This window comes from Pecten maximus, chromosome 17 (genome assembly GCF_902652985.1).
Source record: "Pecten maximus chromosome 17, xPecMax1.1, whole genome shotgun sequence".
In the NCBI taxonomy this organism is placed as follows: Eukaryota; Metazoa; Mollusca; class Bivalvia; order Pectinida; family Pectinidae; genus Pecten; species Pecten maximus.
This window is the reverse complement of record NC_047031.1, coordinates 3067202-3211380: the sequence shown is the minus strand read 5'-3', so window position 1 is coordinate 3211380 and position 144179 is coordinate 3067202. Positions and strand designations below refer to the sequence as shown.

General features: G+C 34.3%; 7 protein-coding genes and 1 long non-coding RNA gene across 16 annotated transcripts; 4 read left to right on the top strand and 4 right to left on the bottom strand.

Annotated features, from left to right (window-relative positions):
• Positions 1-26189: 26189 nt before the first annotated feature.
• On the top strand, positions 26190-31216 carry LOC117314979. The gene is made up of 4 exons (XR_004529651.1): positions 26190-26306; positions 29312-29329; positions 30296-30416; positions 31083-31216. It is a non-coding gene; the product is annotated as an uncharacterized LOC117314979 (long non-coding RNA).
• An 11395-nt stretch (positions 31217-42611) lies between these two features.
• Positions 42612-64090, bottom strand: LOC117314978 (sodium-coupled monocarboxylate transporter 1-like). The gene is given in 17 exon segments (XM_033869102.1): positions 42612-42992; positions 46061-46185; positions 46922-47022; positions 47231-47325; positions 47327-47419; positions 47971-48057; positions 48409-48479; positions 48975-49087; positions 49462-49547; positions 50632-50767; positions 51888-52028; positions 53183-53256; positions 53676-53756; positions 54503-54570; positions 54910-54961; positions 55980-56048; positions 63444-64090. Coding segments are annotated over 17 exon segments (1959 nt in total). The 5' UTR covers positions 63786-64090; the 3' UTR covers positions 42612-42767.
• Positions 64091-67734: 3644 nt separating this feature from the next.
• Positions 67735-72260, bottom strand: LOC117314977 (leucine-rich repeat neuronal protein 2-like). 2 transcript variants are annotated; one of them, XM_033869099.1, is made up of 5 exons: positions 72065-72260; positions 71075-71164; positions 70579-70630; positions 68757-68834; positions 67735-67985 (listed from the first exon to the last, which is right to left on the bottom strand). In XM_033869099.1, exons 2-5 carry the CDS (start codon positions 71132-71134, stop codon positions 67753-67755), a joined length of 423 nt encoding a protein of 140 aa, XP_033724990.1. In that variant the 5' UTR covers positions 71135-71164; positions 72065-72260; the 3' UTR covers positions 67735-67752. The 2 variants fall into 2 exon arrangements, with proteins under 2 accessions (XP_033724990.1, XP_033724991.1); XM_033869100.1 differs by lacking the exon at positions 72065-72260 and adding an exon at positions 71339-71528.
• LOC117314975 lies at positions 71580-77820 on the top strand. Of its 2 annotated transcripts, none has more exons than XM_033869097.1 (8): positions 71580-71642; positions 73822-73862; positions 74223-74311; positions 74898-74972; positions 75339-75489; positions 76612-76700; positions 77352-77423; positions 77687-77820. In XM_033869097.1, exons 1-8 carry the CDS (start codon positions 71629-71631, stop codon positions 77789-77791), a joined length of 636 nt encoding a protein of 211 aa, XP_033724988.1. In that variant the 5' UTR covers positions 71580-71628; the 3' UTR covers positions 77792-77820. The 2 variants fall into 2 exon arrangements, with proteins under 2 accessions (XP_033724988.1, XP_033724989.1); XM_033869098.1 differs by lacking the exon at positions 71580-71642 and adding an exon at positions 73081-73169.
• Positions 77821-87433: 9613 nt separating this feature from the next.
• Positions 87434-90232, top strand: LOC117315838. Its single transcript, XM_033870241.1, has 3 exons — positions 87434-87521; positions 88099-88209; positions 89658-90232. The coding sequence occupies exons 1-3, from the start codon at positions 87434-87436 to the stop codon at positions 90230-90232; spliced, it is 774 nt and encodes a 257-aa protein (XP_033726132.1).
• Positions 90233-95881: 5649 nt separating this feature from the next.
• LOC117314974 lies at positions 95882-105643 on the top strand. Its single transcript, XM_033869096.1, has 11 exons — positions 95882-95951; positions 97516-97562; positions 98057-98145; positions 99316-99387; positions 99667-99814; positions 100583-100671; positions 100769-100843; positions 102618-102729; positions 103578-103696; positions 104398-104554; positions 105538-105643. The coding sequence occupies exons 2-11, from the start codon at positions 97526-97528 to the stop codon at positions 105558-105560; spliced, it is 921 nt and encodes a 306-aa protein (XP_033724987.1). The 5' UTR covers positions 95882-95951; positions 97516-97525; the 3' UTR covers positions 105561-105643.
• Positions 105644-109224: 3581 nt separating this feature from the next.
• On the bottom strand, positions 109225-120011 carry LOC117314973 (immunoglobulin superfamily member 10-like). Its single transcript, XM_033869095.1, has 16 exons — positions 119930-120011; positions 118524-118598; positions 118134-118224; positions 117720-117934; positions 116829-116988; positions 116429-116550; positions 115628-115796; positions 115031-115209; positions 114387-114531; positions 114030-114148; positions 112964-113141; positions 112127-112254; positions 110958-111105; positions 110318-110436; positions 110029-110185; positions 109225-109306 (listed from the first exon to the last, which is right to left on the bottom strand). The coding sequence occupies exons 1-16, from the start codon at positions 119948-119950 to the stop codon at positions 109290-109292; spliced, it is 2043 nt and encodes a 680-aa protein (XP_033724986.1). The 5' UTR covers positions 119951-120011; the 3' UTR covers positions 109225-109289.
• A 6980-nt stretch (positions 120012-126991) lies between these two features.
• On the bottom strand, positions 126992-143979 carry LOC117314972 (glycine-rich cell wall structural protein-like). 7 transcript variants are annotated; one of them, XM_033869087.1, is made up of 20 exons: positions 143836-143979; positions 143260-143274; positions 141568-141591; positions 140191-140205; positions 139803-139871; positions 139415-139498; positions 136661-136678; positions 136294-136311; positions 135977-136006; positions 135530-135655; positions 134908-134949; positions 134554-134568; positions 131829-132473; positions 131293-131307; positions 130943-130957; positions 130626-130685; positions 130250-130264; positions 129695-129754; positions 127508-128172; positions 126992-127117 (listed from the first exon to the last, which is right to left on the bottom strand). In XM_033869087.1, exons 1-19 carry the CDS (start codon positions 143882-143884, stop codon positions 127586-127588), a joined length of 1902 nt encoding a protein of 633 aa, XP_033724978.1. In that variant the 5' UTR covers positions 143885-143979; the 3' UTR covers positions 126992-127117; positions 127508-127585. The 7 variants fall into 7 exon arrangements, with proteins under 7 accessions (XP_033724978.1, XP_033724980.1, XP_033724981.1 ...); XM_033869089.1 differs by lacking the exon at positions 129695-129754; XM_033869090.1 differs by lacking the exon at positions 139803-139871.
• Between the last annotated feature and the right edge of the window lie 200 nt (positions 143980-144179).

The window sequence follows — 144179 nt, the reverse complement described above, 5'->3', positions numbered from 1 at the left end:
CCATGAAAGAATAATTAACTCATTTCATGTCAGAACAACCAAATATTATCATTTAGTGACCTAGCTAGTGCTTGTTGACCTATTTCGCTTAACTTCTAACCTGAATTTTAGTTTCAAATGTTTACGTCCTAGACTTTCAAGATATTCTTCCTAAATTATCTTAAGCTATCTTAGGTCCGAGTGCCTGTTACAAGTCCAGTGTCATTCTAGCTGATGCACATTTAGTTTAGTCCAATGAAGTGCATTCAAGTCCAGTTAATGTGTTGGTCCCTTCCCCGGCTAGTCCATAACGGCGGGTTGACTTCGAAAATATAATGGCAAAACCGATTTGACCAACACTTTACAAATCCAATTTCTGATTGTGTTCTCGACATTCTGGCACCAAAAGTTTGAAATTTAAATATAGGATATGTAATTTGGCTATTGATACTTGTGTTGGATTCAACATTGTAAGCAAGACCCATCAGTAAATTCAGTCACATTAACATTTGTCAGTGAATTTTGCGTTGCTCAGTTGACTATAATGTTTTAACTATATAAACTCAGCAGCAAAACATCACATCATTACACAACGCTAAATAGAAACGATAACTAATATATTTAAAACTAAAAAAGTATATTCCCTAAAATATCAATGATGCAATATTTCAAAATATGTTTCGATAATGACACTTGATTTTCATCAATCCGTATAGAGATACAATTTCCTATAATATATACGTAAACGAATAAAACATATAGATAATAGTAATAAAGTTAGCTACCTAACTACCTCGCTCTTTACTCTTGTCTCAAACAGGAAAACAACATAGTTTTAATAATTAATTCAGACCCACTTCTGCTATAGTTTAAAATATATACAACTAAACTGAATGGAGAAAAAAAGTAACCTTGTTGGTAAGATGTACCCTTCCTCATCACAAAGTCAGTTGAAAGAAAATTCGCACTGTGTCAATTGTTCCAGCTCAGGTTCGTCATCAGTGCATATGACACGACAACTGAAAACATTTCACAAGTATTGAGCTAGTTACAACCCCTGAATAAGACGGGTATGAGCATCACGGTGTTAGCAGCAGCATCATCTCAATTATTTCAATTTTCCAGAATGATGAAAATCTATTGAAATAGTACACGCACTAATCATGATGTGAGTAATATGTAGACTGTAATAAAACAGTCCAATTTGTTTCTTTGTGAAAAAAGTGATATGCATATGAATCATAAAGAAGAACACTATTGAGTTTCTGAAAGACTTCAATTGTTGTCAGTGGGTGATCAACTCGAACATAATAATCCGGGATGCAGACAGAATAACGAGGTTGGCACGTCGACAGAAGAAACTCAACGGACAGTGCATTAACATTAACAGGCAAAATGTCTCTGATTGAGAAATCATGCAAACAATTTCTAGCTTTGGAAACTTCTCTTTAAAGGCAACTGTTATTTTCAACGACAGTCACTAAAAAATGTTATGCTCTTTACTGTGGGGACTGATAAGAAATATAGAAAAATACATTGTTATTAAAGTTTTCTCTCCATACGCTGTAAACGTATTCTGATGCACGGCTTTTGATAGTCTTGTTATTATTTACGTAATGTTATAATGTGTCCACTGTCTTGGCTTAATTTTGTGTTTGTTCTGTAGTTTGTTCACGGATCTGAACAGAGTGATAATGTCAGGGATAGTGATAACTCCGACAACTGTCGCAAGGATGGCACTAGCCACACTTCCCATGGCTACACTACTGGACCGGGGATCATACACGCTGATTCGTGTACGGGTATAAACGGACAAGCTAGATTTGTTCACGGTCAACTGAGCTATTAGCATGCGTTTGATCTCGTCGCGTTTTTGTTGGCTCAGAGGTCCTGTAGCGTGTGTTGATCGACAGCATCGATCACACCCTTTAATTTCTTTAGAAGTGACTGAGGTCGTCTCCTCGATAACATCTTGTGCCCTCATTGTCGAGTTTGGAACATAAGATGACACGTCAGTTTGTGATGCATTAGTTGTATTACAAGGACCTGTAGTTGGCTTATCAGCAGGGTCTGCCGGACTAGCAGGCAATGATGTAGTGTGTGTTGCAGAGGAAATGGCTGCCTTATTTTCTGTTGTCGTGGTATACGGATCAGAGGATGTTGTACCTTGTATAGTTGTGGTTGGTTCGCTCGATCCTGTTAAAGAGATTGTGTTTGATATATTCAAGCTTCATTATTTCAAACTCTGCTAACTCATCTATGTCTAAAGGACGACAAAATTGTTTCAGACGCATTACAACAATACAGCACCGTTTTGAATGGGATGTGAAAGTAGTTTCAGCGTTTTTTGGTGTTACCTGAAACATTGTTCTTACTAACCTGTGAAATAGATGTCATATCAAACACTGCCAGGTAAACGTGTATATTTTCTTGGTTAAATTACATTATTAAAATAACATTATTCGGATATATAAAACACGATTTTTTTTAAATTTCAATTTATACTTCTTTGGTTAAGCAACAGTCATATCCAAATTCTCAGAGAAATAGCCTTGTTCAAATTACACATTGTGCAGTATTTCAAGATATATTCCTTTGATAAAATCACTTAATTCTATTGTCCCAAACAATTTTTAACAATTGCAAGTCGCCTTTGTGTAATACTTTGAGATTTTAAGAAGAAGACACTGCTGGTAGACTTTTAATCAGTAAAGTTTGCGCAATGTGTATGCCATTTTTTAAGCGCTTTAAATATCCATCAATAATAAACAAAAAAAACAAATAAAAAGCAAAAAAAGACACAAACACAAATTTTAAAAATTAAAAAAAAAGTACACTTGCGAAATATGATATACCTGTTCTTATAATTGATAAATTATGTTAAAAGAATATAGTTACCAGTTTCACATAGTGCTGTCACGTTCTGATCACAATTAAATGTAAGCATGTATGTCTTGTCTAATCTAATACATCGTTGTTTAGGACAGCTGTTGGGCTCTGATCTCCAGCTCGACCATCTGGCCCATCCGCTGTAGACCCATGGCAAATACTCTCGTGTTGTGTCGCAAGCTATCGTTTCATTGAATCGCATGCCAATCCAGTACCTCCCTATGCTCCTGTATCAAAACAGACAACTTGGCGAATTACAGTTTCGTTTGAATCTAGGTCAAGGTTCATAATTTAAGTAAGAATTACCTTCCTTTGATACTTGATATACAATAACTGTTGTTAAAGGTGTTTGACTTATTCAAGAAAGTGAAATAAAGCACATTTTCTGCCGTCAACAGATGAATAAAGAGTTTTGTTAAAAAGTTATTATATATGCGCTATAAATCGTTATTATATATATGCCCTTGTGACCAGGCTGTGAGTGTTAAGTAATTACTTTTCGTAAAATATTATGAAAAAATCGAAACAATGGAAGCACCCTGGCTGTCTCCTGCCAAAGAAGGCAAAGACTGTTCCATCATCTGGCAAGGTTATGGCCTCGGTTTTCTGGGATGCATATGGTATTCTGCTAATACCTTATCTCGAACAGGGACAAACAATCGATATATCATGCTATGCTTAATTTTTAAGGCAATTATGGGAAAATATTAAACTTAAGTGCCGCGGAAAGCTCATTAAAGGTGTAATATTCCATCAGGACAATATTCCTGTTCACTGCCATTCACGACTGTGGCTTTAAAATGATTGATCATCCGCATTATTCACACGATCTCACTCCATCAGACTTTCATCCATTTCCAACAGCTATTCCAGGCATCCACTTTCAGTCTGATGATGACGTCATACATGCAGTGGATGCCGTTTTGAACGGCCAAGTAAAGGATGTCTATAAAAATGGCATTGAGGCCTTTATACATCGCTTGCAAAAGTGCATAGATACTGAAGGGGATTATGTTGAAAATTAATGAAATATGTCCGTCAAAATTTAAATCCTTCAATATGAGGCTCACAACATATTAATTAGCCCTCGTAACTCTGCAAATATATATATAGATGCTATAGAAAGAGAATCAAAAGAAAATGTTGTTTATTAATCTATTAAAACCAAGTCTTAATTCATGTAGTTCTGTGTAATTCCAAATCAATGTTACTGTAAAAACAGTTGTTTTCCATTACATAATTTCTAATTGTGTATCTTTTTATTTTGACGTCATCAATTTTGTATGTATGTGTACTTTTGATCATTGTATTTTATTACGTCATCAATCTATGTTGTTTTGACGTAACCATGACACACATTGATGACGTCACAAAAAAATTATTTCATTACACCTGAAGAGCTTGCTCTCAAAGCATGTGAAAGCGCTAGTGTGAATTTCTGGTTTGTGTTTTTTATTATTATTACTATATATACTTTGTATATATATATGTATATATATTGGAATAGAACGGTGTTTTTATTGCGTTTTTGGTGGTATGAACGCAATGGTATGTATGTATCTCATTGCGTTCATACCACCGTAAACGCAATAAAAACACCGCTCAATGCATATATTTACATCAAACAAATCATTGAAATACCGAACGAAGAAAATAAAAGTCGTGATTTGCTGCGACGTTGGTAACTACGGCAGTCGTGGTTGCTAAGATAATATAGTTCCAGTGAATCTACTCAGACATCAGTTTTGTTTTCAAAATCAAAATAAACACCTCAACATGTTTTTGTACAATACATTTTGCGTTTTCAAATCATTAATATATTCACAGTCCACAATTTCCGTCTCATATGAACTATGGTTGTCAAGGTTTTAACTTGGGCCTAACCCCATTTCTGTTTTGACAAATAAGATACGTTTAAATCAGTAGTGACATGGTCGATTGTTCTCTAGGAATTGTACGCTTCAGCCATATGTTGTTAGCTTAATTCACGGGGACATTAAATATTCACCAATTTCCGCAATCCTCGGTTTAGTTGTTTACAAACACTCACTTGACATTAGCTTTTTGTACAGAGATCATCGTGTAACAGGAGAAAACGCTAAAATTGCATAGATCAGTTCTTTGAAAATGGCGCCGTCTAGTTGACGTTCCGGTAACGTCACAAAGAGACGACGTCATGATTATGTTACCGATTCCCGCGCTTATTAGTTCGCTGAGCCTTTTTTGACTGATTTACGCTTATTTTAACGCAGTCAGAGTTTACTAAGCTGAAGAAGGGAGAGATATAAATATAAAACCATAACAAATCATATACAATACTTACAAGTTGTTTTGCCGATAATGATCATGTGCCGTGAAGTTGTTCCACTTTTCTTGACTGTCGAGTACGATAAGGCGCCCGTTATTATTCTTGCAGTAGTCTTCTGATTTGTCCCATATCATTTTTTCCGGACTCAAAACCAGGTCTGTGAACAGAGACTGTCCCGCTAAAAAATAACCACATACGAACCGCCATTAAAAGTAACTGACACGTACCTGTCAATTAAAGATGCAACATATATACAATAATCAATTTTATCATCGATTGAAAACAATGCTTTCTTAGTAAATACCAAAAGCTACTAACTTCAACATAACTTCCAAACAATTATCTTTAAGCGAATCAATAATTTTGGAACTACAACGAGTTGCCCGATTTGCAAACATAATTCAATGTTAAATGATATCTGTTTACGTGGTCGATGTTCTACCTAGCCCCGATTGCGTGAAGTATCCATAACCGCCATAATGAAAGACCAATACAATCACGTGGTTGGTAATTATTACCGGGTCCGGTGATGAAAAAAATAATTGGTTGAAGTAATTACGTAAAATTGTATGATCATACCATGAAATAATATTTCGATAACTATTTATTATGATTTTGTTTACTTATTGATTGATTTATTTCTCTATTTCTCTATTTATTTATTTTATTTTCAATATTTTCACATAAGTAATAAGTATCATTATCTGGTATTTTTTTGCAAGTGGGGTTACCGTTGATAAAATTGTTTGTCTTTTTCATCACTATTTGCTTTCATTTGTGCTGTCCAAACGATGGTGTGGGGGGGGGGGGGGGGGGGGGGGGGGGGGATTGCTATTTTGTTTATTGAATTACAAGCTATTAGGAACTAATGTTCTTTGTTACCATACATTCAACTTTAAATAATTTCTCTTATTTTGTTCCTTGAATGAAAAACAAACCCTATCCCTAACCCTATCCTTGAGAGACACAATAAATAAATAAGAAATCTCACAACTGCTACAATCCCGACAGCTGATCAATATGGGTTTTTAATGAACCCTAAGAGAAGATAAAAGAAAGTTCACGATTTGCTGCTGTCCAACATTAAGTCGCCTTCTACAAGTGATAGGAAGCTTGATATAGTGGGCTTTATTCCAGGTCTCCCAGATGTCGCCTGAGTAAATCTACTGGATCTTCTGAGTGACTATACAGAAGATCCACAATTAGTGGCCTTTCGGTACTACTTGAGACATAGCAGACGCTCCTGGATGTGCAATAGACCTGAGCAGACCGTACATTTAACACATGGCGCTTTCTCCGACAAGTGACGCCGAGAATTAATTAATGGTTAATAAACAAACGCAATATACTCGAGTTTAAATTTAAATGTTATACATAGTGACACTTGTGAATACAACTCTCCTCTGGATTCGGTTGGCAGTAAAGTCTTTAATATTAAAGTCACATGTACGTGACGAGTGTGGGGTGTTATCGGGGGCGCACAGAGAGATATTAACATTTGTGTTCTCAAAACATCGTGCAAAATGGTGCCATGATAATTTGGCATAGCGACGGATGGAATACATCAAGTTTATATTGCTTATTTTAAAGTGTTATCTCCCTATTAAACCCTGAATGATGCCGATTTGAAAACGAAAACATCATTAAAACATCAAATCGATTAAACAAAGATAAAATATAGGTATAGGTTTATATTTTAATGGGCACTGGAAACGTATACATATAGTGAGATACAGGAGGCACATTTTCCCCGCCCTGCATGGGTATCAGATCTGTACAAAATGTTACTCAATCACATGATGCCTTCTGACATTCTGGTAATTAAAATAAAACAATATCTCTAGTTTAATATATTTTGTATATTCCTCATCTCGTCTAAAAAAAGATGAAATATGAAGACATAAGCATCTCATGCCACTCTTCCCCCGTCAATAGGTAACGATTTGGTTGTGTTTTGAGAAAATATCCCATCAAACGTAATCAAATGTCTCATAACATTGTGAAATATATCCCACTTAAAATTTTCCAAAAAATGTACTCTTAATAGTTATAGCCCTTCTATACTCATTCCGTAGTTGGGAATCGGTAAAAGTAAAATTAACAGTTTTTACAAATCACTTTGTGATCTTTTTAGCTCATGTAAAAAGTGGTTATATTTCCCATGTCCATCGCCATTTCTCGATTCTTCAGACAGATCGAAAAACATGGTTTTGCGTCAGACGTTTGTAATCCTATGATTGTGATAATTAAACTAAAGTTTAAGTATTTTAGGCTAAAACTTATTTGACAAAAAAATTCTGAAGCTATAACACTCATCAGTATCTTCATGTCTGCTTATTGTGAAGAATTAACACACATGGGATTTGAAGTAAAGGAGAAGTGACTTTTTTCACTAATAACGTGTGAAGCTAATCTGCTTTTGAACAACTACCAGGTATATTAGGAGATTTTAGTATACTTCCTTGCTCTCTCTGAAACCCTAAAAACCCTAAAGACATTAGCAATATGGGCACAACAACCGACAACTCTTGAGCCTACTTAGATGCAGTACCATCTCTTCATATGATCTACAGAAACTGCGAGTACTAAATGTTTGCTTATTGTTGGATAGGTGGTTTCTCTCCCTCAACATTGAACTTCAATATCATTAAAATTTCGGTTGATTGTAAGAACAGCGACCTGCATTATTCCAGGTGGTTTTGCGTGTATTGTTCATTATCCCATCAACTGCTATGTTCAATGAAGGTCGTTTTTCTGAGTTTCTGAGCTGTATGACTGTGGAGAGTATATGCCTATTTCAGAAGGCCGTGACATTCTCATGTTCGTCATGATATGGCTCGATTACATTACAGCGCTATCTCACTGGAGTATACTGCCGTAGACCTCCAGCAGGATAACGCACTTGGTCTTTTCATGGGTAAATCAGCCGCCCACTCCCAAATACTGCGTTTTATAACAATAACTATCTTCTTCCTGTTGTTTTATTTATTTTCATCTTCTGTTGTCTTCTCTGCAGCCGTCGTCATATAACCTGATGCACAATCATTTTGAATTTGTTTTGGTTTAACGTCCCATTAACACCCTGGGTCATTAAAAGACGTGCCTGGTTTTGGAGGTGGAGGAAAACCGGAGAACCAGGAGAAAAAACAAACGACCTACAGTCAGTACAAAGCAACTGCCCCACCTCAATTTCGAACTCTAAACCAACAGGTGAAGGAATTGTCGGGATACATCAGCCACTCGGCCTCCCCGGCCCCAACAATGACTTTGAAGTGATAAAGAAAAAACAGACAGAACGACAGCAAAATATCCAGTTTCTGTCAATCCGACAGTCGCTCTATATTGGTATTTTTTGTTTCCAAAAAGAACGTCCACGATTCTGCAGCAGTCGCTATATTTAGTTTTCTTCTACGGTCAACATATACTATGATATAGCGGACTGTATTCCTTGGTCCCCTAATGTCCTCCGAGTAGAGGTCAGAGGAGAAACTATCCCGACTCTACAGAAGACCCACAATTAATCGCCATACGACATAATTTGAGACAGAGAAGACGCTATGTGTAACAGATCTGGACATTCCGTTAGCAGAACACTTGACGCTTTCTCAGAGAGAAGCGACTACGGGAAATAAACAAAAATATCTGCAATAAACAAATGCAATACAACCCCTATCCAGGCAGATCGAATCAGTGGTATGGTGTCATGCGTTTGCCATCTTATCATTCTTATAATTCAATGTTACATATTTTTGTTGCTTCTATGTTTGTTAAATTTACATTTATTTTTTCTACCACAATACCCTGTGCTATTCAGCTCTCAGACCATCAGTTAATCATTACAGCTGTTGATTAACAATCTGTTTATACCACACGTGGTATAAACTCTGTACGCATTTTGATTGGCTAACACGGTGAATTTTGACCCAGGCTGCAATTGTTATTGACGTCATCAATAATCGAATGACGTCCCATCACAGGGTCCCGGACGTCACCGGTACACTTTATTTGCATACGCGAAATTATACTTAGCCACGTTTCCCTTTGATTCAAGCCGATATTATTGTGGTAGAAACAGGTCACACGACTCGAATTGTTGGATATGGAATTTATTTCACACTCGTAAGTTATTTTTTAAAAATTGCAAAAAACACTCGCTAAAGCTCGTGTCTTTTGTAACTTTAAAAAAATAACTTACTCGTGTGAAATAAATTCCATATCCACAACCACTCGTTGTGTAACCTCTATTTATATCATAGAAGTAACGATGATGTCGGTGAACCAAGTTGCTACCAGAAGTCATCACGAAGCTTAAAGTGATGACATGCCATCAATTAATTAAAATGTCACGATTGGTGGAGACTCGATTTGATATCAAGATAGTCAATTGTGATATATTACACAAAAAAATAGCATCGATACATTAAACGCTTACGACAAATTGATATACAGTCATCTTACCTCCAAGAAGAAAAGTTAAGACCGACATCAATCCCAAAGCACCCATTGTCCCGTTCAGGTGTTTATGAATTTCCCCACTCTGATGAACAGGGTTTTAAAAATTTCGTGTTGTATACGAGTGGTAATAGCTCGGTGTATATATTTTAGGTACAACCTGTTAATCGATTTCGTAGTACGTACCCTAACATGAAGCCATCAAACCATGTATACAAGGCATGGATATATAGCATACGGCTTTTCCGTATGCACAAGGTAAACAAATCAGTCGTACGTGACTTCGCTATTTTTGGCTCGGTCACGTGAGCTGGATCTTTCTACTCAACAACCATGACTGCCAAAGAAGATATGACAAACTTCCCAACGAAGTGATGAAACATGATGGTTCTACACCAATATCCTGAATGATGACGTCGTAACGATATATGGAGACATCGCAAAATGTAAGTATAATGTCAACGGTCTTCCAATACTTGTTCCTTGTAAGAAAGGACTAAAAATTGCGTGTTATTACAATAAAAAAAATGAAAATAATGGTTTCACCAAAACTGGCAAAAATAACACTTACAGTAATAGGTTCCATGGATACGGAGTTATAAATCAGGTTTATATAAACCGGAATTCATTCATATGGATTGTAATATACCAACAAATTTATTTTGGGTTTGTTATGAAACATAAAATATTTTATTAATTAACACTGATTCATTAACATCATGCTTAATCAACAACCCTTAAAATGAGCTGATTAGCGAGTTACCTCCCCTGTTACATCAACTATAACAATTAAGGTGTTTATCAAGTTTGAGCAATATGAATGAACATGAAGCTAAATCAATCATGATTAAGTTCATTTTTTAAAGAATAATTTCGAGGTACATGTTGCAGTGTACAATACATATGCCAAATTCTGAAAAAAATACGGTGCGTGTTTTAGATATGTATGCGTAGCCTCTTAGTATATTTACTTATAATCTATACAACTTTTGCAATTTTAATACAACTCTGAAAAATCATTAAACTTATTTTTTCTGTTTTTTTGTTTGTTTTTTTTTCAGCCTTCGGCCTCGTGAAACAGTACCAATGCCTCGTGAAAACAGCTTTGACTGTTGACTGATGAGGCATGAAACAATTGTAAACTGTTTCCATGGTTATTGTTAGTGAGTAACGCCTACTATTTACAGGAATATTGTTAGTGAAAAACAGCAACTGTATCCAGGGTTGTTGTTAGTGAGTAACAGCTACTGTTTACTGGGTTATTGTTAGTTAGTAACATATACTGTTTACAGGGTTATTGTTAGTGAGGAACAGCTACTATTTACTGGGTTATTGTTAGTGAGTAACGCCTACTGTTTACTGGGTTATTGTTAGTGAGGAACAGCTACTATTTACTGGGTTATTGTTAGTTAGTAACAGCTACTGTTTACTGGGTTATTGTTAGTGAGTTACAGCTACTATTTACTGGGTTATTGTTATTGAGTTACAGCTACTGTTTACTGGGTTATTGTTAGTGAGTTACAGCTACTGTTTACTAGGTTATTGTTAGTGAGTTACAGCTACTGTTTACTGGGTTATTGTTAGTTAGTAACAGCTACTGTTTACTGGGTTATTGTTAGTTAGTAACAGCTACTGTTTACAGGGTTATTGTTAGTGAGTTACAGATACTGTTTACTGGGTTATTGTTAGTTAGTAACAGCTACTGTTTACTGGGTTATTGTTAGTTAGTAACAGCTACTGTTTACTGGGTTATTGTTAGTGAGTTACAGCTACTGTTTACTGGGTTATTATTAGTTAGTAACAGCTACTGTTTACTGGATTATTGTTAGTGAGTTACAGCTACTGCTTACTGGGTTATTGTTAGTGAGTTACAGCTACTGTTTACTGGTTTATTGTTAGTGAGTTACAGCTACTGTTTACTGGGTTATTGTTAGTGAGTAACAGCTACTGTTTACTGGGTTATTGTTAGTGAGTTACAGCTACTGTTTACAGGGTTATTGTTAGTGAGTAACAGCTACTGTTTACTGGGTTATTGTTAGTTAGTAACAGCTACTGTTTACTGGGTTATTGTTAGTTAGTAACATATACTGTTTACAGGGTTATTGTTAGTGAGTTACAGCTACTGTTTACTGGGTTATTATTAGTTAGTAACAGCTACTGTTTACTTGGTTATTGTTAGTGAGGAACAGCTACTGTTTACTGGGTTATTGTTAGTTAGTAACAGCTACTGTTTACTGGGTTATTGTTAGTGAGGAACAGCTACTGCTTACTGGGTTATTGTTAGTGAGTTACAGCTACTGTTTACTGGTTTATTGTTAGTGAGTTACAGCTACTGTTTACTGGGTTATTGTTAGTGTGTAACAGCTACTGTTTACTGGGTTATTGTTAGTGAGTTACAGCTACTGTTTACAGGGTTATTGTTAGTGAGTAACAGCTACTGTTTACTGGGTTATTGTTAGTTAGTAACAGCTACTGTTTACTGGGTTATTGTTAGTTAGTAACATATACTGTTTACAGGGTTATTGTTAGTGAGTTACAGCTACTGTTTACTGGGTTATTGTTAGTTAGTAACAGCTACTGTTTACTTGGTTATTGTTAGTGAGGAACAGCTACTGTTTACTGGGTTATTGTTAGTTAGTAACAGCTACTGTTTACTGGGTTATTGTTAGTGAGGAACAGCTACTGTTTACTGGGTTATTGTTAGTGAGTTACAGCTACTGTTTACTGGTTTATTGTTATTGAGTAACAGCTACTGTTTACTGGGTTATTGTTAGTTAGTAACATCTACTGTTTACAGGGTTATTGTTAGTGAGTTACAGCTACTGTTTACCTGGTTATTGTTAGTTAGTAACAGCTACTGTTTACCTGGTTATTGTTAGTTAGTAACAGCTACTGTTTACAGGGTTATTGTTATTGAGTAACAGCTACTGTTTACTGGGTTATTGTTAGTTAGTAGCAGCTACTGTTTAAAGGGTTATTGTTAGTGAGTTAAAGCTACTGTTTCCATCGTTATTGTTTGTTAGTAACAGCTGCTGTTTCCATCGTTATTGTTTGTTAGTAACAGCTTCTGTTTGAAAGATTATTGTTAGTGAGTTACAGCTACTGTTTACTGGGTTATTGTTAGTGAGCTACAGCTACTGTTTACTGGATTATTGTTAGTGAGCTACAGCTACTGTTTACTGGGTTATTGTTAGTTAGTAACAGCTACTGTTTACTGGGTTATTGTTAGTTAGTTACCGCTACTGTTTTCCTGGGTTATTGTTAGTTACAGCTACTGTTTACTGGGTTATTGTTAGTGAGGAACAGCTACTGTTTACTGGGTTATTGTTAGTGAGCTACAGCTACTGTTTACTGGATTATTGTTAGTGACCTACAGCTACTGTTTACTGGATTATTGTTAGTTAGAAACAGCTACTGTTTACCTGGTTATTGTTAGTTAGTAACAGCTACTGTTTACAGGGTTATTGTTAGTTAGTAACAGCTGATGTTTACTGGGTTATTGTTAGTGAGTTACAGCTACTGTTTACAGGGTTATTCTTAGTGAGTAACACCTACTGTTTACAGGGTTATTGTTATTGAGTAACAGCTACTCTTTACTGGGTTATTGTTAGTTAGTAACAGCTACTGTTTAAATGGTTATTGTTAGTTAGTAACAGCTACTGTTTACAGGGTTATTGTTAGTGAGTTACACCTACTGTTTACTGGATTATTGTTAGTTAGTAACAGCTACTGTTTACTGGGTTATTGTTAGTTAGTAACAGCTACTATTTACTGGGTTATTGTTAGTTAGTAACAGCTACTGTTTACTTGGTTATTGTTAGTGAGTTACAGCTACTGTTTACAGGGTTATTGTTAGTTAGTAACAGCTACTATTTACTGGGTTATTGTTAGTTAGTAACAGCTACTGTTTACTGGGTTATTGTTAGTGAGTTACACCTACTGTTTACTGGGTTATTGTTAGTTAGTAACAGCTACTGTTTCCATGGTTATTGTTAGTTAGTAACATCTACTGTTTACAGGGTTATTGTTAGTGAGTTACAGCTACTGTTTACTGGATTATTGTTAGTTAGTAACAGCTACTGTTTACTGCGTTATTGTTAGTTAGTAACAGCTACTGTTTCCATCATTATTGTTAGTTAGTAACAGCTGCTGTTTCCATCGTTATTGTTAGTTAGTAACAGCTGCTGTTTCCATCGTTATTGTTAGTTAGTAACGCCTACTATTTACAGGAATATTGTTAGTGAAAAACAGCAACTGTCTCCAGGGTTGTTGTTAGTGAGTTACAGCTACTGTTTACTGGGTTATTGTTAGTTAGTTACAGCTACTGTTTACTGGGTTATTGTTAGTTACAGCTACTATTTACTGGGTTATTGTTAGTGAGGAACAGCTACTGTTTACTGGGTTATTGTTAGTGAGTAACACCTACTGTTTACTGGGTTATTGTTATTGAGTTACAGCTACTATTTACTGGGTTATTGTTAGTTACAGCTACTGTTTACAGGGTTATTGTTAGTTACAGCTTCTGTTTACTGTGTTATTGTTAGTTAGTAACAGCTACTGTTTACTGGCTTATTGTTAGTGAGTTACAGCTTCTGTTTACTCGGTTATTGTTAGTGAGTTACAGCTACTGTTTACTGGGTTATTGTTAGTTAGTAACAGCTACTGTTTACAGGGTTATTGTTAGTTAGTAACAACTACTGTTTACTGGGTTATTGTTAGTGAGTTACAGCTACTGTTTACTGGGTTATTGTTAGTGAGGAACAGCTACTGTTTACAGGGTTATTGTTAGTGAGTTACAGCTACTGTTTACTGGGTTATTGTTAGTTAGTAACATCTACTGTTTACTGGGTTAATGTTAGTGAGTAACGGCTACTGTTTACAGGGTTATTGTTAGTGAGTTACAGCTACTGTTTACTGGATTATTGTTAGTTAGTAACATCTACTGTTGACAGGGTTATTGTTAGTTAGTAACAGCTACTGTTTACATAGTTATTGTTAGTGAGTTACAGCTACTGTTTACAGGGTTATTGTTATGGAGTTACAGCTACTGTTTACAGGGTTATTGTTAGTGAGTAACAGCTACTGTTTACAGGGTTATTGTTAGTGAGTTACAGCTACTGTTTACAGGGTTATTGTTAGTGAGTTACAGCTACTGTTTACAGGGTTATTGTTATTGAGGTACAGCTACTGGTTACTGGGTTATTGTTAGTGAGGAATAGCTACTGTTTACAGGGTTATTTTTAGTGAGTAACAACTACTGTTTACTCGGTTATTGTTAGTGAGAAACAGCTACTGTTTACTGGGTTATTGTTCGTGAGGAACAGCTACTGTTTACTGGGTTATTGTTAGTGAGTTACAGCTACTGTTTACAGGGTTATTGTTAGTGATGAACAGCTAATGTTTACAGGGTTATTGTTAGTGAGTAACAGTTACTGTTTATTGGGTTATTGTTAGTGAGTAACAGCTATTGTTTACAGGGTTATTGTTAGTTAGTAACAGCTACTGTTTACAGGGTTATTGTTAGTTAGTAACAGCTACTGTTTACAGGGTTATTGTTAGTGAGTTACAGCTACTATTTACAGGGTTATTGTTAGTGCGTTACAGCAACTGTTTACGGGGTTATTGTTAGTGAGTTACAGCTACTGTTTACTGGGTTATTGTTAGTGAATTACAGCTACTGTTTACAGGGTTATTGTTAGTGAGGAACAGCTACTGTTACAGGGTTATTGTTAGTGAGTAACAGCTACTGTTTACAGGGTTATTGTTAGTGAGAAGCACCTACTGTTTACTGGGTTATTGTTAGTGAGGTACAGCTACTGTTTACTGGGTTATTGTTAGTGAGAAGCAGCTACTGTTTACATAGTTATTGTTCGTGAGGAACAGCTACAGTTTACAGGGTTATTGTTAGTTAGTTGCAGCTACTATTTACAGGGTTATTGTTAGTGCGTTACAGCAACTGTTTACGGGGTTATTGTTAGTGAGGAACAGCTACTGTTTACAGGGTTATTGTTTGTGAGTTACAGCTACTGTTTACTGGGTTATTGTTAGTTAGTAACAGCTACTGTTTACTGGGTTAATGTTAGTGAGTAACGGCTACTGTTTACAGGGTTATTGTTAGTGAGTTACAGCTACTGTTTACTGGGTTATTGTTAGTTAGTAACATCTACTGTTTACTGGGTTAATGTTAGTGAGTAACAGCTACTGTTTAAAGGGTTATTGTTAGTGAGTAACAGCTACTGTTTACTGGGTTATTGTTAGTTAGTAACAGCTACTGTTTACTGGGTTATTGTTAGTTAGTAACAGCTACTGTTTACTGGGTTATTGTTAGTTTGTAACAGCTACTGTTTCCTGGGTTATTGTTAGTTAGTAACAGCTACAGTTTACAGGGATATGTTAGTTAGTAACAGCTACTGTTTACAGGGATATGTTAGTTAGTAACAGCTACTGTTTACTGGGTTATTGTTAGTGAGTTACAGCTTCTGTTTACTGGGTTATTGTTAGTGAGTTACAGCTTCTGTTTACTGGGTTATTGTTAGTTAGTTACACCTGCTGTTTACTGGGTTATTGTTAGTTAGTAACATGTACTGTTTACTGGGTTATTGTTAGTGAGTTACAGCTACTGTTTACTGGGTTATTGTTAGTTAGTTACAGCTTCTGTTTACTGGGTTATTGTTAGTTGGTAACAGCTACTGTTTACAGGGTTATTGTTAAAGAATAACGGCTACTGTTTACTGGGTTATTGTTAGTTGGTAACAGCTACTGTTTACTGGGTTATTGTTAGTTGGTAACAGCTACTGTTTACTGGGTTATTGTTAGTGAGTAACGGCTACTGTTTACTGGGTTATTGTTAGTTGGTAACAGCTACTGTTTACTGGGTTATTGTTAGTTGGTAACAGCTACTGTTTACTGGGTTATTGTTAGTTGGTAACATCTACTGTTTACTGGGTTATTGTTAGTTGGTAACAGCTACTGTTTACTGGGTTATTGTTAGTTAGTAACAGCTACTGTTTACTGGGTTATTGTTAGTTTGTAACAGCTACTGTTTACTGGGTTATTGTTAGTTAGTAACAGCTACTGTTTACAGGGATATGTTAGTTAGTAACAGCTACTGTTTACAGGGATATGTTAGTTAGTAACAGCTACTGTTTACTGGGTTATTGTTAGTGAGTTACAGCTTCTGTTTACTGGGTTATTGTTAGTGAGTTACAGCTTCTGTATACTGGGTTATTGTTAGTTAGTTACACCTGCTGTTTATTGGGTTATTGTTAGTTAGTAACATGTACTGTTTACTGGGTTATTGTTTGTGAGTTACAGCTACTGTTTACTGGGTTATTGTTAGTTAGTTACAGCTTCTGTTTACTGGGTTATTGTTAGTTGGTAACAGCTACTGTTTACAGGGTTATTGTTAATGAGAAACAGCTACTGTTTACAGGGTTATTGTTAGTAAGTAACAGCTACTGTTTCCATTGTTATTGTTAGTTAGTAACAGCTACTGTTTCCATGGTTATTGTTAGAAAATAACAGCTACTGTTTCCAGTGTTATTTGATGTATTCCCATCCAAAAATCTTCGTATTATTTATCTTTACAGAATACCTCTATAACCTTACTGGCAATACATCACATATTTACTGGCTTAACAGCGCATAATTACAGAATGTCCCAATCAGCTGCATACGTCAGCCTTATCGGGCTAACCTGTTCATAGTTACAGAATGTCCCAATCAGCTGCATACGTCAGCCTTATCGGGCTAACCTGTTCATAGTTACAGAATGTCCCAATCAGCTGCATACGTCAGCCTTATCGGGCTAACCTGTTCATAATTACAGAATGTCCCAGTCAGCCTCTATACATCAGATTCACCAGACATAACTGTTCACAATAAAAAAAATACCCCAATCATCATCCATACATCAGATTCACCAGACATAACTGTTCATAATAAAACAATATCCCAATCCTCCTTCATACATCAGATTCACCAGACATAACTGTTCATAATAAAAAAAATATCCCAATCCTCCTCCATACATCAGATTCACCAGACATAACTGTTCACAATAAAAAAAATACCCCAATCATCATCCATACATCAGATTCACCAGACATAACTGTTCACAATAAAAAAAATACCCCAATCATCATCCATACATCAGATTCACCAGACATAACTGTTCACAATAAAAAAAATACCCCAATCATCATCCATACATCAGATTCACCAGACATAACTGTTCACAATAAAAAAAATACCCCAATCATCATCCATACATCAGATTCACCAGACATAACTGTTCACAATAAAAAAAAATACCCCAATCATCATCCATACATCAGATTCACCAGACATAACTGTTCACAATAAAAAAAATACCCCAATCATCATCCATACATCAGATTCACCAGACATAACTGTTCATAATAAAACAATATCCGAATCCTCCTTCATACATCAGATTCACCAGACATAACTGTTCATAATAAAAAAAATATCCCAATCCTCCTCCATACATCAGATTCACCAGACATAACTGTTCATAATAAAAAAAATATCCCAATCCTCCTCCATACATCACATTTAACGGTATTATCTGTTCATAATTGCAGAATACCCCAATCCTCCTCCATACATCAGATTCACCAGACATAACTGTTCATAATAAAACAATATCCCAATCCTCCTCCATACATCACATTTAACGGGATTATCTGTTCATAATTGCAGAATACCCCAGTCAGCCTCCATACATCAGATTCACCAGACATAACTTTTCATAATTACAGAATGTCCCATCAGTCGCTATACGTCAGTCTTCCCAGACACCCAGCTTTACATATTTTACTTAGGGCGGTTGTTAATATGACGTTAAACAATAATAAGGTAAACAGTTACACAGGAGTTTTGGGCGTGTTTTTATTATCTGTCGCAGATACATACTATGGAAAGGTTGACAACATAAAGCTTATATATAACCTATGGACAATATCGCAGAATAATTTAATTTTGCTTGTAACAAGCATTTTCACTGGCTCAAAAAATTATGTTATCATCTCATAACATAAATAATGACTGTGACGCCAGCGGAGTAATCGTTGTTCACGGGGTTTTGTATTTATCGATGTGTTTTTAAATATCTGGAGCAAAATAAACATGTAAAAATTAATGAAAATGTTTCTTATCGTTGTTAATTAAATTATAAGGGTTAACTGTAATATATATTTTTTTGCGTTATTGAGCAATAACACAAAAAACTGGGGTGTAATCTGAATAAACCACGAAACGGTTTATGAAAAAAGTACACCCCAGTTAATTATTGTACAGCCCCTCAAAATGATGGGGGTATATAGAGGCCATGTCGCGAATTGGTCAAAATATATGGGACGTCCTGACCACCGGAATAGGTTGATAAACTGACCGACACGTTTCCAGTAAAGCATATCATAATGTATTGCTCAGTTTTCAGTTGCCGAATGTAGACATTCAGATGGTATAAAAAGGACACCTTCGTGGTGCAAGCTTAAGATGGAAGCTACCACTCGACTTGTGTCTTTTACATTAAGGTTAGACTTTATTGTGTTGTAATGTATCACATTTGTTGTTACGTGAACTTTTATATTAACTTTTTCTATGGTGAAGAATCAGTATAACCATTGGATTTTGATAAATGAACAAATACTAGTTTTCTGTATTTCAAAAGATAACGTAATTATTCATAATAATACAAATTATATATCATTTAGTATACAAACATGTTAATTATTTTAATGTTAAAAAGAAGTTTACAAATGTATTTTATTATGTTTTACCATTGAAAACTATGATTCCTGTGAAATACAAATTGTTATTTCTATAGCATGTGTGTATCTGAACTTAATAAATGAGATAAAAGTTTCCACTCTACTTGTGCATTTTACTTTCACCACTAACCGGAAACCAGAATATAAGTGGACCGTCCTGCCATATAATCTTCGGAGCAGCCTAATAAATGGTGGAGAGATCCGATGAATGATCCCCCTGCATCACACACAACAGCGAAGACCGAACATTCCAAGCAGTGACCGGTTTTCCGTTACAGCTTTTATCTCCGGCGCCGATTGTCAAGCAAACAATTTCAACGAGATTCCAAGCAAACTGCAACGACCAGTCATCAACGCTCTCATCGTCCGGAACCTCCGACACCAGGACAGGAGCAGTCGAGGCGCCACCAGAGATAAAGAACTCGTCATTCACAAGAATACAGAAAACGAGCTCCTAACCCATTGTGATTTATTACTGTTTACGCTGAAAAGTTCCTGTGCAACGCAATATCCGACTTAACGCACTATCTGTATTGATATACCAAGAACAGCACTCCCACCTTTCTACATAACATGTATCAATATTCCTACTCTCAATCCATTTTTTATCTGGAATTTCTACCACCTTCCTAGCTGAGCTTTCTGATATTTTTGAGCGCATGTACGTCCTTCCTCGGGCATTTTTGATAATCTTCCATCACTCTTGCCACAACACACTGAAGAATGTGCTCCTTCGCATTTACATTTCTTAAAACACTAACACTGCCAGATTAGTGGATCCCGGATTCACAGCTCAATGAGTGTGGTGATGCTTCAGCGACGAGACGAAGCATATTTGACAATTGTGTGCTGTACACGGTATAATTTTCTTCTTTTTTTAAAAAGCAGCCACACAGCATGAACCAATCCCAGTGGACAAAGGTGTATTGTGCGAAATAACTCGCCTACTGCCATATGTCGGTGTACCTCTTGCAAAGAGAATATTACCAATCATTTCATCCCCATTTGATGCCAAAGCATATTTGATGTACTTTCATAATTTATTAACCCTAGGTAATGACCCACTAGCAAAAGAACAAGCTTCAAACGCCCGTCTCCCTCTGAACCTTAACCGAAAATAACAGTATTTCATATCGAACATTAAAAGCAAATATCGGAGTGCAAAACGCCTGCACATTTGGCGTATGAAAATTTGCCCTCGTTTCTGCAATTGTCGTAAATGTGTCGAATACCGAGAGAAATATGTGTCCGTATCTAATATCCCTGAGGGCATGCCAGATTACGGTGTCATTTGATATAACGAGTTCTCAATGACTCAATCCCATTACAATTTTTTTTAAACCTATATTAACATAATGTGCAATGCATATTGCCGTACGTTCACGCGTGGAGAAAATTCCCTGAGAATAAAGAGTCGTTTCGGCATTATTCCAGATACATTAAATTGCCTTCTTATACCAGTGTTGTGCCATTATTAGCGACGAGGATAATCCATGCGATAATATGGTGCTACGACGTCCTCCATATCATTTGTAATTGATGCTGCCATTGCCGACTGTTTATTTTCATTACTAGTTTACGATGTCTTATCGACGTCAATAATTGTAACATTGATTACCTGTGCTATATTTTTACAAACACACATGTGTACATACCTAAAATAACGCTAATCTTACCTTTGTGTATACATTTAACACCTTTATGGCATCTTGTCTTTATTCAACGGTGTTTTCTACACGTGTACCATACTGGTTGTGTCCATCACCTTAGGGACAAGGTACCATCTCTTTAACAAAGAGGAAGATATTTTATATTATTTTAATTCATTTTTTATATGCTAAGTAACGACATAGTATGATCCATGTTCAATATTTCTTTTTAATAGATATTTCATTTATTTTTTAATTCGTTTATTGTATGTTTACTTAAGACCTATTATGCTGTATGTTCAACATTTCTTTTCTTTTCATTATATTTCGGATACGGGTATTTTACTGTTTAATATAACAATGAATAAGATGTTAATTATTCTACAAAAACCCTGTCTAAGGCATACTTATGTTCACAGTACATAATTACACTTCATTGTACATCAATTAAATATGACACGTACGGGTTGTTATTGTACATGAATTGTATAGTTTGTACATTGTTACGATCGTTATTGCATATGCTGATTAAAATGTTGTTGAAAAAAGATAGCATATCTGTAAACCTAATACTTAGTGGACATCGTCTGATATGAAGACTATGGAGAGAAATTATTACGAAGAACATTATGAACAAATTGGAAATTATTTAATTACGGTCATTAAGTAATCAAACCAGTACATGTCTAGCTAGTCTGTGTATACGTAAACAGACAAACTTTTGGTATAAATTTCTATCTGAACATTTACCATTTTTAGCGTTAAAAAGTGAGAGTACCTCTGATTTAAGAAACAAACCCAGGTACTAAGCAATAAAATACGTCAATGTTTAACCCCGGTAAATGAAGGCAATATCGCGAATTGGTCAAAATATACGGGACGTCCTGGCCAACGGAACAGGTTGAGGAACTGACCGACATGTTTCCGGTAAATCATATTGGAAAATCTATGCTCAGTTTTGGTTGACCGAAGGTAGGCGTTCAGAAGGTATAAAAAGGAAATGTTCGGAAAGTGAGCTTTAGATAGAGGCTACCACTTATGCCTTTGACTTTTAGGTAAGACTTGTCTCCACATTAAGAAAACAAAATCCAGTGATTGCTACATAATCAGACAATGTGGTGTTTTTTTAACAGCAACATGATAATCTTCGTTTACAATATTTGTCGAAACATATGCATAGGTTTTCCAAAAAAAAAAAAAAACAATTAATTTAATCTCGATTCTTATGACAAGGTGTCGCACTATTTACACTGTATATTGGACATGTATGTGATCTATGGACACAAGAGTTTATCTCTTGATAAAGTTATAGCTTTCCCGAATAACAGTTTAATTTGAATGTGTTTAACAAAGTCACGCAGCTCTTGTAAATACGCCTGTACGTGGATATTTTTTTCTCATCAACGTCAAATGGTCGACGTCATTGTGGAATGTTGACATAGGAACCACAGAACAATACATTTAAACATGAGTTAACTACATCAATGGTTTATGTGTAAGAATTGTAAGTATATCATGATTCGTCAATTTGATAGTTTATGGACGTATTGTGTCCTTATATCACTTATAACATTGATTGATAAATTGTTTCCTGCATTCGGATTGACACGAATTATTTCAATTATTAAACATCCACGTGATCTTGACGTTTATTAATCCTACTACACGTGCTATATTGTATATGACAAAAAAAAACCTTTCTGTGAGAGTAAATGTTTACTTGTATCTAGTTTAACGTTCTACCTACAGTCCAGGCCATTAAATCACGACCTCGCCAAAATGTGTGCACGAGTACTTGTCATGCGCGGCGTATTTTTATATTATTATAGACAAAATCATCATTTGTTACTATTTTTCTAATGTTTTTCCAATTTCATTGATACAAATGCAAATTGGCCACTCACACAAGTTCATCATCATCATCATCATCATAATCATCATCATCAATCAATCAATCAATTAATCAGACACATCAGCCATGTTTTACTCAAGGGTTGACAATCATGAGGTATCTATGAAAGGAATGAAGCTTCCGGTTAGCGTTAAAGATATGTTGATGATTACATGCAATTCAAAGAATATAAAATTCCAAAAATATCTGAAACAAAAAGTTGGCTTTTCATTTTAACAGAAGATCAATTTTAAAACTACAGTGACTGATTAAGGACATATACAGATTGCTTTCTGTGTTAGGGCCCTATCTTATATTGGAATCCTAGCTTTAAATGGTAGTGCCCTAAGATAGAAAATATTTAAATATATATAAATATTTATATATATATTAGGGCCAAAGGTTACTGAGTTATGTTTTCCCCGAAAGGATTTTGTTTAACCTTAGACAGGGATGTCTACAACTGTTTAATTGTGATCATTTCTGATCCTATCCTAGTGTTAAGACAAGCTACATTAATATCCAATCGGGTTGAGATTCACCTGTCTCACCGCCAAGCGGGTGACATATTTTACCAGTCTCAATCCAGGATTACCATTGACAGTAATATGTATGGACTAGCTGTAATTGCATTTCAATGTACATGTCAGCATTCCTATTCGAGGAAGTATAATGCAATGCGCTGATTTTTTTGCAAAATAACTGCACTTCAGGTAATTTTTGACGAAATGACTGCCACCAATTAAATACGTTTTCCTGATAAATCACCGCCCTAACATTTGATAATGTAAACACGTTACACATAAAAACAGACACACCCATTCCGCACAAACCACGCACAAAACCAACGACATTTTACAGATATATCACAATGATGCATCAAAGAACTTGACAGACAATTGCTATGTATGTGTTAAATAATAGTCACAATTAGTGTTCAGGGGCTAATATTGAGATACGTTACCTATATCTTTGTCACGTGTTGTCATATCAAAACCATATCAGACATATTTGATATCAAATATTCCAATATAAACTGCCTAACCATTTGCCTTAAAGGTCGAACGTACACCCCTGTAAGGAAGGTTTTTGGTTCTATATCAAAGTAGAGGCATACTGTAGTTTATTAAATGTGTAGTTACTACCTTTGGTTAGCGCTCAACTACATTGTACCCGGGTATGATGTCCTCCAACATGTCTTCGGCAGTATGCTTCATCGAATTGGCACGCTCAATTCGGCTTCAGTCTTGTCCTATAACAAAGAGACAAACACGAACGTACCACACCCTCGCAAACACACAATTATAAACATAAACACACACTTATCACACGCGTGCATCACGCACGCAAAGCGTGCCGTCATTAAATGACCATAACTGTTGATAGAACATTAAACAATACCAAAATAAACTTTGCAAAAGTTAGAATTCAGTAAAAACAAATTCCACACATTGTTTTCCCCCAGATATACATTCATACACCTTGACATGCGATGTAGTCTGCAGCTGGACAACAAACACATTTGCCTAAAAAGTGGGCAAACTTGGAACTTGGAGCTACCTTTTTCCCTCGAAGACGTTACATAATTACAGGATTCCCATGGTCATTTTCGGATGCTGTCGATTCCATTGTTTTCTCTCAATTTTTTTTGTAAGAAAACTATGTGATTCATTTCCTGCCTTTTTCCGTTCGGTCAGTTTGGGGTTTAATTTGTAGAATAGCACTCTGGAGCTAAAATCTGGACGTAACGTGGAATTCGGCTATTATATGGAATAATCTTAAAATTGTACTTGTTTTTTATTTTATTGGCAAAGTGACATTTTTTTTATATATTTTATGGAAGTGTGCAATGGAAAGTAAGGGGAACCTTGTTATTGCGAGGGATAATTGGTATGTAGTGAGCTTCGTTTTGAAGGAGACACATAAGGATATTCTTTTTAAGTCCTACTTTTTCTCTGCCAACATTCTTCAGAGAATTGTCACAATAGATGAAACATGGGTTCATCCTTTTACCTCAGAGGTCAAACAACCATCTCCTCCGCCAAAAAAGCCATAGACAGTTCCATCAGCTGGAAAGGTTATAGACTCGGTTTTCCGGGATGTAGATGGAATTCTGCTGATAGATTATCTCTAAAAGGGACAAACAATCAATGACACATACTATGCTTCACCTCTGAGACAGTTACGGGAAAATAAGTAAACTTTAGCCCCGCGAAAAGCTCACTAAAGGTGTGTTATTTCATAAGGACAATGCTCCTAATCACAAGTCTGTCATTACCATGGCTGCCATTCACGACCGAGGCTTTAAATTGATTGAACATCCGCCTTATTCAACTGATATCGCTTCATCAAACTTTCATCTATTTCCAAAACTGAAAACAGCTATTTCAGACACCCAAACCCTAACATGCAGTGGATAACTTTCTGAACAACCGAGAAAAGGAGTTCTATAAAAGTGGCTTTGAGGCCCTTAAACACCGCTGGCAAAAGTGTATAGACACTGAAGTGAATTATGTTGAAAAATAATACAATATGTCCGGCAAAATTCAAATCCTTCAATATGATGGTCGCAACATATCAATCAGTCCTAAGACAACATTAGAAAAAAAAGAGAAATTGGTTTTATTCTCGCATTAGTTTTTTTTTCTCGCCACTGACATCAAATTGCATGTTTTATGACTTCATGAATCACGCGTCTGCTACATATTATTTCACTTTTCGTTACGAGTATAGAACATTAAGGAATAAAATATAAAAAAAAAAAAAAAATAGATATAGAAGAAAAATAACCATATTCATTTTTTGTTATTTAGATAAGAATTAACATTGATGCACTGTAAACGATTTACATGTAGGGTTTGGTCACAACCACAGACAATCGTATAAATCAGCATACGCATTCAATATGAAATTCAGGGAAAACGCGTTCGTCATCGAAGAGATAAAACCACTATGCATATCAAGTGGCTGACAGGTGTAAATCACTTTTGAATATGAACATGTAAAATTCAATTTATTGTTATAGAAACGAAATGAATATGTTAAACTAACCACAATGAATCTTCTCTAATTTTATTTTTTTTATTTTTTTTTTGTCTGTTAGACATTGTAATAACCAATAGTTACAGACGTAGTTAAACCCGATTTGAATATAAATGTTTGATTAAAGTGTTTGTTCCTGGTGTTACAAAACGATTTATTGATCTCGTTTACCTGTGTGGCGTATATAAGCCTCTCTCAGACCGGTTATCTCAGTTTTCCGGGTCACGCAGATTCGTCGCCATTGACAGCGGTAATCATGCTGCAAAACACTTATCTTATAGCGGTGTTATGCATTCTTGGTAAGTAAAATATCATTTTTAATTTCAAATATTACTTTGTATCAAACCTTGCATCTTCTGTAGATTTTAAATAGAGATGACAATTAAGTTTCTAATTCGAACGACAAGTTGTGTTTCAACTGTTTATCGTTTGCAGACATACACACTATGCCAGGTTAAGTTTTACGATTATGTATGTACGCTGTTTTTGATCTAGAAGTACTGTATTGATAAGATTCATTTCGATAGGTTATGCGCTCTGCCATTTATAATTTGGACACCAGTAGGATATTCGATATGTAAAACTTATTTCTTTAGTAAAGACAACGTACGGAAACCTTAACAATAGATATTGATAAATCTAAAGAAGATAGGTATTTATAACTGACATGTATTATTCTGTTTCATTGTATGCTGCAGTGTTGTATAAATACAATTGTTTATCCGAAAATGTATTCAGAAGTATTGACATGCATAGGAGAAGGACGGTGTCATTTTTTTTAAAATAGGGAGCTGATTCAATTCAATTCAATTCAAATTTATTCCTTAAGTTTTACAACACCAAGAAAACTTCACTTTCTAAGTTAGGAAACTCGCAATACCAAGGAAAAATGACGTCACTTTAAATTAGTAAACTTGCAATACCAATGGGCGAATAGTGTAACATTTTTTCCTTAGATAACTGGCAATACCAAGGACGGATGACGTCACTTTTTAAAGATAGGAGATTTGCAATACCAAGGACAGATGCCGTAAATTTAAATGTTACGAGATTGACAATACCAAGGACGGAAAGTGTCACTTTTTAAAGCTATGTGACTGGCAATACGACATTTAGACAAAACAAATGATTTCACTTTTTTGTAATCGTTATTTTTATAAAAACTACTACATAAAACATATATAAATATCTAACATCAGGTAAACAAATAAGTATAGATGTCAGATTCAACGACTTATAGATATATAACAACGCTATCAGTGGACAGTCGCGAGTTTGAATATGTGTATGCATTTCCTTCTTTGTCATTTAACGATACTTTTTGTGACGAATGATTCTGGTCTAAATCGACATCTCGTTACCTGGTACATATGACATGTGACCTAATAAAATAAATCGTGATTTCAATACAAAATATATTGTATAGACTCTGACACAATGCTCCTATTACGTTTGTAATTCTCATTTTTAAGGAAATCAAAATCAACTTTGACAGATGCATTAACCATTTACAATTAATGTGAAGGTTAATCTGTTCACACAAATTTGTCATTCTCTCACCGTAACATCAGCAACAAGCTGCATTTCAAAACTTTTATTGATACAGTTGTAATTGATATTAATTAAGAAGCCATAGTTCAAAATTTTCTGTTCGATGTTTCTTTCTTTTTTTAATTTTTGTTTGTTTTTTAAGGGGTTTTGTTTGTTTGTTTCTTTGTCTTTTGCTTTGGTTTTATTTTTGCTATTTTTTTGTTATGATATGCTTTCTGTGTATATTTTAATTGGTTTGTTATATTTCGCGGCGAACGCTGAAATATACCTCGTATGTAAATTACAATATATGTAGTGATTAAACCCATATCTTAAATGTTTTGTTTCAGAAGACTAGTTGGCAATAAATACTTACTATTTGATTTTAATAGTTTATTTCGTATGCATGGATTAGAGGTACCGCTACGTAAGAAGTAATTATAAAATCACAACATGTGAATTTAAATCAGTCTGAAACTCTGAAAAATATATTGATGTAACTTTTATATTATCAATATACATTTGATTTTAATAACTGTTTAAAAATGCAAAATGAAACAGGTTATATGTTGATCAATTAAAGCCAGCTTAACACGATAGCCCAAGAACGAGAAAAGTAAAAAAAAAAAAAAAAAAAATCATCACTCCGGTGATATATTTGGCAATTAAAATAAATGCTTTTTACATAACACTTCGGCTAGAAGCAAATTGACAAATTTAAAATTAGCATTTACAGTTTATTGACCCTGAGTTCAAATCTCAAAGATATAGTCCCTCTACTGTATATGAGCGACAGATATTAAAAGAAAAACTTAAACAGCAAATTGAGTTAAAACCCATTGTGGTTGAAACAAGAGCGGAAGTCACGCACGAAAGGGTAATGCGTATGAACGGCTAACCTACAAAGAGAAACAGCAAGATCACCAGTATAATCTGTGTAGGCTAGACATAGTATGTGGGCGATACCATCTATCGTACTTAACAGGTAAAGATCAAACACTTAATGCGTGGTAGATACCATTAGACATGTAATAAAGGTAGAGCAGGCTTGAGACGAAAACTTTCTATGTGAAAGTGGGCGACGACATGTGTAACTATGCAATGTTGGGTCACATCCACATGAAAGTACAAGCTATTGTCTACAAACGTTTACGTGACGCAGACTTAAATCTGCTGTTGATGTCAAGGCAACTCTGAAATGAAACATAGAACGTTACATTAACAGATAGATGTTGTACGTTACTCGTCTCTCTTTACAATCAAATAAATTCAAATCACATACCTCCATTACATAATAATGTCATCATCCCAGGGGGAATGACATCAAAATGCAATCTCCAATTGTGTTACATCATCGTGTATCATATTACACACACAAAAAAAATACTGATTGCGTTCAAAGTGACACGTAATACATATAGATCGCCGTAAAACATTTAATCATTAAATAACACTCGTGCCATTGGATACAGAACTTTAAAACAATGGGGTCAATGGACATCAACATATATATTTCTATTCTGTGCTTTTTAGAGAAAACAAACGTTAAGTCTTAAAGTCCATACTCCAAGTCATTACAAGTAATGCTTTAATAAGTTGTGGTGTAAATTTTGCTTAATTGGTTAATGAATGTAAACTTGATTTGGTCGCTCTAGTATACTAATGCATATGATTAATTAATGACTGATGACTAACGTTAACATAAACCTTGAGCACCCTTCGACACCATCGGTCACCTTCACGGAAACATGAACTTATCTTTTTTTTTTTTCAGTGATCCTCTGTCTGTCTGGTAAGTTTTTGATATCTTTATTTTAATTTCCAATAATTTCTCAAGGCCACATTTAACCTGTTACATACGCCTTTAATAACAACTACATTTATTGGATAAATCACCCTCACAGATTAAAGCTACACTGTCAATAACTTCTACATTTATTAAATAAACCACTCTAAAAAATGTTAGCTACACAATCCATACCATTTACATTATTTAGAAACATCATTCTCATACATGAAAGCTACGATTTCAATACCATCTACATTTATTAGATATAAAAAAAACACAGATGCCCGCAACGCCATCAATACCATCTACATTTATTAGATTAATCCCCCCCCCCCCCCCCCCCCCCCCCCCCCCCCCCCCCCCCCCACAGATGTCAGCTTCGCCATTAATGACATATATATTTAAGATAGATTAACCTCACACATATAAGCTTCGCTATTGATAACATCTAAATTTTCCTTGGTGTTGTCAGCTACGCTATCTATAACATCTTAATTTTCCTTAATGTCAGCTTCGCTATCGATAACATCTTAATTTTCCTTAATGTCAGCTTCGCTATCGATAATATCTTAATTTTCCTTAATGTCAGCTACGCTATCTATAACATCTAAATTTTCCTTGACGTTGACAGCTACGCTATCTATAACATATATATTATACGATATGTATCGCCCCCACTGATGTAAGTTTAATTGTCCTTGATTGCTACTTAATAACAATAATAAGAATATTTAATATTTGTATGATTTTATTTCTTAATACTAATTTTGGTTAAAAAAACATTATTTGGATTTTTATCATATATATTAATATGTCGACATCATACTTATCGATAGAAAAGATCTGATCTATTCCAGTATTATACGAAAAAAACATAATACCAATTCATGTTAAATGCCAAAAATTTGATTGAATATCGCCGAAATACGTTAATGTGTTATCAAAGCGAGGAGTTATCTCCCTTTGCAGAGGTCAATGCATGGTACTTCGGACAGGACCCGCACTACTATTACCGCCGTCGCCCCATGTTATGGCAGTATCCCGAGTGGGACACTCCAGATGCCTTTGATTGGGATTAAACTGACACACAGTGAGTATAAAGAGTTCTCGGAACTAGAATAACATAATGTATTGGTTAAGTTTTAAATGTTTCATTTGTGAAATTTGTTTGCATGTAATTGTTGTCATGGAAACTGTAAAATGTGTTGTTGTTCATTTGATATCAATATAATCATCTTCCCTTTATTGTTGTTGATATTCAAGAAATATTTAAACAATTGATTTGTCTATTTACGAATCGCTAAAACATTAAAGAAAGTAGCATTGTATTTGAGAAACAGGTACATGTATTGAACAAAATTGAGTGATTTCCTTTTTTATATATGATATTGGTAAAACGATATAATGAAAGAACAATCATTTTTAGTCACGGATTTTCAGAATAACTATGATAATACCAACGTGTTTTTTTAGCCTTTACTGGTTTTCTGGTCTTTAAAAAATGTATATATATACATAAAAATAGGACAGAAATAAAGGGAAGGTTGTCTTTTATTTATACCTATAAACAGATACTATGTCTGTGTATCCACATAGTTAGCAATGCGCTTAGTCAGTCTTACCCTTACGCTAGCAATAGGTCTAACTAAAAACTATAACAGTATCTATTACTTTTGTACATAATTATATCTATAATTATTTTAATATCCATCTAATTCATTGACAAGTTACTAAGCGATATTCATTTAATTTGCAGATGAATTGTCCACATTTGTCAAGAAGAACTTAAATGGAGACATTTCGTAGGAACGGCACAGCCGAAATAAATGAAATGAAAACAACGCAATGAATTATATCACTAAAGCAGAATAAAACAAAACACAAAATGCCGTTCTTTGTTTTATTATAATCCATATTTGACAATTGATGTTTTTGTTACATATGATCTTCACATATTTTAATTAATATTAGAGTTCTTATCAAATGAGTTATATTGACAAATAGGAGAGTCAAACCGTTGTGTTTACATCCTACAAAACATTATGATGTTTATTCCTGATAATGGATATACATGGTCATAAAGGGACATATTCATCAGGCATTCTTCCCCAACATCCGGGGCCTCTTGATGTAACAAAAGGCACATTTTTTTTCTATTTGATTGTTTCCTAAAGAAGCACGACGTCATGTTCAGTTTCTAAATTGATTAAATATTTAAGGATTATCATCAATTATTTTTTCTGTTATACAGTCAAAACAGAAAAAACTGGAGTGTACTCTAAATAAACCGCGAAGCGGTTTATGAAGAGAGTACACTCGTTTTTTTTATGTTATGACTGTATAACAGAAAAAAATAATTAATGTTAATTCTTATAATTTAATTTCGTCTTATACACACCAAGATATTTCACTTTCTTTGGCGAACTCTTTTCTGTGAGAAATTATTACGCAACGTCATCAGCCAATCAAAAATGACGTTACATTTCGCAACATCAAAAATTTTGTTATGGAGTTATAACAGAATTATTTCAGCCAATGAAAATGCGTGTTTCATACAAAATTGAATTATGTATCTATATTCTAAATAATAAAACGCTAGACATTAAATGACCAGGATGATTAGATTGTCAAAAAAGACATGGCTTTCTACATTTATTACACAGTTTTAAATTCATGTATTTATTTGATATGTACCTTGGAAAGGATATCGTTTATTTGTCGTTTCTTCTTCAATGGGATTTATAATTTATCTATATGATTGTTGAGACTTGCTAAAGAATGTAAAAATTGCCGAACAAATTTAATATCCCTTAAAAATTCGCAAATTGAAATAAAACGTGTAGTTTTTTCCTATCAAAGAGGGAAATACATAATGATATGTATAAGTTAAGGTATAAATTCCAAATTTCACGGGGTAATGTCTGTATCAATTATTTTAGCCCGCGTTTTGATGAAAATACAGAATGGAGTATTTATATTCTATTTTGACTCCCTCTTTGAAAATAACGCAAAATAAAATCACCTTCCAAATGTTATTTTCCACAGAATGTAATAGTTTACTCGTAGTAAAAAAATAATAATGAAAAAAACAAGAGAACAACAAAATCAGGTAAAGCGGCAATAACATTGATTTTTATGGCAGGTTCTAAATTGATATTCGCTCGCCGTGCTTTCCAATATCGGGTTCGTACCAGTTGTACCGGCACGAATCTGTTGTATTCGTAATGGAACACAGCGTACCAGAAGAACCGAACCGGTTTACGTGGTTCGTTTCCTGAAACATGTCACTTGTATCCAAGATGGCGGATCTGTGATACCTCATTTGCCATGTGTATAATCTACATTTTGTTAAAAACGAGGCAGACATTTTCGTTTGCGATAAAATTGTATAAACGATACATGTGAATTTACGACGAAAATATTAAAGTATTAATTTTACATTCATTACATTGTAAACAGAGAGAAATAATAGCTTATTATATGTCTGAAACGGATATTTTGTAGAGACGACCGCCATCTTGGAATCTCACTAGATATTTAATTGTGTTCCATTTTATGATCTCGCACCTATTCAGTTCAACTGGTACGAACCTGATAAAGGAAGGCGTACTCTGTGTATTGGCTATATCTGTTGTCATACTGAAGACTTAACCAGGAAACTCATTAATGTACAAACCGGAAAGTAAGTTATATCTGATTGATTTTCTATGTACACATAAATCACGTATACAGGTATAGGATCAACATATATATTATACTGTTTAATTGTCATTAATGTTAATTACAAATTATGGTTTAGCTACATCTGTCACAAGTACATGTTTTGCGTTGACTTATCTTGAGTGAAATCAGAGGTAATTATAAGTCAATAAGAATAATCAAAACTCATTGACGTGATAGCATTGAGGTATAATTGTCGGTCATGTTTTTTTAATAAACAACTAACACTTTTTTTGTCGTTTAATGGGGTTAATAGGTATTATTTTACACGGTCGTGATAACATTGCAAAATATTTAATGATCGTGTTTTTAATGACTTACAAGTTTTGTAGTTGGATAGAGGTTAATGGATAGTATCTAAAATAATAAAGATTAATACTTAAATTCTTATTATATCAAAACACATCTTGCGTATTTTGAATATACATTCATGTAAATTAATACACAATCATCGAATGCCGGTACAACATTAGATATGTCACTTATAGACAATGTAATAAAGAATGTGAAAGGAAAGACGAAAAGTGTTCTCTTCAAAATTAAGATTGATAAAAATACAAATCTAAACAGAGAAATTATTACTGGATAAATTGAAGAGCTCTGACTAACGGAACGGATACTTAATTTCCGGGGAATCTAGTGTATTGTATACACTTAGAGTAAGAAATTTAGCTCAGCTGTACAGTCATAGCGTGAAACAGCCTCTATTTCAAAAGGTAGAGTTTTCTATATACTAGGAAAAGGAGATAATCAACATGTCAAAATATTACAAACCATCAAAAAATAAATAATAATAATAATAAAAACATCAGAAGCATTTTCATAGACATCCTCTCTGATAATGTAGAATTAGATAAGATAGACATTCAATCTGATAATGTAGAATTATTTAATATAGACATTCACTCTGATAATATAGAATTATATAATATAGACATCCTCTCTGATAATATAGAATTAGATAAGATAGACATTCAATCTGATAATGTAGAATTATATAATATAGACATTCACTCTGATAATATAGAATTATATAAGATAGACATTCACTCTGATAATATAGAATTATATAATATAGACATTCACTCTGATAATGTAGAATTATATAAGATAGACATTCACTCTGATAATATAGAATTATATAATATAGACATCCACTCTGATAATGTAGAATTATATAAGATATAAATCCTCTTTCATGCTATAGAATTAGAAACTTAAATCACAGAGAAAAGAGAAGCATTCCAATATGCACTTACTCTATATAGAATTACATTAGTAACGTATATATATAGAATAAAGAAGCATTCCCATAGACATCCACTCTGATAGTATATATAATTATTTCAGTATATCGCATAAAGAACAGAGAATCGACACCAGATTACAGAGGCGGACACATATATATCTATATATGTATTTATAAGGCTATATATACCTGTATATGCTAATCTAGAATAATGATTATATTAATAAAAATAACAATTCTAAATCAATAACTGCCGCTGTCAGTTATATACATAAATAAAGTCTATATACATATATGCTAATATTACAAATATCAAAATGTTTAAATTGAAATATATCAGATTCAAATATTTGCAAGGTAATCATGTTCGGCAACAATAAATGGTAGTATGTTATTGTCCAAATTTCAAGAAAAAAATACGAATACATGATATAATAATCTATATAAATACCACAGTCCTTTTCTGTCTGATTTTTTTTACACATCCGTTAATATCAAACGATAGTTTCTAATTTGTCTAAAGATGAATTGCTGGTGCTCGTAGGAAGGGAGTCATTTGTGGATACTGCGCCACCTACTTCCGCTTCCGGGCTTTCAGCTTTAACAACTACTTCCGGTTGTTGCCCCTCTTTTTGTAGATCATTTGATGTATCGGACATTTTCGTCGAAACATTACCTTCATTAGTCCATCCCATTGATGGCTCTTCAATTCCTTCCGAATTCATGGTTTGTGAAATGTTTGACAAAGCAGTTGAATTTTCTTGTGACCCTTCCTGTGTCTTGTCGCTTCCTTGTGTTGAAGTCGATGGCACTTCCGCGGACGTGACAATGACATCTGTCGATCCGCCTTTTCCCTCCGTGATTGTATCCATTTTCTGCTGCTCAGAAGACTGCCTTGACGATTTCACAGACGACAGCCTAATATTAGCATTTAACCCGGTGTTATCTACCGGTGGGGGAGACATTCTATCAAAACTTCCGATAGAAGGCTCACATCTTTGATCCAGCCCAAAGTTTTCCTTTATTGTGTCCATCTCAACCTCAGAGTTGTTCAATCGCCGTATATTAGGTTTGGATGCGATCCACCGCGACAGTAACAAGCCAGCATCGTAGAAAAGAAGGAAAATAAGACTCTCTATGAGTAGGAGATAGCAAAACCACATTGGGGTTCTTTCTTCTATTAGGTATCCTAGCAACGCAGGGTTGACCATTCCGCCAATAGACGCCATTATGATTAAGTAGGCAGTGATTTTACCTGTGATATGTATAAAGTTTTCATCCGTCCACGTATAAAGTATCGGGTAGATGATTGACAGGCCTACCCCAATTAAAGGCGAAAACAGCCAGATACCAATCACGTGCGAGTATAATCCAGCCAACGTCAAACCGACAAACGACATAATTAGCATGACACAATAAAAACATACTAGACGCACGGGGTTCAGTTGTGTTACTAGGAATATACCTATAAACCGAGATATTCCGAATGCTGCAAAGAATATAGAGGTTGCTTCGGATCCCTCTACCTTTGTCATGCCCATATGTGTGACACAAAATATAGTGAGAAATTCGGAGAATGTTTCCTCAATAGCAGTGTAAATGAAACAAAGGAATCCCATATTGATTAAAATGAGTGCCTTTTCTCTCTTAGACAAGGGCCTGCCGTGATCGACATCGTTGATGGGTAAGCTTAAACCGTGTAAGAAGATGGAGTTTTTAATACACTGATAAAAGAAGAACGCGGCTGCAATCAAAACTAGGCAAGCGTTGATGATATATACCAGGTATATCTTAGATTGTGTTCCGTCATAAAGGGTGAATATCGTTCCTGATGCAGAGCCATACTGACTTCCGGTCAGAGTAACGGTGATTTCCGGTGCCAGGAAAGGGGCGGTAACTAGTGGAGAAATCACAGCTCCTACAGCAAACATAAAATACATCCCCTGCATCCAGGACTCGATAGATTTTCCCCAAAGCGAAACCATTTCGGTATTGGCCACTGTAATCAGAAAAAAGTCATATACTATATGAATCAAGAATTAATAGAGAATGGTAACATGTATATGGAAAATCCACAAAGTAGTTTTCACTCAGATTTTATGAAACCAGGAAAAAATATAAATGAAATATAGATTAAAATGTATACAGCTGAAATAGTACAGGAACTGTAAGACCAGATAGTCCGGAAGGGTAAACGTCCTCTGCCCTATCGACGACAACACTTGAAAATTAAGGACAAACTTGGTTTATTGTATAATATGCCCAGTGCCTCAGGAATTCTAATAGTGAACTGTAAGCTTCCAAAATTCAACATGCAAAAATATGTTCATGAACGAAAATGTATGGTGGCCGGTTAGGGCCGCCTCGTAATCTCGCAACCTCGACCTAAAGTCGGGGTTGCGAGGCGAGGTCGCGAGATCGCGAGATCGCGAGGGGCGAGGTCGCGAGGTTCATCGCCTCGCCAGCTCGTGCCCCGCCTCGCCTCGCAATCTCGCGATCTCGCGACCTCGCCTTGCGTCTCGCCTCGTAGCCTTGCGACCTCACGACCTCGACTTTAGTTTGAGATTGCGAGTTCGCGAGATTACGGGGTGGCCCTAACCGGCCACCATAAATATGTGATATTTACCTGTGTCGATTACGCCCTCGCACGCGCCATTGAGGAACAGGATTATCATCATAATCCAATACTGCCTACAGTAAGGTATGCTGAACTCGAACCCAGCTAGGATCAGACAGGTAAAAAATAGGGTCAAAGGTCGACTCAATCTCTCATACACCATACCGCCTAGGAACGAGCCAAGGATGTAGCCAACTCCAATGATGATGATGTATGTGGAGGTGGCCTCTAGGCTGACGCCCGTTATTAAGGACAGATCTAATAGAATCGGCCCCAGTTGTCCAGTCGTCCATCCCTGTTGAAAAAGTAATATTGATATGAAAGGAATATGCTAAAGATTATTTATAGAATTATTTAAAATTTTGAGTATTTGATAAAATATTCTAAAAACTCATTGATATATTTCATCATACATTTTGAATGTATTTGATAAAATATTTTAATAATTCATTGATACATTTTAACATAAAATATCTCACGTTGAAAATATTTTGGAGATAAATTGAACGACCTTGGTCACGGTGGTGTTCATTAATAAAAGAGACGTGACGTCCCTATATGGCTTCTTTATCAAACTTTCCACCGTGTAATCCGATTGTGATTTATCTAGATTTTCCTTTTTTTTAATGTTTTTTTCTGATTTTCACATGTTTTCCACTTTTCTCAGCGATGGAAACTCATGTGGTCGAACATTTGACATGATACACCTTTACACGTACGATCGTGGAATCGAACCCCGGCTGCTCAAGTGAAAAGCAAATTTGCTACCTGACCATAATGGTTTTGATATTCCAATATATTTCAGTGTTTTGAGAGATATATAGGTTGACGAATACCAAGGGAACGTTTTACATTTGACATCTCGTTTTTAATCGCCTGTATGCAAAACGAGCAGGGACGGGTTGCTAGATGAGGGGGTTGGGTTTGTACAAGCGGAGCAATTTAGTGGTTTTACGCAAGTACACAAGACAATGACATCTACGACAAGGTCAAAGGTCAGGGTTGTTGCGTCAGGATGCAGCTTCACAATCCTTGCCAGCTCTTTAGCAGCTTTGTTCCTTGAGCTTTTGTGATAAAAACTCAAACAATGAATATCAAAACATCATAACATCTGAAACAAATTTTAGTTTCATGCTTGTACGGTTATGATCACCGTTATCGTTTTAAGAAAATCTCGCTTTTTTTTTCCTTTCCTGTCAGAATACTTGCATTACATTTTCTTGAATTATAATATATATATTGTTATAAATTAACGAGTAAGGGTACCTCTTTGTAAATCATTACAGTGAAGTAGCCAGCGGGCCCAGTAGGGGATGTTTACATTGTTTTTTTGTCTATCAATACACAGTATGCTAGTTTATATTGGAACATTGGACTTTTTCTGCGATTTACATACAGATTCTTATATCCATTATATTTTCTTCTCGTTTTGTCGAGCTTTAGTAGGAATTATGGTTTCGTTATTTAATTATCATATGGTATTCTTTGTTTTTTTTGTTTTTGTTTTTGTTTTTTTGTTATTTGTTTTTTTTTGTTTTTTTTTTTTTATTATTATTATTTTTTTCGGATTACTTACCAATATCATGTATACCCATACCAAACACAAGCTGTATGAGACACGGATTCTATAAGTCCGGTTGTACTGTAACTTCCTGAAAACGTTTCCACAACGGTTCCAGAACTTCGGTTTAGGCTCGTCGACGACCGGAGATGGCTTTGGTCCTTCCGCATCTATACGGAAACTTTTCCCGAATGTGCTCTTCCTTGTGAGTGACCGGATGTCTCGTTTATATCCCTGACGGTCACGCGACGTGTCTCTTAGAATTACTGATCCTTTGCTGCGGCGCCAACTCATGACTAGATTTCAGATTTATAAAATTCGAGTTCCCTGTACTGTAATCCAACAGTCCACCCTCAAGAAATAAGGTCGCAAAAAACCTCTTATCTAAATTGGTTTGTTACTTTCCCATTCCTCTGAACACATCACATGTCCGTTCCAGCATTTTTGCAGAATGGAAGAATTATAGAATAAAACAAATAAGCTATAGATAAGTATATAGTTCTTGATGAATTGTCTCTGTGCATGCGAAGCCTCATGCGGAATATCAAATACAGTTACAAATATTCCTTGCGAGTCATTTTCTAAAACGGTGATTTTTTTTTATCTATTTATTCTAGCACAAGCCGGATTTCAAACTCTAGACTTGGCACACAAATTCACACACATGTTGGAATAGCGTAACGTATCCAGTGCTAAGTCCTCAACTGCAGAATAAACATGATCCTTGTTTTCTCTTGAATTATATTAAACACTTTATACAACACCTACATCGGCTCTGAAATAGGATGACTAGTACTACAAAACCAGAAACATGATAGTTGTCTTGGCTTTACATGCTAAAAAAGGAAACGGATACCGGAAATGACGGTATTAATATCCGGACGAAGCCAGCGCCTTCAGTTTCTCGGCACATATATGGTATACATTGGACATGTGTAATACTGTAAAAATGTTATCATAAATAGAGGATTTCTAACAGTGTCTTCAGTAATACCAAACAAATTTCACGATTGTGGGTAATATTTTGATAGTTCTGCGCACTCGTGAAAAAAAATCTAAATATTTGTTACACCAATGAATTATATTTGGTACTGAAGGTACTGTTAGATATTCTGTTTATTACATTGTATAGCAAAATATTACGAGGCAGCCAAAGAATTTCACTGGTGAAAAACATTTCCTTTATAAAACAAATAATTTTCGAAAATTCTTTGGAAAAAATGTAATAAATTGATCTACTGGTATCTGTTACTACTTAAATGTTTTCAAATTCTACTACTGCATCATCTTCGATAGTAATACCTTAAACATTTCAGATAAAGGAATATCGATGTGAAACAAGGAGTCACGAAAATGTACAGTTAGTAAACTGAAATCGAATGTCTCCACTACTTACTCATTTATTTCAATTGATTCGTGCTTGTTTGTTCTTTTGTGTGTTTGTTTGTGCGTTTGTTTGTTTGTGTGTTTGTTTGTTTGTTTGTTTGTGTGTTTGTGCGTTTGTTTGTTTGTGCGTTTGTGTGTTTGTTTGTGCGTTTGTTTGTTTGTGTGTTTGTTTGTTTGTGTGTTTGTTTGTGTGTTTGTTTGTGCGTTTGTTTGTTTGTGCGTTTGTGTGTTTGTTTGTGCGTTTGTTTGTGTGTTCGTTTTTGCGTTTGTTTGTTTGTGTGTTTGTGCGTTTGTGTGTTTGTTTGTGCGTTTGTTTGTTTGTGTGTTTGTGCGTTGGTTTGTGCGTTTGTTTGTTTGTGTGTTCGTGCGTTTGTGTGTTTGTTTGTGCGTTTGTTTGTGTGTTTGTTTGTGCGTTTGTTTGTTTGTGTGTTTGTGCGTTTGTGTGTTTGTTTGTGCGTTTGTTTTTGTGTTTGTTTGTGCGTTGGTTTGTTTGTTTGTGTGTTTGTGCGTTTGTGTGTTAATTTATGCATTTGTTGGTGCGTTTGTTTGTTTGTGTGTTTGTTTGTGCGTTTGTTTGTTTGTGTGTTTGTGCGTTTGTGTGTTTGTTTGCCTGTGTGTTTGTTTGTTTGGGTCTTGTTTTTAACCCTTTCTCCCTTATCTCAGATAAAAGCTTGCAGTGCCACAAAGAACAAGATAGACAAAATCACCTTGAAAATTCTTTAATTTTCATTGTAAAATATAAGAACTGGCAAAATATAAAAAGTGGAAGTACTTTAAGCAATTGTTAAAAAAAGTGATGTCACACCACAGAAAATACAAAAATGACACTGGTTATACAGACACTTAACATCATATTTTAATGTGCATGTCAAATGAACGCAAATAGGTTACGTTCTTGCATTCATAGTTTTATGAACACTATTCCTTTTGATGATAACGGGACTTGTATTGCGAATGAGCATACTTGTTCACCCGCAAGTTCATATACATAGTACAATAATGCGTTATATTGATATGAAGGTTGACTTCACGTGAAACAAATTACAAAAAAAAAATTAAAAAAAAAAAATAATTGTCCTAGGATAAATTATAATATATAATCTTAATTTGATCTTTTAAATATTTTATTTATATACGATACACCGGATAGAAAAATGTGCATGCATTGTTATTTAAAGATTATCAAATATGAAAAAAAATGATAATAATACATTTGCAGATAGTAATTTTTGGAATATTAAAAAATGTGCTGTTGTTCATTCTATACTTTCAGTCTCCTGTACAACTGACAAGTACTAGATGTATGAAACATCTGAATGATACAAGTTTAGATTAGTTAATCATGAACTGTATTTGTCACCGTAGTGTAAAAGGATAAACACGATGTATAATGTAGGTCACACGAGGTCATCTCAAGGTCATCCATAGTTGATACAGTGCCAATATTACAGCAAACAACAAACCATTAAAACATCAATTAATTCATGATTTCAAAGCGAAGTAGCCAGGTACATGTATATACAGCCAAACTTCGTTAAGTTGAACTCGGATAACTCGAAGATCTCGCTTAACTCGAAGTATTACTCCGTTCCCGGCCAAAATCCTTCTTTTTCTTTGCAATAAAAACTCGAATAATTCGAACTCCGATAATCAGAAAACCTCGGTTATCACGAAGTAAAATGTTGGTCTCAAAATTTAAAAAAGACAAGCATCAAAATGTATTGGGTTATCTCGAAGTTGAAAACAATGATAATTATCTTACAAAATATGTCAACACAATTCTCATCTTACGTCTCGGTGAATTGTCCGGTTTTGGCTTCAGTTTGTTTTCAAATTACATTAAACATACCCGACTATTGTTACTGTAAAACCCGTTTATATTAAGACTCAGCATTATCGATTTGGTTTGAGACCTTTGCTGATTAAATGTGTACGATAATTATACCCAAGCTCGCGTACATGTCAAAGAGCGTCTATATTTACACCATTGCCCGTATTCAAAGCAACACATACACAAATTATATTTTATCTACAAGATTTAACGAGTGTGTGAAACTCCGTTAAATAACCTCTCATACACTGCTTCTCACCAAATACATAGCACTGGCAACGCAATACGTAACATGTAGCTGATTAATAATACGAAACAGTGGCTTGTAACAAGAGGTGCTAATTAACATAACGAGATAGCTTATTAGACTAAAGTAGCCGTAACTGTTGTAGTGTCGGAACAAATTAACAAATATTCGGAATGCCATTAATCGATTAATTAATTACTTAATTTTTACAGATATAATAAGAAGAACACATTTTTGGATTCTAGCAATAGTGTTGATTAGTAATCTTTATAGAAATGTATAAACATTCAATATAAGTATATATACAAGTTAAAATTGAGATTGAGAATTCAAATATATCACAAATATTATTGACAGATAGGGGTATGGATCTACATTGGTATCATATCCACTTCGCTAGCCAAGGGTGTTCAATGTGATACCCTCCCTTTGAAAGGAGAGTTCCGCATTAAACACCCGTGGCTAGCGATGTTGGTGCCATACAATGTACCTTGTCTACACTCTATACCATTACACATAACAGGTGTTGCAATTTATATTTCGACATGTTCTAACCGTTAAAGTCACGTGATCAATACAAAATTTGCTATTCTGTTTTAATGACCTAGCCATCGCCCCAACAAAAAAAGGGAACATGTTTACCCCCACTCCACCCCCACCCCCTCCTTCCCCCTGCTGAATAATGGTATACTCCCAGTGACAAACCGTGTTCAACGTAAACACAGTTCATGGGCTAGCAGAAATGATCGTCAACATGATATTATTGTTGGGTATATTATGTAAATTATTATGTAAATGAACAAATTCCATCCATGACGTCTTTTCAACACTTAATTGACGGTATATGCACTGTTAATATATTCGTAGGTGCCTCCATTACACTCCGCTAGGTGGGGGTACATGTTTCCTTTATCCGAAGTCGATGTGTACCCAACCAGGGCTATCGGAGACGGATCCGGCTTTTTATCCGGTTTCTCGTTTGTAATTGGAGTTAGCGTTACCCCGGAATCGAGTCCCTCTGATTTCTTTTCATCGTTGTCATCGCCTGTGATATCCTGTAAAGAACAATGAAAGATTATTTATTTATTTATTTATTTATTTATTTTTACCATGAAGGTCAGTTAAACATTTCCATGGTAGCCGATTCTTTTGAGGACAAATCGACAAAAAAAAAGATATATAGTGTTTCACCTCGGCAAATATCATCTTGATTGAATTACTCCTTTTGTTTTATTGATTAACAGTATAATGTTATCGGTAAATTGAATTACTTTTATTGAAAACAAAAGCTGTGGCCGGTCTTGTATTAAACATATTTGTTTCTTGACCACCTGTTTAATAGTTTTAATTGAGTTTAATTATGCATTATATGCTTAATCGTAGTTGTGTATACATGATCTGATGTTTCTCAAGTTACCCATTTCCTTGAACATGCTAATCGATTTATTGTTAATTATATTTTTCTTGTTCCCGTAAAAGAACGAAATGTTTTGTCTGTATATTGTACATATCAGTATTTCACTTAAACACTAGTGAAAGATAGTTTTGAGTATTTTTTGTTGTTGTTTTTTTATAGATTATTATAATATAATAGCATCATAAGCAATATGATATTAAAGGAAACGTATATCATTAATGTACTTATATACTATATCAGAATATCTGCATCCGGATCTATGTGTATAGGCTGACTTAGCTTTAAATTATCGGGACCGAGTTTCCGGAATTTTTTTCCCACAGATATCTGTTCAGATAAGCTGGAAGTAATACACTCTTTCATTTAGAATGTACACATTCATAGCACATATATATACTTCTTATGCCTAGTAGGTGACTGAGTGTTACAGTCTGTACAATTTAGAAAGTCGGCTATATAGACATATTGACGGGACGATTAATCAATGAATACAGGGGAACACTATATAGCTGGTGATGTTCGCGGAGATTTTACATACAGGGGAATACTATATAGCTGGTGATGTTCGCGGGGATTTTACATACAGGGGAACACTATATAGCTGGTGATGTTCGCGGGGATTTTACATACAGGGGAACACTATATAGCTGGTGATGTTCGCGGGGATTTTACATACAGGGGAACACTATATAGCTGGTGATGTTCGCGGGGATTTTACATACAGGGGAACACTATATAGCTGGTGATGTTCGCGGGGATTTTACGTACAGGGGAACACTATATAGCTGGTGATGTTCGCGAGGATTTTACATACAGGGGAACACTATATAGCTGGTGATGTTCGCGGGGATTTTACATACAGGGGAACACTATATAGCTGGTGATGTTCGCGGGGATTTTACATACAGGGGAACACTATATAGCTGGTGATATTCGCGGGCATTTTACATACAGGGGAACACTATATAGCTGGTGATTTTCGCGGGGATTTTACATACAGGGGAACACTATATAGCTGGTGATGTTCGCGGGCATTTTACATACAGGGGAACACTATATAGCTGGTGATGTTCGCGGGGATTTTACATACAGGGGAACACTATATAGCTGGTGATGTTCGCGGGGATTTTACATACAGGGGAACACTATATAGCTGGTGATGTTCGCGAGGATTTTACATACAGGGGAACACTATATAGTTGGTGATGTTCGCGGGCATTTTACATACAGGGGAACACTATATAGCTGGTGATGTTCGCGGGGATTTTACATACAGGGGAACACTATATAGCTGGTGATGTTCGCGGGGATTTTACATACAGGGGAACACTATATATCTGGTGATGTTCGCGGGCATTTTACATACAGGGGAACACTATTTAGCTGGTGATGTTCGCGGGGATTTTACATACAGGGGAACACTATATAGCTGGTGATGTTCGCGAGGGATTTTACATACAGGGGAACACTATATAGCTGGTGATGTTCGCGGGGATTTTACATACAGGGGGACACTATATAGCTGGTGATGTTCGCGGGCATTTTACTTCGCGACATCCGCGGTCATGAAATAAAACGCTAAAATAAAGGAAGTTTCAAAACAGATAATATTACATAGAAACAAATATTAAAACGGAAATATAACAACGTTTTATATACAAAAAGGTAGGGGAAAAGTCTGTGTTTTGTTTATTTATTTACCTCACAAGGAAATATTGATACGTTTTTTGATGTACAAATGTATATATGATGTTAACTGTAAAATGTTTACGAAGGGATATCGGTGAATTATCATACTCTGTTATACATATGGTATGTATATAATATCTATAACTATCCACATTGTACATGTCTCCCTTTGTGGAACTCTCCTGTAAATAAGTTAGTAAAAGTTTGCAAAGGAAAGAAAATGGTTGTCTGATATCTCACTGCCAAGCTTAGATCGAGATATTGCGATGTATTCCCCAACCGTCATGCCATAACCTACTACAACTCGCAAACTCCTTCCAATCGGGACAACAGCGAATTATCACCCATTGTGATTCTACAACCCTACCTTAATGTGTCGATCCGTTTAACTTTCATCTGTCTTATTGTTTTTAATGACCGAGGTATATTCCATTCGATAATCGAAACAAACTCGCGTGAATCAATTACACTTCATCAATAAAAATAGTAACGAATATCAAATAAGTGCTAAACACTTATTGGTGGAAGGTTACCTCCCTTTTACGAGTTCTCTATCGTTAACGCGATGTGTAGATAATTGGGGTACTCAAAACAAAAACGATAAAGAATTTCAAATTACGATTTCATGTCCATGTCTGTAAATGGCCATTGAAGTTACAGACAAGATCTAAGCAGTGCAACTTATATATTGACATGCAAACGAAATCATAATAAATTATCTCCCTTTATCGCAGACGATTCTTAAAAGGCGGAAGTAGCTGTTTGGCACAGACATTTATCAATACTTCTACTTATCCCCGATTTGTTATTTAATTGATGTTTATACGTTAAAAAATATACTTCTCTCACCTTTAATCAATTATTCGAATTAAAAAAATGATAAAGATTGTTAACTTCCAAGACATTCTACTTTTCTATTTTTATCAACAAATGTACATCACGTCAATTACTGTTCTATAAATAATAGTAGCAAGTGGTAATATGAAACTATGACAAATCAAGTGGAACAATTCCTACCTCTGGGTCCGGAAAGTCCATATTACAGCGTAGTTTCCGGAGTAGGGAGTTCGGAAGACAGCAGAATATCCGGTCAAATACCGGAATCAGATACTTCGGATCAATGTCGTGGGTACCGTTAGCACCTATAAAATAAAAATAATATAGTCAAGAAACATTGGGGACAGCATCGGATCAACATGCTTTAGGAGTGGTATAGGGTACGAGGGAAATATATCACAAGGTCAACATCAATCGGGAGTGGTATAGGGTACGAGGGAAATATATCACAAGGTCAACATCAATCGGGAGTGGTATAGGGTACGAGGGAAATATATCACAAGGTCAACATCAATCGGGAGTGGTAAAGCGTACGAGGGAAATATATCACAAGGTCAACATCAATCGGGAGTGGTAAAGGGTACGAGGGAAATATATCACAAGGTCAACATCAATCGGGAGTGGTATAGGGTACGAGGGAAATATATCACAAGGTCAACATCAATCGAAAATAGCGCAGAGTCAACATACGTTGGAAATACTACAGGGTTTACATTTAGGAACAGCACATGTCAAAGTAAAATGTGGAATTTGAAATGAGAATTGGACGATACGTATGCTGCATAACGGATGGACAAGTGTTTCAATATACACATCCAACCTCTCATATCTACATTCTACAAAAGGACAGTGAAACAAATAAATAACTTTTGGAACTCCTCGGGTTTGTTCCATGCATTACCTCGCGTGTGATATGTGAATATATAACAAATTCAAACTTTTTTTTGTAGGAGACCATTTCACTCCTAAAACAAACTAACTGGAAACCCAAGTTGTTAATGTTTCTTACTAATTATTTTTTACAATGTACGATCCACTCACCTGTACAGAAACTGACGATGAGGCCGATGATGACGACGGTGGCGGCCCCTATCGACGGATACCAGAGGTACGAAACAGTGTACAGATGACTGATCCCAGTTCTAAACCAGAAACGTATCATGAATTGGTTGTCTTACAGCTAATGATGAATACATCGAAATAACAGATGATAATAAGATAATTATTTCAGGTTGATAATTCCGTGTATTGACCTCATAAAAATTGCAATTCCATATTGTCTGGAATATCATACACATGTATATGTTATGTATACGTGCACGTGTGAAGATAAACATCACATTTACTCACATCTCATCTACGATGGGAGCTGAAATGTTTGCAGTCGTTGCCATGGTCGTCGTGACGTTGAAGGCGCCCCCTACCGTACAATTATCAGAAGGGAAACGGAAGTGTGGATTTTGTGCCGACGACACTGTAAGCTCCAATACTGATCCACATTGGTAATACTAAGCCAAAGATACTTCCGACCACCGCTCCCTGGTCCAAATATAGACGTACATGGCATTTTATCATGCTCATAAGTAATAATCACTTAAACAATTTTTCTTTTTCGTCAGCATTACTGTAAATGGACATATTTCAACGATAATCTTATTTTGGCGACAATCTTATGTAAGCGATAATCTTATTTCAGTGGTTATCTTATTTTACATTGTAGCAGTTATCTTATTTTGGCGCATTTCGTGCTAAACACATTTCGTTAGACTATGATTGTGTGAATTTAAGTTCATCTACAATGGTTTCTATGGCAATCCTTATTGATGCACTAGTTAACTAATGCGCTAATCTATTTTAATTTGGTTCTGTGATAAAATTTGAGTGCGTCAAAATATGTACATTTACAGTAACAGAGAGAACAAAAAGCAAACATATTTAACTTTTGATTTAGTGTGTTATCTCAGAGTTATAGGTCTACGTCTGTTTACAAAACATCCGAGTCTGATTTCTATTTCGATCTGTATATATTTTTTTTTTACTTCGATGGCTAGAAGACCATGTCATGAGACGAAGTCATGACTTCCACTTACAATCCAGTTTGCCCAGGGGAAGAAGGCACCAAGCAGAAATATCCCAAGAAGTGGTCCGGACGCAGCCCCAGTAAAACTCAGCGAAGCCTGTGGTGAATAAGAATTATATAATTAGGAGAAGCATTATGAACCGAGTAGGACTGAAAATAAGCTTAGAACAAATATTTTCACAGCATTACACTAGAATTATAATAAAGTGATTTTTTTTTTAAAATGTGGGTTTACGAAGACTGGAGATTGGGTGAAAATTAGAGGAAAATGGAGGGAGAGAATGTATAAGTCTCCTTCATTTACAATTTATTTTACAATTTTTGAAGAATAATTAGGAAAATTTTGACAAGAAAGTTTTAAAGAACTGGTTTTAGACAGGGCGAGTGATCTTACTCGACTCAGCTGACATTTGTTAACATACAATTGTTTTCCAAATCTTTAGAATACCTGTAAGACTGTTCCACCGAGATTCATAGCCATGAAGGACATACCAATTCCACACCCTCCATAGAAAATGACTGTAAATTAAATATTATACATAGTTACTTCAGAACACGAAAAATAACAGAAGAGAACAAAAATAATACTACATTGAGCATGTAAATATTGTCGATCAGAACATTCAGGTGATATTTCAGGTAAACAAACAAGTTCAATAACAATTAGATACAAAAATAAACAAACATTGCAAAGAAAAATAATTTAATTAATAAATAAAGAAATAAATAAATAAAGCAAGCAAGAACCGAAAATAAAATATTAAGGCGCACTCCTAAATGTAGTTAGAAAACGAACACACTTCTAAGGAGGAATTTGTGTTTTAGAATCTGAAGTTAAAAGAAACTATCTGACATGTTTGATTATTTGTTTATAGATTTGTTTATATTTTGTTTGCTTATATTTATGCTACTTATTCACAAAATGTCGGATTATGAACGAAAAACTACATAATATCGATGCTGTGTCCCTATGGGAGTCGTCAAAATCATTTTGATAGACGTTGAGATATTTACCAAGAATTCTGGTGACCCAAGTCTTCTTTTGCTCCGATAAATTATATAGACAGGGTTTCAAGATGTCTTCCCAGGTCACAGCGGAGAGGGCGTTCAGACAAGATGACATGGTACTGTGTATGAGAAGTACGAGATATAAAGTATAAAACAGGTAAAATGGGAAAACATACAAGGCACAGCACGTATAAAAAAAACCCAGGTAAAATGGTAAAAAAGTACGAGACATGGAAAGTATAAAAACAGGTAAAATGGTAAAAAAAATCGAGACATTGAAAGTATGAGGAAGGAAATTTGGTAAAAAAAAACGACACATAGAAAGTAAAATGGTAAAAAGTACAGGGCAAAAAAAGTATAAAATAGGTAAAATTGGTAAAACGTATACGAGACATGGAAAGTATAAAGTAATAAGACATAAAATAACGGTGTCGATTTTATTCATTGGTATTCCTTTTAAAAATCGATTCACACATGATAAAGGAAATTATACCTAAGCGCCCCGCTGAACAGACAGGCAACGAAGAGTCCTGGTAATCCAGGGTAACCAAGCTTCTCCATGACAAAGAATGGGATGATCTGAAATAGAATAGATATGGATTCAAAAAGGTAGTGTCTTTTAAAAAGAAGGCGATTCAAAATGGAAACTTTGGTGTTAACTCCGGGAAAATCTTATTCTATAGAGGTTTCTCACAAAATAACTTATATTAAAGCTTTATGGGATCCATTTATTACTATTCGAGAAATGCGATTACTATGGATGATTCATTATGATGAGGACTAGAAACAATTATTTTGCCTTGGTTACATTAATTGCAGACGTTGTCGAACAACTTGTATTTTAAACAGTTTTCAGTCTGTTCTGCGTCTGGCAATAAAACGGTCCTGGGAAAAAGGGCCCCCACGTTTGTTTAAATGAATGAATTTGACCCACATCCAAGATCACTGAGGTCAAATAAGCTAAATCTTTCATGATCTTTTGACATCACGAGACTGTCGTGTACTGGTTACAGATTGAGACGGTGCTTAAAGTAGTTATATTTTGAGATTGTCCCCTAAAATTATTTATATTTTGAGATTGTCCCCTAAAAGTAGTTATATTTTGAGATTGTCCCCTAAAAATCAATGATTAAAGTTATGATTCTATTCAACAATGCGATGTCTTAGACCATTACGGCTTGAGACCGTTCGTCTTTTAGTCACATGTTGAGACTTTCGAGTGTCTCGTTAGTATTTAGAGACGTCTCCATATGTCCGATATGGAATGGTATTTTCAAGATGGCGGGCCATCATGATCACCGAAGATAGCCGTGCCTTTTAAGCTACCACCTCAGTTAACTACCAAAACAGTACAACTGAGAAAAGTAAAAAGTCGTTATATTTCAGCATTAACAAGATGGTGTTTATTTCTTAAACTACTTCGGATCATTCGCAATGTTGGGCGAACTGCAAAACTCGGCAGCGAGGCGTGATTTGTCGTGGGTTTTTTGCTCATATAGATGTATAAAGACAGCCTTAAGTTTATCTTTAGACTCCCTAAATATATCCGTTCTTAAGCAGTATGAAGTTTACTCTGATTGCCCTATACAATTTACAAAAATAAAGGAAAATGATCTTGTTTAAGTTGCTGAGTCACAGATGTTCTCCTAAACCTTATACATACCTGGTTTGAATTGGCGACATCCTTGTTGGAGAGGGGGTCACACCCCTTTTCAGCGTAGTAGGCGAAGACGACGATACCGGCTAGACACGTGATCGTGACGAGTACAAACACCCCTAAGATGTTTAGTAGTACAGCCCTGAAACAGAATTATCTCCCTTGTCTGATTAAGGGTAATTTCCTTTGTAACCTCAACATGATATGAAGGAATCTGTGTGACGGAGAAATCTCTTTGACGTATTGATTGATGTAGTCCTTAGCCGGGAAATCGATATATTGTCTTCATACAACACAAATATTAATTTTGGGCAAAGTAAGATTCAAATTTGTGGTTTAAAGGTGGGAACGGACTGCAAAATATCTCAGAAGCATTGTCCAGAAAAGTGTGTTGTCATCTAAATTCATCCTGGAGCAGACAGCAGAGAATCATGTATTTATTTATACATCTAATTAATCATGTGTTATGTATTTGTTTATTCATGTTTTATTTATCTTTTTATTTACTTATCAATTTATTCATTTATTTATGCATTAAAGTGAAAACTCTGTCCACTTTTATGATAATATCATGAATGTGCTTTAAGTTATATAATCAGATTCTAAAAACTATGTATGATAGAAGTTATTAAAGTTGCATTAACTGCGGTTTTGATAACACACTAAGTTACCCCCTAAAACGAGAGAAAATGTGAAACTGAAAGATGCTACCTGTACGGAAATGTTCAATTGGAAAACTTCAGTTCTGAGCTTGATTCCTTCTCGAATAAAAAAACTAAAACATAAGTGACATACCAACTTCTACTTATAACTCATATTGGCCCGGATGGAAGTGCATCGGGGTTTTAATATGAGAGGAGACGTGAGTACTAGGAGAAATCCTGCGTTGCAAAAATAACCCTAGTCGACGTGTTATATATTATATTATAGATGTGAATCTTGGAACAACATTTTGACAATCTATTTTCGTCAAGAGTTATGTCCCTTGCATTGCCGATTAGTTCCGGATAATTAATCCGCCTTGATTCTAATTTTACAAACTTAATTTTACTGTTGTCTTGATCATGTACACTGATATGTCTGTTGTGCGAAGAATAAAAAACGACATGAAACAAACAACATATGTTTTTTTTTTTTTTTTTTTTTTGTCAGGGCCGTAATATGTTATAGACAAGGCGGAAGGCGAGTGCGTTAAACATTCGCGAACTGAGTACTATTCGAGTCGGGATGGTGATTTCCGGAAAAGTGGTTTGCGTACTTACGTTTTGGCTTTCTTAAGAGATGGCAGGGCACAATACCTCTGTACCGAGGCTTGGTTGACACCATACGTAGCCGTCCATCCTACCATACCGCCAATTACCAGCGACCAGAACGAATGCCTCTGAGTCGGGTCAGGATTGAAACTGAAAGTAGAATAAATAAGTCACTTTGGTCGACTACAGTTACTTCCCCTTCGTTTCACTCAATCAGATTGTATAGAAATAAACTTCATAGAATACGAAACACTCATAAAATGCGTTCCCCAGAGGAAAAGATTTCCAAATGACCGAAAAACCGACATTCGAATATAGTTTGTAAGAGTTATCCCCCTTCGAGTGCTGATGGGCTGTAACACCAGGAAAACGACTGAGCAATGGCACAGGGGAGAAAACTCCCACTTATGTGCCAATAATTTATATGGCAAGGCCATGTTTGTATTCCCATATAATCTAGTATTTATCTTACTGCATGAAAGGTTATATGATTTCATTATCTTTTTTTTAAATAGTGATAAAATTACCCTCGAAACTAAATTATGTTTTCTAAGTAAGTGTTGTTTTTTTCTTTCTATGTAAGCACTAAAAATTAAAAGACTTTTTAGATTTTCGTATCTTTTTTTTTTTTAATCTTTTTTTTTTAAATATCTAGATATAGCACAATTGATCATTTTTAAACAAGTAATCATCCCAATTTTTATAACAGCTAGTCCGTTATTTCCGGACCATGTTTTATCCCGTTTGTTTGTTTGTTGCCTTGGTTTATCGTCCCGTGAACAACCAGTGTCATTTTGTGACGGAGTCTCTTTAAAGTAGCTGGTGACTACCACACTGAACAACATGCGTCACATGCCATTCAGAGCAATTTGGGTAAAGTGTTGACACAGCCACGATAACACAGACCAGCCCGTTTCTCAACCTCTCAAGAAACACAAACCGACAGTGGTAGGGAGAGTGTAGGGACGAAAATGAAATAAATGGGTAACAATGTAGTAAAAACCGAGTCGAACATTTTGGATTTCAGTCCCAATTTTGTGTACGAAACCGTTATGATCACTTTGAAAGACGGCTTGGGGACAAAAAAAAAAAAAAAAAAAAAAAAAAACTATAAAATAACTGTCACATTTAAACCCACTCAAACGTGCTACATTTCTGCAAAGTATTTTTTATTGAATGATACATATAGGCTGATATTCAGAGACCGTGGTAATTTATTATTATTATTATTTTTTTTTTTTTAGCATAGAAGGGGTTTTGAGTTACGTACTATTTCATAACTTTGTTTTCTCAATTATACTTACTCAAAAAATTCGATCCTGTCCCATTCATCATTGATCTTCCAGACCTTGTCTAAGCCCCCAACAGATATCGTTCCCTGGTGGTAGTAAAATATATGTACAGTTTATAATACAATGCATTACCCCTTTAGCAGTTATACTTCCATATTGCGTAGGTGATAATTGGCACGTGAAAAAAACAACAACAACAACAACAACAACAACTGTGTGTATTTAAAGATGTTCAAGAATAATATATTTTCCAAAATTTTAAAGCGACAGAGCCAGCTTGTTAGTTTTGACACTATCTAACAAAACAAAAAACAAAAAACAAGTCTGTAATGATTATATATATAAAAAAAAAAAATCATTTTTTTTTTAACTGAATGTTGTTAAAAACAATTCTTTTGAATAAGGAACGCAAGAAAAATCAACCGTTGGCATTATGACTTAAATATAATAATGAACCTTATTCAGAAAATCACGGCTATATGGTCATCCTACGACGTTCGGTTACCTGTATGACGATGGCTAGTATCCCGGAAACCATGACAAGTGACTGAAACACATCCGTCCAAACAACCGCCTTCATTCCACCCTGTCAAGGACGAGGAGTACCGAATGTTTATCAAATGACTCAATAGACATATATATCATATGGTGTGACATTACAAACTAAACAGAAGAGGGGTCACGAACGTACATGTATATCAAATGGCTCAATAGACATATATATCATATGGTGTGGCATTACAAACTAAACAGAAGAGGGGTCACGAACGTACATGTATATCAAATGGCTCAATAGACATATATATCATATCGTGTGGCATTACAAACCTAAAAAGAAGAGGGGTTACGAACGTACGTGTAAACCAATTATCGGTAAATGATATCGCCAACGGAAAGTACAATATTTTCAAGGCCACTGACATTTCTTCAGCTGTTTAAGCTTTGGTCGTTTGTAAAAGATATTGATCTATTTAATGACACGACCATGGAGTTTTTTTTTCTTTCTTTCGTGTTATGGATACATAAATAAGAAACTGACATGTAGGTTTGGCAAATTGTAGTCGAGAATATGATAAAAAAGGAACGAGAACTGAAAAAAATAATATTGAAATAGATAAGAAATAGAAATAAAAAAAACAACAATGATTTTAACACTATTGATAAGAAAATATATATAAATGTTTAAGGATGATGAAGATGATGATGATGACGACGACGACGACGACGATGATGATGATGATGATGATGATGATCATGATGTTATGAAAAACAAATTACCTAAATACAAAAAATTAAATACCGAGAAATATCTTAAACCAGGTTAAAACTTACAAGAAATGTGTAGAAGGTTGATACACAGCCGACGGTGATAACTGTAGCCCAGGTAGGAAAACCCGTCACTGAAACAAAGTATAATATATCAAACATAGGCATGCGTTTAAATCAAGTACCCTTATAGTTATGGAATAAAACAAACACATGTTTGATAGTAAAGCCAATAGCGTTAATATAGCCAAGATGTAGTCACTTAAGGATTTTAGACACAAAAAGGTTAAAGTTGTCTATAGGTTGGTGTTCTGAAAAGCCAGTCAAATTACCCCCACACTCCTGGGGTTGTGTATATACAAGCTGAGATACAGGTCATAGCATGGGTCCATCTGGACAACTGACCTATATGCAAAATTTCATTCTGATAACGAGAAATTCCTCAACGTAAATTGCTCAATATTAATACTTACCCGCCTCCAGAGCTGTGGATGGGGCATAAGAAGCTATCCCCATATAAATAACCTGTAACAGAAAAAAAATGAATAAATAAATAAATAAAAATAAATAACGAATTGAATATTTGAAGCCAACTTAAACATGTGAAAGTTTTGCTATCACGGGAAACATTTTGTGTTACGGGCGTATGACGTGTGTTTACGGACGGATAGTAACCACTAAGACGGATGAAGATCAGCAATATAAAGAGGATATATAACATCGCGAAAGTTTTCAGAACGGAAAAAAACAGACATGCTACAGGGAAAAAATGTGTAATATTTAGTATCTTACTAGAATTCATTCGATTCATTCATTCATTCATTCATTCATTCGTTCGTTCGAATTCATTCATTCATTCATTCATTCATTCATTCATTCGTTCGTTCGTTCATTCGTTCGCTCATTCATTCATCTATTAATTAATTAATTCATTCATTCATTCATATTGATTTATTAATTCCAAAGATCACCGATCGAGAATCTCCATGACAGCCGATATTAGATACCGGTGACACCTGGAGCCAGATTGCATAGGATGAGAAAATCTGAGACTTACCCTCATAAACACAAGAGCCAGATTTATAATAAAATTTATGACCTGTTTATCTAATTAAGATATACGATGTCCCTGGTATATAGCACCCTAAATAAGCACTTGACTAAAGTAGCCATCGTAAAGGTATCTGTTTATAACAGATTGTGACATCTCGCCGATCTCCGGTACTGAGTACACACAGACACCGTGACAGCCTCGCCTTGAACTTCTAAATAAAATATATTAACAACTTGGAACGACAAATTTTGACAGAAACCGTAATTTTCGCAGAACAAACGCACGCGCATATCACAACGTACTCGTACAGTATATACATTTTTTTTCTATAAGCCGTATTAGAACAAGCCTGTAAATTGGAGTTGAGAGAGGAATTAAATGTATTTCGAATCTCAAAGAAATCCAATCCAGAAAGAAAAAAAATACAGAGAAAATAAAAAAAAAAAATAAATAAATAAATAAATAAAAAATAAATAAAAAAATACATACCTGTTGTAATATCATCATGACCGTGCCGGTGAGTTTGGCTGCCTTGGAGTCGAACCTCTTTTCCAGGTACTGTTGAAACAAATGTATAGTTAGCTAATCACAAATGGATTAAAACTGTTTGTGTATAAGTACGCGAAAAGTTTCGAACCCGGGTTTCCAAATCTACTTGACGAAGGCCCCTATCGAAGTCAAACGTCTTGATAACTTTACAATAATTACGTACAGTAAGTACGTGTGATCGACTTTGAGATTCTGCTTCGTGACGTTGATTTCCAGCTCCCATTTTCAAAACAAAACCTGTTTGCGCATGTTAGCACGACATATTTTCAGTGTCTCATTTACAGGGGCTTTCATGTCACCGATACGCCGCTTCAGAAAAGTTGTCAATGTTGACAGGTTATTATGATCATTAATACAGTTTCCCAAAGGAAGTCAACATATACAGTTACGTTTTATCGAACTGCCGTTTTCTGCAAGTTGTCAATATTGACAGGTAATGATGAGTATGACCGAACTGTCGTTTCCCAAGGGGTGTCGGTTTAGACAGGTAAGTATGACAGAAATATCGTTTTTCACAGGATGTCAGTTTATTTACTATCTGTCCTTATTACGTATTGTATGTGAGGTTTTCACCGTTCGCATTTTTCGGCATAGCCGTATAATTTTCTTTTGGCCTCGGATATGACGCGACAGGTGGCGTTACTGGTCAAGATGAAGTATGTGATTGGTCAATGTAGCGGTAAGTGCAAAATGCAGATATGCAGTTAAAGACGAAACAAAAGTGGATGTATCTATTCAAATGACACATTAATAAAATAATATTCCTGATTCAAATGTAGTCTTATTATCACCAAACATGTTTCAAACTGATATAATTTTGTTATCCGTGCTGAAACGCATTAATTGATTAGTTCGTTAATGTATTTCACCAGCCGGTTTACATTATAACCACTAGCATTAAAACTATGCCGTTTATCTTTTTTAAAGATATTTCTTGTTACTAATATTACCCGTTATATGTTTTACAAAGCATGTGTTTCTGTGTACAATAGAATACAATACAATACAATACGATACGATACGCTATGATACAATACAACACAACTCAACATCACAATGCAATACAGTACGTTTTATACAATACTGTGTATCAAAGCAAACTATGCAGTGTTAAAATGCACATTTGTAGTCAGTGACGTAAAAGTGCCTGAATTAACCTGTAAATTCGCCCTGTCTAAGAACAGAAAACTTAAAACAATATTAAAAAGAAAATAAGATAGAAATAGAAAGTCGAAACCCGTTATCCCAATGTTGGTGTGGTCGTTAGGAAACGTCCCGACATAACAATATTCGGGGTTATTATGTATATTTTAAATGCCTATTGTTTATCTCATTTTCATTGTCGGAACTCATATTTATTTACAGTAACATTGTAAGCAGAGTCTATAAATTATGAAAATCCCAGGCAACGAAGTATCACTCTAACAATAAAACAAATCGAAGATACAACATGATATCAAACTTAATCCCATAACTAGGACTGAGATTCCGAAGAAAATGTATTATTATCGTCCAGAACCCTTGGATTGTGGAGGTTTGAAGCTTACATGATAGATTCTGAGTTGATTAAGCAGACATACATTTATTATATCGTTTATATTCCAAATCATCTCGACACGGGTTTTAATTTTCGCTTGACCCTTGGCCTCAGAAGAAAAGCTCATTGTTTACACAGACGTAACTATCGTAGTGTGACCCATTTCTGTCACTCATTATGCTGATTTATAATAACGAGGCACTGTAAGGTTTGTCAGTCAGAAGAAATTGTGTAAAACGTCATTCATTTGTGTGTACACTGTTAAAAGTGACGTGCTGCACTATTTATTTTACCATAAGTTTAAAATAAATGACTAAAATGAAATAAAATTTTAAAAATCAAACAATTGATAAATATATATACATATTTATCACAGTACAACTACCACTACATTGTGCTAATAATTAGATATATAACATAGTAACACAAATACAGTTCGAGACGCGTTCAGGGCACGAAGTTGTCTTCCTTCGTCATTTGTGTTATAGTCACACCAGAATGACCTGTCGCGTTGACCTTTTCGTTGAATAAACAAAACATATTGATTATAAATACTACTGTGTCAAGCAGGGGGCTGTTTTGGACCATTCGTTTTTGTTACAATTTTATTTTGACAACACAGGGATTGTATCATTTATGTTTGATACATAGTTTACACATATTCAAGTAACTATGTGATCAATTGTTCACATTAACAGATTTGTCGCTAAATCTAAACCAGTATAAATACAAATTATGCAGCTGATGACAAGGTTTGTTACATTATAAACAACTAACAGATATACACAGTACCTATTTCCCCTAAATGACTATAGACTTGTCTGTAATCAATATATATACTAATCAAAGTTCAAAACGACAGGTCATTTTGATGGGACTATACCATGCTGTTTGTTTGTGTTAATTTTGTTTAACGTCATATTAACAGTCGGATTACCCGGAGAAAACCACCGACCTACGGTCAGTACCCGGTAACTGCCTCACGTAGGTTTCGAACTCGCGATCCAGAGGTGAAGGGCTAGTGATAAAGTGTCGGGAAGCGTTAAAGCCCCTCAGCCACCACGTTGTATATATAATTATCTAAATATCAGCACGATGCATCATAGTTAATCCAAAGGTAAAGATTTGAATTTTCTGTCTTAGTCGTACTGTGATGAATAGGTATATGTGTACACTTTACATCCATGTATTATATATACATTGCGATCCAGGTATTCATATCACGTAATAAACAATTTGTCACTAGATGGTGCCAGGGTATCGGGCTGACAAACACTGCGCCAAATTAAAACGATGAGATGTAAAATACCTTAACAAGACCCCCCCCCCCCCCCCCCCCCCCCCCCCCCCCCCCCCCCCCCTCCCTTTGGCGCCCCTTGAATTAAAAGAACATTAATTTGGAGATATAACTTATTTCCTGATTGATAATGCACAACATTGAATATATCAAACGTAGTGTGGATTGGAAAACAGGCTGACACACCGCAAATTATATAAACCTGCTGGGCAGGTGCTTTCATCAAACCAGTAAACAAATTCATATCAAATCATATCTGTAAGAGTAGATACATTTTTTTCAAAGACCTTGGATTTTAACAAAATATACAGTTTTTAATGATAAAATCATTAATGAAGTTGAAAATTTATGAAAAAACTACAGAGGAACATTTTTGTTTTTCTCCAAACGCCAAAGAACAGTTGAGTGTAGACTAACGGTTATACCCATTTGCACTTGGAGTGCACTCCGTTTGGACACCCGTAAACTGTATACACTAAATTAGTTAAAGATGTCGTTATCAAAGAGAACTTGATAGTGTGTAACACGCTGACAGATTTCTGTCAAGTTCAATAATACAATATGATTCATCGTATGTGTTGCTAATCGTTCACAATCTTAGTCAATGACGTCACAGTCTTATCATATCTCCTTAGCAATAAAACATCTGTTTTGCTTAATACATGTTCGCGTATTCTTCAGACGTTTAGATTTTAGAAATAAATAATATGCAAGAAGAAATATTTTATACAGCGATTTAAAATGTGGCGTCATCCGGAACACAATAGCTCAGTCCGCGACGTAACTTCCGGTGAAGATCCGATGTGTGTGGTTCAAGACTCCCTACCCCTGTTGGTTTGTGTTTCTCGTAAACTGAGATGCGTCCATGGGCAAGACATTTTAACCCAATTGCTCTGGATGGTATGCGATGGACATTCCTATGTATTGTTAAGCGAAGGTAGTCACAAACTACTACAAAGAGTCCCTGCCTCAAAATGACCATGGCAGTCTAAGGGCAATTGAAACCAGAGAAAAATAAAAAAAAATAAAAAATTGAAGAAGAAGATGTTAGACATGTAATTGAAATTGTGACGTCATGGATATGACGTCATTTGATATATGAATAAGTCTTACCTCGAAGGAACTGGTGAGTTGGAGGGGATAAATCAGAGGTACAAATATATACGCCGCCAAAATGACTGCAAGTATAATCCCAGCGGTGTATATAAAATACTGAGATCCCTTCGTAAACATTTCCGCGGGCGTCCCCAGAATCAAAATGGCGGACATGAAAGACACGAGAATTGAGATTGACACAGGGATCATTTTCATGTCTCGTCCTCCGAGTAGAAATTCCTTTGTTGAATTTTCCCGATGTCCTTTTACTGCATAGAATATTCCAATACCAGCCGAAACGACTAACATTGAGGCGAACGCCACCCAGTCCCAAACATCAAATTCATCTTTGGACACCATGATTTTAATACTTCAATGCAAAAAAAATGGTCTCTTCCAACTTGATATTGTTGTAATTTTGCAACACTTTCAATTCTTCCTTATCTTTTAAAAATCAAAATATGTATCTCAATGCCCCCTGTCCATATTTTCAAAGCCGGATCGCTTCTCTCAAACAAAATGATAAATCCAATGAAAGACTGATGGATTAATCCGAATGTCGCCAAATCCAGAATAGAGAGCGATGCTGTATTTGATGCTGTCGAAAAAGAACACTTCGTATTTTCCTTATTCACAAATATCTGTGAGCGGCTGCTACAAAGACAGCTCCGCCATCTTGAAGACGATCTGTCACTTTTTCACGTTCTATCGCTGGTAAGTTCGGTTTTTTTATTATTATTTCCGTACGCGCTAGTTCAGGTATCTTGATCTAGACGACACCTGATTGACACATACGCGGACAGGTGTTACACGTGTGTACAAGAAAATGTTTATCAAGTATGAACAGTATAATTGTATACAGATTTTCATTCAAATCTTCCGATGTATATGACGAGGAACAACGCCCGAGAAAGCTGTTTAATATGGTAATTATATTGAAATATCTGCCCTGAATTGACATGATACATCACGGTACGGTATGGTGATTACAAGTGAAACTGTTGTTTAATGTTATAATTGTATCGTTAAGTCTACAGCAAATTAGACAGATTAGTCGCGTTTTTATACGATACATTGATAACACAAATGGCTTACTACGAATGAAATTATCAGACAGAAAAGAGTTGATAGAAAAGAAATAGCCGACAGACCAATATTTAAATCCAATACGAGAATACTTGACCTGAATAAAAATAATAACTTATGATAAAATATGCTGATCAGAAACACTGTTGAACCAAGTGTATAATGCGGTGACTATGTTGTATATATTGTAGTGTCTGTGTGTGATTACACAGATTCACTGTGTCGAATTATACAGCGACAGAATGACTTACTTTCTACAGTTGACAGAAAAAGGGAAGGGGGGAGGGGGGAGGGGGTCAATAATTAGATATCTCACATCAATCAAAAATGATACGTTATGATATGGTATTTTACCGAGAACGGTAATTAAACTGTAAACAAAATGTATATATAATCCATGATTATATTAACAAGACTGTGTTGAATTAATCAGATTCGTTGCGTTACAGCAAAACATGACCTATTATGATTGATAGGGGAGACGGAAAATCGAACATGTATCTGACGGAGTTTATCATAAGTATTCACCATACAGGTATAGTTACAGCGGTGTAGTGCTAGGACGCAGGGTTATGGAAACTGTTCACCCCTCGGCACGGAATGGCGAGAGTTAACACGATATCGTGCAGCAGGGCAGAAACATTTTGATGTTTCGTTATTTTGCCTTTACAGTTTCGTTATTCCGCGTTTGAAAAAGGCGCCCGGAAAGGCGTCGTTTATCGAGATTACATTTATCATTAATCCTGGGAAAAATAACAAGAAAGTGATGCGTAATGGCATATATATGCCAAAAAAATACAGAAAACATATGATTATACATATATATTACTTACATTGCTATACACGCTTTTATTTTATCTACATTTCCCACACCTATGTGTTGTTTGTGAGTTGTTATATCGCTACCGAGACACATTCTATTTACAGCTTTCGAGTGTCTACTTTGTCTACTTTGTCTAATCTTGAGTTTCTTTACAATATATGATCCTGTTTATCTCGCTGGTAAGCACTTTTTATGTTTAATTTCTAGATTTATAAAATGTATTGTGTCCTGTGCTACTTCTGGATTTATTTTTTTTTTTTAACTACATTTTCCTTTTTTTTCTTTCTTCATTTCTACATTTTGGTTCATAACCCCAATTAAGGGACAATGATATATAACTAATTTTCCATTGTTTGTACGCAGAATACGGCTTTCTGCTCGGTCGAGATTTGTTTTCATACCTCTATTAAAAAAAAAAAAAGAAAAAAAAATCTGAAAATGTGACGTCACAATTCGCCCTTTGACGTTGCGTATTGATTTGTGAAAAAAATCCCTTACACGATCTGTTAAATTGTACATAAAACATGTTTTAATTTTGACAATCAACTTCAAAGATTAATTATAAACGTTGATGTCAATTAGAATTTAGTTTCAAATGGGTTTTAATGAAAAAAGAATTTTTCACTTGTCATCTTATATTGTATAAATTACTTATTTCTTTCATGCTATTACTCTCAGGAAAAATTGTATTAATTTCATATTCATAACACCAATGCCCATTGCTGACAGACATGGTAATGCTGTATGACCAATAGCAGTGCTCGCTAAAGGAAATGGTAAAATTTCCCAAAAAAATATACAAATTATATTTTGATTATGATATAATTATATATCAGTGTATTTCAATACATTTTTTTCGCTCTCCATATCTTTGATGAAGTATTTTGTTAGAAGAACAAAAATAGCATTGCCACAATAGAACTGATGGCACCACAAAAGTCATGAAATGGATCGAGTCCCGTAATACGTATAAAATAGAGTCAAGCAAGGATCCTTGCCTGCTTCGATCCTTGCATACAAGATCGCTGGATAAAAGTGTTTTTTTTTTTCGCAATTGTTGTAAAATAGATTAAGTTTACATTTGACAAATGGCATAGTATAACTCATTAGGATACAGTAGCTTTGCTCTAGTACAGTTTAAAAATTTCAATTGATTTGTGGAAAATAAAAGATATCTAGGCCAGGCAAGTTACGGTTGTTACGGATTAATTTCATCTCAAATGATCAGTCCTAATAGATAATTCATTCTAGGAAAATCACCTCTGTATTATAATCTAACTACGGCAATAAAGGAACTCGGACATATTTCAATTTGGTGATTTGGGAGGGTGACAGGAGAAAGAAAAGTGAGTTGGGGTGAGGGTGGGGGTTGCTAGTGAAGTTTTTCTTTATCAGACTAACAAGGCGTGTAGTAAAAAAAAATAGATTTAGATTTAGATGATGATAATTAAATGTGCGTGTCCGTTGTAATATAATTTTACCATCAATGATACGTTAGAGGAAAGTTACTGATAAATATGTGTCGATCCGATTAAACATCCCAGTCCCTACCAATCCATTACTCACCTCAAATGAACTGGTGAGTTCTAGAGGGTAAAGAAGAGGTACAAAGAGCAACGCAGCCAAAATGACAGCCAACATCATCCCAAACACATACAGGAAATACTCCGTCCCTTCCATGTACATCTCCGCTGGTGTTCCCAAAATCAAAATGGCGGACATAAACGATACGAGGATGGAGACAGCGATCGGTAGGAGCTGCATGTTCCTCCCACCCATCAAAAATTCTTTTGTGGACGCTTCACGGCGCCCTTTGATGGCATAAAATATTCCAATTCCCGCCGAAATTCCCAGCATGGCGGCAAAGGCAACCCAATCCCATACGTCAAACTCATCCTTAGACGCCATCTTGCTTTTTTTTCGTAAATACTGTTAACGTGAAAAATCTCTTCTTGCTTGCACCCAAGAAAATATTAACATTTCCAAAAAAAAGATTCTATGAAACTTCACTTATCGGGAGATTTCAGTCACATTCTTTACAATATCATATAATTTTGTTGATGGTAATTTAAACGAGTCCAGACTGTAGAAACATGTATTCAGATATGGTGCACTACACTCCGATTGTATGCGGCCTAGAACAAGCTGACTTATACAATCCTCTCTACTTTTGTTTAAACACAAATTAACCTGGATTACAGTGACACGATTCCGGATAGGATTCCGTATGGACTGTGGTCGGACGGTAACGTTGTCACGTGTTATATAGGTAATGTTTACACTGTTACAAAAGTAAACAATGAGGAACTATTAAAGATCAGTCTGCCAGATATGATTGATATTTTGAATATATTTAACTGTTTAAATAGAACAGATATTACACGCACGTACATATGAACAGACACCAGCGTCCTCTATAACAAAGTCATTTAAAATTTTATCATCAATTCAAGTACTAAATAATCAAAGATTTTAGGCATTTTATTGGTTAACATTTAAAGCTAACAAGGCTCTCAATAATGTAAACAGGAGTCCTCTGATGTTAAGATGCCGCCTTTGTGACAATGATACGGATGGCTTTTTATGGTTCTCCACGCATACTGATATCGACAGCGTTAAGGGTTTTGGTATATATTATTGGCAGTATTTGCTTAAAGTTTGAACTCATTTATTTTACGCTTACAGTGTAGTTAAGGAGCACTTCATTTTATTTATTTATTAAACGCCTAAAAATAATCTTGATATTCAATCCATCTTCAAAACAAATACCACGATAATTCTTTTGCTTTTGATGCAATAATTCATAAATCTCCTCAAGTCCTCACGTGATTGTATCGCTACCGGCCAATCAAAAACAACGTTACAACCAATATCATGGCATCATTTTTGTATTTTTGTAACAAACTGCCACAAAATTGCCGTCGCATGTAATGTATTTCGGAAGAAAGTACACGTTTTATTTTCACACTACAAACATAACGAAATTAATAGGAATTTGAGATGCGAGATGCATGTCCCCGTCCCATACGCTATTCTGCACCTAGACCTGTTTACTCCCTGTCCTAACTTACGAATTCAAAAATTATGGCCGCTGGTGGGTTTGATAAGTATAAATCAGCATATTTTATAACATGTTTATTTTGCATTACTGTTTTTAGCATGCTTATAATGTATACGTCGTTTTACACATTTTAAACGGGAATGTGCTATTGAAGATATCGTCCCATTAGAGCAACAAGATGATATCTGGTGTACCAGTTTTTGCCACAAAGTGCCGTGTCCGAGATGGCACCTTGATGTAACACTACATATGATAGATTTTGGTTTCATGTTACAGGGCAATTAACTAACAATTTTGATAAAAATGTAATTCACCAGATACTAAGCTATATCATTTTGAGGTTTGCTGACTACTGAACGTAACTTCTGCAAAAAAATATACTATGATAATAGACCCTACTGAATTACAAAGAAACTGGACGAAATATCGGAGAACAAATAATGGCTGTAAGACTGAAGGATAGACAACGCCATGCCGTAACACCCTCATCAAATACTGTCATATCTGTGACTAAGAATAAGTGCACATTCGACGTTACCTGGCAGATAAAGAAAGTATCGATCTTAAATCTATACCCAATTCCTTATTCCTGAAGGTCAGTTTAGTCATATTATCATAGTCTATTATTAATGAATAAGTGTGACTTCGATAATCCAACATAGTTCTGCCTCACAAAAATGCATCGTGTTTCTTTAAACTTTCTTCAAAAATGTGGCCAACAAGGTTCAATCTCACAAATGACCTTGATTGACAAATTCATTTATGACATTTTCTGAATTCTTATCTTAGATTTTACCTAACACATATAACGATCTTTGTTGCACGATCTAATGAGACGATAAATAAATAGCTAGTATACATATCTCACTGGATAATAACTTACATATAACTCATAGTAGGAGAGTTGTTATTTGTCATTCACAATGGCTGTACATTATAATATAACTTTATATATGTAACATGAATATCATCGGGGAAGTGTACCTGTATATTTTACCTTTAACAACCACGTATATTTGTGTTGGAGGTAAAACGTTTCGTGACTCTCAATTTTTGCTTAGCGACTAGCCATGTCATAAAAATCAAAATCACGGAACTTATACCAAGACCTCAAGATGCAGCGATGAAAGTAAATATCTTTGGTTGGAGTGTTACTATCAATAAATGGAAAATTCACAATAATGATATAAGTGATATATAAATGAGAGTTTACCATTGACTTTCACATATAAATTCTCACAGAATGGTTTATATACACACTCGCCGACATTATACTCCATTAGTGTCTACTTTACCTCATATGCGCTTGTCATTTGAAGGGGGTACATCAGAGGGACGATTAAAGTTATGACGAAGAAACCACCAACCACATAGGCAAACACTATCATCAGAAACATAGTTCCCTGGGTGAACATCTCAGCCGGGTACCCGAGAAGAGAGATGGCGGACATAAATGAAACCAACATAGAAATCGAAATCGGCATTAATTCCAACTTTCGATCGCCCATGAGGAAGTTCGACGTAGTTCTTTGCCTGTCACCGGTTATTGAGAAATATATTCCTATCACAACTGAAATGGACAACATGGCGGCGAATATCACCCAGTCCAATTCTCCAAAAGCTGTTACAGTTGGCATTTTGCTGATTGTTGTTTTTTGTTGTTTTCCAAATAATTGTATTCTCTACACATCCATTTGGCAACTTTATTCCCTCCTCTGACTTAGAGGACTAAATTTAAAATGAATAGACAGGTAATCTAGTTGAAATTGACCTACATATACAATATGTCACATTTTAGCGAATTCCTGTCCAACTGTGATTTGGCCATGTACTTATGTTACATAGAAACCAAGTAATGACATATAGGGATGTTGACTTAAGGACGTATGAACCCTGTATATCCGACATTATTATCGGTATAGCAGGTCATTTGAGGTACATATATAATCGTTCATAGGCCTATACTTAGGGATGGATACCATTATCGTAACAAACATGATATTGTACAAATACAACAAATTAAAAATAAATCCAGTTCAGATTGCAAATAGCGAGTATCATTGAAATGAAACTTTTGAACTATCAAAATTTGTTAAACATTATATTTTAAACTTTTCAGATTTTCTGCTTTTAAAGATTTCACGATTTTATATTCCAATAACAAATATGCTTGTTGATTTATACATATTTATATATATATATATATCCATTGTACTATAACCTATTGTTTCATGCAATAAGTGATGCATTACAGATACTTTACCTCTGAGTGGATTGAGGTTGACTATATTTCTACATTCTTGTAAGATATATCTATGATTTGAAAATAAACAAAAGTTTAGATAGAAAATCAGCTTATTTAGAAAATATTCTATTCAAATATGCAATAACAAGACATATATGTTATAATATCTTATAAAATGCCTTTAAACGTTGTACTGCCCTTGTCTTCAAAATACCTATAAATGATACAGCGTGTCTGACAGTAGTTTGAATGTACAACGACAATGCGATCTTATAATGTCGCTCAGATGTTGATTATCTTTAATTTTAACTATATATTGTATATATACAAACAATTATCGGCGACACCATATTAAAAGCCAAATGAGAGATACTATAACGAGCAAGGTACAACTTGTGATTGACACGTTGGATATGTTGCGTGACTTTGAGATAGGGTTTGTATCACTCGATAAAACATTGTCTTTCTCCAAAACATTTTACATTGATTAATTAACCGTTGTGACATACTTTGAGTACTGATATATACACAATCTAAATAACAAAAACAGATAGGATCTGATAATTTTACTACGTCACGTGGAAGGTAAGTGTAGCTACGCCTACAATATTCTCAGCTGTACATGTATAGTTACCAGGGGTAGTAACCGTGAGGTTTTGATTGGTAATTGTACTGATTCTAACGCCATCTTTTGTCCACGTGACATAAGGGTCGGGATTTCCCGCCGTCAGACAGTGTAACACTACAGGTCGTCCTCCCGATAGGTAATGCTGTGAACCGTCACCCCTTACAGCCGGTGAAACTAGAAAATAATTAACCTTTTTCGTTTTATTTCAACTCGAAACAAGTTGCATTGCATTTATATAAATCGCAATAATTTCATGCGAGGGCTCTTAATTTGGACGACATCCGGGGAATAGGAGTAAAAACCCACGTAAACGGACATGTGACCCCATATACTGACCTTGACCAAAACAAGCATGCACCAGTAGTAAAGAAATGGTAAAAACATATATGTTTGTTATGATGAGTTCTTTGTAGTAGCTGCTGGCTACATCACTGAATAACAAATATCGTAGTTCGCATGCTTCCAAAGCCACCCTTGTTAAGTGTCCTAACCACGAAAAATATAGGGTGTTCCATTATTTCTCACACACGAACATTTATTCATGTTATCTATTTATTCATTTATTTTCCCTATTTTCCTAGAGTTAAATTAACCATCTTCGGATTTGATTGCAAACATATCTCGAATCTTCACCCGAGATTGCAAAACTCCAAAGCTCTACTGAATGCCTCTTTCTCTCAATGAAATGCATTATCAAGACCATGCTGGAGTTTTGGGAAGAAAATTTCAACACAGAAAACTGCCATTGTTTAAAGTGTTCATAATCAAAATATTACTCATTTCACAAAAAGGAACAAACATTGGATTACACGATTTTTTCTTTAAAGATTGCTTCCCAAGATTGGGAGTCAATAATGAGTCTGCTGAAATATTTTGAATTTTAAATACATTGTGTAGTGGAAATATTGAAATTAGTTGTAATTCTAACATTTTCCTGTTACTTACTGAGACAAGAACACTCGGGATCCTTGGCTTTTCCTGGTATCCCCGGATCTCCTTTTGGACCAGTTTCCCCCTTTGGTCCTAGAAAAAAAATGTATCTATGCTGTACACATCAGCGTAGATACGATGAGCTAAGATGATTGGATAACGCTAATTTTGATTTAATAAACGTATTACGGTGGCGGCATTTTAACATGTGACACCAGATGTTGCTACCACAGTCACGGTGGACAATAATGAGTGACGTTTCTTAACAGGTAAAATAGCACAATGCAATATGATATAAACATCAACTGGCAATGACTTCCTCTTTCTTTCTCCCCCCTGAACAATCTTTCTCTCTCCCCCTGAACAATCTTTTTCTCTCCCCTTGAACAATCTTTCTCTCTCCCCCTTGAACAATCTTTCTCTCTCCCCCTGAACAATCTTTCTCTCCCCCTGAACAATCTTTCTCTCTCCCTTTGAACAATCTTTCTCTCTCCCTCTGAACAATCTTTCTCTCTCTCCCTGAACAATCTTTCTCTCTCCCCCTGAACAATCTTTCTCTCTCCCCCCTGAACAATCTTTTCTCTCTCCCCCTGAACAATCTTTCTCCCCCCTCCCCCCCCGAACAATCTTTCTCTCTCCCCTGAACAATCTTTCTCTCCCCCTGAACAATCTTTCTCTCCCCCCTGAACAATCTTTCTCCCCCCTGAACAATCTTTCTTTCTCCCTTGAACAATCTTTCTCTCTCCCCTGAACAATCTTCTCCTCCTCCCCCTTGAACAATTTTTCTCCCCTAACACTTCTCTCTCCCCTGAACAATCTTTCTCTCTCCCCCTGAACAATCTTTCTCTCTCCCCTGAACAATTTTTCTCTCTCCCCCCTCAGCAATCTTTCTCTCTCCCCCTGAACAATCTTTCTCTCTCCCCTGAACAATCTTTCTCTCTCCCTGAACAATCTTTCTCTCTCCCCCCTGAACAATCTTTCTCTCTCCCCCTGAAAATCTTTCTCTCTCCCCCTGAACAATCTTTCTCTCTCCCCCTGAAAATCTTTCTCTCTCCCCCTGAGCAATCTTTCTCTCTCCCACTGAACAATCTTTCTCTCTCCCCTGAACAATCTTTATCTCTCCCCTTGAGCAATCTTTCTCTCTCTCCCTGAACAATCTTTATCTCTCCCCTGAACAATCTTTCTCTCTCCCCCCTGAACAATCTTTCTCTTCCCCCTGAACAATCTTTCTCTCTCCCCTTGAACAATCTTTCTCTCTCCCCCTGAAAAATCTTTATCTCTCCCCCTGAACAATCTTTCTCTCTCCCCCTGAACAATCTTTCTCTTTCCCCCTGAACAATCTTTCTCTCTCCCCTGAACAATCTTTCTCTCTCCCCTGAACAATCTTTCTCTCTCCCCTTGAACAATCTTTCTCTCTCCCCTGAACAATCTTTCTCTCTCCCCTGAACAATCTTTCTCTCTCCCCTTGAACAATCTTTCTCTCTCCCCCCTGAACAGTCTTTATCTCTCCCCTGAACAATCTTTCTCTCTCCCCCCTGAACAATCTTTATAGACAAACAACGTGTCCGTCAGGGTATATATTTTTTCTGTTTTCTTAAATGGTTCCCTTTATCAAGTGTGACTTTCAATTGAAACGTGTTTACCTAGACTGGCAACCAGCCACTTCGTTTTTTCTGCTTTTTTTGCTTCGGATTGCTTTGCTTAAATCTAATAAAGATATCCCCCCCCCCCCCCCCCCCCCCCCCCCCCCCTAGTTTGAAACTAGATCTAAATAATGAAGCTGAATTTTACTTATGATTTAAATGTTCCACAGACAGTAAGCCAGTTTAATGCTTACCTTGCATGCAGAGTTTACTATCATTAGTACAATGAGTCTCCAATATGTGTGCCTGCAAATAGATATTTCAAAGTAAATTTTATTTTCATCATTAGCATCAACTAGATCAAGAAACAACAGGCGATTCACTACAAAATCGAACAGGAATAAGAAATAAACATTATTTTTTTAATATATATATATTACGATATTTGTATACCGTACTTTCGCTTGGTGTTATTCCGGTTTTATTATTTATGTAATATTTGTTGAAATAGTAATCCCATAATCTATAATTCGCTTTGAAATTTAAAAGACAAAATAGTTATATTTTTCAATTAAAGCAATATATGTAACGAGCTTAATTAATTGCACTTACTGTTGTTAAGCTATATTGCATATTGCATACATCATCAAAATATTATACAAAATGATATGAATTAATACCTTTACGTAAACGAAACTCCCTAATCGGCCTTCCTTTTTTCTCAAATAAACACATTACTTTCCAACATACCTGTGCATGTAATAAGTCTGCTATCAGATTGTGTGATGTTAATTGTCTCGCCTGCCTCATAAGGGAGTTTATGGCTCCGGTATCCTTTTTCTGAAATATAGTTAATAGACGAATTTTGTTATTCGAATCTGTTATATCACAGTCGATTGTTTTGATATAAATACTGGGATTTTAATATATATTTTGAAAAATGAGCCCTTTTCTTTAATAATAAAAATATCGCAATCAATTTGAAAAAGAACATAATTGAATATATCAACTTACGGTAACAGCCTACGGCCTGGCCACTCACATAATCCAGCATACATCCACCCATCGCTTCCCCCACCCCAATCCCATTGTCAAACATACAAAATGTATGAGGCATGCTCTTTAGCACAATAATACTTAATTTGAATCCCCTAAGGAAACATCTGATTAAAGAAAAAAAACTATTTGGTACATGTACTTATCTGTTGACCAACACCAGGACCGATAACAGTAATGATGTCACTATCGAACATGTCTCAAATTGAGGGTCACAGGTCAGGAAACTAGAGCGACAGGCCAAGATAATGACAGTACAAAGGTATGAACTTTTGAGTGGATTTGATATGACATTTAGACCAGCAATTCGTCTTTATAGTCATTAAACATATCTACAGTATTCGTTCAATATGTTTCATACACAATGTTTAGCTATAATTGTTACAATTATTACATTAAGGGCTGCAACTGCTACTCTCATTGTAATCAACTCTTTTTATTACATTGATGATTGGAACTCTTAACTTATTATAATAATTATGTTTATTATTTCATAAGCGTAGTAGTTGTAACGTTTAATGTCATAATTATTACAGCATGTTCTGTTTTTACATGAATAGTTGCAATACACCATACTGAGTTTCTAACAATGTGATGTTAGTTGAAGTACTAACAATCAATATAATACCGATAGGACAATGGAGCCAGTACAAGTACAAAATTCAATAAAAAATGCATACTTACCAGTCCTTTAGTTGTAGTAAACTTCTGGATTTGGAGGAAATTATCAGCAACGTTTTGCTGTAGTTCCTCATACTGATTCCGTAAAGTCTGTAACTCTAAAAGTACATATATCGTTAGGACTACACTGAATATCAAGCATGTTAGGAATACACAAATGAAAACAACACTAGATGTTCGGGCCTGAGTCTTGTTCTCCATTTACAAAGTTAGACGGATTGTTCAATGATAAGCAGTATGTAATGATATTGAGTTCAGTACGTGTGGAGCCAGTCCTCAAAATGTTTGACCTATATTTGTATTGCAGTTATTGTCGATGAATCTGACTGAAGACGCTTTCTCTGCCGTAGCATATGTCCATGTTCTCCTAATACTTTTCACGGTGTCTTGATACAAATCTACATACTTATTTCTATTTTGTTTAATTAAAATAAATCATTTTGTCGGCAATAGTGTTGTATTTGCATCTCCGACTGAAAAGTTAAATAGAGAGGAATATATTCAAACATCTTTTGGATGGATACATCCATCACACACCAATTAACAGTATCTTAGAGGGAGAAAACAGGCTACTTTAAACGAAAAAAAAATGTTGCTAACAAAGGTTTGTATACAGCAACAAAATGGCCGAATACTCTACGTACAATAGGAAAATAGATCTTTATTTACAGTAAGTATTGGACACTACCTATATACAGGAAAAAAGCTACGCTGGTTTGTATACAGTAGAAAAAAATATGGGATTCTCTATCCTAACAACGGAATAACCCATGCTGCTCTGATACAGTAGTGAAAATGATGATTCTCTCTACTTTTGCAAGGGAATAATAAAAGACCTGCATACAAGAATAATAGAATGGAACCATTTCCCCAAGCGGGGAATGACTCACAAAGGCCATTATAAAGAAACAAAGATGATTATATTATTACTGATGGAAAATAGGCAATCGTAAATACGGTAATTCCAATTGCCCCTGTTCGATAACGTTCTCGTTTAAGAAAGATAAGATTGTTGTTGATAAGGATAGGGCATAAAATCAGTTACCACGGAATAAATTATACACATAAAGATATGTGTGTGTGTTAACAAACGATATACCAGATCACGGTGGGTATTTCAGTCCAGTTCTGTACTTTGAAAATACCTTTTTAATAACAATTAATAACATGTTTTGTCCTATTGTAATATCTTTGCTTCAGATACGATGTGCATATTTTATTTGGCCATTTTGCAACACTACTGCTACTTAAGTATGAGCTGTTGTTCCTGTACTTTTCATTTGTTTGAGAGCCATTTTGGTTCTAGCTAGATGTGTGACAATCCCTTCATATTTCCGGAATACTAGGGTATGATTAAAAATGATTCCACGGTATACATAAAATCAGACGCATTTTCTTTGCTATGAATATGGACGGTTATATACTGGATTGATTCAACAGAAAACACTCGAGCCATTAGTTAAATGATATTCACTGCAATATACATCCTTCAATGGATCGTTCATGCTGTTAAGGGGTTTTTAATTGTTTATTGGGATGGAGGGGGAATACAATATATATGTATATATCTTTCGATCTTTCGAAGTTGTTCATTTCGATAGAGGCAAATGCCGTAACACAACAGGGCAAATACGTGTTTAGAATAAAGAACAAATCCGTTAAAAATGTTGTCTATTGTTACTTTTACATTTCAATTTCAATATTTTGAACTGTGGATATAATACTAGCTAATTAATCATTATTATAATTTCTATTTTCAGTTCCATGGAACTTGTATTTTGCATAGCTGCACTTCTAGCAGGTACAGATGATATATTATAGCATATATCACTGATACATAAACCCTTAACAAGGGAGGCAATCCTCACTTCCAACGTGAACTATCAGATTATGCTTTCCTGTTATAGAACTTTAACAATTAATGAATACAAGTGTGTATGTAGGTCGTACAAGGCTCTACAAATGAAGTGCCATAGCTTCTCTGAATACTCAGAAAATGGAAGAAATATGTCTTTCTCACAATATAGAAATTAAAAAAAAAATGTAAACTTTTTTTTTATTATTATTTTTTTTTAAATCAATGTATAATGGATTATATTGCTATCACAGAAATCAAAGTACGATATTATGACCGTATCGAAAAAGAAAATCTACATTTCAGTGGCTGCAGGCAAACAGTCATGCTACTCATGTACAGGGGTGTCGAGGAAGGAGGATTGCAATAAGGTGGTTGAATGCAGCACTGACGAGGTATGTCGTGTAGTGTATATTACTCCACGATCAACACAGTGCAGCACTGACGAGGTATGTCGGTAGTGTATATTACTCCACGATCAACACAGTGCAGCACTGACGAGGTATGTCGGTAGTGTATATTACTCCACGATCAACAAAGTGTAGTTGCTAATCATTTCGTTGCATGTTATATGATGTTTTCGACGAAACGCCCGATATTTTCAAATGTGTATATCGAGTGTCAGAGAGGTAGGGTGGATTGACTTGTACTGTAAATATCACCCAGGTTTGAAATCCCGATAGAAATAATAGATAGTATTGTTGAGAGTTTATATCAATACATATCAATTCCTAAGAAATTCGACAATATACTTGTCTGTGAACTCAAATTCATATCGTTGGTTAACGCCGAAGTTTTCATCCCCCATATTTCCTGGGGAGGGCGGCCTGGTCTTTTGTAAATGTCAAAACAAGGTCAATTTGAAAATGATGAATTACGAAGTGCTTTCAAACGAATTTTTGTAAAGACAACGCTATATAACAACTAAATATATCACTATACAATCACATGTTACTGTAATGTCATTTCTGTTCTTTTCAGATTTGTTTCTCGAGGCGCACTGTCAGTACCACCGGCAATGTAACGTTTGACTATGGATGTTTATCAAACTCTGAGGTATGTGTTTACTTTCATCATTTCCGTCCATGTTTTTTTTTATTGATTTATTGATAAATTTAAACAAATATTTAGAATATGAAATATCTCCATGTGGCTATACTAAAATATATAAATCAGTAATAATAATTCAGCATTATATGTAACACTTAGTTGACAAGTAAATACTGCTTAATAAATGAAATATTTTACAATGTCACTCAAAAAAATAAATTCTACTCACGGGTAGCTTTCGATCACTATCTGGTGGCCTTCTTCAGCCCTAACTGAGGTCAGTCAGGGGCTACAGGCTAATCTGGTGTGGGAAAATACTGCTTGTTACCTTATGTGTATTGATGCAAAAATATGTTGTTTTTTCGGTGACAGTGTGGCACCCTCTCGTCTTCCCCAGTTGTTGGTCGTAAGAGGGGGATTAGAGATAGTGGCCGGTGTATCCAATGTTGTGACGCGGATGCTATGGGCTGCACGGACCAGAACAGCTCAAGTTGTGGTTGTAACCGAGACTTGTGTGGATTACGTAATTATCTAATTTAACTGCTATGTGTTTCTTACTGAACACGATGTGTATGAACGCTGGGAAATAATACATTTGTCACCTCAAATGCTATAACACTAATACTCACTGAATACATTTTAAGTCATTTCAAACGGCATAACGTAGAAGAATTTGAATACGATTTTGGCGTCTTTTTGAACATGAAAGTTAAGAACTTAAAGTGTTGAAATATTAAATATTCAAACTTCAGATCTTGACAGGCATTTCAACCCTTTTCCTCAGTCCCCTCATACGTATCAATACTTCAGGTCAAACTGGTTCTGTGATGCAGTTTGATTAATGTCGGCGCTACCGTATCTAACTACTACCAAGTGTACATTTAAATGACCCTAACAAGAACCTGGATTGAGTTTAGTATTCATTGTGTTTTTATCAAACATATCCATACTCTACAACGGTAAAATGTCCTGCCAAAAGATATATATAGAGAGGATATTTTCAAAAAAAAATCAATACATAAATAAATATATCATGACAATAATAATCAAATAAAATGAAATGAAATAATAATAATAAACATAAATAAATCACAATGCACCTACGGTATGCAAATACATATAAGTGAAAACAAATGATATTTAAGAGACAGAAGTATTCACACCAAATATAGAACAGGGACACGATATGCAATTACTTACCAATATGCAATTCATCAGATAGAATTTGAAAGACAAAAAAAAAAATGAAACTGGTAATAGTGCAAACTAACTTCAAGAACCCCGTTCTGTTTCCAATCATTGCTAGTCAGTATTGGGTGTGGGGTGGCCGAGTGGTTAAGGTGTACCGACACTTTATCACTAGTCCTCCACCTCTGGGTTGCGAGTTCGAAACCTACGTGGGGCAGTTGTCAGGTACTGACCGTAGGCCGATGGTTTTCTCTCCGGGTACTCCGGCTTTCCCCCACATTCAAAACCTGGCACGTCCTTAAATGACCACGACTGTTAATAGGACGTTAAACAAAAACAAACCAAATCACAGGGCGACGCTTTACAAAGGCCATGGCCAGGTGATGTAGCAGCAATGTAGTGTAATTAATGTTTAATTTTGAGTCCGGGGTACTAATTCGGATTATTTATTATTCAGCCGAAAACGGAGAAAAAATCTGCTTCAGCTGTGACGATGTCAGACATCCTTCAGAATGTACAACTACGAAGAGTTGTTTTGCTGATGAGGTACACAATGATATAACAAAGCCGAAGCTCAGTCATTTTATAGCCAGTAGTAGTAGTAGCAGTATTTGGCCAACACTTAAATAGTACAATATAATTTTTTTATTCAAATAGCGTGGTAAAAATAATTTGGTGATTTTTTAGTCATCTTACAGCAAATCTCCGAAAAAAATATATTATCAACATGTATCCGTTCGTAATGTTGGACGTTTGATTTCCGGAGCTCCTTCTTTTGTCTTTCTAGTCCTTGGAGAAACAAAACATAGGTCGACAATTTTGGAATTAATGAGCGCAGATATCGCAAATTCACGTTAACGAAAGAGCATCTCGCCAACATTAAGGGTCATGCGATGTTAGATGATGCTTTACTGGGGATAAAAGTGGCATTGAGGCCCTTAAACACCGCTGGAAAAGGTCTATAGATATTGAAGGGGGTTATGTTGAAAAACAATACAATATATGCGGGGAAATTCAAATCCTTCAATATGAGGCTCAAAATATATCAATCAGCCCTCGTGCATAGTTTAGCTGCTGTATATCTGTATCGCCTTTATTCATTTATTTATTTTTTATTCATAGGAATATCAATTATGTACATGTCTACCTGGTTGTACCAATAATTTCTTTTTGGTCTATATGTTCTTTTCTTATCAGATGTGCTCTACAAATCAGCAAGCTTATGATGGCCATACTATTCGTTACAATTTGGGATGCGAACGTAAGATGGTAGGTATACTGACGACAATAACTATATATAAAAGGAATGATAATAAAAAAGTGAGTTGACTACAGAGATTTTAGTATAGTAGTGAGTTTTCGATACGCACGACATTGTTTATCAATGAGTTTAATTGATCAATTGTATTTATTTTCGTAGATATCTGTAAAGCTGATAAGATATATTTCGCAATCCGTATGAGATACCATTGTATGAGAAATATTGGAGGAAAATTAGAAAACATTCATTGGTTTTATGCTTTATTTTCCAGGTGTGTTCAGTTTATGCTTCGCAAGGCGACTATCCTGGTAGATTTTGTACTAAATGCTGTGATACTAATTTCTGTAATATTGCACTATGTGGAACTCACAAATAAAATATGTAACAAAAAACATATACATCAATGCATTTATGTGCGTATTGATTCTTTTTCATTTGTTTTTTGGGTGTTTTTTTTTTCGTAGGTGAATTTTCATTTCTGTATGATAGAGGACAGTGCTAGTAGTTAAAAACAATGACATTCCAGATCTTGTATCTCTTTTGTTTTTAATCTGTAATCAATTATGTCAGATTTGAATACATTTTGATACAAGTACATAGTAATAATTATATAAAAAATGTACCAAGCTACAAATAAGCATTGCTGGTTCTTTGCATAGCACCCTAAATATAATCTTTTGGTAAGGGATGGTTTGGGGGAATTTGAATAACTGACAAAAACTCACATTGGCCGGCTTGTGACCCCACATTACCCAACATCCTCGTACATTTTACATCAGAATATTTGGTCGTATAAACAAAAGGTGAGTTAAGTTGTGATGTTAGTTAGTCTTTGTTGAAGTTTACAAATTTACAAATTTGCCACAAAATTCCCCGGATGAAGGCCAAGCTAAGTTATACTCCCCGGATGAAGGCCAAGCTAAGTTATACTCCCCGGATGAAGGCCAAGCTCAGTTATACTCCCTGGACGAAGGCCAAGCTAAGTTATACTCCCCGGACGAAGGTCAAGCTAAGTTATACTCCCCGGAGGAAGGTAGCAAAGCCGTAATGCGCAAAAGTAAAATATATTGGGAATGCTCACTTAGCTTCAATGACCCGATATATCTTTGTATTTTTATTTCAAGCATAAAACAACTCTATCCTGACTATGCTGATTTCATTATTTCCGCAATGCAGCCTAGCCGAGTGGCACGAAACCAATGTCGGCCACGAAAAGCATGATGCGAAACGCAATTCATCTGCTAACGAATTGAATTAATTAACTTCGACCTTGTGCAAAAAAATGATTTGTGGAAAAATGATATTCTCGGATCTGAACATACTCGTGACGTCAGCATTATGAGGTTTGTGATAAGTCGAGTTCATTAGCTCAAAAAAAAAGCAAAATTAAAAGTGAATGCAAGCGTTCGCTATAAAGACATCACAACTATTTCGCCAATCAACTTTTCTATAAAACATCTCGAATTAATTGTACTTCAGGTTTGAAAAGCCCATACTTAACGTTATTGCAACATATTAATTGCAATTACAACCAGAACCCAGAGAATGAGAAGCACAATATATTGGTAATTAATATTTCCATAATTATGACATTGTACATTTGATAATATCTTTAATAAATTGCAATATTTTTTTTTATTTTCACGGTTGTCTAGTGGTAGGACGAAGGGCTACGTGACCGAAGGGTCACTAGTTCGAGTCCCGGTGCTGTGTTGTATCCTTTAACAACTTTAGTCCGCTGTGTTCCAGTCGAATCAGCTGTGAATCAATATGTAGTAGAGCAGAACAAGATATGTCGCATGTTAGCCACTAAGATACACACAGGTGGAGTCGATCGCTATATAAGGACATAAACATAGATTTACGTCACCGGCCTGTTATCCATAATGCATAGCGGGGTTCAATGAGATGTGATCACATGATCTGTTTTACGACTGGATTCCTACACATCAGTCACCTGTTTCATGTGCAGTAAGTGGATGTAACACACTTTGTTCTATAATCACAACATCTAGGGGAAAATTGATTTCCGAGTGTTGCCGGAAATGTCCCCGAGATGTTGCGATTGTTTGTTCTATACATGATTTGCCTCCCTTGTGTATCTCTTTTGTTTTTAAAAGTTAAGAAAAATGAGAAGGGTATAAAGTACGGCATCCAAGATAAAGCGTTTCTATATTTTCATGCACAAAAAGCGGGACCGAAACGACTAAACCACACGATAGCATGATACTTAATGCTAATACTCCGCTCCAAAAGATGGAGCTGATAATTGTATGCTTTAAATCTAAGTTGACAAGAATTATTTGCGTCCATCGTTCTCCTTCACTACCGATCTGTCGCATCGACCCATTCGTTGGACACGCACGGTAGGCTATTCCGTGTGTGGGCAGGTACGTTACGGATCGTCAAGCACATAACGTGCATGTTCACGTTGTGGAGTAAATGGCTGTGAAATTACATACTAGCGATTTAGGACGACAACTGCGAACCATGACGGGTCTTTAAAAAAAAATAATGAGTTAATGTTGTATCATACAATAATACAAGTATATTTAACTCTGAATGTGTCTATAAAAAGAGGTAATATTGAAAAACATTTATAGTCGTAAATGAAACAAGTACATTACTTTGGTTTGATTTTTAACGTCCTATCATCAGCTAAGGTCATTTAAGGACGGTCTATGTACGTTTCATTTGTATAAGTTAACTTGCATAACTAAGTTCAACTAGTAACTGCAAGGAGTTACAATATATATATAGAGAGAGAGAGAGAGAGAGAGAGAGAGAGAGAGAGAGAGAGAGAGAGAGAGAGAGGGGGGGGCAACAAACGAGAATATGCACACACAATAAACACCCTCACCCCCGGAAAAAAACTTTTTTTTTAAACTGTTACATATATTAAACACATACCACTATCATTTGACGGCTAAAAAAGATGTGAACACAAGCAGAAGAGTTGTAAGAGTTGTCCCCCTTGAACACAGATTACTAATCGCGGATGAAATGCTATGCAAGTCTGGCTGTTTCTTACATTTATATTTCTTTCATGGACAAAGTCTGTCCAACATGGCGAGATATGAGAGAAAACACATATCCTGATATGGTTTGGGTTTTGGGATGACGTCGTGCTTAATCAGGGAAGTACTAAATAAATATTGTCTTTCAGTATGATTGTAGTAATAGGCACACTACGTGTTAAACTACCAATATTAAAGTGCTTCATACAATTTGTCTCTTTGATATTCGTAAGCGATGTCTGTAGGTAAACATATAATATGTGAGTACCCAGGTAGGAAGACAGCTTAATCAAAATAAAAAAACAAGCAACAAATAACTATTATCAAAAAAAAAAAAATTAAATCAAAATAAATAAATAAATATTTGCGTGATGTAAACTGCTTCAAATATGTAATCCTTCGCCTGTGTCCCGTCGTACAAGACCTATTTACAAATCTCTTAGCCTTAATCGTACACATGGATCCTTATTTAATATTTTATGTTTAAATCGATACAGATAATTAGAAATAATAACGCGGAGTTTATTTACAATAATCACCACATGATTGAATTTAAATGACTTTAATTGTTTATAAGTGGTGATGTATTCCCTCGGCGATAAATCCGATACATTTAAAATTAATTGACAGCATAATACACTGATAATCTAATGAACGATGCCTCAATATAGGTCGCAATATATTATAGATTCATACTTGTTTTACAAGTCTAAACAATACATTTTGAATGTATTATTTATTTGTATATAATTGCTAATTAAGTTAATTGTCTATTGATTAAAATCAATCCATCCTTGGTAAGTAGGTAAATCAAGGATTATCTTTAGTATTCCTTAATAAACTGTCACTATTGTCATTATGTATAGCTGACAACACGCTTAAACATATATTTTTCTTGTTAAGAAGTTTTGAGTTTTTAAATTATATTTGTATTCCTGTAAGTGGCTGTAATAACCAGCAGTTTGCTGTAATTACCAGTAATATGCTGTAATCACTGATGCATTATTTTCCTCAAAACATCTTGGCTATCATTTTTGTCTATTTTATAGATGGATGATTATTTAATTGTCTTCCATAGGATACTATATAAGTACGGACATATCTGACACGACTCATTCCGCTCCAGACAGACGATCAACATTTACGTTTGCTGTACATCACAACAGGTAGGCTTTTCTTCGATCTTCCCGTTTACTTTAACTTGCATGTGTTACATTTTTATAATATTCTTAGTTTGGAGACTTTCAAATTTGATCAAAACGCCCTTTACACTTATTTGAATAGTTATGTTTTAAAAACCTTGTTACGCGTTTTAAATGTCAGAAATTATCAACTTGATATATAGAGGACATCTAACATTGTCTTCAGTAATACCAAATAAATTGCACGACTGTGGTTGCTATATTGATATTTTTTTAACGAAAGCGCAGCATGAGTGAAAAGAATGTCAAAATATTAGCCGCAAGAGTGAAATGTTTTGTATTGTTTGATAAAACCTGTTTATTACATATTTATAACAACATACATCTGGTCATAATGAAAAAATATCAAATTAAGTGATTTTTTTTCAAATTTGAAAAATAACACTTTTGGAGAATAAATAATATTCAACATTTCACTATTAAACAATTAATAAAAACGTATATCGGTCTGAAACAGACATAATTAATTTCCGAATCAATGGCTCTTAGTAAGTTAATTTGTCGTTGAGTAATTGGACTAGAGATAATATGTTTAAGTTAAGTATGACAATGTATGCGTACAAATAGGTAGATTTAGTCTTTATTATATATTTAGTGTTATTATATTAATTATACTCCCTTAATTAGATATATAGTGTTATAAGATTAGGTATACTCTCCCTTAATTAGATATATAGTGTTATTAGATTAGGTACACTCTCCCTTAATTAGATATATAGTGTTATTAGATTAGGTACACTCTCCCTTAATTAGATATATAGTGTTATTAGATTAGGTATACTCTCCCTTAATTAGATATATAGTGTTATTAGATTAGGTATACTCTCCCTTAATTAGATATATAGTGTTATTAGATTAGGTATACTCTCCTTAATTAGATATATAGTGTTATTAGATTAGGTATAATCCCTTAATTAGATATATAGTGTTGTTAGATTAGGTACACTCTCCCTTAATTAGATATATAGTGTTATTAGATTAGGTACACTCTCCATTAATTAGATATATAGTGTTATTAGATTAGGTATACTCTCCCTTAATTAGATATATAGTGTTATTAGATTAGGTACTCTCCCTTAATTAGATATATAGTGTTATTAGATTAGGTATACTCTCTCTTAATTAGATATATAGTGTTATTAGATGAGGTATACTCTCCCTTAATTATATATATAGTGTTATTAGATTAGGTATAATCCCTTAATTAGATATATAGTGTTATTAGATTAGGTATACTCTCCCTTAATTAGATATATAGTGTTGTTAGATTAGGTACACTCTCCCTTAATTAGATATATAGTGTTATTAGATTAGGTACACTCTCCTTTAATTAGATATATAGTGTTATTAGATTAGGTACACTCTCCCTTAATTAGATATATAGTGTTGTTAGATTAGGTATACTCTCCCTTAATTAGATATATAGTGTTGTTAGATTAGGTACACTCTCCCTTAATTAGATATATAGTGTTATTAGATTAGGTACACTCTCCTTTAATTAGATATATAGTGTTATTAGATTAGGTACACTCTCCCTTAATTAGATATATAGTGTTGTTAGATTAGGTATACTCTCCCTTAATTAGATATATAGTGTTATTAGATTAGGTACACTCTCCCTTAATTAGATATATAGTGTTATTAGATTAGGTACACTCTCCCTTAATTAGATATATAGTGTTATTAGATTAGGTATACTCTCCCTTAATTAGATATATAGTGTTATTAGATTAGGTATACTCTCCCTTAATTAGATATATAGTGTTATTAGATTAGGTATACTCTCCCCTTAATTAGATATATAGTGTTATTAGATTAGGTATACTCTCCCTTAATTAGATATATAGTGTTATTAGATTAGGTCATACTCTACCTTAATTAGATATATAGTGGTTTATTAGATTAGGTATACTCCCTCTTAATTAGATATATAGTGTTATTGATTAGGTATACTCTCCCCTTTAATTTAGATATATAGTGTTATTAGATTAGGTATAATCCCTTAATTAGATATATAGTGTTATTAGATTAGGTACACTCTCCCTTAATTAGATATATAGTGTTATTAGATTAGGTATACTCTCCCTTAATTAGATATATAGTGTTATTAGATTAGGTACACTCTCCCTTAATTAGATATATATTGTTATTAGATTAGGTATACACTCTCCCTTAATTAGATATATAGTGTTATTAGATTAGGTATACTTTCCCTTAATTAGATATATAGTGTTATTAGATTAGGTACACTCTCCCTTAATTAGATATATAGTGTTATTAGATTAGGTATACTCTCCCTTAATTAGATATATAGTGTTATTAGATTAGGTATACTCTCCCTTAATTAGATATATAGTGTTATTAGATTAGGTATACTCTCCCTTAATTAGATATATAGTGTTATTAGATTAGGTATAATCCCTTAATTAGATATATAGTGTTATTAGATTAGGTATACTCTCCCTTAATTAGATATATAGTGTTATTAGATTAGGTATACTCTCCCTTAATTAGATATATAGTGTTATTAGATTAGGTATAATCCCTTAATTAGATATATAGTGTTATTAGATTAGGTATACTCTCCCTTAATTAGATATATAGTGTTATTAGATTAGGTCTACTCTACCTTAATTAGATATATAGTGTTATTAGATTAGGTACACTCTCCCTTAATTAGATATATAGTGTTATTAGATTAGGTACACTCTCCCTTAATTAGATATATAGTGTTATTAGATTAGGTATACTTTCCCTTAATTAGATATATAGTGTTATTAGATTAGGTACACTCTCCCTTAATTAGATATATAGTGTTATTAGATTAGGTACACTCTCCCTTAATTAGATATATAGTGTTATTAGATTAGGTATACTCCCTTAATTAGATATATAGTGTTATTAGATTAGGTACACTCTCCCTTAATTAGATATATAGTGTTATTAGATTAGGTACACTCTCCCTTAATTAGATATATAGTGTTATTATATTAGGTACTCTCCCTTAATTAGATATATAGTGTTATTAGATTAGGTCCACTCTCCCTTAATTAGATATATAGTGTTATTATATTAGGTACTCTCCCTTAATTAGATATATAGTGTTATTAGATTAGGTCCACTCTCCTTTAATTAGATATATAGTGTTATTAGATTAGGTACACTCTCCCTTAATTAGATATATAGTGTTATTAGATTAGGTAAACTCTCCATTAATTAGATATATAGTGTTATTAGATTAGGTCCACTCTCCTTAATTAGATATATAGTGTTATTAGATTAGGTATACTCTCCCTTAATTAGATATATAGTGTTATTAGATTAGGTAAACTCTCCATTAATTAGATATATAGTGTTATTAGATTAGGTATACTCTCCCTTAATTAGATATATAGTGTTATTAGATTAGGTTCACTCTCCTTAATTAGATATATAGTGTTATTAGATTAAGTACACTCTCTCCTAATTTGATATATAGTGTTATTATATAAGGTACACTCTCTCATATTAAGGCCATATTGATACTGAGCTCCCAAATTATGTCTTGTTTCACCAGCTACCCGACGAAACTTGCAAAGACTGTTAAATGGAATGTAACAAATGTACATTTTGTCATTGAACTACTAATTTCCTTTATAATATCTTATTAACGAGTAATAGTTATTTTTATTTTTTTTTTTTTTTTTTTTTTTTTTAATATCGAATTCAACCCCTTTCCTGTCAGAGTAATATTAACATTAAGACAAAAAAGATCAATAATAAAATCCGCTCCGTTATATAACGCAGGTCTCCAAAGCAAAATGAACCAATTTTTGCGTACTGGCGTCAAGTTCGGAAAAAAGCTCGGCCTACTAGATTTCTTAATGATGAACGACGGGAAAACGACAATTGCAGAGTTCGCAACAGAGACAAAAATGAAGGAAAAGTAAGGTCGTTTTGTCAGACATTTCTCTTTGTGTTATTTCCTTAATACTCTAGTATTTATTCCTATTATCTTCTTACTTTATTATCTTACTGTTGCTTCGTTTGTCTTCCTTTCTTTCGCAATATACTTAATATTCCAATATCTTCCGGCAATACACTTTATTTCATTATTGCTATCACTTTTTTTAAATCTATCAACTTATTACTGTTCCCTTTAAATTCCAGTATATTGTCGCTGTTCCCTTTTTACTCTATTTAATTGTCACTATTTCCGTTTTCACTTAACTCCATTATCTTGTCACTATTCCCAGTTTACTCTATTATCTTGTCACTATTCCCAGTTTACTCCATTATCTTGTCACTATTCCCAGTTTACTCTATTATCTTGTCACTATTCCCAGTTTACTCCATTATCTTGTCACTATTCCCAGTTTACTCTATTATCTTGTCACTATTGCCACTTCACTCTATTGTCTTGTCGCAGTCCCTTCTTAACCTATTGCTATTTCGTTTCTCTTTACTCTCATATTGGCATAATACATGATTTAGTACATCGCTATGGACAGCGTATGTTCTGCGAATTATCCCCATTTTTGATGATTAAAACATGTCAGGCTCCGTGGACATTTGCTATGGGTGTTTTGTTTTGTTTTTATTTCTTTTAGTTGATTCTTGTTATCGTATGTTGATTTTTGTTTTCAATTGTTGACGGTTGTTGATTTCATGTTGATTTCTACTGACGTTTGTCAATATTAAAAATATCAACGTTTGTTGAACCCTTTTTAATGTTTTGTGATATCTGTTTGCCGGTTGTTGACGTCAGCTGACGTCTTTACACATGATATCTGTTTGCCGGTTGTTGACTCTATCGTGCGTCTTTACACGTTTGTGATATCTGTTTGCCGGTTGTTGACTCTATCGTACGTCTTTACACGTTTGTGATATATGTAAGCCGGTTGTTGACTCTATCGTGCGTCTTTACACATGATATCTGTTTGCCGGTTGTTGACTCTATCTGACGTCTTTACACGTTTGTGATATTTGTTAGCCGGTTGTTGACTCTATCGTACGTCTTTACACGTTTGTGATATTTGTTAGCCGGTTGTTGACTCTATCTGACGTCTTTACACGTTTGTGATATTTGTTAGCCGGTTGTTGACTCTATCGTACGTCTTTATACGTTTGTGATATCTGTTAGCCGGTTGTTGACTCTATCGTACGTCTTTACACGTTTGTGATATTTGTTAGCCAGTTGTTGACTCTATCGTACGTCTTTACACGTTTGTGATATTTGTTAGCCGGTTGTTGACTCTATCGTACGTCTTTACACGTTTGTGATATCTGTTAGCCGGTTGTTGACTCTATCGTACGTCTTTACACGTTTGTGATATTTGTTAGCCGGTTGTTGACTCTATCGTACGTCTTTACACGTTTGTGATATCTGTTAGCCAGTTGTTGACTCTATCGTACGTCTTTACACGTTTGTGATATTTGTTAGCCGGTTGTTGACTCTATCGTACGTCTTTACACGTTTGTGATATTTGTTAGCCAGTTGTTGACTCTATCGTACGTCTTTACACGTTTGTGATATTTGTTTGCCGGTTGTTGACTCTATCTGACGTCTTTAAAAGTGTTATGGCGTCGGTTTGCGTTTTTGTCCCTCAACCTTTATTGTCAGTTGTTAACACTTGTAAGATATACATGACTTGTATATTAAAAAAACATGATTGTGAATTTATGGCTGAAGTAATAACTGAATTGTTATCATTATTATTTTCTAGCTTGGTCTATGAATATGTAAACTTTTTGCATGCTGCAAACTTGTGTTCATTTGGATCTGAAGAACAAATCATTCTTTCTTCACAACTGAGAAACATGGAGAATGTTTCTAATCTGAAGGCTATTAAAGAATTGGAGGAGATGTACAGTATCATCGAACAGTGTTTCCTCGGATCGAAATTAGGTAAACTGTAGTTGCTCTAGCATTGTCTCAACGTAATTAAGTTGAAGGCCACTTAACGTATGATAAAGAAGCAGTTACAGGGAAACAACTTATATATTTATAATTCTATTTCTTGTCTGAAAAATGTTATCAGACTGGTCATCGCAAACACATTGCTGTCATCACAATCCTATAACAATAATCTAGTAATTATATTATGTGGTGAAGTTTGTAATATTATTTATCTGAATAATTCAACTGTTTATAAAAAAGCAACTTTTATCATTTTACGTAGTGATTGGTGATAATTAACGTAGCTATTAAGTATATGTTTATCGTAAATATTAAATATGTTTATCGTAAATATTTAATATGTTTATCGTAAATATAAAATATGTTTATCGTACATATTAAATATGTTTATCGTAAATATTTAGTATGATTATCGTAAATATTTAATATGTTTATCGTAAATATTAAATATGTTTATCGTAAATATTTAATATGTTTATCGTAAATATTTAATATGTTTATCGTAAATGTTAAATATGTTTATCGTAATTGTTAAATATGTTTATCGTAATGGCACTTGTTGTAGGATATACGTATGACCAATATCCAATTGTGTTTGATTACATTCGGAAAACTCGGCAAAGAACTCTAGAAGCTACGATACATGAACTCGTGATTTTGATCAAGAAACATCTGGGTATGTATGTTGCAAATTCGAGTGACGGGTAAAAAGCAATATTTCAATATCTCTTCTTTCTATCTTATTATTATTGTGATTTATTTATACGCGATATATAGCTAAAGTGCTATATATAATAAGTCTGTAACCCAAAAATTGTATATATATCCCTGTATATATATTATGCATGCTCCACGTCAAGCTGAAACTTATGATTGAAATGAATAGGCCATCTTATACCAGATGACAATTAATTATAAAAACATAAATTAATTTCAAGGTTTAGATTTGAGATACGTCAAAACTAAGTGGCAATGATGAAACAAACTTCACACTAAAGAATAGAAACCAGCCGACGTGACGGAGGCCCCATAAAGGGACCTTAGCAGATAAAGTTACAAAAAATAATGATAAAAAGTAAAGCATCAAATCATTTATTTACATAACTTTTATATGTATATATAATATCGATGCACAAAACACCCTGGGATTTACTATGTAAACATATCAATTCCCTGTCATAATTTAACTGTGTTACATAAATAATATACATATATATATATGTTGTGTTACTATGTTATATATATGTTGTGTTACTATGTTATATATATGCTGTGTTACTATGTTATATATATGTTGTGTTACTATGTTATATATATGTTGTGTTACCTATGTTATATATATGTTGTGTTACTATGTTATATATATATGTTGTGTTACTATGTTATATATATGTTGTGTTACTATGTTATATATATGTTGTGTTACTATGTTATATATATGTTGTGTTACTATGTTATATATATGTTGTGTTACTATGTTATATATATGTTGTGTTACTATGTTATATATATGTTGTGTTACTATGTTATATATATATGTTGTGTTACTATGTTATATATATGTTGTGTTACTATGTTATATATATGTTGTGTTACTATGTTATATATATATGTTGTGTTACTATGTTATATATATGTTGTGTTACTATGTTATATATATATGCTGTGTTACTATGTTATATAAATGTTGTGTTACTATGTTATATATATGTTGTGTTACTATGTTATATATATATGTTGTGTTACTATGTTATATATATGTTGTGTTACTATGTTATATATATGTTGTGTTACTATGTTATATATATGCTGTGTTACTATGTTATATATATGTCATGTATACATTTATTGGGGAAAAATGGATTCCTAAAAAAAAGCTGCAAAGTATGCATTGATTCAAAAACATGTTCAGAATGACAACACGGTGTTTTAGTTAAAACAAGTATAACACCATCCTAATGCTGATGCCGTTGTCCTCAGTCAGACAGAAGACGGTATCACTTCTGAATATATGGAACATAACTCTCAATTCCTGTCAATAAAATATTCTTGTTCTTATTTTGCATACGATTTTTTCAATATTTTGATAATTATTTCTATTATCATCTATTGATTTTTTTACAGGTAGGACAAATATTGGACACGTTTTAGATGCTGCATGTGGATCGGGCGATGTCGCGTTTCATCTCCCGTCAGAATTCGGCAGCAACGTGAAGATCCATGGCTGTGACATCTCTGTTAAAGCAATAGAAGAAGCCCAGGCAAGCGCGTTCCTTGCCAAAGGTTACGAAAACTTATCCTACAGTACCCAAAACCTCCTAGCGTTGCCAGGCAGCTGGGACAAGAAATTCGACGTGGTTCTGCTATTCGATGTCCTTCACGACATGGGAAATCGGGATGAGGCATTAAAAAATGCCATTAGAGTCCTTAAAGACGATGGCTTGCTTGTCATTGTCGACCCTAAAGTTAGCAGCAATATATTAGAAAACGGCAACAACCCACAGGCTGCCATCGCCCTCCTCTACAGTATCCTTTGGTGCATCCCAACTGCTTGTTGTAGCGACGCCCATGGTGTTGGCTGGGGATTCGAGAATAAAGATAAACTCATGACGAAACACAGACTACAAGTAGTGGATCGTAGAGAACTCATGGGCAGCCCTTTTGACTTTGCTTATTTCGCCAAGAAAATCCTTAAATAAAACGGAAACAGAAACACCGGAACAGGAAAACAAGCTACACGCATGACAGTTTGTTATCCAATGTCTTTTCCATTTAAAAAAAGGAAAAAAATAAAATTATGGTATAATCTCAACATTTAAATATATATATTTTGCATGCAAGTATTAGCAAAAGTTTATTTTTTTTATTTTTTTTTTTTATTCAAAAGATTTTTTACTGCTGTTTCTCGCTGAAGACTCATTTCTATTAATAACAGAAAAAGGAGGGGGCGTTCATTTAATGTTTTTGGTCATAATTGTTTATCGATTGATTAATAAACCAAACCGAAAAAAGCGGAGGGGATGTGTGTCTTAAAATAAGTATGAATTGAACCTTTTTTCATGAAATGAATTCCCAAATGAATTATTTCCTTGAAGCAAGCAGCGAATCTATAGGAACTGAATTTCTGTATTATTCATTCATTATTTATTCAAGTATTTGATTACTTAGTTTCTCTATTAGTATATATATATATTATTATCTTGTTTTATTTATTTATTTAACATAAATATCACGACATTGTGAAATGAGATTATCTTCTTTTTTTATTAATTTATTTAACATAAATATCACGACATTGTGAAATGAGATTATCTTTTTTTTATTAATTTATTTAACATAAATATCACGACATTGTGAAATGAGATTATCTTCTTTTTTATAAATTTATTTAACATAAATATCACGATATTGTGAAATGAGATTGTCTTCTTTTTTATAAATTTATTTAACATAAATATCACGACATTGTGAAATGAGATTATCTTCTTTTTTTTAAATTTATTTAACATAAATATCACGACATTGTGAAATGAGATTGTCTTCTTTTTTATTAATTTATTTAACATAAATATCACGACATTGTGAAATAATATTAACCCATCATTATTAGAATACTAATAATAATTCATGGTTGATTATGCGAGTATGCGATTATGTGGGGATGTATCGAAAACGGGGAAAGATAAATCATCAATTATTGGAATGGGAGACAATTCTATCGAGTATGAAGATATATAGGAATCCATCAAGTTGTGAACTGTAAACATGCTACACTAAGCAAAGATAAAGATCATTTTGTGGTGACTGTGTTAACAATTGTATCATAATTTAGAATTATGATAAGACAAATTAATAAGGAATGTAAAGAATGATGTTGATCATGTAAATGGTTATAGTTATTGTGTCACGTCACTCAAGGACGAAACAGAACAAATAACCACAATGAAGAAACTCCATGTCAGATATAAAATATATTCAACTGTACATATTTTATGCTAAAGAATTTCTTGCGTGTTTTCATATTTTTTCTTTACTGCAATAAAAAAATAAGCATTAATCGAGTTTTCGTCATTTACATTAATATACACACATACAACTAAATTATATTAATGGCTGGTAAATTTCCATGCAAAAGTTAAATAAAAAATTTGGATGAATTAATAAGAAAATGAATCCACCGTAAGCACTACAAAGTCCCCGAAATTTGCGTAATCAGCAGATTGTGTTCGATGCAGGGCCGAGACGGACTACAGCCGCTCCCAAGCCCGTCCCAGGGGGATGTCGGGTTTGAACATACCTGGTAGACAGGACATTTACCTAATCAGAGGAGGATACAGGCCGCACCTTCGCGTCGCCGAAACACATGTCTATGTCCGAGACAGGAGACATTGCCGTTACCCAACTCGCCACGACGAATTTATTTTGATGTTGGTTTCATTTGCTGATTTGAATGTCCCTTCCCGAATACCAAATTAAACCATTCTATGTATCGTAACGTAAGTATCTTTATGCATCTTCGGTCCTGTCACAGACAACAACAAGAATGTATAGATTGAATATGGCCACCATATATGGCATATGGTGACATTTGATATCAATTCTAAACATATTACAAATTAACAATACAAAATTAACATAGCATAACACAATCATTAAAAAAACGTCTAAAAATAAACATCTAAAAATGACAATGGTAGTCAATTACAACAAAAGCCTGTGTGGGGGTTGCCAAACTCCGCCTTCAAACAGGCATGCGAAACATCATCCGATTAGAAGTATGTTTATACAGACAGATACAACACTGGCAGCTCCCAGATACAACACCGGGATGATTTTAAATTAAATTTAATTAAGAATATGTTGATAAGGACAAATACAACACTGCCAGCTCCAAGATACAGCGCTGGGAAAATGTATAATTACATCCAATTAGAAATATGTTAATTAGGGCAGATACTACACTGCCGGCTCCCAGATACAACATTGGGATGATTTTTAATCAAATCAAATTAGAAGTATGTTTATAAGGACAGATACCACACTGACAGCTCCCGGGTACAACACCGGGATGATTTTAATATAAGTAACAATAAAATATGTTAATTCGGTCAGATACAACAATGTCAGCTTCTGGATACAACAATTGGATTATTTATCACCAAACTTAATTAGGAATTTTCATTGCTGATATATCCAAGATGCTGGGCAATACAACTTGCATGCAAAATTAAAACATGCCAGATTATAATTACCTGTCGACACCTAGCCAAATATAATGGGATATCACTTAACATAATGACATATTGTTTCTCACTATTTTAAGGTAACATTAATAAAATGCTGGACATGTATAATACAGTCGATCTAGGTTAGTACAATAGTAGCCCATGCTCAAAACTTACCCTCTGACCACTGTCGACAGGCATGCATGATGGCAAGACGAAGACCCCGAAAGAATTTTTTATTGCCGTTACCAGTGAGATGACACCCATCTCACAGAAAAAGATCCAGTCGACTATTGAAAATTCGACGGTGTGGCCAAATATGAACATGCTCCTGTTCGGTTAGCAAAACATGCAGTGCCTTATTGGTTGCGACTCTGCGTGATTCATATTGACTTAGGCTCATGCCTCGAGGCCGTGGTCTGGGGAACACTTTACACGCATAAACATCACATCCATAACTATCTTGCAAGTGTTTGACGAAATCAAAAATCGTATAGGCCAGCTGATCGGGGCGAAGAGAGTCATTGTACAAACAATTACCGCCGATCTGAAGTATAATAATGTGCGGTTGAAAAGAGTTTATCTTCCGTTGGACAGACACATTAGATTTTAACTTGTTCACCGTGCCTCCGCTAATCCCCAAACCGTTCACAATGCATGGAGAGAGGTTCAATGTCTCCAAATTAAGATCATGCACATAATCAAAAAGTCTACGCCCAAAACTATGACCCAAAATCAACACGCGTGGGGTCAAGTTAGCCATGCTTATATTTAAATGTCACATGTACTTAGCCTGAATTCGATGTGCCAGAGAATCAGATCTTAAATTGAGACTGGTGGGCTCAAAAACCCGTCCGATGCGTCGCTGGGACGTTCGTCTGCTCTGCGAGTCCTTCAAAAGTATCTTTCTTATTGATCTTAAGTGAGAAGGCCTAAAAACTTATGAAAATAGTAGAAAACTTCAAATTACAAAACTGTTGACAATTTTTAATGGCGCGCATCGGAAAGCTGCTACCCATAATTCCTAGCTGCTTGACAGGGGTAGATAAGTATGTATGGAAATATAAGTTATAAAGGGAAATAACTCATACACGTTATGCGTTTAAATTGATATCACCTAGTGCAAATCCAACATATCAAAAAGACTCTTCCATATTTGATAACGATTGTATATATCTATTCCGGTACCTAGTGCCCTACCCATGTACTCAATAGGTAATTATATACACCTTAGCGTTGGTATATATTGTCACCCTAATATGTGCCACGAAACCATTCTGTACACCTCAACGTGTCTATATCTATATTCCTTCCCAATGAACTTTGCACATACCCGACGAATGTCTGTCTGTCTGTCTGTCTCTCTCTCCCTGTCTCTGTCTGTCTGTTTCTCTCTCTCTCTCTCTCTCTCTCTCTCTCTCTCTCTCTCTCTCTCTCTCTCTCTCTCTCTCTCTCTCTCTCTCTCTCTCGTAGTGGCATCATGAACAACATAACATAAACAACTCAATATTTAGCTATATTTTATAGCCGGTGACAAAGTCCCCTCAATCGCTTATTTCATGTTCAAATATATGAATTTCATAACAAACTAAAGTTTGAACTGTTCTCTATCTCAAAAATAATTGGATAGGCTTGATGGCATATAATATCACACTCGAAATATAGTAACCAATATATTTACAGTGGACGGGGAACACTAACCCTACGTCATTCTATTTTTAGCTTGGAACGTATATTTTTGTTTTTCAACTCTTTAAACATTACTCCTTATTCTCGTGTTTTTTTCTTCTGCTGAAATTGCAGCTAATTAAATAATTTTGTTATCTTAATCCTATATACAGGTGCGGCTGATTCCGTTAGATTTTTTCTGCGCAAGCTGGATGAAGCTAGATTATGATACAGATACAAATAAGGCTTAAAATCAAATGAGTTCGGGAGAGTGGAACAATGATGACAGGGCACTTTTAGCTATCGTCTTGATTATTATACTTCTGGACTTAGCATCCGGTCATTAATGGTTAGTTATATTTTTACAACAGCATATAGCTGTGTATCCATGTAGTGTTGTCTTAGTATATACAGTAACGATACCCTTTAATGTATGTGCTATAGGGACCAACCAACCAATTGTTTTCCCATAGACTTAAGTGTTAATGTTTTGGAGTATATCATTAAAATTCTTGAATTCAATATGGTAATTATGGTTTATAACAAAAGTTTGGGTCTTATAAAACACTTAATAAAAAAGGCGGGTCCTTCAGCTCAATTGTTTTCCGGGGTAGCCATTTTGAACATAGGTTGAATTTCGCAGTAAAAAATTCTCGAAAATCCGAAATGTTTATCTGTTAATTATTATGACCTGAACTTTTGGAAAATAATTCAATCAGACTTATGAAATTTATATCAACATTTTTTTTATGAATAGTTATCTATCAGGCCACATATCTATTTTGTTACTTCATAACATAGTGGCCAATCAGTGGCTGCCAGACATTTTATCCCTGGATCAACTTTCTATACACAGGGGATGTTTTAAATCCATTTTTTCAATTGGTTGATTGTTCCCTATATATAAAACTTTAAATTATTTTTTTGTTCGCCATTAACTCTCCCAGAAGCGCCACATCTTGCCTCTGGTTTGATACGATTAAACGAAAGATCTTTTCAAAAGTATTGCAATTTCAGTTTTCTCACTTGTAAATAGACTATTTAAGACTTCTACCAATATGAACTTTTTATTTTAGATTTGGCTCTGTGATTCCTTGACACATTCTTGTTTATACAAATCCATGGAATAGATTTGCAAAGCATCTTTTCTCGCGTTTAATTCCATTACTAAATTGTAGAAATTAATTCCTTGTGTATATTTTTAAACTCATAGTAAATTCATATGTAAACAGCATTTCAGTAATTGTGTTTATTGTATACCAAGTGAAACTAATGTGCCAATGATGTCCTGTTGGAAGATTCTATGATGAGTGTTATGTTGACAAAGGACTATGGAAATATACACTCAACGCCACACATTCATTGCTACATATGACCACTGCCACAGCTGGCTTTGTAAAATGTTTCCCACACACACTGTCAGATAGGTCGCTGGGAGATAAGAATCGTAAAAGGCACGATAATCGGGCAGACTTATTGACCTCAATATTTAATGCAGAGGATTGGAGATTTTTGCATACAATAGGTAAGCATAACGACCTTCTTTACTGCTTTTTATTACACATTCGGTTCCTTTATCTACTTTCAGTTATGAAGGGATCTCAATAAAGAAGGTCCCTTTATTGATTCGTTGGACATATCGGAATGACTTTGAGTTTGAATAAATAATTGTACTTCATTTTCCAAATTGTGTATGTATAATTTGATATGCAACTGCTAAGCCTAATCATATAACGGCATATAACGGTTTTCATTCACACCATCAGAACCATTGAACCATGTCACGTTTTTTAAATGCACCTATGAAATATCCATAAATCTAAGTGATTTAAATTATTCGGCAAGTACTGTATTTGTGATCGTTCTGTCGTACCGGTTGTATAACCGAATTATTTGTTTCGCATATTAGTTAACAATAATATATCACACAAACAATTAATAAATATCACAATGATTGCTTAATGATCTGTTTTACCTGCAAACTTTAAAAACAAAATATGTTTTGTATCATTGTCATTGACGAATTGTTTTATGAGGGTGGGCGGGGGTTTTGGGAGTGGAGGTTTTGGGTGGGGGTTGTGGTGCGGCTGATATGTTATCGTGGTAATTTCATCATATCTATTTTATTGTGCATTGTTATGTGGGTCGGCGGTGGTTGGGGTTGGAGTTGGGGTTGTTGGTTGGGGTGCGGCTGAGATGGCATCGTGGTAATTTCATCATATCAATTTTATTGTGCAATACATAACAAAATATATCAAATAGGCTTCATCTCCGAAAATCATATCATGATCGAAAAGATACACTAATCTACGCATAACCAAAATAATTATTATACGCCATCACTTCCTTGGAAAAAAATGAGCTAAATTTACTTGAATTTAAAGTGGATTAATGATTGATAGCATCTTGCAGAATTTCGTTAATGCTGTATGTCTATTTATATTCTTAACGTCCAGTCTGTATTTTCGTCAGCATGATGACGCGGTTATTAACTCTGTAGTTGGTATACGTCATTGTTGTTGGCGCCACTATATAAGAAAATGTCAATTGTATAAGTTGACGTAACTTCTGTGTTCTGTTGATTTGATTGGTTAAGATATAATTTGTTTAAACTAAACTATCACTGTATTCCGTCGGTGATTAAGTATTTACTTTAGACTACATAATTAAGCGGTTTTCTTATTAAAGCGTATTTCTTTTCTTTCCCGGTTTTTTTGGCGCTGGAATCATTCCACTTAATTATTATGTTAAAAATTATATTTTGTCTGTATTAGTTTATATTACAATCATTGTTGACGGAAGCGTGAAATAAAACGAATTTCTTTTCTAAAATTGTATCTTTTGATCAAGTTAGAAACAACATCAATGATAATATTATGTCTACACATTAACAGGTTTTCACGTTAAATATATATGGGATATAGCTACACGTTCATTATGTACATATAAAAAGAAAAATTGTCTTAATCACAGAAATGTTTTTCTTTATTTAACACATATTTGAACTATCGCAGTACAGCTTAAAGGGTCGGGGAAATCACAATGTTGTTTAAAATTCGTATGCTTTACTTTGTTTTGTCGATGTACAGGTTTTTCAAGATGAGAATATTGATTGCCTTTGCTCTGCTGTTTACAGGTAAATGTGCGATTATATTGAATAATAATTGAATGATTATTTCTTGCCTGGTTTGATCACCTTAATTTCCAGCAGAAAGACAGACTAAATTATCAAATATTTAAAGATACATAATGATAAATAATAACAGTTATCAATTTATTTATATATATATATATACCACAGCAAACTTTGCCTTCCAAAAGCGTGTGTGCTAGTGGTGAGGGGATGGGGAAAAGGGTTGAGAACTGGCAAACGTATCATTACTGTTTTAGCTGTTGTATATATTACATGGTAGATTAACTGTTTTGCAATATCATATCGAATATCTGGTTTCAGAAAGAGTTACACGAACATGATCAAATGCAATTTACATACTTAAATGCTATTTTTTATATAAACAATTCAAAAATCACACCATATTTTAATATTTATCGAAACTAGTTATATTTTTGCAAAAATAATGCAGTTTATTTTTTCCGCTATTGTCGTCTAATTCATGTTTTGATTTGCAGTCGTTGAATGTACTCAACTATGTTTCAAGTGTAATGGAGTGCCGACTCAGTCAGACTGTGGAGAAACCGTGAGATGTGGGGCTCATGAAGTACGTGTATTCATAGCGATCACTTAAAATATCATACAAACTATTCAGTTTAAATGCCCAAATAATAATCCAATAAAACATATATTAACAACAACAAGCAAAACCAAAAGGTGGAATGTTGGTTTGTGATCTTCCTGTGTCTTTGTTATGTTATGTTTGATGAGGATAAATATAATCTTTCACCCCTTTGGGAGTGAGACAGGGGAATCTCAACCCAAGGGACAGTATCTTAAGTTGCCAAACACGAGGCTTGCCGAGGGTTGAGATTTCACTGTCTCACTTCCATGGGAATGAATGATTATTTTCATCTTACCTTGCATACCCTCTTATGTATCTACTATTGACGTTTAAGCAATGCAAGGAAATGTTGACGTGATGTGATTGAATTGTCGACGTGACGTCATTGTACTGTTGCCGTGACGTCATGTTGACGTGACGAAATACAATTGTTGAGAACGTGAGAAGAGCACGTGTAGCTTGCTTGTCCCTAGGGTGAGATAAGAAAATCTCTTCCCGGTAAAACTGCGGATATCCATGTAAGGGTAAGAGAAATTGAGAGGGACTCTTTTCAAACTGAAACCTAAATGATCAATTTTCATTATTTTAATTACGAAAGCTATCAGTTATGTTTCTTAATTTCGGTTATAAATATTGCATACTTTATTGTTCCGTATCGTCCTTTGGTAATGATATGTCTACTCGTTAGAATAAGACTGTTTCAAGGCTGTACGAGACAAGGACATATCAACCAGAGGGGAAGATTCTTAAGTCTCGTGTTTGGCAGCTTAAGTATAAAATGTATCTTACCCTGGGGGTTGAGATTCCCCTGTCATACATCCATGGGGTTGAGTGATTATTTTTCTCTTATCCTGTTAACACTTCTTTGCATCTTATTTGGGCGTTACATCAATGTGAGGAAATGTTAGCATGGCATGATTGAATTGTGGACTTGATGTCATTGCATTGTCGCTGTCACTTCATGGAATTGTTGACATGACAAAATGCAATTGTTGTAGCTTGTCTTTACCTACTGTGAGACAGGAAAATCTCACCCCATTAAAACTGCGGATATCTACCCTAACCCTAACCTGCCCAGGTTAAGGATATATATATATATATCAAATTTTGTATGAAACAGACACTCAATTAATATTTCTTTTACTTTTACAGAAATGCTATACTAAAAGATACACAGGTCCCTCAGGAAACCTCATGTTTGAATCAGGCTGCATGGATCAGTCCGTAAGTTTGATATAAAGGTTATCACATCACAATATGATGCTTACATGACTAGAATTAATGAGAATATTAGTGAAACTTTTCTAATTCAGCTCCGTATAATGCATGCATATTTTAACTCAAGCGGTTTGTCTTCCTCAACAGATAGAGTCACACGACATCAGATACCATTGGTGACGTCACGAATTGTTGTGACGTCACAATTGTGTTCTTGCAAAACGAGTTTTCCGACTATAATATCCATGCTAATATTGCCGTTTACTATCAGTCATTGTCTTTCAGGTTTGCAGTATAATTGATTTGAATCTTGGAGCGGGAAGGAAGAAGAGAGATCTCGTTAACTGTCTGAAGTGTTGTGACTCGGAGGCTTTGGGCTGTACTGACAAGAATGCAACCACATGTGGTTGTAATGCTAAGCTTTGTAACACAGGTAATGGACAATAAAGATCATCTAGAACTCCCGTCTTAATGTTGCGATCGGACGTTTAGCGGCTTAAATGTATACTAGTGTACAGTTAGAAATTCATCAGGACAATCGCAAACTATTGAAATCATATCCCTGGAATTACATGGATGTCTTTCTTAATGGACACTCCATCATAACTCTGTCTATTTTGTTATGGTCTGTGCTAGTACATTGGAGTAAGGATATAGTTCAGTCAATAATGAATTCTTCATTGAAATACTATTGTTCTGAAAATGTCGTCTCTTGTTGAAATCCATGTATAAAAGATAACATCAAAATATCATGATTAATTTCCCATTGTTTGTACGCAGACTGCGGCTTTCTGATTGGTTTGATAATTTTTTTCATACCACTATCAGCAAAATTCCGAGAATGGCGCGAAAAATGTGACGTCACAATACGACAATTGACGTTGCGTATTGATTTGAGAAAAAGAATCCCATATAAAACCAGTAAAATTGTACATAAAACATGTTTTAAATAAGAAAATTATTTTCAAAAATTAATTGTAAGCGTTGATGTCAATTATTGTTTAGTTTCATCGGGGTATGAAAAAAAAATTGTTTGCAAACTTCTGCAAGAATCCGCGATGAAACTGAAAAAAAAATTGACATCAATGCTTAATTGAATATTAGAATATTTATTTTTATTCCGGAAACAACTAACCAAACGCAAGTGTTATATGTTACGTCTACACTATATTTGATCAGCAGAGTTGTCCTTTCTTCCTAGAAAACGATCGAGGTTTGAAATGCTTCCATTGTGATGACGTCATGCACCCTGACGATTGTTCCGAGATAAAAGAATGTTTTTTTGATTCGGTAAGGAACATTACTTCTAGCCTTGGAATCATGAATTCGTCGTGTTTGCTGTTTTACATATTAATTTGAATCTGATATTTTTTTTATATATATATAGATTTGTTACACAAGGAAAGTGGAACTAGACAGTAATGGAGAGAAGAGATTCAGCATGGGCTGCGAGCAGAAACGGGTACTCTTTTAGTCATTGAAAGACAGCTATCATATCGATTGTTTAGTGAAACAGGGACGTATCTCCAACATGGAGTGCTAAGAAGTAAAGGGCCGTATCTCAAATTTATCCATTTTTAGATTTTGATAAATTACAACTACGAGTGTGATTCTCTTATATAATTTGTACATTATATCAATTGAAATGGTATAATTATGTTAAAATACTACGTGATTTAAGAGAATTTCCATTGATATAAAGTACATATTCTGTAAGAAAAGCTCAGTCGGAATTGTAATTTATCAAAATTAAAAAAAAAAAGATAAATTTTAGAAACGACTCTTTAATTTATTAGCACTCCATATTGGAAATACGTTCCTGTTCCTGTAAACAATCGATATATCATGTTAATATTAATATAAGCCGCCGTTTAACTTTGCATTCAAGAATTTTTTTTTCAAACGTTGATATCACTTTGATCTTTATTGTTTATTTATTGGAAAAAAAAACCGTCTCTGTCAATATTATTAATGGGTTGATAAAACAATGCGTCGATCACATCAGCATGCGATTTTCGCATGCTTTTATAAGTTTACCTGCACCGAAATCATATATCAATTATTGTGTACGATATAAAATAATTACGGATTAACTTGAATATATATGTTTGTTTTATGTATGACTCTGATTCACGGACTATATCTTCTTTTAAATTGTTGCGAGTAAAAGGCAACGGAACAAACGCCGACGTCTTTTAGCCAATGGAAATACATGTATTGAGCAAGAATAAGAAATTCGTCTGTATTTTCGAGGTCGAAGAATTTGATTGTATTACCGTTTAGCGGTTAATTTTAGCGGGGCTTTAATTTGGCGATTTGGCGGGTCCGTATAAAGATCGCCAAAATTTAACCCGTCAAATTTTAACACCGCCAAATAAAATGACGCGAACATTTCAATTTCGCCAATAGTTTCCGTTCCGACCGCCATTTACCTTTGATAACAGAAGAGAGTAACGACTTGTGCGTAACGTTGGTTGTTGCCTGGCAACTGTCGGCGAAAATGCCGATAGGTACATGTAATACGAATAACTAGTGAACTACTCACGATACATGTATAGCAATACAAGTATGGCATATATCGCATCATAATTATTTTTTTTGTGAAAACAAAGCCATCTACCCATACCATTCAATGAACTGGTATTAACACTTTACCTGTAGACTCATTGTTTAACTTACCTGTACGTAGACACATCATACAATAGATGACCATGGCGATAGCTTACGGTTGATTAAATTCTCTTTGTCTGTTGTTTGTACACATACTCATATAAACACTAATTTGAAAAATCTACATGTATGTGTTCGTCTGAATTTTTTTGGAATATTTTCCGGTTTCGAGACAGAGGATCGATAATAAACAACACACTTAATCAACATGGATTGGATGTATGGACATAACATAATTATCTTGATATACCGGTAGGTAATATATATGCTCAACGCCAAATTAAAACCCTAGATTTGAGGGAAATCGCTCAATTTTAACCCGCCAAAATTTAACTTTCAGTTTTCATGACCAAATCGCCAAATTTTATGACCGCTAAAATTTCCCGCTATACGGTACAATCTATTTATTATTTTTTTTTTTAATTTTCCTGTTCAGAGTTTAGTCCAGTTGACTTTCTAACGCAATGCAACGTACTCGCTTTTTGATGACATCTTCAAAGTATTTCAAACGTAGCTATCTGGTCTTTCGCAGTAAGAAGGCTTTATATACTTTTTCGTTATGACAGGTTTGTGATGTTTTCGAACAAAATGCCTTATCCACTGCTGATGGGGCCTATTGTACTCGCTGTTGTAACAACAGCTTCTGCAACATGGCGCTCTGTGGAATCCCAACATTAGGTAAAACTCTGACTAATCAAGGAATGTTAGTTATAGTTGTGTTTCAATCATATGTAGGTGCGTGAGTGTATGTGTGTGGGTGTGGGTGTGTGTGAATGTGTGCGGGAATGGGGACGGGGGTGGGGGATGGGGTTAGATGGTAACAACAACTTCTGCAACATGGCGCGCTATGGAATCCCAACATTAGTTAAAACCATGACTAGTCAAGGAATTGCATTTTGCATTTGCTAAGGAAATTGTAAATATCAAATTGTATCCATAACTATTAACTCTATGACTATATAAATAAATGACAGACCAATTTATGCCTCGTATCAGAAAAAAACAACATATCGCTGAATTTATAAAAAAATATCATCAGCAGATTAGGCAACGTTATCACTTGTTGGTGATGTAACAAAGAGTTTTGTATACGTATAGAAAGTGTTAAACATGTGTTGTTTACATTTTGTATTTGTTTTGTTTTTTTGCAATACTAAAGGTCGCATAGTTAATGGTATTTTGAAGATACACAAAATTTGAACTTAGCTTTTAATATTTTGAACTTGAGTTTGAAAAAAAAAATTATTCGTTTAATTTTGTTTTAAGTGAAATAGTTTATATGGTTAGAGACCATTTTACGACACTGTACTTATTTGTACTGGTTTACGACACGGTACTGTTTTGAACTGCATTACATTTTTATTGGTGTTAAATTGATATCTATATTGATATTTCAGATTGATATTTCTATAGTTTAAACACTATTTAAAGAATATTGAAAGTGGTGTGTATGCTACGAGCAATGTAATATCTATATACCTTATGATTTCTTTTAATATGTTAGCATCAAACATTTATTTTTTTAGTGATCCCGTCATTCACTCGAAAGCCGAACGACAGGAAGGTCTTGGACGGTGATATCATCACGTTACATTGCGAGGTCGACCCTAAATCTAATGCTACCATAGCTTGGACGTTTCAATCGGTATTTTTTTTTTCTCTCTCACTTGTAAAAAATACAGTTTTCATCCGATTTATCATTAGACTTATATGAAATATCTGACATTGTCGTGACTCTTCGGTTCAACGGTGTCTCGACACTTTAACTCTAGCCCTCCACCTCTGGGTTGCGAGTTCGAAACCTACGTGGGGCAGTTGCCAGGTACTGACCGTAGGCCGGTGGTTTTTCTCCGGGTACTCCGGCTTTCCTCCACCTCCTAAGCCTGGCACGTCATTCAATGACACTGGGTGTTAATAGGACGTTTGATAAAAAAAAAACTAAAAAAAAACAAAAAACATTCGGTTCAACATTGCCATGTCGTGATACTTGGTAGGAAGATACAAATTTGCGCTATTTAATCCAACATGTCGATCAAAGCTAGACTGATACATTCTGTCTTTCACTTTTCTGTATATTTGTTGATATGCTTTTCTGTTCTTGCTGAAAGATCCTATTTATTTCTACGAACATTTAGTGAAAATCATTACTTCGTCTTTTTGCTGATAATAGTTTTGATAGTTCAATTTAAATCTTTCAAAGTTTTGGCGAAAATGCTTCTTTTTTTTAAGTCAAATATTGCATTTTTTTTCTATTGAAACACAATTTTTCGACTTAGCTAGAAACATATTTTTGTATTTGCTTAACTGTGTTTTGCTTCTTTAATGAATTTTTTTTTTCTATTTCAGTCTACAGCATCCTCTACTGTCATGCCAAGCACTGCCCAGATCAGAAACGGAGGGACCAAGGTACAAATCCGTGTGACACATGAAGTACTCGGTACCTGGACATGTACTGCTACAAACAAGATAGGGTCAGCGGTTGCTCAGGCTGTAGTATCTTCACGTAAGGAAATTTTATATTCCGTTCTAGAATAGTAAGCTACTTTGGCCTGTGAGTTATACACTGAATTATCTAAATATAAGGAAATGTTATATTCCGTTCTAGAATAGTACGGTACGTTTGCCTGCGAGTTATACGCTGAAGTATCTAAATGTAAGGTAATACTATATTCTGTGCTGAAATAGTACGGTATTTTGGTCTGTGAGTATCTGCATGTAAGGACATATAATATTCCGTTCTAGAAAAGTAAGCTACTTTGGCCTGTGAGTTATTCGCTGAAGTATCTAAATGTACAGTAATATTATATTCCGTTCTAGAATAGTACGGTACTTTGGTCCGTGAGTTATACGATGAAGTATCTTCATATAAGTAAATGTTATATTCCGTTCTAGAATAGTAAGGTACTTTGGTCCGAGAGTTATACGCTGTAGTATCTTCATGTCAGGAAATACTATATTCCGTTCCAAAATAGTACGACTCTTTTGTATTTTTAAACGGGGCTCTTTATTTTACTGTCTTCCAGTTGAAGTAGAAGAGAGTATGTGATAGGGTAGAGAGAGATATTATATTATGTAGAAGCCGTTACTAATGAGAAAAACCCGGACCATTTAAAGATAACAACCTTCTATACTTAAGGCATTGCTGTGTTCTTCTTAACTGTGTGGCACTGCTAGGGTAATTTCTCTTTAGCAAACAGGCAGTTATTGTTAAATATAAAATGGGGAAAATATATTGATGATAAAATGATTGCGTGTAACATATCTTGTATTTTATTTGTATTTTTTTCTTCTTGTTTTAATGAAAAGTGTTTAAGTGCTTTTATATTTTAACGTCTTCTTAACGGATAAAATTCTAGGTTAATGACCTACTTTGTATATATAAGCATTCGTGGTTTTTTTTTTAAATTCTATCTCATACTAAAAGTAAAATTAAAATATACAATTAGGACATCTTAAACCTTTTTGTTTTTGTATTATACATTGCAGCACAAACATCTGGGAGTGGATGATTGGGAAACACACGCAATTCTGATGATCTGATGCTTTGATTACAAAATACCATAATAAAGCAATATTACGACATTATTCCAAATCTATGTTGTCTGTGTGATTCGGGTGATATAGATAAGAGCCTTAAGAACGCCTCTATGGGTACCATGAGCGGTATTGGATGTTGATTGATTTTTCGCCAGAATTATCGAAATAGTTCCAACACTTTTGTTCAAAGTTAGATCATGATGTACACCTGGTGTGAAATTCAAATATATCCCAACATCACCAATATAAGTCAGTATAGACATTACAAAACAAAATTTAAAAAAAAAATGTGGAGGAGGTGTGCAATTTTGTGCACACTTTTCTCTCATATCTCGGGATGTTGGATAGAGTTTGCCCATGTAAGATAGCTATGTAAGATTATAAGACTCTTTCATATGTGTATATGTAGGATAGGGACATTCCACCCGAGGGGTCACAAAATGTGGTGAAACCCGAGGCTTGCCGAGGGTTTTACCACATTTTGTGATCCCGAGGGTGGAATATCCCTATCCTACATACACACATAATGAAAGAGTCTTTTTCTCTCATATCATTACCGAATTTCTATCGAAAGTGTCCCTCAGCCATCCATTTTCTTCAATTTTTTAATTTCTTTATTTGACGTTTTTACTAAATATACTTGTGATATTCTGAAAGATCATACCCTATTTTTGGCAAACAGTGTTTGCACACAAATTTCATTCATTTTGTGGTTAAGTGATGAACGAATGAACAATTCGCCGATAAAAATTACCGTAACTTGACCGACTTTTACGTGGCCGTGATCAAATTGTCAACATCCGAGAAAAAGAAGTTCTATCAACAATACTGAAAGCCAACGCTGAAATGAGTTTCCCAACTTCACATATAATTTGATTTGCACCTCGACATATTTAATCATTTCACAGAACACTGTACTTTTAAATGTCAAGTCAAATTTTTTTTTTATAAAATACTACGTCACTGCATGACGTCACGACTGTCATTGGAATTCCATTCATAGTTCAATGAGAGTGATGTCGATCTCGATCGCCATGACGCGGCGATGTTTCGTGGCTGGTAATTTTAAATTCACTGTGATTTTGGCAACTTCGTGTGTGAACCAGCGAACAGTGACTCTATACGAGTATTCGATCTTTTCTGTGACATAGGATTATATGTGTTTAACCGGTTGTCTTGATGGAATGACGGAGGTAGGTCAGTCGATAGGCTAACGATGATCATATTGAAAGGCTAGGATGGCAGTTAGTTTTCATGGTTACTCTACACAAATATAGACTCTGAGTTACAATTGAAATAAATATTTTTTATATGAACATCGAGGGGTGTCATTTTTACCGAATGTTTGGTCATTTAAGAGCCAATTCCCAACTTCCAAATACACAGGTTACTGAGTAGGCCTAACAGTTACTGACAGTACCGTAGAGTAAACAAATTCCAGGGCCCCCTGCTGACGCAAACGGAACCATTTCATAGGTTGTGACGATTGACATTTTCTTTTTTATATTTTTTTATGTATGGCTTTTATTATACTTCCTGTCATTGCCAGGTGATTGTGTGTGTTTACATGTTTTTAATGACAAATGACAAATCTGTCGGGTAGGCAAGTCTGTATTGTACTGTAACTGTTACAACAGGCCTGTAACGTTAGGCGTAGTCTAACTGTTTGTTACAGTAACGGAGTTATATGTTCGCTCAGATGAAATGTCTAATCGTTTAACCGTGTAGCTCTTTTGATTTACTGCTGATATGATATATATTTATCTAAGAATGTATGTATTTTTATAGTTAAGTCCAACGTTTCAAAACCGACACCGACGATAAGGACTGTCGGATGTGAACACAAGCAGACGACGTTGTGAGAGTTGTCCCCCTTGAACGCAGATTAATCCGCGCGCGTGAAATGCTATGTAAGATAGATTTATCTTACATAGCTATCTTACATGGGCAAACTCTATCCAACATGGCGAGATATGAGAGAAAAATCTATCTTACATAGCATTTCACGCGCGCGGATTAATCTGCGTTCAAGGGGGACAACTCTCACAACGTCGTCTGCTTGTGTTCACATCCGACAGTCCTTATCGTCGGTGTCGGTTTTGAAACGTTGGACTTAACTATAAAAATACATACATTCTTAGATAAATATATATCATATCAGCAGTAAATCAATAGGGCTACACGGTTAAACGATTAGACATTTCATCTGAGCGAACATATAACTCCGTTACTGTAACAAACAGTTAGACTACGCCTACAGGCCTGTTGTAACAGTTACAGTACAATACAGACTTGCCTACCCGACAGATTTGTCATTTGTCATTAAAAACATGTAAACACACACAATCACCTGGCAATGACAGGAAGTAAAATAAAAGCCATACATAAAAAAATATAAAAAAGAAAATGTCAAACGTCACAACCTATGAAATGGTTCCGTTTGCGTCAGCAGGGGGCCCTGGAATTTGTTTACTCTACGGTACTGTCAGTAACTGTTAGGCCTACTCAGTAACCTGTGTATTTGGAAGTTGGGAATTGGCTCTTAAATGAACGAACATTCGGTAAAAATGACACCCCTCGATGTTCATATAAAAAATATTTATTTCAATTGTAACTCAGAGTCTATATTTGTGTAGAGTAACCATGAAAACTAACTGCCATCCTAGCCTTTCAATATGATCATCGTTAGCCTATCGACTGACCTACCTTCGTCATTCCATCAAGACAACCGGTTAAACACATATAATCCTATGTCACAGAAAAGATCGAATACTCGTATAGAGTCACTGTTCGCTGGTTCACACACGAAGTTGCCAAAATCACAGTGAATTTAAAATTACCAGCCACGAAACATCGCCGCGTCATGGCGATCGAGATCGACATCACTCTCATTGAACTATGAATGGAATTCCAATGACAGTCGTGACGTCATGCAGTGACGTAGTATTTTATAAAAAAAATTTGACATGACATTTAAAAGTACAGTGTGTTCTGTGAAATGATTAAATATGTCGAGGTGCAAATCAAATTATATGTGAAGTTGGGAAACTCATTTCAGCGTTGGCTTTCAGTATTGTTGATAGAACTTCTTTTTCTCGGATGTTGACAATTTGATCACGGCCACGTAAAAGTCGGTCAAGTTACGGTAATTTTTATCGGCGAATTGTTCATTCGTTCATCACTTAACCACAAAATGAATGAAATTTTTGTGCAAACATTGTTTGTCAAAAATAGGGTATGATCTTTCAGAATATCACAAGTATATTTAGTAAAAACGTCAAATAAAGAAATTAAAAAAATTGAAGAAAATGGATGGCTGAGGGACACTTTCGCCAGAAATTCGGTAATGATATGAGAGAAAAAGACTCTTTCATTATGTGTGTATGTAGGATAGGGATATTCCACCCTCGGGATCACAAAATGTGGTAAAACCCTCGGCAAGCCTCGGGTTTCACCACATTTTGTGACCCCTCGGGTGGAATGTCCCTATCCTACATATACACATATGAAAGAGTCTTATAGTCTTTTCAAAAAGAAAAGAAAGAAAAAAGGGGAAAAAATCCACTATGAGAGCTTAACAGTGTAAGAGACAGAGTTAAAGAAATGTTAATGTGCATAATAATGAAACACGACACAAGAAGTGTAACAAGTTTATTTTTTTAATAATTTCATAACAAAGCTGGTCACAGTTGGATTGATCCTCAACCAATTAACGACCCTGTGGAAGAAGAAAAATGACAATAAAATATAGCTAATGATGTTAATGAAATTATGTTTGACTGTTGTATGTGACTATGAAGCATGATTTTAAAACCAGCTTAAGGAAAGCGTAATGCAATGTTTGCCGTATGTGTCATTTTGTACATACGAACACTTCTATACATCATAAAATGTCATGTGTCTAACGTATCGACACGTGTTTTCATCGGGTGACTCACTCATATACATAACTATTTTGAGTGCATTGATTTCATGATCTTTTTCGCCAATAGAAATAAGAAATAGAAATCACTACATGTATTAGTTTTGAAGTACAAATTGCTATTTCTGGTCTTTAAAAAGAAAACATATTTTGATGCATATGGAGAGTAAGAGTACTTCTTTTGGACTTATACGAACGCCCTAGATTACCTGTTTTGACATATATTGACGCCTACGTTACCTGTTTTGACGTATATTGAAGGGTTAGTTACCTGTTTTGACGTATACTGAAGAGTGGGCTAGCTGTTTTGACGTATACTGAAGAGTGAGCTAGCTGTTTTGACGTATACTGAAGAGTGAGCTAGCTGTTTTGACGTATTTTGCGCCTACGTTACCTGTTTTGACGTATTCTGAATATTTAGTTACCTGTTTTGACGTATATTGAAGAATAAGTTACCTGATCTGACGTATATTGAAGAGTTAGTTACCTGTTTTGAAGTATATTGAAGAATAAGTTACCTGTTTTGACGTATATGGACGCTTGCGTTGTTGCTTGACCATACACATTTTCTGCGTGGCAAATAAAGGTTCCACTGTCCTGGGTCGATTTAATGGTCAGTAACGTGTGGTCGGAGCTTTGTGTTGTACCGGGCGGGAGGCTGGTACTCCCACTCACCTGTATACATATATAAACCAAATTACAACTTCCTTTGTATTATACATTCATTTTTTTTTTTTTTTTTTTTCTCAAAATCCTGAATATTTCATTCCGAAAGATCGGTGAGTTAAAGGTCAGACAGATACGTACCGATCTATATTCCCATCGAATGTTCGGAGTTGGAACACCTGTGGCAGTACATGTCAAACTTGAGTGTGTTCCGAACAGCACAGTCGCTGTAACAGGCTTCGTAATGAAAGACGGACTCACTGTAAACAATTTGAAGAGAACCATGCGTCATGAAAAAAATATATCCAATGAAGTAACAATTGTATAATTTTGCAGTACTTTATTTAAGTAGTATATATACCCTTCAAGGAAAAATATTTTGGTTTTGTTATTGCTATCCTGCTCCCAATCAAAATCGCTATACACAGTTGCCTGGTAAAATGTATTCCAAGTCAGACTGAACTCTTTGTGGATCCTTTATTCATAAAAGGAGCAATAACGTAAACCAATAGAAATGGTTGATCGTGCTGTACTAATGTGGTGACAGAATAACATAAAAATCATCTTAAACCAATCTCCTTTCACAATAGGGAAATGGAGAATAAAAGAAGAAAAACATATTCAAGTCAGATATAAATAAACATTTGATGCTGCATTTATCACTTAACCTCTCCAATAGCTAATTGTATTATGTCCCCCACCCCACTCCACTCCCTACTTACCCCATTCCTTTCTCCGAATGAATGACCATACACAGGCGGACAATTAAATGTTCACTTACTTCCAATAACCTCGATTTGAAATTCCACCGTATCTGTTCCCTCTATATTATGTACATTGCACTGGTAATTTCCGCTGTTTCTATTGGTCGCTCCATTTACAACAAGCTGTGATTCTGTCATGCGCACATTGTGTGGCAAAGCTGATCTCTGGAGGGAAAGGTTAACGAAGAAAAAAGAGTAAGTTTAACAGAGGACAAGTTGATGTATATATTTACACAACACAAAAAAGTACCTACTAAACGTTATAACCACCCTTTTTAGCATTTCCCTGCATTTCTTTACATTTCAAATGGATAAATAAATGATTGAAACCCACGAAAATCAACGGTGTAAGATTTCATTCTTTTTTCTTTTTTTTCTCTTTCTTTTTTTTCTTTTATTTTCATTTTTGCTCATCAGTTATAAATTTATATATTCACAGTTACCGCCCTCTCATACATTTGACGACAAAAAGTGGATACATGGTTGCATATTTGAAACAATCGATTTAATCGATCAGAATCATATCTTATAGACAACTGATATTAAAATATTTAGCTCCCAGATGAATTGGTGATGCCATGAAAATTGTATTGGAAATCAATGTATAGAAACCACAATTTTTGCCATCATGATTTGGAGGAAATTGTCAAAGGCAAGAAATAACGGTCACATCATTTAACATCAAAAATACGTTTACGGAATTTAATTATGTCACATACGTAAACAGTCACCCATACATTTCTATACAATTTCCAGAAAAACAGTTTTGAAACAAGTATAGTCTTCAGATATGAATTCGGTTATTAATAAGCTATACACATGTATCCTTAAAATGCAACGGTTCTGCAATATGGTGTTTTTTTTAATGTTATTGTATTGAGAGTATATTATATTATGGAAAATTGGTCCTACCATCGACAAATCACCAAATTGGTGGCATATCGATGAAATTTCATAGAGATTATTTTATATGTTGAAATCGTTGTTTTGTTTTGCATTGTTAAAACTCTTTAAAAAAGTCGTCAGTTCTCCCAAAATCAATGCGAAGTCTCTTCGTATGTCTTTTTTTTTATCTAAAAATCATGTTTATACAGTTACAGTTAGCATAAGCTCTCTAACACTGTATACAATGTATTGTATTTGTTTTAGTAAAATATATACAAACATTAAACTGTATCATACATACGTTATACAGACAGGAAATACTTGGTGTAGGATCTCCTGTGATGCTATAATTGATCGTGACGTCACTGCCGTACAACACGGATGTTATAAGTGGTGATACTGATAGTCTAGGAGCAACATTCACGTGTGCTGAAAAAGGGAAAATATATAATGTATACTAACCAAATAACCATGGATCCACGAGGAACATTCAAATGTCTAAACTGAAATTCAATGTCAAACACACTTAGTTAGGTTGACACATATAGTATTCTTCTTCGATTAAGTAGGTTTCAACTAAAATGTTCAAACTTGTATGTTCCCCTTCTATGACAAAGACATTCCCTTTTAAAATCAGCAAAAAATATTTAGAATGTAAAGAGTTTGTTTCGTTGTTTTGATATTTGATTTGTCGAAGACCCTTTTTGGTTCCAAGAAAGCATTCGATCTCGACGGTTATTGTTGAGTCATCAGACAATTTTGAAATTCTTGTTGTTAATTTTCTATGGGCTCTTTGACTTTGAAATAACGAGGCTCGATTGTATTCGATAGGAAACGATTTTCTGTGTGATTACAGATGAGAAAACATCATAGAAGGTGGTTAACCAAGGCGAGTCTCATTTTATTCGCTCCCGTTCGCATGCGAAGTCCTTTTTTTGTATGAGCCTTTTTCTGCAAATGCCTTTAAAAATTAATCGTAAGTGCATTTCTGTTAATAACAAAAAACAAAAACAAAAAAAAACAAAAAAACAAAAAAACAAAAACAAAAAACTTTAAAAAAAAAAAAGAAAAAAAAAGATGCATTTAATTTTTCACTATTGGGTATTCGAGCAACGAAATAATGTCAACAAAGACGTACCACTAAGGACATTGAGGCTGGCGTCCGCCGTCACCGTCCCGTATGCGTTTGACGCTGTGCAAACATATACTCCACTATGTAGTTCTAAAACGTTGTTGATGGTGAGATGTGCATCTGTCATAGATACGCCTGGGATGAGTTTAAGACTAGAGTCGTCAACAGCTACTGCGTTTGCTTTCTATGGACGGAAAAAAGAAAATGTCATGAAAAGCTTATTTCAGATTTTTATTGATGGAAATACAGTTCTGAATGAAATCACGGAAACCTTCTCATCAAAAGATAATAATTTGTGCAGAACAAGCCGGTCTAGATATTAAATTATAAAGAAGGAAGAAAAGAAATCACAATACCGAGATAGTTGATTAATTAGTTAAAACATTATGGAGATAGATCACGACTTAAAAAAGGGAGATAGTTAGCGAGTTTATTTGAATGAAATCGCAATAAGGAACTTCGTCACGAGTTCATGGAAATCAAAACACAATATGGGGAGAATTAACTAGCTCAAAGAGAGAAAAAATGAAGTAACTTGAAACTAACATCAAACTTGAAAGATATAAATAAAATGGTCATTAATTAGGATACAGGAGGAACAAAGCAACTCATATGAAAATGAAAGAAAAGCTATATGCTTAAAAAAGAACTTGTCCAGATAACCTGATTCCGTTATACTTCCCTTCCATTGTTTATTGTAAGAGTCTGGGTAACCAGATTTAACCAACTTCCCATTCCAAGGTTTATTGTAAGACTCGGTATAAGAAGATTCCATTATATTCCCCCTCCCAGCTTTAACGGTAACAGTCTAAGTAACCAAATTGTATTTCCTCTCCAAGGTTATATTACAATAGTTACATAATATTACAATATCTGGACTCCATTATACTTTCAATCCTTAGTTATAATGTGAGAGTCTAGAAAACCATAATGGGTTGTGATTTCATTATATGTCTCGCGTTGATTTATTTTACGTTTTGAGACATCCAAAATTTCATTTTCTTTCCGACCAATGTTTTTTTCTGGTTTTAGTTTAAGAGTTCAGATAACGAGAATGTATTCTGTTTCGTACCGGGTTCCAGCTCCATGATATAGTAGGACTAGGATCTCCTGTTGCTTCACATGTCAATATTACGGTATCTCCGTGCGTCACATTTTTACTAGCTGGACTTTCCGTGATGGAAGGAGGGACTTCATGTCGGGTAAAAAAAGAAAGAACCAACAACGGAATTAAATTTTGATGTTCTTGATAATAGATATTGATATGGTATATGCGTGGTAGTAACTATGTAGCATTTTTAGTTCACTAAAAACCAGGCGACTGCACCCGCTTGTAAATCCGATATCCACGTTCCCATTCATTTAACGGTACGAAGATTAGAGTTGATTTTCAGACTATTTGTTCGAGTTACCATGACTTAATTCTTACCTCCGTGCACATTCACCTTGATCAGCTTCAGTGTGTTACCGTGGAGGTTATGAGCTCTACACATGAATATCCTGCTGTTTGTCGGGGAGGCTTTGGCAATGTACAGCTTGTTTTCATGCTGTACGACATTACTTGGAAATCTACCCTGGAGACAAATAATAATCCAGATCATCGGTAACGAAAAAAAAATATATAAAGAGAACAAAAGTGAAACAATTTGATACTGATGAAAATATATGTCATCGTTAACTTCAAGTTAATCTCTACTTTGCACTGATAAACAGATAATCTCCAATAATAGCGACAACATTTGACAATATGAGAAAAAAAGTTTAATGTCATGACAGACGTTTGGGCGTCTTTGTAACCAACCCTGGAATTCAATGAGAATATCAAGGAGAAAGTTATAAGTTCAAAGAACAAATGATGATGACGTATATATAAAATGTATAATATATATCGTTCATCACTTAATATATCTGAGATACAATATGAAGAATTTGTAGTACTGAGGTATGAGTTATTATTCATAGTTAGTAACATACAAATGAAGCGTGGTATGTAATTTATGTCTCAAAACATTACGTGTAATTGAAAAATGAGAAAGTGATTCATTTTTTTTTTCATTTACATGGAGCACCAACCGAAAGTTGAGACCACGTGATCTGAGGAGTTGGGCTTCCGGTAGCATTACATGGAATAACTACGTCACTTCCTATCTGTACATCTATACTAGCCGGAAGTGAAATCGTCAGCGGTATTGGTGTCGTGTGCACGTGACCCACAGGAGGGGTAGTAGGTTGTTGTGTGGTGGGAATAGTTGCTTTAAAATAGAAAAGACAACAAATCATGAAAGAGTCATGACAAATAGAAAAATGACGACTTTAAATATTTACTTTTTAACGTAAAATGATAATTGAAAAATAAAGGCTTTCAGACACCTGGGTATTCTTTCAACCATTTCTATCAATTAGAGCTCGGATATGAAGGTATGAGTTAGAGTCTGTTATCCGTGTTGATGTGATGGCATGCCATTCATAGCCTCATTTAGATTTTGTATATATTTTTCTTTAACACAAAAACATGTTTTGCCCGTTTGATTAACCCAAAATCATTAAAATTATGTGAGAATATACCCGACATTTTTTCATAAATATTTTTCTTTTGCAAACTTTTTTCAAGATAAAGTAAATACTACTAACCATCATTAATGTAAACATCTCGTTCGGAGTATTACTTACTTGCTTGATGAACATTAAGTGTCATGTTGGTCGATATTGATCCGTAAGCGTTTTGATAGGTGCAGATGACGTATCCTCCAGACAACTCCATTGGTGTGTCCGATATGTAAAGCGTGGTCTGGTCATTGTTAGTGTATAACGCTGACAATGCCGCCATTGAGTGGGTAGGCTACATACAATAAAATGACAAGGTCAAGGTCATTGTCATAGAATAATTATTTGAAATCGACAGTGATTTACTAATACACATCGATTCATCAGAAGGACATATTTGAATAAGACATGATATGAATTATTTCTTTGACCACAGTAAAAAGAATAAGAACATTGTACTTCAGTATAGGATCAGAATATACGTATATTAGTCTACACAAACCGAATTCCGTTATAACATTGCTGCTTTTGATGATATCCAGTTCACACTAGTAAAAGAAAATGAACGTTTAGTTTTTCAAACGCCGAACTGCTGTTCGCCAACTCACAGTCTATAGGCAGCAGTGACGACAAAAGCAGAAAGAAGTGACATTTATGTCTTGGTTAGCATACTTTTCATTAAAGTGTTTTGATATCGTGAACAGCTACGCGGTATGTCGAACATACCGAACTTTACCAGGGATTCAAATAAACCTCCCACAATTAAATTCTAAACTTGAAAATGTTCCTTTGAACCGGGCGATAAATTGACCAGTTGACCTGTATGATAATTTGACTTGTCTAACTTGGCTTACTGAATATGTATACATTAGGGTAGGCGTGGTTACTAGATTTCATGTGTATGCAGAAATAATAATTAAAACTTGCAAAGTTGAATCCCCAGTGTATTTGCGGTTGCGGTAAGCCAGATGCTCGACAGGTAGCGCTGTAGTCTCCACTAACAACCATGTCAATATGAGAGGGAGGTCTCTCAATGAATGTCGGCTTTTCTGAAACGAAATATTAGAACAAACATGTATACTTCTCGTCATAATAAAATAAATACCGAGGTATCCAGTTTAGTTAAGAGGGATGAATTATAATAATCCACTTAACTGCCATATGGTTTTTCTATCCTGGTCACGGCACCCATTTCAACTGGCAGTAAGTGCAATGTGAAGAAATACAAACATAAACAAGTGTTATTGTTTTTGTTTGTTCTACTTTTTGTAATTTTTTTGATAATGCCTGTTTTGATAATGCTTATTGAATAGGTATGGTAACTTACTTCCCGTGATAATCAGTTGTGTAGTATCAGATGCAGTGCCGTAGATGTTTGAAACTTCACACTTATATGTGCCAGCATCACTCACATCGCTATGAGATATGTAAAGGGCTGAATATGATGTGTGCTTTCTGATCAATGAATTGGAAGGTAGTGTTGAATTCTGAAAAGAACAAATTAAGATGCAAATGCAGTCAAGAATAAATATGTGAAAGTTGAGAGTATCTGTCACCTCTCTAGCTCAATCAAACGGAATTTTTCTTTTTTGTCTAGTAGCCAAGAAAAGCGAGAGATTGCTAATTGGATTTTGCTATTACTTCTTTCTATTACAGATTCAGAGGCTTCCATGAAGGTGAAACCCTGGGTTATGGTTGTCCTTTTTGGGGAGCTACTTTAATACTTCATTTAGGGTAAATTGTTGATGGTCCTCGAGGAGATCGCTTGCTGGATTTACAGCATAGGTAAGATATTTTCAATTACTCAATTACATACATGTATTTAGTGCAATAAGCTACATAAGACTCCAAAACTTGTTACAAAAAATGGTTGTGTTAATCTTTTGAAATGTAGAAGAAAAGGTTCAGATAGGCGTCGTGTAAAAGATCAGGGAAGAGTGTGTCCCCCTTTAACCTTCTGTTAGATGGTTGTCTACTTGAAGAGATAACAACGCGTGGTGTCATTATAAATAATAATGATAATAAAAGAATGAAAATACATCACTGTTATTAATATTTTCACACGTGGTTGATATAAGACATTACCGAAGAAAAAAGACGAACTTAACATCAGTTTGTATTTCATAATGAGTGGTACTCAAATGGATCCATTAACCCTTGTTTATATAACGCAATGCAAAAATGAAACTCGAGCGAACTTGATCATGCTCCAACGCACCCCATTAAAATACCAGTGTACTGCAGGAGTAGGGCTTCCAGAAAACCGACATGTCATCGAAAAGTGGCTTCCATATGGATAGGAGATATGACTATGATGAATAGAAGCAACAGGTGGATGGTGGAATATATGAGAGGCGTGCGTAGTGGAAGGCTTTGTCGTTGTTTCTGTTGTAGTTTGGAGACTTGTCGTTGTTGTTGGTGCTGTTGTAGTTTCTACGATAGATTATGATATCGACTATAGGAATAAATTTATTCACGAAATGTAATTGATGAAAGGTTGATGGTGTTGGGAGAATCAGAGCTGAACGGAGGAGGAGGAGGAGGAGGAGGAGGCAGCCAGCCAATATGTAAATTTGAACTTCATTGATGTTTAAGGGTTATACGTCAGTCGCCTATGACGCCACTTACTTACTTTTGGCGCACAGTTTATTGTTACAAAGCGGAGTGTCGCAGCATTCGGAGCACATGTTGTTTCCACTCAATCCAGTTATAGTTCTACATAGCTGAAAAAATGGAATTTTTTAGGAAGTTTTAAACTGTTTGTTACCTTGCTTTTGTTGTGTTACTCCACATTCATTAAAAGTGTATCATCGTGTTTTAGTCTTATTTAGCACGTTTTCTGTTTTTCGTACTAACTCATTGACATTGAGGGTATAACAGATATAAACAAATAAAAAAAAAATAGATACAGAGAGGACGAATACAATAACTTAATATAGTCAGTGTACAGTGTTTTGATTAAGACAAAGTTAACAAGCATTGATGACACTCTACATGTATAAATGGGCATTATAATAATTACCTGTTTTGATGAACACCCAACAACAAATCGAATTTCATCCCCGGGACCCATTGGAGTCTGGTAAGTCGAGCACATCTTAATGGAAATATATCATCGATAGATCAAATTCCATGATTTCGTATTTGATAAATAATGATCATGTTTACATGAACAAATGTAAAACTAGATAGCTAGATAAACTAGAAAACACTGAAAAGAACATTGATAGCATCAAACCTGTTCCCTTTAAGGTTTGACCGTAAAAGCTCATTACACTGTAATAAAAAGAAAAGTTGCACAAAGGAATTATGTATAAAATGCATTGTTTGATCAATCGAGTACTGTCCCTATGAGTCAAAAATTTTTTTTTCTTTTTTTCATCATTTAGTCTATCTTTTCATACGTATATTTGAAATGCTTTGATGAAACCGGATCGACATTTTAAACACACAAATACGCGTAAGACCTTTTTACTAAAAGTAAGCAGTGATAAGTGAATATGGTGTAATAAGTGGATATGGTATACCCTTAAATGCCATAGCAGATGAGCATTCGCTTTCCTTGGTTGATTAGTAAAGGGGGAACTAAATTTGTCAGAATTTATTGAAGTGCTGATAATTGTTTTATGTTGGGCACTGCATAGTTGAATACGTTCTCGAGAATCAATCCCATTTTTTTAAAAATCTGATTAAATACAATACGCGAAAATATATCGAGGGAATATTTTTATACAAACACAACTGAATAAAAGTGCTTTCTGCAAAATATTTACAAGGCGCGTCTCCACTCAATTGAACGATCGCAAAAATGGCACTCGCACAACATAGAAGCCCAACAAAAAGTAAAAACTACTGTGTACACTATCAAGACTTGCTACCACGAAATTAGTGGAATAGCACAAAGACATTCAAAATAAAACAGTCGCTGATAGTAGGTCAATGTACAGTGCCCTATATAAAAACATTATGCTACATATAACTTGCACCAACATTTGTGATTCTTATTCATAAGGAACTTGGACATGATTTTTGCCAAGCTTTACTACTGAAAGAAATAACAGTGTTTTAAAGCATTGTCAGGTTACTTACCGTGTTATTTGATAAAATGAATAATCTTACACTAAAAAAAAGGGCATAAGATCTTAGAAAAAAAGCCTTTCTTAATTACAGTAACAATTATTGATTTTGTTTATTTGTTTCTGACTTATTTTTTTCTCATCTGTGCATAACAGAGATTTTGAAATAGATTCCCTACATCAAAAGAAAACATACCGCATTAATCCGAATTGTTAACTCAAATAAAAACAACATCCAACCATTCGGATCACGCATTGCAATCGCTGTGTTAAAGTAGAAAAATAAAATTCTTGCAATGTCATGATCGCGCTCTGTAATGTTTTTTTTTTCTAAAAAGAAAATGACGCTTACATAATCTGAGCCGCACACCATGGTCGTGTAGTTGCAGTCGGAGGGATGGATCACATCGTGACACACAAAACACTCCAGTCTCTGGTCTGGTCAGGAAATGGATAATTCATGTTATCAGAGTTTTGGTAATACGCCTGCTACCGTCATAAGTGGCATCAACCTCGTTAACAATGAGGAATAGCTAATTGATTTATACGCTGTTTTTTTTTAATATTTCCTTTCATCTTATTTTCTACTCGCTGTATCCTGCCCTTTATGCACTCAGTCTTTTAATAATTCTGTCCGGGTTTGACCCTTTTAAACTCAAAACAGAAAATAAGAACAATTCTTCGCAAATAGATAATCTGACCTTTTCCCCGTGGGTGCTCAAAACAACCTTACATACTTACAGACTACATTTTAAACAATCTTACAAGACATATACTGTTATGTAAACCACCTAAGTAGCTTGAACTTTCGTGATTATTTCTCTCCCTATCAAGGACGATTTTTTAAAGCAGGGAGGGGGTTGGAGTTGGGTGTCCATACGATGCCTGAATGATTTTTGCATCTAAGTAAGTCGTTATCATGAGAAATCGTTTTCAGAAAACCACAATTACTTAAAATGTCCCAAATATATTTTGTTTAATTGATTGATCGATATCTTGCTTACACCTTGAAAAATAATTGAAATATTTGCTTGTAGTCCACTTTCATATTTTACCATTTTTGTTCTGGATCGTGCAATACTAATGCCGTCATTTTAACTCAAACTCCAAAAAACAATATATGAAATTCACACATAAATCTAGTTTGCATGAAGACCTTTGTAAAGAACAGGGAGAATGAGGCTAGGTGTTCCTCCTTCATCAACGACACCTGCCATGAATGTGTAGTTCGAATTCGGAGTAAGTCACTTTTTCAAAATGGTATTTAGGGTTTAGTTATATCCAAAATTAAAACATTTTTTTCACATTATTTACTTTGTCGAAATTTACAGCACACACATTTACAATAAATGCATTGGGAATGAGCTATATCTACAAAATATAGGACACTAAATATATTGATTTTGTGTGATTCCCATAAAATAGTAGAATACCGAATTGTTAAAAACTTGCCTTCAGCATGAGTAAATGCACATTCCAGTATCAAGACCAAACAGGCATCTGTTGGAAACAAAATGAGAAATATCATTATTTGTTTAACCTTAACATACTATTGTCCTGAAATACACACAATCTACTCTGCTTTCAATTTCAAAAGTATATCATGCATTTTTTTCATATATTATGAGTATGCATATCAAGGTTTGTAATTGTTACGGGTTTTGAGTTCTAACTATATTGTAATTAACCTTTTGTATAATGAGTTGTCCTCTTCATTTCTAAAAGATAATGTCATTGCAGACGAAGAAATAATTCGAATGACAAAAAGTTGTGAAAAATTGTGCCATTATCTATCAACTAGTATGTATGATTTTGCTTACATATGTAAGAGAGAGAAGTAATAACTATATTATAAAATATATATTTGTAAAAAATACAGCGTCATGTGTCTATAAATGCCCACAAAACGTCCACGGTGTTGATCTGCAATCCAAAATATATTCATATTTAGCTTTTTACAACATTTATTCTACATAGGAAATATAATCTGAGCATATCGTTGCATATTTGACGTCACATTGTGTTTGTCTATATTTACATAGTCGAGCAGTTGACTTCAGGGACGATAATATGGCCGCCGACGTCATTTTGGTTAACGTTGCTCCATGATTTAAGACGTCTTTAAAAAGTTAAACGAACGAAATAGACAGTCTTCGTTGTTTCACACGTGTAAGCATTGATGTATATATGATAATCAGTAGATATTTACTTTATGATGAATTTGTTAATTGTCTTCCGTCTGTGATGAAGTGAACCGATACTACTAGTGCATTACCTTGGCTGTTAGGCTGTTTGATGTACAATTTCGGAAAACAATTGTCAAACGTTTTGTTGAACATATTCATCGATAAAGTAAAACCTGTTTCTACTCAGTCAATCTGTGGGCGTCCTGTAATACAGGTAAATAGTTCGGCAAAAGTCGCAGTTACCTTTAGTTTAATTAATTACATTTCTATATTGACAAAATTAAGTGTTGTTTAACCTGTTAACGACGTAGGATGTTTCTCTAAATTAAAATGATTTTGTTTTGTCAAGACGTGTTGATGACATCGAATGATCTTCTTTATTAAAATGACAAGTGTGTGTCAACTTGTTGGCGCTGTTTGATATTAGCTAACGATAAGGTGGAGGGTTTCATTATGATTGTCTCTATGGCATTTGCGTTTAGTCCAAAATCTAGTCTGATGAAGATGTGGCAGCAATTTGTATTCGCTTTATAATTTTCAATATACGTTGCCGAATTATTGTAAACAAATATGATGTTTTATTAGATTTTATATTTTTGTTATCCATTGACTGTAAATTTCTTTTATTTTTATACTACAATCGAATAGCTTGATTGATATATTGTGCTGTAAACATCAATAGACATTTAAATATTATGATTTATTGTAGTAGCTTTTGGCTACCTCACTACACACCATAAGGGAACCAGGTCCCATGCTTTGCAAAGCACATAGACTGGGACTAATCTTTTTTTTTTCAATGATATGGATATAAAACTATTTATACTAACGGATAATGAAAACAATTATTTCATATGAGAAATACAAATTGATGAAAATTTGACGGAATAATCATTGTGTTGATTAAGTTATGGATACTCGTGTAATAACACTTAATTGAGCTGTCATTTGTTGAAAATGATGCCTTTAATGTGACTTCATAACTTTACATAGGTTATGTCGTCATTGAATAAAGCAGAGCGCATGATATATTTCAGCAAGCTAAAACAGGTTTCCGATCAAATTCAAAAATATATTTTGAGCAATAAGCAGAATGTTACGTTCGTTTAGTTTTCTATGAATTGCCAAAATATTTCCCATACGTGAAAATCTATGTAGAAAATTTAATTTATAAAGTCATGTATATTACACTAAACAACTGTACATGCTAACGCAAATGTTAGTTCATTACCTGGCAAATCTACAGATAAGATAACAATGGAAAGTTCGAAAGTTTTCTGTCCTGGTAGAACAAATGCGTAAACCTTACGTATTTACAGTATAGGTGATACCACAATAACACTCGAGAAACACTATCAACTATCATATTATATCTATGTAAAAATTGTTAGAAACTTACAAAAGCAAGCAGTTCCTACTCCAGACATGGTGTTGTGATGTCGTGACGACATTCTATATTGACATGCCGAGAACCTGTTTACTGATAAGAGGTTGTAGTCTTGGTTTGCATTGTCACCTTAATATAAATAGTTGGAGCTGTAGATACTAACGGTATACCTTTAACAAAAATATTCTAAGTTTCTTCGAAAGCTGGTAGCTATTCTAATCCAGTGTACATTACAGAATTTGGATTGTCTGAAAACTACGATTGTTACTGTAACACAATAGATAAATAAACACATCATCAGCACATTCACAACTAATAATATAAACACTATAACAATGTGCAGCAGATGTTAAAATGTTCTCTTTAGCTGGTTCAATACCTTACGTATTAATATATCATTGTTATGCTAAGTGTAATCTGGGGAGCATGCGCATGCAATATTGCAAACTTGTTGTGACACAAAACTTGTATTATCATGTTTATTTTGTTAATGAATCATTTTGTATTACATGTTTGTAATATATTTTGTGTTAGAAATAAATAAAGTTTAAATGATAAAAGATAAACAACACATACATATAAATTAGTATAAAATAATGGATATATCATAAAACGGAATCATACAGCTTTGTCGTCCTCTAGGACTCGGCAATGATGATAGGGACACCATACATCTGTCTCCACCGCATCAGACTCGTCTTTCTATTACATGTCAGTAAGATAGGGACACCATAAGACATTTTGTCAATCAAGGACTCCTCTATGATGGTAGGGCCATCATAAAGTAGTTCGTCCTTCTAGGACACGTCAGTGAGTGATGAAAGGGACATCATAGAGCTGTTTCATTCTACTCAGATACTTCGGGGATAGTTTGGAATTATACCATAATTCTATGACACGTCAATGATTGTTTGGACAACATACAGCTATTCCGTCCTTCTAGGATTCGGCAGTGATTTTTTTTTTGGGGGGGGAGGGGGGGGGGGGGGGGGGGGGGCATCGTACTGTAGCTTCGTCATTCAGGACTCATCATTGATAGTAGGACCATAATATAGCTGTTTCGCCCTTCTTGTGCTCGTAGGTGATGTTATGGACATTATACAGCTGTTTCGTCCTTGTAGGACACGTCAGTGATATTAAGGCCATCATACATATTGTTCGTCCCTCTAGGACTCGTCAGTGATGTTAGGGACATCATACAGCTGTTTCGCTCTTCGAGAAACACTCATCCCAAATAAAGGTCACTTTCTTAATGAGAAAAACACACCAGCACAGCGGGAATGATGGAATTACGAAACATACATTAACAATGTCATATATTTGCGATATGAATGAAAATTGCACATGTTTCAACTCAAAATATCCGGCTATGACCTGTGTAAAACAAAGAATCGATTGCTTATCTTTTATAGAATACTAAATGTTGTTGGATTACCAACTCTCGTAGGTTTTAGCTTCTAATGTTATATTGAAGCGTTTAAATAGGATAACGTATTAACTGTGTCTCGAGGAATGATATGTTGATCTGCCTCTCGTCGATATTACCATATATTTTTATGAGAACTTTATAAGGTGCCGGAAAAGTAGTATCGACAGTCTTATATATACATGTGTATGTTGATACAATTGTTTTATTTCATTTATATCACTTTTCCACCCGGCACACGTGACAGTAAGTTATGTCGTTATTAGAGAGGATAAAATAAAGTTGTTTTATAGTTTGAGAAGCTGAAGCAGAAGCAGCTAGTTCCGAGACACAGGGAGAAGGAGAAACTCTCAATACACATAGAAGTGTCTCCAGATGAACGAAACCACGGGGCGGTCATGACGTACCTTATGGTGTTGTATTAACAAAAGATTCTATACGAACAGTCTGTGTTTGTAGTATATCCGGCCAAACGGGACAACGGGGCCAATCATGATAAGCATTACAATGTTTTATTAACAGAAGATACTATACCATCATTGTGTGAACTTTGGTAAATGTATTAATACTTTGAATAAACAATGTCTGATATCAACTATAGTTGGATTTATGTAAAACATAGTAATAGTAAACAAAAGTAATGTATACTATCTATTTAATAAGTAATCTGTTGAGTTCCCGGGCTGATATAGTCGTCCGGTCTTGTTATTAGTTAAATGTCGTATTTGATATATATTCCGATTGAAATGATTTCCCGTTTCGGGTTTTAGTATCTCCCAGAATGGATAGTCACATGATGTTTTGATTTGGATAATCACGTGACTACTACAGCAAATTTTCACTAGCACGAATAATTGGTTTATCCAAGTAATTTGCTTATACCCACTTCCTCCCCTGCTTTTATGTCCTCCTAAAGTTAGGAGTGGATTGCATTTCATATTATGGTTTTACTTGTATGTATAATGTAAAATATTACTAGTATGTATATGTCTATTGATATTATTGTGTTACATGTGTGTATAATGTAAAAGCTTACTTACATGTCTATGGGGCGTTTTATTAGTAAGAAACCCCCTTCTATTTTGGTTTGTTAACAGATAACTGGCATTTTAATAAATGCCCAATTTTCGACAACCAATGTGTTTGTTGTTTTATTGCCAAAAACATAGCAGAGGAATTGTGGGATTTAATGTATGTTCCAACATGTAAAATACGATGGTATGATGCAAGAGTTCAAACCATGTTGTGTAACACATGATCACATGCTACTATGATGTAGGCTGTCTCTTGAGGGACCACAGAACCAAATCAAAAATAGATTGTGGGTTTCCTCCGTTTGGGCAGAAGATTTAATAGGAAGGTGAATGCATCGGGCCTACTGATTGGATATTTAGGTGAGAAAAGTTTCCAAAGTTTTAATATGTGGCTTGGGCGATACATGTAGATGTAAAATATATAGAAAAAAGTTTTTTTTTTTTGCTAGCCTGTTTTTGTCAGGAGGAGTTAAGTAAGTGTGTATTTTGTTGTAAATTTAGATGAATTTTTGGTGCTGAATTCAATACAAGATGGTGGCCCCCATATAAAAAAAAGTTCAAATTGGTAGAACTTTTTATCATTCTATTTAGAGGTTTCCGAGATGACATACTTCAAAATTATGGCTACTGGCCAGTGTTGAAAACTCTATTTAAGCAGTTAAGTGGTAAACGTTAACATCACCGTCTATGGGAAATCATTTGGTTCCGTGGTCCCTATATTTAGCCATAGTGATGAAATCCGTAAGGGCACGAGTATGTTTGATGCCCAAACACCAAATAAATCGTAAGGTTAATTTGTTAACCATATCTATGTTCATCTGTTTTATCTGTTTCCAAGCACATGTAAGTATTTGCTTGCATTGTTTTATGATATTATCAATTAAAAGTGTTTCAATGGCACAAAAATGAAAAAATAGATATGTTTGTAAACTTCCCAATTCCTTCTAGAGGTAGTAAATAATGAAAATAATGGAAACTTCATTATTGAACGAGTTTGTTGTTAATAGCGTAAGTAGGTGTGCAAAACGTTGCTGTAACGTTGATCAACATGGTCGAATGTTCATGTGATGTATGCTGATTGCATAGCTCTATAGGTAGTTGTTAATTAAAAACAAATGAAATCTTCATTAAGATATCAAATACTGAATGATTTCTGGTCATATTGTAGATAAGAAAAGTCGATGAGTTCAGCGCTGATGTGACCTAGATCAACATGATCATATGCTCATGTGGTTTTGATTATATCTTCAGCTCTCGCGATAAAATCAATATGAGCATGAGACCGGTTGAGATCCCGATACCAAATTAATCGTCATGTAAATTTCATAAACCTATATGATGCAAAAACAGTAAGGATTAAAATAGAAAACAAACAAATACGTTTCTTTAAACGATTTTATATGCAAAATGATGTTTCATTAAATTATACAGATGATTGGTAAGACAACATAAATAACCCTAGATGCAGTATGGCCCCTCTAACCTCCGATGACACTCACTCAAATATCTGTAAACAAACAAAAACTTCGTATTACTTCCATGTCCTAGCATTATACATTCATCATAGTAGCATTAAATTAGGTGCAAATATTTATCTCAATGGGTAACTATATAATTTATATAGGTATGCATACTGGTAAGTACGGATTGAAACGTATATGCTAATCATAAATTATTTGTGTACAGATATAATACAAAGGCTTATTTTCCTGATTTTAGCATTTCGACTGAGTGTATACATTCTGATAAAAAACTTAATTAGCCTATTGTTTTTTTTTTCTTCTAACGTATCTATTTAGAACTCTATCTGTATTAAATATTATACATCCGATAATATTTATCATTTGACCTTGACACATGCGTAACGGAAAGTTTGATGTATAAGATAACAACTTACGTTTTTTGCCGATGTGGCCACTTGTGTGCATTCCGTGACTTGCATCTATAATTGGACCAGCATGTCCAACTCCATGGTTCATACCTCCGGGAAAATGTCAACAGGTCCACCGACTCCTACATCAGCAGCACCGACGCCGTGAGAGTTGGATTTTGAGTTGACATTAACATTTACATTAGTGTTAGCCTTGGCATTATTATTGATACCCATTCCATGATCAAAACCTCCGTGACCACCGAAGTCGAGGGATCCAGGTCCGCCCATTCCATTGTCAATACCTCCACCGTTGTTTATGATGTTGACGTTGCCTTCGATGTTTCCTCCGACAATTGGGTCGGCGAATGGTCCTCCAATACCTTTATCGATGGAACCTCCATTGCCGAATGTATCGATGAAACCTCCATTGACTCCATTGTCGAAGACGCCGTTTCCATCCATGAATCCCCCATTGTTGTCGAATCCTCCGTTGTGTCCGAGATCATGTCCAAGGTCAGAAGGTCCGCCAATTCCGTCAATGCCAACTCCGAGTCCGTTGTCAAGTCCGAGTCCGGATTCCATACCTCCATTTCCACCTCCGAGTCCGTCAATATTGATTCCAAGACCGTTATCCATACCATTTCCGACTCCGATTCCTCCGTTACCATTGTCTACTCCAAAGATGGCAACTAATACATACAATGATATATATTAGTATAATATTTCATCACAACTTCACAAATCATCGTATTTGTAACAGTTTATCTTATCTCACCATAGTTTGGTAATTTTACTACATTTTCAGCATGGATTACCTCGATATCATCAAATTTTTATTTCATTACCTTTAACAATTGTTCAGAAAATAGTATCTGTTATATTGATCGTAACCATTCTAGGCTTACCTTCATATGAGAAAACGTGTTTGTCAATTATAAGGTAGATCAAATCAATAAAAACAATATCTTACATGAAATTATTACTTTTCCTTACATTTTATAAAGTATAGTGCATAATACAAAACGAGATGAATTACTACCCAGGAATAGCAATAGTTACTAGTCCATTCTTTCTGTTATTGTCAATATGACACTCTATTGCATGCAGTTCTACAAAGCACATGATACTATAATTTCCAGTATATGCATCATTCTTATCAAATAAAATGTTGGATTAAATATTCACATTCTCAGATTATCAAACTAAGCATTGTGTACAAAAATACTGGTAATTAAAAAAAATTAACTGATCATCATTGATATTTTGATGGAGTTTTAAAACTAAATATTGGGTACAAAATTATTGGTAATTATATAATTGAACTGATCATCGAGATTTTACTACTATCAGACACAATATTATATTATTTTGTCATGATAGGAAAAAGCTTGTTTTGCTATTTAGGTCATGGCGTCCCGGATTTTAATAAGATACAGATAAGTGTACTTACCATGTTACGTTATGGTTTATGTTAGTGTATGATTATTAGTTTGGATAACTCTACGTACATTTAATTAAATATAATGTTATAACGCTAATACACTTAATCAAAAAGTAACGTGTTAATGAATATGCTATAGAAAACTTAGTAAGCTTTCATAGTATTATGATATTAATTATTACATTATTTTGTTAATAAGGTTATTTACATTATTTTACTCCTCTTTCCCCACGTGTTTTCATTAATTCATATTATTGTCTGGTCATTTTCTTATAGGGGGATTTTTTTTCAACGAGACATTGACGATGTTACTTCATTAACAAAAGATATATTTTCATCCAAACCATTGAATCAGGGCGTTACAGATTAGATACATACATTGACTGTAAAATATAAGTATGAGAGGTATCTTTGTTTGATTCGTTCTTAAATATATTTTTGCGTATATCTAACATGCAGAAGCAATATTAACATAATGGTGTTATATAAATAGGTCTATTTCACGTGGGAAACAACAAAAGTTATACTGTACAAAGGTATTCAAGCAATATTAGTGTAGTTAAGTCATCCAAGCTAATGACGTCATCGCACAATATATAGCTACTGTGATAAGCTTTTCGTTCTAAGAAATGTTTTGATAGGCAGTATTAATTAATACTATGTTTAGTAATACTATTGCTGTATATAATACATATGCATTACATATATATGTCATATATACGTAGCAGCATTAGTATATATATTTGCACGTGCGGTCTCTTATGACGTACCAGGGTTGTTGAAACCGTCACTACCACCTCCCATAGGTCCTTGGTGACCCCCTCCTGTAACTGTTGACCAAGTACGTGACAACATTTGTATAATAAGAGTGATTTCCCCTGTATTGCCACAAAACACCTTTCATTGATATTGCTCTTTGCTGTATATGGTTAGCACGTTTTAGACGTTGCTTCAGTTTAAAAAAATCAATGAGTATTTCATAAAAAAACAGTATTTAAAATGCGTTTAATCCGTGAGCAGAGCATAATGTCCTTATTTGATTTTCGAGTAACATGTAATCATATCCGTAAAATATACCTAAGCGTGTTGTTTTATCAAAATATATACGTATACACACACTCACCGTCAATGGTGAACAAAAGGAAAATAAATTTGTAGAAAGAAATTAAATTAATAATGAACCAAAAATATAAACTGTATTCCATGTCCCTGTATATGATGAGTTATCAACAAGACTTCAAATCAGTGACGAATATAATGCAAAGTATTTTGCTTTTTATCCAATGAACCAATTCCAATATGTTAAACAGTAATAAGATCCTTACCATGATCGGCATCATCTGCATTGCAAAAACAAGGAGAAAACCATATTAGCAATGCTACTAAACACATTCAAAAATACATAAAACATGGGAATATATATGGATAAGATAATGAAAACGAGCAAATAACGCAATATTAAGTAACTGTATCATCTCAGTATCCTAAGGAGCGAAAGAAAAATAAAGATTTTGAAAAACGTCTTTTAAGTAAAAGTTTATGACCTATTGAATGAATAATTCGATACAAGTGAACTTAATTATCTCGTGTGGTAACCGTTTACATTCTCTATTACACGTTGTTCTGTCGCAATTGAATATTTACAGCTAAACAAACATTATATTATACTTTTAAGAATTCTGGATATTATTTAATACTTACGGATAAACAGGTTCCTTCCCCTATTTCCTTGTCCTCGGAAGTCGTGATCTCCAATTCTTACTGTAATCAGAAATTAACCTATTCATGCCAATGTCTATGATGAGGTTTTTTTTTTTTTTTTTTTTTTTACATTCACATGATTTTTAAAGATACAAGTTACCTCCCTTGAAAAGTGTATACTACATGTTTCAAACCAAGTGTTTGCCGATCAAAGTTGGCGATGAGAATATTATAAAATAATACAAATTATTTTGAATTTATCAAGTTAAAAGTTATTTTGTGATCATCAAAATACCATACAGTAAAGAGGAACTTACCGTGATCAGCGTCAGCTGTGAATTGAAAATATTAAAGAAATATTAAAATCGGCACATACTTTTGTTTAACAAAATGATATCATTTGAAAAGGTATAAATTCATTTTTCAACAAATCAAAACGTTTACATTTAATCATTAGAAAAGCCCAAAACAGAAAAAAGTAATGTGTGTACGTTTATAAAAGAAAGAACACGTACAGAATTCGAGATAATATTATCCTTCTGTTTTCTTTCCAATGAATTTATGAAATGAATTATTTAAATCATTTCTATCATATTTTAGCGGAAACCACAAATTACAAAACGACAAAAAGTGTTTATAGCAAAATAAGATTATATCTTATACTCACAGACGATGAGGGTATCTGAAACGGACAGTGATAAACATAGTCATTAGTTTATTTGAATATATCGTTATTGGCAGCATAGTTTGCATTTAATAAAACAAATACTTTATCACTAAGTTCATATTTTAATTGTAATCATTCGCCTTAAATCAGGTTTTTTTCATTCTTAATGCGTATGAAGAAGTTTAATTTGTAACAACTAATATTATATTTCTCACCCCGACGTGTAATTTTGTCCTGAAAATAATGGTTTATTGTTAACAGATAGATTTAACGCATATAAAAACAATGGAAAAGTGAGCATTGTATAGAAACATAGAGAGATTGAAGAGGAAGGAAACATCAAGTTGATTGTATAATGTAATTAATGTAAGTGTAATGGTGTAGACGTTGTTGTGCAGCAAATGTAAATATAATTTGAGAAATATTTTGATATTGCAACGGTAGTAAGATATTAGGTATTGATCAATGATTGGACCATTGAATCATTACACGGGTAAATAATCAACGTTGTACTGACGTGTGTGATAATTACGTACCTCTAGGCGGTTCCGGCATCGCACGACCGATACCGATCCCGAAACTTCCGTCACCCTGACCTATACCAATACCCACACCGGAAGTATCTAAAGCTCCTCCTCCTCCAGCTCCACCCTGTGATCCTCCACCGAATCCAATTCCCCCGGCGAGATCATTTCCGCCTACTCCAAAGCCAGCTCCACCATGATTCCCACCCATTCCACCGCCAACACTTGACCCTATGTCGCTGACCCCCATCCCCATTCCACCGTCGACGCCACCAACGCCGAATCCGAAATCCATTCCTGGCATTGCTCCAATTGGTCCTCCGAGATCCAAACTGGGGCTATTAAATTCTGGTCCACCAATTCCCATATCCGGACCGCCAATATTAGGGCCACCCATATCAATATTAGGGGCGCCAAAACCATGATCTGGGCCACCGATATCAATATTTGGTCCTCCCATGTCAATTTGTGGTCCTCCAATATCAATTTTCGGTCCACCGATGTCAATTTGTCCACCACCGATACCAAGCCCGATGCCTTTGGCATCTCCGGCACTGCCAACGCCTACGCCGTCTATTCCAATTCCGAGTCCAATATTAATATCTCCACTTCCGCTGCTTGAACTTTCTGCTTTAATCTTACTTTTGGAGTGCATACCTGACCCAACCAACAACGTAAGTGAGACAAGACCGATAAATCTTATCAATCACAAAAAACATATCTGATACATCTATTGCTTCCAATAATAATGCATATTAGGTAATTATGTAACTTACTGTTTTTTTTTTTTAAATATTCATCTTTTTTTATTTATTTATTTATTTATTTATTTTTTTGCAACAAATATATTTATAATATTATAAATTAGCGTACATTATAGATCACAGAATATTGATAAAAAAAAGTATATATACAGCTCAAAAAACTAAAACAATGAGTACACAGAACATTGTTTTCTATTTCTAGCTTTCGAAATGCAATTTAATTAAAACGCTTTTAATTGATCAATTGAAATTCACACCATTCGCCTGGATAATGTTTGGATACGCGAACACATGTTGCCTTCATTCTATGCATTTTCAATTTGCATATTAGCATACACTACATGAAACATGCAATCTATATATATATACTAGGGAGAAAGTATTATCGCATTGTAAAAAAATATAAAACAATTATTTACTAGGAATGATATAAATGATACGACTAATTTCACATAATTATATTTCTAACATTACAAAATATAATGATGAGAAAATATAATACGTTAAATATGTTAATGCTGAAAAATTAGTGCCATTATAGTGATTTATGAATGTTTAATATGATTAATACGACACCGAAGAACGGACTCGCCTCAATATTGAAATGTCGAGCATTTCCAACAAACAATATGACAAAAGTTTTTTTTTCAAATGTCTGTTTCGAGATATATACTATTTTATTTCGATTTCTCCTTTTAACGCTATATCTTTGGAAGTAAAAGTACAGTGTTTCCCATTCGTGTTATTTGAGCAGATTTCATAATGAATTTATTGAAAAAAATCAAATTATGATCTTAATCAATCCACAAATAATTCATATATAATATTGATACTCAGTCAAAATTCCTTTAAGCGAAAACATCTTGCAAACTCAAAAAGAAAAAAAAGAAAAATGTTGTAAAATCTGTATATTTGATTGATTTTGAAAATAAAGATATGTGTAGAAAAATCATATTGTATCAAACTATTTCAAAAAGAATTTCGACTGATTGATGCATCGGACGATATTACATAATACTATCACTGTAAACGTATATATTTTAGCGACAATCTTATTTTAACGGTAATCTTATTTTTGCAGTAATCTGATTCCAGATCTTTTCGCGCTGAACATATTCTGATATATTATAACTGCGCTAATAGCACTAATCTTGTTTACAAAGTGAACACTTTTGGTGGGATACATCATCGTTATTCTTATCTGGTAATGTTTCGTTCTGTCCACAAAATTATGTGAGTGCACCACAAAAAAATACGTTTACAGAAGCATCTAGGTTTGTGACTATATGTATTATGGTTCAACCAACCTTTGTTTTTTTTTATCTAAGTTGGAATCACTAGATTGAGGTGTTATGGTGTTAGTCTGTAATCTGTGATCGCTACTGCTAAGGCGGAAGGCTCCTACTGCAATGAGTGAGGCGTTCAAATGCAATTTGCGATGCATCGAGGAAATGATGGGCGATCCGCTTCTAAGCCAAAGATGATGATTGTACATGGCGACGAAGGAGGCATTCATATAGCGATGAATGGTCAGTTCAAGGATTGGTGACTATATCGCATTTACACAGCGCCAGGTGAGGTTTCCATGAAGAAGCGCATGATGCTTCGTTAGAGCGCATATGGTTAAAGCGCACATATCGATTTCCACTACAGCCCCTTTTCATTTTAGTATGTTTTGTGAAAATTAGTAGCTGTTTGGTTCGTATGGATGTTATGTCGGCATGGTTCGATTTCAGTACTAAGATGATTATTAGCAAGAGGATAGGAAAGATAGCGATTGGATAAGGATTAAGTACGATAACTAAAATATATAAAGAGTTACTGGATACAAAGAGAGATCGCTTGGTGGTTAGAGAATCTAAGAGTTAAAGCGAGGCACCAAAGCGACAGATGTGAACAAGTATAGAAACAATGAGGCATACAAATCGTTGAAAAATATAATAAAATACTAATTAATTCATTTTTTTACTCACCAACTCCACTGTGCCCTGTTAACAGAAATAATAATAATTAGATATAGATAAATCCATGGAAAGTATTCATAGGCAAATTAAACAGCAATACGGGACTCCATAAAGATTTTAAACGGACACGAAAAAAAGCAAAGCTATGACTTTGTACTATTAGCAAACAATGGAAAAGATATGGTTCATTTATTGCTCACTGTGACGGAAAGTAGTACCTGGTGGTTTGTATTTAATGAGAGAAATATTAGAAAAAAAAATTGTAAATGTGATTCCTATTCTTATACAATGTACAGTATACAATGTACAGTATACAATGTACAGTATACAATGTACAGTATACAATATGGTGATTTGTCTTACTTGTATCATCGATGATGGGTCCCATAGGCTGAGGCACTGGAACTGTAATAAGACAATAGAAAAATACAATATGCTGCTAGCATAGGCAAAATTATACTCAGAACTTCCGGTAATACATTTTGGCGGGTAATTATATTAATTTATCTATGTATATTATATTGAAGTATATGTATTATTCTGAACGTCACGCGGCTCATTGAAGTAAGTACTGTATAGACGTTTCTTAAGTATATAGCACATCTTAGTCTAAATTAAACATTAGAAACAATTAGTACGAAAAGAAAATAATTGAATAAATAAAAAGAAAATAATTGTGTCCCGTGTCATTTCTTCCTTGGTGAGATTTTTTGGGGAAACAGTAATAAAATCAAGATGCAATAACATTACATTTTGTTCGAAATTGTTTAAAACTAACGGAGTAAAAGGTTTGGAGATGAAGTATTTGTTCAAATTCTTAACCGTTGGCAATTTACATAATAACTAGGAGTAATCATGGAATGCTGGTCACTTAATTATATGCAAACATTTCCACCTTTCAAACATAGAATACATACAATTGATCAAATTCATATTACTCATGGTCAAAGAATATTGCATGTAAGACTAGAAAATGGTCACTTACCCTCAACTGGCACCTTGATGGGATTGGCGACAGGTACCTCGACCCGGATGGTCTTAGGGATAAACTTGTTTTTGTATACTGTCTTGATAACCGGTACTTCTTTCAGGTATGGTACTTTTTTTACAACTGAAACACAATAGTAAAAACATAATTATATATTATCATATTTTTAACTTGATTTATAGCAGACTTCATACTAATTACTGGCCATTACGAAGAGAGTTAAAATCAAAAAATCTGTCTTTAAATTATATATTTGGAAATTTTTATAGCGATTGACATTTGCTCTAAGAAACAAGAAAAATTTCTTGAATCCTCAACGCAACCACTTGATGTGTCTTTGTTATTTGCTTGAGAAATAAATGATTGAAATATTGGAACGGGAACTAGAAATCATCCCACAAAATGGTGCGTCTTTATCTTAAAATACAATCGGTATGTGCTTACCTGTTTTGATAATTGGCTTGTATACTGGAACTGTTAAAATTAGAGAAATAAACGTTATCAATTTTAAAATACACAAGATGATCAGTATTCAAAATACAATGAATTATAATCTTAAATATCATATATCATCATTACACATATTATATATAATTATTTGTTCAGGAATATTTATCGCAACATTTAACAAGATTTTTACAGCATATAATGAAACATTTTAGCTCAATGATAACCAGATTAGAAAATACTTGTTTAAAAACTGCAAATGTATTTTAATACATCCCCCCTAAAATAGTGATAAACTGCTGAATGTAACTTACCTTTCTTATATATTGTCACTGTTGGAAAAATAAATAACAATACATTAGATGAATAACTATGTGGAGCGATTTAGTTTAATTACTGTTATAGGTATATCACAATACATAGGAAAATAGTATTAATAAGATTTGTTGACGACACGTCTGACTTTATAAACGTAAACTTTGAAATTATGTTTTGCATGTGTCGTCTTCAAAAACGGCCATTCAGCTTAACAAATGACCGCATCAACTGGTTGTATGTAAGCATAAATCAGAAGTGAGGGAGTTCTTGATTCATATTTGTATTTTCGTTTTTTAATTTATGATAATTCACATCTTTCAATATTGTACAATTTATGACTTTCACTGTTGTTGATATACTCACTTGGCTTAATCATAGGCACTGTAATGGAAAACAATAGATACAATTATATATTATGACTTTACTGATAACAAATAAAACAATGGAGAAAATTGTGTTGAAAAGAATAGATTTAAATTGACATATTAAAAGATGTTTCACCTTGATATAACAAATTAAATTCCAAATAGTGTTTTTTTCGTTGAGTATAAATTAACTTAATTTATTACATTTTTGAAAATTTGTAAAAATTCCAGATTGAACAAGAATCAAAATTTGTGATTTAATAACATATTTTTTTTTTTATTATTATTTTGGAGGGGATGTTAAAACATGCAGCGGGTTAAACCTGTTCCATTTATAGCCTTCAGCTTCAGTGAAGAAGCGGGTGAGTATGAACGTGTGTGAAGAGATAACACACTGGTAACATAACAGATGAACATCAGTTTCTGTTAATTTAAATTTTTAAGTTTTAAGATCAAGGTATATTGATAAGTACTACTGTAAAAAACGAATTGAAATTTATTCAATCAATAAGTACAACAAACTTAAAGATTAAACAATGTTATGTTAATATGTATCTGATGCACCAATCAATTAAAGAAAATCTTGATAGTATGTCATAATCTGTTTTCAGATTTGTCCATTCTTTATATATATTTTACTTCTCTGCTATACTGCAGTAATCGGCAATGCATTGTATTTTACATTATATATACTGACTAATTTATAAAACTCTTCTTATCCGCAAGTATGCTATATAACAATAAACGCAAAACCAGATAAATGTAATGTGCAAAACAATGTCTATCAAATAAACAAAAATGATAATAAAAAAAAAACTATTAATAATAATAATCTGTAGCATTTAACTTTCATTCATTATCTCTTGGTCTAATATTCATTGTTGGTATTGATAGAACACTTGTCAATTATCCATATCGCATATCCTATTTCTTGCATTTATGCACTTTTCATCATAGCTTACATACACCAATAGTATTACGCCAATTACGAAATAAAGGGAACATCAACATCTATTAATAACAATAAAGAGGTAATATACTGTCATTATTTGTGTTCCTACATTTAAATATTAACATACGTATTCCTTTTTAATATTATTCTTCTCATATATAATGTATTTATATATGTAGAAATCATAAAAGTAACATACATCCTTAAGTGATCATTCATTGATCTTATGTATTTTGTACTTATTTATAGAACATTTACGTAGTGTTTATCATATGAAATAATACACATTAAGGTAACACACACCCTAAAGTGATCAGTCATTGAACTTATGTATTTTGTAATTATTTATAGAACATTAACGTATTGTTTATCATATGAAATAATACACATTAAGGTAGCATACACCCTTAAGCTGTTATTACGAATTCGGGACGTATGTGATATATAAGTACACAGTTATGGTGCTAGTAAACCTATGATAAAGTCAGTGGACATTCTGGACAATCACCACAGTAGCGATGACAAGATATAGTAACCTAGCTACAGTACATCCTGGATACACATAAAATCATATTGTTACAATGCCAGCCGAGATATTTGTCATTAACCAGGGCCATTTATTGCCTTCGCAGTGTATGAACTGTCGGTTTTTGTCATAATGCAAATTTTATGTCGCATTTGTTGCTAAATATCACCAGATTGACCAGTGTGAATAGTCTTGTCAGGTGTATCTTATAACTGTGTATATGCTAGTCAGCGGAGAAGATAAAATATTGGATGGATTATTATAGGAACATCCAGCGTTAATGTTTAAATTCCCCGAAACAAAGACGTGTCAACATACTTAAGGGTATGACCTATGGCATTACAATGTTTTGTGTTGATTTGTCTCTTTGTTTATCGAAAAACAAAAATAATGTTATGATAATCTCCCGCATATTTGTTTCTATATTTGATGACATGAAATGTTTCAAAGGCAAGCATTCAGCTACTGTTGTAATGCTAGTAATCTTAATAATTGTGAAATTCTCAAGATTCTAAAAGTTTACATGTAAAGTAACATTAGCCCGAATATACTGTGATGTATACATTTAAAACGATACTGATTAAATAGACCATCATCACTACTTTGTTAGTAACCATACATATATGTTCCGTACCTTTATCATTACGGTATGCAAAAATACATCAATATGATAAATTGAGCTCATACAATTATTTTTGTTTCATAAAATATGAAATGAATATTCTTTATGATTACAAAAAAACAACAACATCAATAATATAAACAGAAACAAAAATAGTGCTGATATCATCACCGTTGTACGAATTTCCATGTAGTATTTATATACAAAGATATATATTTGTTTTATTTTTTTTATTCGTATTATCATTATTAATTGTTTCAAATAATACCATTGCTTATATTTTTAAGATGAATTATTTTCCTAGTGTATTCGTTGAACTTTTCACCAGTTCAATGTCAATTATGTTATTTTTCTCCTGGTCATTCACAGAAAATTGTATGCACCTAATATTAGTAGCACATCAACTAACAAAAACATCTACACACAAAAAAGTACATCTAAAAATAGCTATTACATGGCAACGTAGACAAGAGTACTAGTTAGAACAAAGCAATGTTAATTGCATTTAAGCAGGTATAATGTGTGTGTGTGGGGGGGGGGGGGGGGGGGGGGGGTTAGATATTACATGATTTGTAGCTAATGCTTAATGCGGTGTCCAACTACGCAGCTACACATACTAGAGTATACGCTCCTACAGGCGACATCAACGAACCTTTCCTGTACTGAGACCTCAGTCTCTGAATGGGATAACGTTTTCTACTGCCGTAACTTCTGCGATAACCTCCGCGATAACTTCCTATTGTAGGTAGATGTCAATGATACAACTTCAGTATTTGCGTATTTATGATAATTTTAACTCTTCCAGAATAATTTTAGATTAAAAAAGTATTCCAATTCAAAATAATGTTTGGATTTTCTGAATTATTTGAGTTATTTCATAGGATATTGTTAAAGTTGGATGAAATAAATACAGAAGATCAAACGAGTAGTTCATTATTTCAATCATGTATATAATTAAATCTTTTAATGGAAATTGATGTTTAAGAAAGGCAGTTCAAACTTTGGCAATGCTTGTTTTCTCGCGCATGCGCACTACCAACCTTTGATGGTATTTTGTACTCTTAGTTGGTATGGCCGATAGTACGATCTGATTTGTCTGGCATACGATTCTATGACAAACAATTCAAATCATTCAAAATATCATTCGTAACGATTCTACTTAGACACGTTACATTACATTTAAAAATACAAAAATATGTATAGGTAATACATTATGCTTAGCCTGTCGCCAAAATTACAAATCAATAAATTGGAACAAAATTTCATTAACATTACATGATTTTAAATGTTATTAGACATTTATATCATACTGAGACCACGAAAAAAATATTGAATTAAGTTTGAAAGATGTATTTGTTGAATTATAAAAAAAGATAAGTTATGCATAATTAACAGAGAAACATATAAGTTAATCATTTATGTACTTACTACTAACGGGAATAACTGGAAAAAGAACGTTTACAATAGGAAATGTATTGAATAACAATGTGTTATTGTTAGTAGTAACTGTATTAAAGTAACGTAAGGCTTTAATTAACGTTTTAACTTATTTGTTTTAATATTCTATATTCGATATTCTATTTTTGTTTAAATTTTATGATAACACAAATTAGCCCAACCATTTGTTCAATGATGGATCATCATGAAAAATGTGAGGTTTCCAAAAACAACAGCAATTCAATGCGTTCCAAAAATAAAAATATAATAATTACTCGCTAACATATTGATTTTTTCAACCCAAGTTCACTAATTAATATTGGACTATATCTTAATAGTAAAACGAAAATAGTATCAGAACAATGGGTATAAAACAATGCAGCACGCATTGTCTAAATGGCCTGATAGCGGTTTAACATTGTCACATTAGCCTAGGGCACCTGTCCATCAATATACATAATCAGCCAGGTTTTTACAAGTAAGAACGAGTCTCCGTGTATAACAGATGACACCATCTTGTCAGTGGGGAACGTCTTGTCAGCCGATGGCATTTTATTGCAGAGAACTTACATTCCTGACAGAATTTTTATCCGCTACTAACCAGAAATCGCCGAAGTGTGTCGTGCAGTATATAATAACCTCACTCGTGTTATCTTCATGGTGTCTTAGATAAATTACTGACATTAATTTTACTGAAAGCGACATCATATCTTTGTTTATACAAAAATGGCCTGATTTAAACAATTTACCGAACTGTAAAAACTAAAAGAAGATCTTTTACAGTGTTTTTAGTAATACGTAATATATTCCACGAGTGGTGTTAATATTTTGATGTTTCACGAGTGCGTAACACGAGTGAAACTATCAAAATGTTAGCCGCCTAAATGAAATATATTTGGTATTTCAGAAGATACTGTTGGATATTCTGTTCATCACATTTTATAGCAAAATCTACCGGGGAAGCTTTAACGCTCTCCCATCGTCGTTTGTAAGCAGTCAATTGATTGGTCAAATCAGAAAAGGTGATATTTTTTCACTAACAGATAAAATAATATTTTCTGAAAAATATCACTTTTGTAAAATGAATAATTTTCGATATCTCTCTGGAGCGTCTAAAATCACCTACCAAATACATTTTACCGAAAACAGGTCACACATATATTTCGTATGCTTTTGTACAAAGATTTTCCTAGCTATTGACTATTTTCCTGAACGCATGTTAATGAAATAGACTTTTCATATATAATGACAAAACAAAAGACACTATATATATGGAATAAATCACAGGTGTTCAACTAGCGATCTTCTGACATAGTTTTGATAGCAGTATGTCCCAATATATCTACAGTTCGTGAAGGGAATACTTACGTTTTTTGTATGATGGTCTAAAAACTGAAAAGAAATATAATTAGCATGCATGAGTTAAAGTTATCAATTACGTTTTTACCTTTAAAGGTAACACGTCTTGAAATAGTCTAACTTCAATTTAAAACTAAAATGATCAGTATCTTATCAGATTGTCTTAATTGACTCAATTATAAACATCTCTCTTTATCTATAGAACAATGCACATTTACACATTTTTATGATAAATATCCATAGATTCATAGATAGTTCGATATGTTCAAATTCTTGCGTATTAGACAATTCACCAACATAGCTATTTAAAAAAGAATCTGCGCGATACTAAACTTTAATATTCAAAGCTTACTTATACATAAACAAAACGTGTTCTTGTCCTACGTTCTAGCACAGAACAGCGCGAAAATCATCAGGTTGCCACAAGATATGTTTTAATCAATTGGTTTATTTTAACTGTTTATTTATTTTTATTTTTTTATTAGATTTATTTTTTTTTTTTTTTTTCATCATCGAAAAAAGCCCTTAAAATTTGCGTACATCAAATAAAAATCTTCACTTAGCGTATACAAAGAGTATGGTATAATATATAGATTGATTTTTGTCGCCAAATTCCGATAATTGAGTGATATTAATTAAAATGGAAAAATATTGTTATTAATATCGCATTTCAAATTCATTATTTTTCGTGCGATATCAAAGACATTTGCTCAACAGAAGAAAAATGCAACCCAGTGATTCTATCTAAAAAAAAACGATGGCAAAACACAAACAAAAATGAATCAATTAAATAAATTTGCACTTTACTATACGTAAAGTGAAGATCATATTCTCCAAATAAAGTCAATGTCCACAAAGAAAAAAATGTAATTACGTACATATGATTACGTTACATGCAAGCGAAATGTTTATATTAGGAATCACCTTACATCAAATATAGCTTACGTATAAAAAAAAAGTTAGACATACAAAATTATTCTCTTTAAGATCTATGGAATTCTTAAAATTAAATTATATAAATAGATATAGCTATATTTTCTATTGTTTAATCATATTGTTTGATTAACGACCATGACGTATCGGTACATGACAAAGGTAATTGTTTTTACGCCTATCAGTGTGTATTAAGATGAAACAACGTGTACATTGTCTATAATTACACCGAAACATCGGTAGATATGTGGTGTTATCATGTCAAGTCGGAGACCGGAAAAAAGTCCGGACTTGCTTTATTATTATTGTATAGTCACGAGTTCCGCCCATTAACCGGACATCAGGTACAATAGAATCCAGTATGCATCGCGTCATTGTGGACATATATCACTGCACGTATATGTTAACCAAGCTTATTGAGTAAATTTATTACAATTACGTGGCAGTGTCTTTTGACGTGATATCAATGACAGACTCTACGCATTGACTGAAATAATGTATATATTACATTAATACTAGATTTTTGACGCCGTTCAAAAACAAATTATAGAATAAATTGCGGTGACATATGATACATCGAAATACACAGATATTTTAACCATAGTAACGAAAAAAAAGGGTATTTTATGACCAAATCCGAACTGTAAGAATAATTATGAAAGTTATTTCCTCTTTTCAACAAGAAGAAAATATAATCAAAATATAATTAAGATATCATTGAATACGTTATTTCATTAAACTATGAAATATGTAAATGTGTATACTTACTTCCATGAGCACTGGCTGTAAAAGAAAAACGAAACACGGATTTAGTACAATGGTAGTCTATATTAATACCATAGGCATATTAATGGTATAATCAATGAATTAGTTTAAGAATATATACTAATATAGATAAATTATATTTTGAGAAAAATAAAGTGTCACAAGCTCAATAGATTAATACGTTATTGGCAGAAAAGAAAAACTCGACACAGTGAGGGATCCGTAAATTATTCCAATATGAAAAAGGAGCGCGAGTTTTTGCTCAGTTTATCATTAGTAAGCATAGAAATGTTTGTAGCACTGTTCATGTATGATATATTGCAATTGTATTATCAAAACTGACCTATATTAGAAATGCTGCAAAAAGGAAGAATATAGAAAGATTATATATAATAATCCGAAAATATAAATGTATCTATATGTTAGAGATATAATACAATAAGACCATATAAATAATAAGACGATATAAAATAATGCGAAAATATAAATATATCTATATATTTTAGAGATATAATATAATAAGACGATATAAAACAATCCGAAAATATCAATATATTTATACGTTAGAGATATACATACCAACAGCTAAAGCCAGGATAACGGTCCCGATAATCAGAGATAACTTCATGGTAACGTTTAGATCTCTCCCGTGACTATGCGAAACTGGCAACAGAGGGCAGATCTATCAGACCGATGAATGATCAGGAACACTATGAGTGAAGGAGCAAGTGCACGCCGTATTTTATATAGCTCATTAGCATAACTGGACATCGGATTGGTCAACTCACAGCATTGGTCATCGAGGCCCACAACAGGGGAATTTGGTATCAGTTTATGTGTCATGCAATGCAACTATCTTTGTTTGTTACATAAGACATAGTGATGTTTTATATAATGCATTAAGAGACAAATAGTACATGTTC

What these genes read in the sequence shown, in the direction of transcription:
- LOC117314977 (XM_033869099.1), bottom strand. Translation starts at nt 71,134, where the DNA reads ATGAGGCAGGCGAGACAATTAACATCACACAATCTGATAGCAGACTTA. An exon ending in CAGACTTATTACATGCACAG is followed by an intron (nt 70,631 to 71,074) that starts GTATGTTGGAAA and finishes ATCTATTTGCAG; the next exon opens with GCACACATATTGGAGACTCA. An exon ending in TAGTAAACTCTGCATGCAAG is followed by an intron (nt 68,835 to 70,578) that starts GTAAGCATTAAA and finishes TTTTTTTTCTAG; the next exon opens with GACCAAAGGGGGAAACTGGT.
- LOC117314975 (XM_033869097.1), top strand. An exon ending in TTGAATGCAGCACTGACGAG is followed by an intron (nt 74,312 to 74,897) that starts GTATGTCGTGTA and finishes TGTTCTTTTCAG; the next exon opens with ATTTGTTTCTCGAGGCGCAC. An exon ending in AGAGTTGTTTTGCTGATGAG is followed by an intron (nt 76,701 to 77,351) that starts GTACACAATGAT and finishes TTTTCTTATCAG; the next exon opens with ATGTGCTCTACAAATCAGCA.
- LOC117315838 (XM_033870241.1), top strand. Translation starts at nt 87,434, where the DNA reads ATGGAGAATGTTTCTAATCTGAAGGCTATTAAAGAATTGGAGGAGATG. An exon ending in TTTCCTCGGATCGAAATTAG is followed by an intron (nt 87,522 to 88,098) that starts GTAAACTGTAGT and finishes CACTTGTTGTAG; the next exon opens with GATATACGTATGACCAATAT. An exon ending in TTTGATCAAGAAACATCTGG is followed by an intron (nt 88,210 to 89,657) that starts GTATGTATGTTG and finishes ATTTTTTTACAG; the next exon opens with GTAGGACAAATATTGGACAC.
- LOC117314974 (XM_033869096.1), top strand. Translation starts at nt 97,526, where the DNA reads ATGAGAATATTGATTGCCTTTGCTCTGCTGTTTACAG. An exon ending in TAGCTTGGACGTTTCAATCG is followed by an intron (nt 103,697 to 104,397) that starts GTATTTTTTTTT and finishes TTTCTATTTCAG; the next exon opens with TCTACAGCATCCTCTACTGT. An exon ending in TCAGGCTGTAGTATCTTCAC is followed by an intron (nt 104,555 to 105,537) that starts GTAAGGAAATTT and finishes TATACATTGCAG; the next exon opens with CACAAACATCTGGGAGTGGA.
- LOC117314973 (XM_033869095.1), bottom strand. Translation starts at nt 119,950, where the DNA reads ATGGTGTGCGGCTCAGATTAT. An exon ending in CAGCCTCAATGTCCTTAGTG is followed by an intron (nt 112,255 to 112,963) that starts GTACGTCTTTGT and finishes TCCCTTTTTCAG; the next exon opens with CACACGTGAATGTTGCTCCT. An exon ending in GTATTTCCTGTCTGTATAAC is followed by an intron (nt 111,106 to 112,126) that starts GTATGTATGATA and finishes CTTTCCCTCCAG; the next exon opens with AGATCAGCTTTGCCACACAA.
- LOC117314972 (XM_033869087.1), bottom strand. Translation starts at nt 143,884, where the DNA reads ATGAAGTTATCTCTGATTATCGGGACCGTTATCCTGGCTTTAGCTGTT. An exon ending in CATCAAGGTGCCAGTTGAGG is followed by an intron (nt 134,950 to 135,529) that starts GTAAGTGACCAT and finishes GTCTTATTACAG; the next exon opens with TTCCAGTGCCTCAGCCTATG. An exon ending in TGACGGTTTCAACAACCCTG is followed by an intron (nt 128,173 to 129,694) that starts GTACGTCATAAG and finishes TGTATGTATTAG; the next exon opens with TTGCCATCTTTGGAGTAGAC.